At 44.5% G+C, this 120,482-nt stretch overlaps 1 protein-coding gene across 1 annotated transcript; it reads left to right on the forward strand.

Annotated features, from left to right (window-relative positions):
• The first annotated feature begins 21,641 nt into the window (after window positions 1–21,641).
• Window positions 21,642–113,650, forward strand: LOC132570134 (uncharacterized). The gene is made up of 11 exons (XM_060236568.1): window positions 21,642–22,167; window positions 25,565–25,747; window positions 61,089–61,256; window positions 61,903–62,004; window positions 71,467–71,577; window positions 77,324–77,502; window positions 98,771–98,928; window positions 101,762–101,804; window positions 108,436–108,622; window positions 111,315–111,447; window positions 113,410–113,650. Exons 1-11 carry the CDS (start codon window positions 21,642–21,644, stop codon window positions 113,507–113,509), a joined length of 1,890 nt encoding a protein of 629 aa, XP_060092551.1. The 3' UTR covers window positions 113,510–113,650.
• The last annotated feature ends 6,832 nt before the right edge of the window (window positions 113,651–120,482 follow it).

The following is a 120,482-nucleotide window of genomic DNA, read 5'->3' on the forward strand; positions in this document are numbered from 1 at the left end:
TTATTCCTAGTGTAAATTTTATTCCATGTTGCAAATTAATAAATACACATTCCAAGGTATTTCTAAAAGTCTAGTTAAATAGAAAATAAGTAGAAATGACAATGCCAGGTGAAATTTCAGAAAGCAGAAAACTTAAGGAATGCTTTATTATCCTGCAAAGCAAATTAGTCCTTCCACATGGCAAGCAAAGGCCAAATAAATGATAAACACAAACGCTCTCATGTGGTAAACTATTTTCAAATAATTTTGCAATTTGTTTGGCCTGAAGCTTTAATCCCCAACCTTTGGGACATGGTCCACCTGCATTCTTTTTTAAAGGTTTAAACAATAGCAACAAAAATAGTGAAAGCAAAAAAGGATCTTGAGGCAAGTGACCAACAATATCAAGGTATTTAAATTATCAGCCTTAAAATACAAATAATCAGTTATTTAAAGTACGGTAACAGCAACTGAGCAAATAATTTTTAAAAAGCAAAATTTTTAAGTAATAAAAAGCAACAAGGCAAAACCATATAAGCAGCAGTCTTAATTATTGAAAGCCAAAGCAACTTAGAAGGGATGTTAAAAAGACATCAAAAACAAAACTTAACAAAAAGCCTGACTAAATGAAATCCCTCAACTAGGCATCAAAAACAAGGTAAGCATCAGCTGAATTGTTCTGCAGTGGACATTTTGCAACTGAGATGACAACACTGAGAAGGCCTTGTCTCTTACAGTCATCCATCCATTAAATATGGAGAAGGGCCTTCAGTGATGATCTATATTTTGCCACCACCCACTGAAGTCTGATGGCTTCATCCAGCCTAAAGAGCCTTACTTAAATTTATGTGGCTTTTCTGGGAATGTCATATTGCCCTGCTGAAAAATCTAGCTGCCAATTTATTTCTGGGCAAAATTCAAAATGCTGGTTCTTACCTTTAAAGCGTTAAATGGCTTGGAGCTAGAGTACTTGAAGGACCACCTCCCATATTGTCCAGCCTCTCTGTTAAGATCTGCCTCACCACCTTTGCTTTCAGGACATTTGGAGGTGAAATGGGTGGTAACCAGGACTGGTGTTTTCAGTAATGGCATATTACTTACATAATGCTCTTCCCTTGATGCTTGCCTGGTGCCTACACTGCTGTTTTAGATGCCTTGTCAAAACATTTCTATTCACCCAAGGGAACTTTTAGCACAATTTAAGTGTGTGTTTCATCTAAAACTGTTATTTTAAAACATTTTAGTGGTCTGTTTTTATGCTGCAGTTTGGTCGGTAATTCTGGATTTTAATAACTTCTAAAATTTTGCTTTTACTATACATTATTTTTTTAAGCTGCCTGGAGAGGTGGCATAAAAATTTGCTAAATAAATAAATATTTTTTTTCTGGAAGAGGAGCCACTGAAGTTAAAATGGAAGAGGCTGGACGAAGGAGTCAAACTTTGCCAGAATACAGGTTAAATGTAATAATCTGATGTGTTCATACAGAGGCTGGTGGTTTTCTAATCCCACACAGTGCTGGGTTATGTCCTGACTCTGCAAAAGCAGATCTAGATTTAAAAGTGGTTTTGTTGTTATTCTGTTGCTGACTCTGGTATCATGTATTCTTTTACTAAAAGTAATGGATTCTGTATATTCTGGGACAAAACTGCAAACTCAAAGAGAACTTTTATTAAAATAAAACTCACCTCATAACTTTTTGACTCCATAATGACACAGAATTTGGCATATAAAATATAACATTTATAAAACAAGTATGTTAGCCTTATGACTTGATAGGTGTTGGTTAGTTACCTGTGATGACAAAATTAATCAGTTCAATTTATTATACCTGGAAAATTGCCAACCTTTGCCCTAATTTGCTTTTTAAAACACAGAGATTACTGTAGGAGAAATTGCAAGTCTTGCCATTTTTAATCTGTTTGGCATGTGAAGGAAAAAGAAGATGAGTGCTAATAGGCTGTTTTAAAGGTAGGCTATTCCTGTTTCTTCATGGAATTAAATATACTAATCAGATTCTGAGCTTAAAGGATGAAAATAGAAATGAAAAGAAGCAGAGCTGGCCAAGAACCCTGAACAAGACAGTTGCCTAGTCTCTTCCCTTCGTTGTAATGCCAACCTTTGTTTTAATGGTCTTAGAAAAATAGGAAATCTTTATATGGCATTTGTGCAGGTGAGTTTCTTATTGTTTTCCTTCTGTTATTTGGACCACTCACAGTAGGGTGTCTAGTCTATTTAGTTTTCTATAGGGCATCCAAATTTTCTATAAACTTGCAAAGAGAGCAGATGGGTTTTAGCTTGATAGCAAACTACACACTTTATGCATATGTTGCCTGTGTTAGCAAATGGGAACCATGCAGATGAAAAAAAGTTTAATCCATAGCAACTATAAGTATTATGAGCTCCTATGATAAGCTGTGATAAAGTGCAGGCTCACCATTGTCTCTGCTTAGTTGAAAGACTAACTAATAGTATGGCAATAAGATGGCTAGTTATAACATAAAGATGGAATTCAGCAGGCCCACATATGGTATTTCCTGGATGGATGCATATAATACAAGCTGATGGACTTCAGTACTGTAAATTGCATGACAAATATCCAGACAGTGGTCAAGCTAGAGAGCACATTTTGTCTTCTGCCCTAAAAAAGATTTCTTAATAAATATATAAGTACTGAGCACATCACATTATCCATCAAAATAAATAGAGGCTAGAATATGTAAATCTAGACATTCAATTAAATTAAGTTTTCACTATTCTGTATTATGTTAATAATCAATGACAATATGCTCATCTTAACATAAAATATGAAATGTGTTTGTATTAACTGCAGTTGTCTAATTAATAACTCCCAGACATCTATAGTATTAAAGTAAAGCGCTAAAGCAGATAGGGCACTTAGTAAAGTGATGAAAATGCAGTTCAGATGGCAATTAGAGAGCAGCAAGCCTAAGAGGTTTGATGGAAGGGAGGAAAAAATACGTTAGTGTTTATAAAGGCTGAACTGAAATTGAAAATATCAACACAGATCAGCCCTTTAAAGGCTAGTTAATTAGCATATTGGATTTTAACCTGTGTTTGAATCTTATCTAAGCAATGAACTTAATGGGTTAGGATAAATAATTCTTTTCAGATTTAGATTTCCGATTTCACTGATGGGAACAATGATCACCCATTCTGGATAGCTGTGAGGCTGGAAAGTATGGTTTTGGTGGGAGGAGGGAAATTAAGACATATTACAGAACTCCAGAAATGGATTAATCCTAAATGTTTTTAAGAACAAAAGAGCCATATGACAAGCAAAACAGTGCTTTCCCTCTATCCTGACACCTAGTTCATGTATTGCTGAGGCAGTAGTCAAAGGCTGAGGAAGATGAATAAAGTAACTGTTCGACATAACTTGTGATGAACATTTTTATGAAAAAATTTTTGCCTTTACCAGTGGTCCTGAGTTGGGACTTTGAGTGGATCACAGAATTCTCCCTTATGTGTAGTGAACCCCTATAAAGCCACTATATCATTTTTGCTGTTTTTGGACCAATCTGATGCTAGTGCACATTTGCAGAGGAAAACTGAGCCATACCTCCTGCCTCTTTTCAGACATGCTAAGAGGAGCAGGTTGGTTAGACAAGGGCACTCAGTGGTAAAGAGGCTCTTATTTCCATGGTTCTTGGCTTTTGGCTCCATGGCGCTTGCCCTTGGCTTAGTACATCTCATCTCTTGTCCCTGGCTTTCTTGGTCTTCTGCCCACTAGTGAACTCATAACTCTGGCTCTCCTTTCTGTCATGACAGTGATGAAACATTTTTGATGCTTAGTTGGTTCCATGTTGCTCTCTAGGGTTTAAAGGTGGGTTGTGGATCTGGGAAGGCTGAAGATAGTTTTAGATACAACAGTAAACATGCTCAGAATCAACTATAAGGCAAAAGTGTTCGTTTTGGAAATGTGCTATCACGGCTGCTGCTGTATTCACTATTGAGGTTAATTAAATAATGATAAGTTTCTCTTTTATTTTTATTTTCCTTCACATTTTTGCCCATATTCTCTTTTCTTTTTTTCATGCCAAGTCTATGTATTTTAAAAATTACTTTGCTTCATATTCTTATAACTAACAGCAGGACAGGAGTCAACCATAAATGTGATCTACTGATTTGTATGGGACAAAACAAAAGCTCAGTTTATAAATAAGCTAACAGCAGTATTCCCTTGTTAATGTGAGGTCTCTGTTCAAAAAGGTAGTGACATAAACAAAAAGCTTAATTGAGGGGGGGGGCAGGCTACTAATCTCTCATGTCTGTGACTTTAAGTAGCTATAAATACACTAGAAGCTTATCCTGAATCCACCCAAAGTATATATGGCTGCTATTTCAGTATGGCATGCGATTTAAGTCTGTAAATAGCGCAGCAGCATTGCCATTTCTTTGAGTCAATGAAAACAGGTAATTTGGTTTAGATGCTAAATAAGAGCTTGAGCTCACCATCTTTATTCATTTATGCAGTCCTGAAGTCAGTGGGACTGTTCATACATTGATGAATTTGTAGGATCAATTTCATTTCTGTTAGAATCTATGTATGTTAAGAATCTTGCATACTGGTCTGGTAGGTCATGAAAAATGGAAGATATGGAGCAGAAGCCTTCAAACAATAGCACACCAATAGTGGATGGGAGCACAGTCTTATTACCATTGAGACAGGTGTTGGGAATGGATACCACTAAATACTGCCAAATACTGCTAATGTTGTGATTTAAGAGTCTTTTAAAAATAATGTAACCTGATTGGAAAGATCTAGTGTTATTGTAATAAGGATACATAATATTTTTTGGAAATTTATTATATAGTGTGCTTACTGGTCTAATGCTCACTGGGAGAAAAGATCCCTATTTCAACCAATGTTTCCTCTAAGCTGCAGAGTTTTGTGAGCAAAAATTCTACTATGTGAGTTACTAACATTAAAGTTGTGAGCTACTGGCATTAAAGTTGTGAGCTACTGCATAAATTATTGTGCTCTGGGGTCATCCTTCCTGAGCTAAGACAAAAATGTGTGAGCTGGAGGCTAAAAATCTGTGAGCTAGCTCACGCTAACTCAGCTTAGAGGGAACACAGATTCCAACAGCAGGCTTGTCCTTTCTTTGCTAACAATACTGCCACTGCTATTGCACCACAGCATTCAGCTGTCTTGTAAGCACCCATGAGCAATCGCTTGTGCCTTTAAAGTCTCTTCAACTGAAATATCCTAATTCTTGAGATTATTCCTCTTGATCTTCATTCTTGTGATATTAGTTTGGAAAATAATGATGTCAACAGTTCATTGTTCCAGGTTGGGAGAGATTTGGGATGGAGAATAGCACCATATGATAGATGCTTGAAGTGCAGGCCTCTCTATTGGTTCTGTCGGTGTTATGTGAAAGCGGTTTATGGAAACTAGTTGCCCCCTCCCAAGTCGGAATAAAGAGACGGACACAATTAGATTGGTGAACCTATGGGCCACTTTATTAAATAACACAGCAACGGCAAGGGCAACCGAACTGCGGCCAGATCAGGGCCAGGGGTCTCCTCAGACTGCTCCCCTGCCTTTTTCAGCGGGCGAGAGACCCGGCCCCCCAGCCAGAGCTGCGAGTCTCAGTGAAAGGCACCATCCAATCGAGTCTCCAGGACAGTCTGCATTCACACACCTCGGGCCACACCCAAAGGTTGATCCTGCCAGACCCCTAACTCCCCAAAAGGGGGAGGCTAACCGGTCCTCCCCAGGCCACATGGCGCCATAAACCCCGTAAAACCTGCCATAAAAAGTGACCAATCTATACAAAGGCACCAACCTGAGGCCAATTCCTCAATCCACTGATATGCTATGCAGGGTAGGCAAAAAACACACCCCAGTCACAAGAGAAACAGCTGGGGAGTAAAAAATTCCTACCCGGCCCCTCCACAAAAGAGGTGACCAGCAATTGCCTACATAACAAACAGGGCGTGAGGGCCCAGCACCAAGAGCGGACTGAAGAGACGGGGAGTGGAGGCTTCAAGCCAAGCGCTGAAGCCCTGCCCCCACCAGACGCACCCGAAAGCACGCTGAAGTGCCCACTCTCCCTCCGGGGTGGGCAAAATCTCCCCTGCAGCCACACCGCGACACGGCAGGCTGCAGGAGGCTCCATTGCCCCCCCAAGTCGGAATAAAGAGACGGACACAATTAGATTGGTGAAACTATGGGCCACTTTATTAAATAACACAGCAACAGCAAGGGCAACCGAAGTGTGGCCAGGTCAGGGCCAGGGGTCTCCTCAGACTGCTCTCCTGCCTTTTTCAGCGGGCGAGAGACCTGGCCCCCCAGCTGGAGCTGTGTGCCACAGCTCCCGTTAGGCAGGCCCAGCAGGGAGGCTCGCACCGGAGGGCCCAGACACCAGACGCGAGTCTCAGCGAAAGGCACTTATCCAATTGAGTCTCCAGGACAGTCTGCATTCACACACCTCGGGCCACACCCAAAGGTTGATCCTGCCAGACCCCTGACTCTCCAAAAGGGGGAGGCTAACTGGTCCTCCCCAGGCTGCATGGTGCCATAAACCCCGTAAAACCTGCCACAACTAAGGCCAAGTCTCTACTTAGGGCTTAACACCCACCGAAAGGCCCAAAGCCAACACAAGCCCTTGCCGAAGATCCCTCAGGAAAAGCATATTGCCCTTTTCTGAGAGATGCACCCCATCCCCTCTGTAGAGGTCAGGACATTCCCTAGAAATATCCGGATGGGGCACATAGTGGCCCAAACCACCCTCCAAAACCTTGCAAATCTCCTTATTTGCTCTATAATGAGCCCTCTCTATCCCAGCTGGATTCCAAGCACTGCGCCACATCAAGCGCGGAATCATGGCTGACCAAACTATAATGGTACCAGGCCATCTCTTCCTTATGTACTTGAAATCATCTCGGGCTTGCAAGATCAAAGCCTTGCCTTTAATCAACTCGAGATCATTCCCTCCCAGGTGAACAATTAATACCTGCGGAGGAGGGCCCACACACCCATGAAACAAAAGAGGAAGCAAGCCAGGCTACTGAAGACCCCGGCGCCCCCACCATTCAACCGTAACATATTTGCCAAGCCCCAGCTGAGAGCCAACAGCAGTTCTCCAAGCTTGATGTGCCACCCAAAACACATAACAATGCCTGCAGATGAGAACTCTGCTTCTCTGGCCAGGAACAACAGCATCTAAAAAGAAAAACATTCAAGTTATAAAACCCAAACCTTAAACTACCCCCAGCTCCTAATCACCAACTACTAGTGGAGCAAAGGGTGAATATAACCTTTGTAAGCCTGAGACCGCCAACGGCCAAGGTGCTGGATGGACGAAGTAGGATAACCCAAGGCAGCAGCCGTAAAGGCTGCGCCGATTCTAAAGGAATGGGTACCAAACCTCACTCCAGACAACCCCAACAAGGCTAAAGCCCTGGACGTCATGGCCCAAAATTGATGTCTTGTCAGAGGGCTACCTCCAAAATGACAAAACAACAACCCTTCGCAGCCTCCCTGCACGGCCAAATAGTCGGCCAATGCGAAAACTGGGCAAAGCTCCGCTTCCAAACATGGACCCAACTCCAACACAGTCCCCATGCCCTCTTGATCCGTCTTGAATCGCCGGATGGTAAGAACCACCTTACCCCTGGATAACTTAATATCCCTCAGTGACAACGCCCTACCTGAAACATCACTCTTGGAGCTTGCCACTAATTCACTAACCCTCAGCGCCCCAAAGAAGGCCACCAAAGAGGCTGCGTGAAACAAAACAGCCTCGAATGAGATGCACAAACTGCGCTCCAAACCCCCTTCAAACCCTTAAGAATCTCAGGAGACGTAGGGTTCCTGGTATCAGGCTTAGGCCAAACCTCTCTGGACCACCCTTCCAGCATCTTTCGAATACAAAAATCTGCTGTCTCCTCCTTATACCCAACGCTTTGCTAGCTAGCGAAGGCCAGCTCAGACATGCGTCCCCGAATTGATAACACGGCCAGCCCCTTACCTCTTAAGGAAACACAATGATGGAGCAACTGCTCCACTGGGTGGGGCCAAACAATGCGATACCCTACCTCAGCCCTAAAGTCCTCAAACTGCCGTACAGCACGTTCGTAAGACTTCCTGGTGCTAGGCGCAATTGCTAAGCCTATCGCTCTGCAGGCCTAGGCTCTCCAATCAGCCATAGCTCCTGGGGCATTGGCGCCGCATCCAGATCGGCGTCTGGGGCCAGCTGACGAAACCTCTCCATCTGTTTAGGAGAGAGAGCGTCAGCCACCCCATTATTCACCCCAGGAACATGCTTGCCCAAAAACAAAATGTTAAGCCGTAGGCAACGCAGAGTGAAGGCCCTCACCAACCTCATAACCCGTTGTGATTTGGATGAAAGGGAATTAATAACATGAACAATCGCCATGTTATCACACCAAAAATGAACAGTGCGATTGACCATATCGCTCCCCCACATCCAAACCGCAACCAAAATGGGAAAAAATTCCAAAAACGTGAGATCCCGGCTCAAACCAGCCTGCACCCATGACTCTGGCCACACTTCCATGCACCAGTGTCCATGGAAGTAGACCCCAAAACCCAATGACCCAGCAGCATCAGACATGACCTGAAGCTCCGCCTCAAGCCTCATGTCCTCTCTCCAAAAAGAAATCCCATTAAAGGATTCCAAAAACTCCTGCCACATCTGCAGGTCCTCCTTCATGCTGCTAGTAACCCTGGTCCTGTGCTGGGGCAAGCGAAGGCCCGTCATAGAACCTGCGAAGAAAAGGCCTACCCGGGGCAACCACTTTGCAGGCAAAGTTAAGATGCCCAACCAACTGCTGCAGCTCAAGAAGCGCAACCTTCTTTTTGCGAAGGAAAGAACTAATCCTCTCCTTCAAGTCCTCAAGCTTCTGACAAGGAATCCTGGATGACTGCTTTAAAGTATCCAGCTCGATCCCCAAAAACACAAGACAATGGGCCGGGCCCTTGGTTTTTTCCTTAGCCAATGGCACACCCAACTCAGTGGCCAACTCAATAAAGCTGGCTAACAATTGAGCGCAGCATCCAGAACCCACAGGGCCCATGAACAGGTGGTCGTCCAAATAATGAACGACATCCTGTAAATCCACTTTCTCGTGCACAGCCCATTCCCAAAAGGTGCTGAAACACTCGAAAGCAGCACATGATACAGAGCAACCCATAGGCAATGCCCTGCAAACAAGAAACCCAAAAGCTCGAAATCATCCAGGTGGACAGGGAGAAGGCGAAATGCAGATTTAATATCGCATTTCGCCAACTCAGCCCCCTGACCACAGCGTCGAACGACGCCCACGGCCTGATCAAAAGAAGTGTACCTAACGAAGCATAGCTCCTCAGGTATGCCATCATTAACAGAGGAACTCCTGGGGTAAGAAAGATGGTGAATCAAACGAAATTCACCAGGCGCCTTCTTTGGCACCACCCCCAACGGGGAAACCCTAAGGTTAACCACTGGAGGACTAGCGAATGGGCCCAAAATCCGGCCCTCCGCCAACTCCTTGGCAATTTTAGTCTCAACTATGTGCTCTAAACCCTTAACTGAACTGAGGTTCCGGGACCAAGATGGTACCCAAGAACCTTGAAAAGGAATTCTAAAACCTAACGTAAAACCATTAAACAAATATAAACTGTCCTCCCTACGTGGGTACATATGAAGCCGTTGCTCAAGAGGACCCACTTGGGGCCCTTTTCCAGTTTGAGAAGAACCCCCACCTGATCTTTTCTGACCCTTGTGTGGCCGGACTCTCGGGCAGTTGTTGAACGAGTGTGGGCCAGCACACAGGGGGCATTCGTGCTTGAACTGGCAAGCTTTACGACTGCACGTCCCCTGCGACCCAAAGTCCCAGCAAAGCGAGCGGGGTTGAACCGCCTGCCCCGCAGAACTGCGGGAGGATGATGATGCACTGGAGGGAGAAGAGGAACCCTTAGATACAAGGTGACCACTGTCAGATCGGTCCCCCAAACTGGGCTGAGCAGGTGACATCACCTGCAGCCACAATTATTGGTGAATCCGATCCCAAGGGAGTGAAGGGTACAAAGCTGCCCTCATTCTGAACTCCTGGTCGTATTGGATCCAGGCCAGGCCACTGAACATCGTATACCCCTTGTATATGATGTCCATATATTGAATCAACGCAGTGGCCCGCCAGGGCTGCACACGCGCTATCACTCCCGCATATATTAAAAAGCCCGGAAGCCAATTGGCCCAGATCCAATCAACCTTCCTCTTCCTAAGCTTCTCCTCTTTATCATCCAGCTCCTTCTTTTCTAATTCTCTAAATAAAAGGGAGAATATGTCAACATATTCCCCTTTTAATATTTTTTTTCCCTCATGGCAGGCAGCAGGTGATCGCCCAAAGGTAAGGCAACCTTGCCAAAAGGCATAGCGCCAAAGGGGAACACCCCGTAAGGAGATGGTAAACCCCATCCGCCTGACAAAGCCGCCGCAGACCCCTGCTGCCCCACCCCGGGCCAATTACCAAATGGACCGAACTGACCCTGCGGCCACATCCAATTGTTCTGCTGCCCCAAACCCAAAGTTGAAAGAGACCCTGAACTACCTGACGTAGCACCAGCCCCGTTATGAGCAGCAGATCCTCACGCCCCCCAGGGCCACACAGGCCCAGTGTAAGGCAGAGAGCCATCCCCCGACTTACCATGAGGTAAAGTAGGCACCAACGTTGACCCGGCACCAACCACACCGGACGACAGGCCCGCTCCAACATCAGAGCCAACAAGTCCCACCGCTCCTCCATTAGTAGCCGCAGCAGACCTGCCCTCCAAAATAGACAAACAGGTCAGTATATCTGCCTGCATCTGAGAAGGTGGAAACCCCGATGCCTGCTCCAGGGCCTGCAGCCTCTGAAAAATGTCTGCGTTCACTTCATCCTCTCCCTCCTCATCAGAGGACAAGGGGGGCAGAGGATGCTTCGGGGGCGGCTTAAGAGCCTTACGGGCAGGCTGCTTCCCCTTTGATTTTCCACCATCTTTTTGCCCCGACATGCTCACTAAAGAGCACAGCACAAGTCAAAATTAAAGGGAGAATGGACTGCCGTAAAGCAGCAAACCATTCTGAGCCAAAGGGTGAGTCACCAAAACCCACCAAAAAACCTTCAATTATCTTAATAGAAAAAAGGGGGGCAAAGCTTATGTCTAAAATGGCCGCCGCCCCACTAAACCTTAAAATGGCCGCCACCCCACTACACCTTAAAATGGCCGCCACCTCACTAGGTCCTAAAATGGCCACCAAGGACAAGGGATGATGAGGAAGAACCAACAAAAAATGGCCGCCAAGCACCAGAAAGAACAACTACCCTAGTGCCTAAAAATGGCCGAACCGCACCACCCCCTGACAACTACCTCAGTCTCACTTAAAATGGCCGCCAAGGCCACAAAAGAGAGGCTCCACAATTACCTAACAAAAAAGGGGTGACAGCAAGTGTTGGGAAAATTGATGCCCTTGAAGAAACCAGGCAACCTCCAAGCGCCCCCCTGAAGCACCACAGCAACCCCTCCCCCACTTGAAGCACCCACGATGGGCTGCAGCTCAAGGCCACCAGCCCATATACTCAGGCTGACAATTGAGGGGAAGAAAGCCACTATGTCGAATCTTACGACGCTCTTACGACCAACGCTCCAAATCTCGAATGACAATGACCTCTCCAGGCCTAATCCACCCAGGTGCAAGCCAGGAGCGTGAAAGCACGATCCCTTTACTCCGAGCACCAAGAGCGGACTGAAGAGACGGGGAGCGGAGGCTTCGAGCCAAGCGCTGAAGCCCCACCCCCACCAGACGCGCCCGAAAGCACGCCGAAGTGCCCGCTCTCCCTCCGGGGGGGGGGAATCTCCCCTGCAGCCACGCTGCAACGGGGCGGACAGCAGGAGGCTCCGTTCTACACAGTCTGTGACACAAGCATCTTCTCATGTTTCTGGACAGAGTAAGAAATATTGTAAATTCCAATAGAGTGTATAGCCAAAACTGCATATGTAAGGTGAAATAGGTTTTCCAGACTAATCTCTTGTGTCCTTCTACTGCTGCATCTTTCAAGTGTACAGAAAGACTGTAACTCCAGATCTCTGCATAGTTTTGATCAACAGTGTACACTGAGGTAACTGTACCCACCCACCCCAAAATTGTTGAGGGCAATAAGCTAATATCCATCAATATATTTGGAAAAATCCTGCTAGGAATGAGTACAAACACAGTCAAGCCAGATGCCAAAGTCACATCAGCAGGATCTTACCATATCTTCTAATAGTAAAATGGCTGATGTAATTATTTCACTTTTTTTCCCCTGTGACTCTTTGTTCCAAAAAGCATAAAAAAAGCAACTTTTGAAAAGGCACTTCTCTGTAGTGTTCTGAGGTGACACATATTATGCTGTTTCCTTGCCTTTCCTACTTATTTTTGCTGCCATCAAAGGCTCTTGCCTTAGAATTCTTAGTTGGTCTAAAGAACGATAGGTTAATTATAAAAAGTAGAACGACAGAATAATCGGCACATGGCAATAGCTTTGAAGTTAAAAAGGGGATCTTTACTCAAAACAGTTGTTTTTTCTTAAACATAAACATAGTTTATTTTCTCACTTGCCACTTAGGCTAATAACTTCCACACAGAACTCAGATTTCTCTCACACTCTACAGCATTCACACACGCTCAACACCACCGTGTCCTGATGGTTTACTACAGTGACTTTCTTAGAATCTTAAAAAGGATTAGAAGGAATAATGGAGAAGCTTGAGTGTAGCTGTACCCTGCAGTGTTTGTTGGCATCTCAAAAACATCCATTCAGCTGCTATAGAAAATGGCAAACTGGACAAGATGGGTGCTATAGACATAGTTCAAGGGTGCCAGAAAAAACTTTGGACCAGCTCTGATGGGTCACCATACCAAGTAAATCTGGATTTGTGGGTCAGCATATGGAAAAGGTTGGGAACTGATATTCTAAAATGCTAAAGCCAAGCCACAAAAGACTGTCATTGAGACATACTGGATCTATCCCTATACCTCTATCCAGCCTCAGGTATAGAGACACTAACTAGAATTGATTGTTGGGTACTGAATATCTCAAGATTGCTAAAAAGTGAAATCACAAAGCTTTTACTTTGATCTGGATCTGTTTAACCTTTGGGCTGTAATCCTTGTACCTATTTCACTCGAGATTGTCTGCATCTCAGAAAATGCAGTGATAGATTCTGGAGTATTTGTGTATTTAACCTTCCTTGGGATATTGCATAGCTATAAAAAGTGATTTCTTTTGGGAAGGAGACATTCTTGGGAGTGGGGGATAAGTTTTAGTGTAGCTTTTTGACCCATAGGAATTATGAGTTCCACTGTGATTTGTCCAGAACTGTATTTATGCCCATTTTAAACTGAGCTGCTTTTTGAGGTGGCTGTACATTCAAGAGTATATATTGCTTTCTGCTGTGAAGCTGCTATTAAGACTTAACAATGAAAAACACCCAGCAGATCACCTTTTCATCATTCGACAGTTAAGTGTTCCATCTTTTAAAACAAAAATGTTTCTCCAAGTATCATGTCAACACAAGTGATGGAACTAAAAACTTTCTATCAACACCTCTAAAAAAAGTACATCTTGACTGCTCCACAGCAACCCTTTTCTATATAATCTGACATTATACACATTTTACTCTTGCAGTACTGTCAATTAGTGACCTCTCAATCTCTCTTTAAAACCATTGTATGAGCCTAATATTCTTCTCAAACAGGGCCAGAACTGCAACTTTTAAGCTCCCAAGCCATGTGTTATTTTAATCAGCAATTAAAGTATTTTTGATCAGCTTTTTACCCAATAGAAAAGTCAATATGACTAAGAAAGTGCTGCAAGAATTATCTTGAGGGCAGAAGGAAAAAAAGATTTGTTTGTTCAGAGAATAATTATTCTAATATGACAACTCAAAGCTGTGGAAGAATGACTATCCAAAAATAATGTGCAAAAGTCTATAGTGTTTTAAACAAAAACTGGAGTTTTTGTTTACAAGTCTGGAGTTACCATAGTTTCTTCTCCAGAAGGCTAGCCACTCAAACAGTGAACTGTGCAAGTAACATCCCAGTGCTAAGAAATAAAGTAAAATCATCTGGCTCTTTTCAGTCAAGGAACAGATACACTTTTCTTGGGCTGATTCACTGCGATGTGACCCAAGTGGCTGCCTGGGCACCCGACTAGCCACTGCTATATAGGGTCCAACGTGGGCTATAGCAGCACTTTTTCCGCCCCCTGCCTTGGGCCTTGTAGGAGTGGAAGGAGGTCACATTTTATTCTGTGCTGCCCCATGGAGATCCAGGTGGATCTATTTATATTTATATTGGGATCTACACCAAGCAGGTGCCTTGGATCCTTCCAGGGTCACTGCAGATGTTTCCTCTGTGCCCCAGCTTGGTGTTTGCCAGGGTGTCATTGTAAAGGACTTGGAGTGACCCATTAGCTTGCCTAGTTTGGTGTTTGGAGAGCCAGTTTGGTGTAGTGGTTAAGTGTGCGGACTCTTATCTGGGAGAACCGGGTTTGATTCCCCACTCCTCCACTTGCACCTGCTGGAATGGCCTTGGGTCAGCCATAGCTCTGGCAGAGGTTGTCCTTGAAAGGGCAGCTGCTATGAGAGCCCTCTCCAGCCCCACCCATCTCACAGGGTGTCTGTTGTGGGGGAGGGAGATAAAGGAGATTGTGAGCCGCTCTGAGACTCTTCGGAGTGGAGGGCGGGATATAAATCCAATATCTTCTTCTTCTTCTTCTAGTCCTTTACAGGTGAAGAATAGGGCTGTTTGGGGGGGGGGAGGAAGAAAGAAAGAAGAGCGGCTTGCAAAACATTTCTTTTTCAGTTGGCATTTGAGACATCTTGTGGTATTTGAGACAGAACCTGATTAACGAACGAACAGATACCTGGCCATCTTATATACATCAGGACTATATCATTTTAGCACCTATTTTATATGTTTTATGTATTTTAAATAACTTATTTGTAATTAATGCTTAAATTGCTATGTTTTATGTGAATCATGGGACTCCCATGTCTGTTATATTGTTTAATGTGAATCATGGGACTCCCATGTCTGTTAGCCGCCCTGAGCCCGCCTAGCGGGGAGGGCGGGATATAAAAATAAAATATTATTATTATTATTATTATTATTATTATTATTATTATTATTATTATTATTATTATTATTAAACATTAGGCTACGCTGAACAAGGAATATTATCCTCTATGCACGCCCACAATTGGAGCACTGCTATTACTCAAAATACAAATTATATCCTTGTGAACCCATCACACACCCATGTTTTCCTCATCTTGTTCATGTAATTTTCAAGAGTTGATTTGCAAGGACTTTAACATTTAAAATACAGCAACCTGCCTAAAAGTTAACCTGCTTAGAAGAGGGGGTCTGTGGCAAAGATGGTGATGTAGTTGTTAGGCCTTGCCATTCCTGGCTGCACTACCTTTTTTGTCTTTTTAAAAAAAGTCTCCAAAGGGAAAAGGAAAGCAACAAGTTAAGCTTAGGGAAAAGAGCTCTATCTCAGTTGCTCTCTCACACATTCACTGTGTTTGGGAGAGCCAAAAGACAAAGGGACAGAGCAGTTGGAAGAGGGAAGCCTCCTGGCAGGCTCTGAGCCTGGCTGAGGACAAAAGTGACTTGCTTGCCCAATAGCTGCAGAACGGGCGAGTTCCCTCTCCCTTCAGGTAGTACAAGCAGGCCTCTGGGCACAGCAGGACTAGCTCAGTCTCTCTCAGTGGCCCACAGCAAGTCTGGAGCAGTCAGTACCCTGCCAAAGACAACACAAGGGAGGCTTGCAGCAGTTGCAGAGTTCTGAAGAAGGCCAACTGGGAATTGGAGGGCAGTATCTGGCAATCACAATGCTAAATGAAGAACTCTCTTAAGTTCCTTTGTGTGCAATTATGAAACAATGAACACAAAGAGAACCAGTTTGTCTGATCCGTCTCCGGAGGAGGTAGCCAAGCAGGAATAAGTTAGACACATAAGCACCTGTCCTTTTGCAATGGAAAAGCCATGAAAAGGAGGGGTCACTGAAAGGGTCTGCCTCTATGGCAGCTTGAGCAAAGGTGGCTGGCTGCTCTCCCCACCCAGTCTACATAACTCTCGTACCTCCTCCCACTGGTGTCTTAGTTCAACTTTGTATTTCCTAGCCCCCCAATGGCAATAGAGTGTGAGACCCAAGACAATGCCCCACACTAGCCAAGTTGTTCCAGATATCTCTAGGATCTATCAAATTAAATATTGTTTGCAACCTTTCATTTTTTTTGATAACAGAAATGAATTAATTGTGATTGGGACAGAGACAGTTTTGTTAACTTTAGTTGATGACCTCCATTTGAGTGTAGATGAAGGCCAGCCTCTGTGTTGCTCTTATTTATCTACAGTCTTCTGTACAATAGATCATGTTATCTTTTTGAGGTACCTGGAGGCAGACGTAGGTATCAGGGGACATCTGGTTCAAATCACTCTTAATGGATTGGACTCAAAGGGTTGCAATTGGAAACCAGTTGTCATTGATACGTGATCTATCTTGTGGGATGTCACAAAGCACAGTTCTATCCCCCATTTGTTTAAATCTTGACATAAGGCCCTTAGGACAAACCATTTGTAGCTTTGGGATTGATTGTCATCAATATGCTGATGATGCTCAGCAGCATATATCTTTACCCAAATCCCCTGATGATGCAGAAGAGGTCCTGTCCTGAATTGCTGCCTGGCTGTGGTCATTAACTGCCTTAAAGTGAACAAATTGAAACTAAACCCTGAAAAGACAGAGGTAATGCTGGTTGGGAAGGTGGAGATCTTCAAAGATATTGTTCTCCCCACTTTTGATGGAGTTCAATTGATCCTTGCTGGCTCAGTTAAAAGCACTGGGGTTGTACTGGATCCAGCTTTGTTACTGGTGATTAATGCTGTTTTATGCTGTTGCAAAAAAGACTTTATGCTAACTCAGTCTAGCTTGTAAAACGGCCCCTTACCTTGATTCGACTGACCTGCCAACCTGGATCCATGCCAGAGTAACATTGAGACTGGACAACTGTAATGTATTATACATTCGTCTTCCCTCAAAATCAACTCAGAAACTCCAGCTGGTCCAGAATACTGTGGCTCAAGTATTAACAGGCACTAGCATGCATACTATTCTAATTTTCCAGACACTCCACTGGCTTTCCATCTGTTACCAGGCTCAGTTTAAGGTATCATATTCAGTCCATCATGGCCTTGTTGGCCTGTCTTATTTGCGGGACCAAAGCATTCCTTGGAGCAAGGGACAGAATTCTATTAGGCATATATTGGAGCTGAACAGACTCTTCAAGATTGGTCAGGATGTACTGGGTATTTGTTCTTAGCACTGAAAGTTTTGTTGTTGTTGTTGTTCTTGAGCAAGATATGTCATGGAACAAGGGGGGAAGGGGAATAACTTTTTAAAAAATAAAAATAAAAATTCCAGTACACCCTTCCTCTTCTTTCTTGAGATCTTCCAATGTCATGACTGAACCAAGGTACCTTTATGAAACTCCTTAAGTATTAGATTCCCTGGCACTTAGGCTGTAAAAGAGTATGCCTATTAAGACAACTATGTCCAAAATAAAAGATGACTACTATCCAAGAAGGTCTCCACTGGAGGAGGGGGCAGAGTCCTCACAGCTTAATGTGCCATGTGAATACTTATGTTATGCTTCAGTTCTTTCTGTTGGTTCCAGACCTCTAAAATCCTAATGCATTGGTTATTGAATGTCCTATTTTTATATGACTGTATTGACTCACTCTGTGTAACCTGTCTTGAGTTCCTGTGTGAAAGGTGGACTACAAATAATGTAAATAAATAAATATAAATTAATAGATGAATTTATTGAAATAGTTCTTTTAAATAGGAAATACAAGCATGTGAAATATAATCCTATAGCTAATGCAAAATCAAGTTCTGAAATTATCAAAACTCCAACCATTTCTCAACCATATTAGAGTAAGTAAAATTTAAAGCAAACCAGGTTTCAGATTGTTGTCATAAACCGCTTTTAAGAATTTTTCTAGGACTTTTTTTTTTTTTAGCAGGAATGCACAAGAATGCAGTTCCAGCTGGCTTGGCATCAGGAGGTGGGGCCTAATATGCAAATGAGTCCCTTCTGGGCTTCTTTTTAAAAAGCCCTGTGTGAAACAATGGTGCAATCAGGGGTGTGGCCTAATATGCAAATGAGTTCCTGCTGGGCTTTTTCCTACAAAAAAGCCCTGAATTTTTCTATAAACCCGTTTCTCATTCACACACACAGATAAATCTCACCTAATCTATTCTGAGAGTTTCACCAAGAGAAATATGATCTGCTTATCACAACACATTTTTTTAAAAAAATAGCAATCTTATTCTAAAGCTTCCTTAAGTTACACATGTGGTCATCATCTGGATAAATGATTGGTTCTTAACTATTTATGGGGTAATCAAACAAGTGCATCTAAAATTACACCTGAGATGTGCTCAGAATCATGTTTAAAGCAAGATTAGAAGGCCAAACTTAACTCTTAAGCTCTGCTAAATGGCAATAAATCTAGAATTTCAGGAACTGTTTTAATTTGCTGTCAAAGATAAACAAAAAATCTAATGCAATTAAAGTTTACCAATATTTGGACCTGGTATGAGCTCCTATTAGAAAAACATAAAGGATCAGCAAGAAAATTGATGATGTAATCAAAATAATGCTACATGCCTTTGCACTTGCTGCGCTGCACAGATATTTAAATTGTCTGGTACAGGCTCCCAAATGATTAGTTAGGACATTTTTTCCCCTGTGATATTTACATTTTTAACATATTTTTTCCTTGAGAAACCATAATTGCAGCTTAAGAGAGAGATGCAATACCACTATGATTCTAACACCCATAACCTCAGTTAAATCAATTAATTCCTACATTTGTTCATTTCTGAGAATGAGGACTCGGGTGATTTTGCTGAATCTGCAGCCATGTCAAATTACATTGATTGTTCAGCTCCATACTAAAAAGGAAAGTGAATACTCAGTGAAAAGACAAGAATGACAGATCATCAGAGGCCTTTCCAAATTACTGTATTGTTATCTAACCATAATAATCTTCCCCCACCCATATGGGAAACTCCACACCTGAGCATTTTAATGACAACTTAGTTATTATTGATAAATTCATAGGGGAAGGATGTGGACAACACAGCTGCAGCTAGCTATGACAAACGATGGTCAACTTGACTAGTGGAAGCAGCTGAGCATAAATAAGCACGAACCATACAGTAGGCTGTGCTATAGGAAGACTATATTAACTGTTGCACGCATTTATATTTATAAATATACACACCCTTTCTAAAAATAAATCCTTCAGAATATTGATGCACTTTGTGGAAGCTATTTCATGAGTTTGCAGTAATGCAGAAAAGGGCAACAGTTTTTGAGAGAAGTGAATGTATTTTGAGACAGTCCTCCCCAACTTTCCTGGTCAAACAGGTTTTGTTTTTGTTTGTTTTTTTAAAAACACTATCTGCTTAATAGAGACAAAAAATACACACAACAAGCAACAAGCTTTCTTTCAAATAACTTTCATATGGGGTGGGGGACTATACTCAACCACTAGCCTAAATTTCAGTGTGCTGTTTATTATTAAACTACCATAACATTCCTTCCTTCCTTCGTTTTTACTCTTCAGATGCACATTTTCCAGTCTTCTACAGATGTCAGCAAAACCATAAAGGTGTTGATAATGGAGCAGATGAAGACATAACAAAAACTAACATTTACAACCCAGTAGAGATGAAACCATCTGATAAAAATAGAAACCAGCACTTCTGCACATTAGAGACTGGAAAGAAGAAATTTTCAGATGTTATTGAAAATAAAGAACAAGATAATATATCAGACAGTGAAAAAGAAGGGCAACAAGAAAATGGTTGCCTTTCATTCGCCTTTTTTCCTCAGTCAGAAGTGGTAAAGATGGATGAATCAGGTGCCTCAACCACTGGAACAATCACACTGCAATGCTTAGATCTTGTGGATTCCCTTCGCTCACAGAATGGACTAATTGCAGAAGTGAAATGTGAGTCCTTCAGCATGAAAGTGGAAGTGAAGAAAAAATCTGACACTGCAACAGACTATGAGGTTGGAAAACGGAAATGCTACAAGAAGAGACGTTATCATAAAGGCCACTATTGTAAGTGGCACAAGAGGCCAAGTCCACCAACTGATCTTTTTGGAAAATATGAGACACCCATTAAATACACCATCCAAATTGATAGCAACCAGAACCCCTCAATTAAAGTTAGCGTTGTAGGAAAGGAAACAAAGGTAAAATACATCAGCAAAAAGCAGAAACTAATGGTCAGTGTAGAGCATGGTGATGAACCAAAGAAATGTGATCAAATCAGCAGCCCAAAGTATGGCAATACATTTGCCAGTGACACAGATTGCTCTGCAACAGAGGTGTATTGCCAGTCAGATACTGAGTCAGATTTCAGCTTTCAAGAAAAGGAAGACGCTTTTACAAGTTACACATACCCAGACTGGTATGCACTTATTCCTCCACCACCTGAATTTGCTGATTCTGAGGAAAGCTGCTTTGAAAATGTAACTGAGGTTATGTCCTTACCTACAGCAGGTGGTACAAATGTATCTGACATATTCTCAGCTGCCTTATATAGTGGGGAAGGAAGTGGTTTCTCTCAGGAGAAAGATTCCCAAAGGGAGGTATGTGCTAATGGAAAAGATTTCTCTAAAGACATCATTTTTTCAGAGTTTAGCTATGCTGAGGAACCTACTCCAGCAGGTTACACTTCCACAGAAACATGTTTTGGTAAAAAACATGAGATGAATGATATCCTTCAAATAAGGAACAATAGCCTAGTGGATACAAGGAGCATTATGCTTGTTTCAAGTATGGAATCAAAAAATAGGAGAAATTCTTTCCCAGCCACCTATATCGATATAGTGTCATCAATTCACCCCAGGAGAGACTCAGGGTTTTACTCTATGCCATCTCTATCCTTAAAAGTCCGGTCCAAGCCAGCCAAAGCTACAAATGTTTACCGCAGGAGTGTCCATACACCTACTAGCTGTACAGAACTTAGCTCAAGCTTCACTTCATTGTTCAGTAATCTTGGACATCTTAAATCTTCATGCTGCTATGCCTTCACCTCATATGACCACAACATGACTGTATACCATGCTGAACTGGAAGGAAACCTAGGTAGTGCTTTTTTTGCAGATCGCTATGTAGAATATATGGGGAATTGTAGAGAAATGGACCGGATGGCAATGGAGAATTTTCATTCCACTGTCAATTCCAATGATGAACAAAAAGAAAAACCTAGATCCACTGAGCTTCCAAGGAGCCTAGACATGTGGGAGGAAGACTCTGAGTTTAGAGAAATAGACGCAGGTGGTGAGGCTCTAAAGAACAATCACCAAAAAGATCAAGAATGCGTAGAGTTACAGACTGATCCATCTTTCAGTCAAGGTCCCTCATTTTCCAATAATAACCCATCAAATGATGATACCAACAATAATGCCAGTTCTGATAATGAAACTAAAAAATGCCTCCAAAAAAAGCATTTACTCATGCATTCTAATACCAGTCTTACTGCAGAGTCTGAATTAATAAGAAAGAAAAAGATGGGTTCTGTGATGGCTATAATAGCTGGAGAATTAGAACGAAGTCTCATACTTCAAGGTGACAGCAAGACCATAACAGACTCCTTTGGCATTGCACTGAAAAAGGAGCCCATATTGCCTTGCACCATAAGGGAGAAGACATCTCTGTCATCACTATTGGATGCTGATGAACCAGGTCTATGTACTGAACTACAGAGTTCTGTTGAAGTTCAGGAGATGTCTGAAAACATTCATGAAGATCCTAGCTGCGAAGAGGATTCTACTCTGAGTGCTGCTATATCTAGCGCTTCAGAAGATGAGGAGATTTTTGCTGGTACTTTCTTCACAGAAGCTAAAGAGCCACTTTTTAGGGAACAAGACATTAAAAAAACGTATGATAATTTTGAAGCATATTCAGCAGCCCATCCAGTGCAGGAGTTACACAAACCCAGCTTTGAAAAATCTGAGGAACAAAGTGAAGTGAATACAGATATAAATCAGAATTTAAACAAAGCCTTATCCCTCCAAATTCCAAACCACCACACAGGTTGGTAAAATCTAGTTCCCTCTAATAACTCTATCTTATTAATCAAGGGAAAAGTTTATGATGCTGTCTGCTGACATATATATGGACCATATATTCATTGCTTCATCTAACAGATTGGGTTTGTATTTCAGGCATTGTGCTCCCTGTAGGCTTCCCAAACCTCCCACTCTGGCGGGAGACTTCTGGGTTCGCAGCCTCATCTCCCGCTCTTCAAAACTCTGGAAGCGGGGGTGGGGGTGGAGGGGGGGGAGAACATACCTTTAGGCTTCATGTTGTAGAGCTCCTGAGCCGTTTGCAAAATGTCTGCCCCTTTAAGGCTGGGCAGGAAGCAGAAAGGGCTTCTGAGAACGGCCCCTCCCTTTCTTTTGCTTTCGTTTTCACAGGAAGTAGAGTTGTCCGGAGGAAGATCTGGTAAGTGTGTGTGTATGAGAGGGAGGGGGCAGGGGATTCCCTAGTTTGGAGGCCCTCCCCCCCTTTAGAAAGCGTGGGGGGGAGGGAAATGTCTACTAGGCACTCTATTATTCCCTATGGAGAACGATTCCCATAGGGAATAATAGGAAATTGATCCGTGGGTATTGGGGGCTCTGGGGGGGGCTATTTTTTGAGGTAGAGGCACCAACTTTTTAGTATAGCATCTAGTGCCTCTCCCCAAAATACCCCCCAAGTTTCAAAACGATTGGACCAGAGGGTCCAATTCTATGAGCCCCAAAATATGGTGCCCCTATCCTTAATTATTTCCTATGGAAGAAAGGCATTTTAAAAGGTGTGCTGTCTCTTTAAATGTGATGGCAAGAACTCCCTTGGAGTTCAATTATGCTTGTCACATCCTTGTTCTTGGCTCCACCCCCAATGTCTCCTGGCTCCACCCCCAAAGTCCCCAGATTTTTCTTTAATTGGACTTGGCAACCCTAGCTCCCTGCAAACAGGCCTTAGTTTTAATATCTTTACTTGATATTACTTAAAATTTAATGGCAAGCTCTATAATTCAAAATGTCATAAAATGCCAGTAGTACAATAGAAACAAGATGCCTGAAGAAAGGTTTTCATCTAAGTGCTGGAACTTGAAAGTAAACTCTAGTCTGTAATGGAGAGCAATTTTTTTCCTAAAATACAGGTTGCTGATCTTGCCTTGAAATGTCCAGCAACAGGAGTGTGCCAGATATGTTCTTGACTATCTTGCATTTCCAGCAGTACCCCATGGAGTTGGGCAAAAGGATATCCCACCCCCTTAGTCCAATCTTCCCACCATGTCTAGCTTCCTCTTCAGTGGCATTGTTTGTTCATTTCACAAAGGATAATGGTAATAGCTCAACAGGCCTAAATAGCAGCTAGAGAAAATAAGTACAACCTAGAATGCATCACAGAATCCTCTGTAACACAGAACAATTCATTTGCAGACTGCAGGGATTAGACTTGTCAGCCTCCATGTGGGGCCTGGAGATCTCTCTGAATTACAACTGATCTCCAGACGGCAGAGACAGGTTCCTGCAGTGAAAATGGCTGTTTTGGAGGGTAAACTCTATGGCATTATACCTTGTTGAGTACCATCCCCTCCCCAAATTACCTTGTTGACATCCCTGCCCTCTGCAAATACCACCTTCCCCAGGCTCTACCCCCAGATTTCCAGGACTTGTCCAAATTGGAGCTGGCAACCCTAGCTGGGGTTCCAATAATTCTTTGCAACTGTGGAGCTCCATTGTGCTCATGGAACATTCCCATTCAATTCAGGGGACATGACAGTGTTGCATACAAAGGGTTGAGACAGGAAAGAAGGAGGTGGGAGAATAAGCCTACAACCCACTGAAACTGAAAAAGCGAAAGAAAAAGTTGAAGAAAGGCAGTTCTTTAAAGGCAATTACAAAAACCTTAATAAATGTTATTCAGTTGTTAAGTTTTCATATTTATGCAATTATATTGACTCAGAGAAAGCCCCGTGGCACAGAGTGGTAAAGCTGCAGTACTGCAGTTGGAGCTCTCTGCTCACAACCTGAGTTCAATCCCAGCGGAAGCTGGTTCAGGTAGCCAGCTCCAGGTTGACTCAGCTTTCCATCCTTCCGGGGTCGGTAAAATGAGTACCCAGCTTTCTGGGGGGAAAGTGTAGATGACTGGGGAAGGCAATGGCAAACCACCCCATAAAAAGTCTGCCGTGAAAACACTGTGAAAACAACGTCACCCCAGAGTTGGAAACGACTGGTGCTTGCACAGGGGACTACCTGTACCTTTTGTATTGACTCAGACTGATTTTCCACTAGCCTTATTCCGCTCTCACACTCCTCTTCTCCACCAGGGCTTCTGTCAAATTTCACACTATCTGCCCCGGAGCTGCAACTAACTTCACCTTTTTCGTGTGGCAAACAGAAACTGGTTTTTAGAGGATCTTGTTTGCTGAATGAAAGAGACAGAGCGAGTTGCAGCCCTGGGGCAGATAGTGTGAAGTCGGATGGAAGCCCTGTGGAGGAGAGTGAGAGCGGCATAAGGCTAGTGGAAAATCAGTCTCAGTTTGAAGAGTGGATGATTTTTATAAGGACATGAACACAGATTGGTTGCAAGATGAACATGGAGTACTATAGATCAGGCAAAAAGCATATTTCAGTTATTGTGAATTTAGCTATAACTGCTATATTCAAATTTTGCTACGATGTACTTTTGATAGCTTTTAATGCTGGCAGGACAAAAGGCGTAGAACATTAATTACATGATATTAACAAATTATATGTTTCATTCTTACTCATTTTGTACATTTGTTAACATGTCATTTCTTATGAAGCTTTTGAATTATTGTTATAAAAAATGTTTTTAAAGAATAGGAAGACACCATTTTATAGAATTACTAGAAGATGATATGGCCCAAAATAGTGCAAGTATGTGCCCATGCAGAGTGCGGTCTTTATTATTAGGTGTTGCTATGATGAAACGTGCAAGGAATTACGCTGAAAAGTGTTTGAAGTGTTAATAAGTTAATATCTGCTATATTGTAAGTAGTGTGTCTATGCTACTCCTCCCTTATTGAATTGAAAAAAGTCCCTTATTATTAGTTGACTTACATATAAGTAAATGCATGTAGGACTGCAATTACCTCCTGTGTGTATATTAAATGCCATCAAGTCACTTCTGACTTATGGCAACTCTATGAATTAATGGCCTCCAAAATGTCCTGTTGCTCAGGTCTTGCAAACTGAGGACCATGGCTTCCTTTATTTAATTGATCCAACTAATGTTGGGCCTTCTTTTCCTGCTGCCTTTCTTAGCATTATTTAATTTTCCAGTGATTCTTGTCTTCACATAATGTGATCAAACCCCATTCTAAGGTACAATATTAACTGTAAATGATAGTTTGGCTTGTAGTATGTTTAAATATATATATTCTGTTACTAAATATGGTGATAATTAACTGCAGCTTTAAAAGACAAGAGTCTAGTACTTTCCAATGAGAAAGACTCAAAAGATATCAAAGCTAGTGAGAGCTCCCAAGAAGAAGCAACAGACCGTTGGGCCAAGCGAAGAAAACAGTTCAAAGACAGCAGGCGGTGCAGTTCAACTGGAGGGAGCTCCATAGCCAGTACAATCACTGAAGGATCATGTAAGTGTTGCTTGTGTTGCTTGTTATAACGATAAGACAGAGGCGTATACACAAAGAATTATGAATACATTTATTGTGTATTTAATATTAGGATTTCTATGGCACCATTCTCCTGTCCTGACCCTGGGATCCAAGATGACTGACAAGTAATCAATAAAACCTAAAAATTACTTGCTGTTCACTTGTTGAAGTGAGCTGTTCCAGGGATGTCACTTCCTTGGTCTGAATTCCCTTGGAGCAGTGAGCACTGGAGACTTCTGGTATTTTTGCAATATTTGCTCAATTTCCAACTAGACAAACAGCACTGGTAATGCTGAAGGAAAACAGAGTACAAAAAAAAGTTCATCAGGCCAAATTGTTCAAAAAGTCCCAGCCTTCATATTTAATCTGTTTGGGCATTCTGTCACTGTTCAAGCTAAGATGAGATAAGTAAATACAGAGTAACAAAGGAAACATTTGTGGTTCTCAGAAAACATGACCTGTTTTACAGACCTTGTGAGATAATTTCTTTTAATAGTATATTTTTGTATTAAGCAAGAAACATACATTTAGGAGAGTATTCAGTATAATAAATATCTGACAACTGTGAAATTGTAAGACTTTGAATATATATGTTACCCAAAGGGGTTATAGTTGGGAAGGATTAGAAAAAAAGAGAATGTGCAAGAGGAGGCAACTGGGATCTAAACACCTATGTGTCATATAGTGCAGAATTGTTTTCTGTGGCCTCAGAAGGTAGGACCAGAACCAACAGGTTAAAATTAAATCAAAAGAGTTTCTGGCTCAACATTAGGAAGAACTTCCTGACAGAGTGGTTCCTCAATGGAACATGCTTCCTTGGGAGGTGGTGGGCTCTCCTTCTTTGGAGGTTTTTAAACAGAGACTGGGGAGACTGGGGATCTCGTGAATTTACGGAGAAAGCAGTATTTGTGAATTTCCTGCATTGTGCAGGGGTTTGGACTAGATGATCCTGGAGGTACCTTCCAGTTTTATGATTCTATGAGTCTATGTTGATAGGGAATGTTCTTGTGAGAATTCTCAAAATAATTTGTCCAACGTAAAGAGCTTTTTATTAACAAGGAAAATGAGGAGGGGAAAGAAAGGTTCATTCAGCAAAACATACAACATTCAAGAGCTAACTGGAAAACGCAGGGATGAGTGAGAAAACAGTGTTTTAGAAACAGAGTGACATTTACCAGTCTTGGAAAGTTCCACAGAAGCAGCAGAGCTGGAGAGAAATGGCTAGTATTTCATTTTGTGAAGGAGAGAAAAGGAAGCCCACAGAGTAGGGGTATATGTGGCTGGTACCAGGAACACACATACAGACAGCAGATTTCTGAGACTTCTTTTTATAGGTAAATTGTGCCCCAAGGCAGTGGGAAGGTGTGTGTGTCCCTTTCAGTGGGGAACTTTTAGAGAACAATCATGATTATTGCTTTAACCAGAGTGAAACAAAGGTTTGGGCCATGGCTTGATGACTGCTAATGGCCCTATTGAGGACCCAGGAAGGCTTGACCAGACAGGGAACACTAAGCTAAAGACATTAAGTAGCAAGAATTTAAAAAGAGGTGATTTTGTGTATGCAGAAGAAGAGAGCTAATGGTAGTGCTTGTCCCAGGATGCTCTGACCATGAGGAGGGTCTGGCTGCTAATGCAGGCCAGATATAGATATATGTTTTTAAAAATGTGGAAGGCATAACTTCTTCTAACCTTTCCCTACCCACCCACTCCTACACATGCATCTTTATATATTTGAGGGACTCCATTTAGACAACACAATAAGCTGGAGTTTGTCTTCTCAGACTCATACATTCTTCTCTTCCCTTCTCACACACAGGGCTTGTAGTTGAAAATTTCCTGATTTAGGAAAGCTTCCATTTAAGTTCAATTTGTTATGAAGTCTTAATGTGGACTACTTAACAAATTGTCCTTTGTTTCTATTCCAGTAACCAGGGTCATCCTACAGTTTGAATCCCAGTTACTGGGGAAACTCTAATTTGTTAAGTTCTCACATTCAATGTCACAATAAATTGGATTTGGATTGAAGAAATCCTGAACCAGTTCCTAAATCCTAAACCAAGGGTTCTCAACATGGTGCCCATGGATGCCATGGTGCCTGCTGACATATTTCCTGGCACCCACCAAGCGTTTTTAGAAATTTAGTGGAGCCAGGTGGGGCACTTGCCCAATAGGGCTTCTGATTGTCCACTAGAGATCTGATTGGCTGGGCAGATTAAAACAACATTATTTCAGTGACAGGTGCTACCATAATGTTGGTTTTATTTCCAGTGTATTTTTTTAAATACCACCCTTCTCCTATGCACTTTAGTTTCCTCTGTGTGGCAGGCTCTGCCTCCTATGGCAGCCATTTTGTGATTGTAACCACCATCCTGTGTCAGAATTCCAAAGTTGCCTCCAAGCTCTAAAAGGTTGGGGTCGCCTGTCCAACCAAAATGGGGGGAAGGAGGTAGCATGAATTCCCACTGTCATGGGCAATGACAATTGTACTGGGCCACTGCCTGTCCACCCTTGCAGCCACCGCCCCAGCCAGTGGCCCCCAACTTCCTCAAAAATATAACAACTTCACCAACATCTTCGAGAAGAAGGGGACTGACCAACTTCCCCCTCACTAGCTGTATGATTGTGCCATTGACTTGATGCCGGAGGTGCCTCTACCTGTAGGGTGCATGTACCTGATATTGGAACCAAAGCCAGAAGCCTTACAAGACTTCCTCACCAAGAACATAAAGAGAGTGTTCATCAGGCCCTCCACATCCCCACTGTCAGCCCCAGGGCTTTTTTTGGAGCAAAAACTCATTTGCATATTAGGTCACACACCCCTGATATAGCCAATCTTCCAAGAGCTTACAGGGCTCTTAGTACAGTTTGCCTAATATCCAAAGAAGTTCCTGGTACAAAAAAAGCCCTGGTCAGCCCCTGTCCTTTTTGTGAAGAAGAAAAGCCTCTGCAACGACTGCCAGGCACTCAATAAGATCACTGTCCAGGACCAGTATCCCTTGCCACTGACCCCTGAATTTCTAGATCACCTTAAGGGGACCCAGATCTACACCAAGCTGGATCTCCGTGGTGCTTACAATTTAGTATACATAAACCAGGGAGACAAATGAAAGACGGCATTTGGCGCCCACTACAGCCAATATGAATACCTGGTGATGCCGTTCGGGTTGATCAATGCCCCCTCCATCTTCCAGAGGCTGACAAATGACATCTTCTGAGACCTGCTCAACTGCTTTGTCATCATTTATTTGAACGACATTTTGATTTATTCCCGCAGCCCTGCCCAACACATTGAGCACAAGCGCCAGGTCCTTCAGTGCCTACAAGACCATGGCCTGTGTGCCAGGCTTGAGAAATGTGACTTCAATCGGCACTCCATTGAGTTCCTTGGTCACATTATGTTGCTTCAAGGGATCCATATGGATCTGAAGAAGGTGGAAGCCTTTCACACCTGGCAGGCCCCTTAAAACTGCAAGGATCTTCAGAGATTTCTTGGCTTCGCCAGTTTCTATAGGCAGCTTATCCCCACCTACACATCTCTGACCACTCTCATGGCTCGGCTTTTCCGGCCAAGGAGCCCTTCTGCTGGACCCCAGAGGCCAACCAGGCCTTCACAACTCTGAAAACCCGCTTCACCACTGGCCCACTCCTGCACTATCTGGACCCACAACTGCCCTTCACTGTCAAAGCAGACACTCCATCGTCACCCACGGAGCAGTGCTGTCCCAATGGGATGACCTGTCTAAGCCTCTTCAGCCCTGTACCTACTACTCACGCCAGCTGACAGCAGCTAAGAGAAACTACACCATCTGGGAAAGGGAGCTGTTTGCCATCAAGACTGTCTTCAAGATTTGGAGGCACTACCTTGAAGGGGCCCATCACCCAGCCCAGGTGTTCACAAACCATCATAACCTGGAGTTCTTCTAGACAGCTCATCCCTCAGTCAACAGCAGATCCAGTGGTCCCTCTCTTCACACTTCAACTTCCAGATCACCTGTATTTCGCACACCCAAAACCGGAAAGCCAATACACTCTTGTGGAAGCCTGAATACACACCTGCTGAGACTGAGGAGGCCCCAGCCATCCCCACCCTGCCACCTTCTGTCTTTGCAGCCACCTCGACCCACCCAACCCTAGCAGAAGACATCTGTGCTAGTCAGGCCCACAACTGGGATCAATGGTGCCTCTAGGAGCTCCAAAATAGCCCAATGGGAGAGTTCTGAACCTGAGACAGCCTTCTATTGCATTGAGAATGCCTCTATGTGCCACCGAGATCCCTATGGATGGAAGTGCTATACCTGTCCCATGATTCCCCACCTGCCGGGCACTTTGGTCAGCACAAGATAACATATTTGCTGACATGGGAGTTCTGGTGGCTCCGAGTCTGTGCTGAGGTTACCTGGTACATCAGCTCCTACAAAGTCAGCCAACAAGGCAAGGATCTCCCAGACAACCCCTTGAGACTCTTGCATCCCTTGCCACACCTTCAGGACCCTGGAGCACTCTCTCTGGACCATTACAGAACTTTCCCAGTCCAAAGGTTACACCTGCATCCTGGTGGCCATGGACCATTTCACCAAGATGGCTCACTTTGTCCCTTGCCCTAAGCTCCCACAGCCCAGGAAACAGCTCAGCATTTCCTTCAGCACATATTTCAATTGCAAGGGCTCCTGGAACACCTGTTATCTGACAGGGACCCACAGTTCTCATCCTGGTTCTGGCAGGCCCTCCACTCATGTCTGGGTACCCAAGTCCACCTATCCTTGACTTACCACCAGCAGACGAATGGCCAGACAGATCACGCAAATGCCATGCTAGAACAGTACCTCTGCTGCTACACTTGCTACCAACAAAAAAACTGGGCTACCCTGCTGCCTCTGGACAAGTTTGCCTACAACAATGCTGTGCACTTGTCCATGCAACTGACTTCATTTGTCACAACCTATGGGTACCACCCCCAATTCTTCCCATCTGTCATCCCTGATAGCAGAACAGATTAACCCCATCACCTTGCAGCTCCAATTGCTGCCAGCCCTCTGTATTCACCCATTCTTCCATCAGTCCCTTCTGGTTCCAGCTGCACCTTTCGACCCTGCTCGACCATCACCTTCATTGCCACCGCCACCACCACCCACACTGGTTGATGACGAGGAAGAATACGAGGTCCACCAGATGCTGGACTCTTGGCACCATCGTGGCAACCTCCAGTACCTCATTGATCGGGAAGGCTATGGCCCCACGGACCAGTCCTGGGAACCAGCTGACAACCTCCATGCCTTGGAGGTAGTACAAGAGTTCCATTACTCCTATCCAGAAAAGCCTGGCCCTTATGGGGGGGATGCTGGGGGGGATAGTGTCATAGGCAACAACAATTGTGCTGGGTCCCCACTCGAGCTGACAGTACCAACAGAGTCTGCAGCCGGCCTCTCTGATATTCCAGAAGCTGACAGTTCGCTGCTGCCCGAGTCAGCATTCCCCACACCTGGCCCAGCAGCAGTTGATGAGGTGCAGCTGCAAACTGAAAGCCCACCTGACTCACCTCCACAGGTAGCTCAGCTGAGACAGTGACTCCACCAGGACTTAACAACCCATCGAAGAGATGCACGGCTACAGGGAAGACAGTCACTGAGCCCTGAGTACTATCAGCAGCTTCCCTGCTTGCTAATTGAAGCATTGCTAGAGGCCCATTTAGTCTCCTTTTCAGGGCTGGGCTCTCTATGGAAGCAACAAGTCACTACCATGATGACCTTGCATCCACTTTGGCTCTTATTCCTGATCAGATTTCCTGGCTTGCTTACTCTCGTTTCTGGATGACCTCACTCTCAGACCCTCGATTTGACTTTCTGATTCAGCTTCTGTTCAGCGTCTCCTGGCTCACCTTTAGACCAGACTTGGACTGCTTTCTAACTACACCCAGACCATGACACCCACAATAAATTAAGTTTGTGCTGGTCACAAACATTAATTTGTCTAATTTTGCCATCATGGCAGAGATGTTGTATAGAAATGTCCACAAAATAAAATACTTTTTAGTGCAGGAGTTAAATATTTCAGTATCATTTCATAGATACTGAAATAAGCTATTTCCATTTTCTGTCTCCCTGTGTATAAATATCCAATTCTCTAGTGCTTTTCCTCATGAACCCTGCTGATTGGATTAACCTTCAACATCCCTTGACTAAAAGTTGTTCCTCTGTCTCATTATTATTTCTGCTTCCCTTTCACATTTAAAAATATTCCAAATATGCTGTCTTGGAATCTCAGGGGACAGCTTTCTACTTAAGATGCCTAATGAATTTACAGTGCTTTCTGATGGGTTTCCCAGGTCGGAATTTTAACATCTAGGGCACAGAATATGCTTCAGTTCACACATGCTGCTGTCTTTGTCTCTCAGTTTCATTGTTACTAAATGAACATACACAGTCAGTATAGACTGGGAAAATTAACTATAAGCAGTAGAATCTCTACCACTGAAAAAGTTACACGCAGAATGTTTATTTTATTCTATTCAACAAAATGCAAGATTAACACTTGAATTCCCAATACATTTCTCCCCCAAATAATATCTCGGTGCATTCACAAATAATAATATTCATCAGGTACACAATCTATCAACTACACAAGTGCAAGCATGAGACCTATTACACCTCTCAGACAGCAGTTTAAAAATTATCATTTGGAGAAATATCTATGCTATCACAGAAAATTCCCCTAATGACTAGATCACAAGTGGGTTTCCTGGAGGTGCTGCATAGAAATGTTCAAAATAAATAGATTAATGGATGAATAAAGGAAGAAATAATAAGCTGGAACCACAACACAATTTAAAATGACTCACCTTGTAGTGATGACAAGTTCCATTGAAACGTCTGCAAGCTGCCAGAATCATGAGTTACCTTTCATACAGGAAGAGTAGCCAAGTATTTGCTTGTTTGTTTGTTGGGGGGGTGGTGGTGGTGGATTTGACATGTTTGCCATTCCTTAGCATGGCTTTGCTTCTAGTCTATTGAGCAAGGCAAACATACACCACAGCAGGCAGCAAGTGTGGATATGTGATAGCCAGGCCTTCAAGCCCACCTGTTCCAGAGAGCCAACAAGACCTACTGTTGATGGTTATTATAACACATACTACATACTTGAGTCCAGCTAGAAAGGCAGACTATAAATATAGGAAATAAATAAATAATGGTCATGTAGAAGATGAAGAAGATATTGGATTTATATCCCGCCCTCCACTCCGAAGAGTCTCAGAGCGGCTCACAATCTCCTTTACCTTCCTCCCCCACAACAGACACCATGTGAGGTGGGTGGGGCTGAGAGGGCTCTCACAGCTGCCGTTTCAAGGACAACCTCTGCCAGAGCTATGGCTGACCCAAGGCCATGCCAGCAGGTGCAAGTGGAGGAGTGGGAAATCAAACCCGGTTCTTCCAGATAAGAGTCTGCACACTTAACCACTACACCAAACTGGCTGTAGCTGTAGCTTGACTTGTGGCTTGGTTCAGTGATTTGAGTGATATGGAACTACTGCTGTATAAGTTTCTTAATGTAGGTTGCCTGTTCTCTCTGCTTGGAAGGCACCAACTTCTGAATGAGATAGATTGTTTGGGAAAGATGGATTGGTAGGTTGAAGAGAGGTGGGGTTTTTGTTCCCTTTTAACTTTGTGGTTGTATCCTAACTAGGGGTACACACTTGGTTTGGTCAACCTGAAAACAATCCTGAATAACAGCAGATTCATCTGTATTCAGCACCATCTGGCTGCTGAATACAGCTGTCCTAAGCAATGTTCCGTCTAAGCTGCAGAGTCTTGTGAGCAAAAATTCTACTATGAGCTACTGGCATTAAAGTTGTGAGCTACTGCATAAATTAGTGTGCTCTGAGGCCATCCTTCCTTAGCTAAGACAAAAATGTGTGAGCTAGCTCACACTAACTCAGCTTAGAAGAAGAAGATTGCAGTTTATACCCCCACCCTTCTCTCTGAATCAGAGACTCAGAGTGGCTTACAATCTCCTTTATCTTCTCCCTCCACAACAGACACCCTATGAGGTGGGTGGGGCTGAGAGGGTGGAGCTGCCCTTTCAAGGACCTGAGTCAGATTGAGGTGACAAGAGAGGAGGTCCTACAACTGATAGACAAATTAAAAACTAATAAGTCACCAGGCCCGGATGGCATACATCCAAGAGTTCTGAAAGAACTCAAAGGTGAACTTGTGGATCTCCTGACAAAAATATGTAATCTTTCACTGAAATCTGCCTCCGTTCCTGAGGACTAGAAGGTAGCAGATGTCACCCCCATCTTTAAAAAGGGTTCCAGAGGAGATCCAGGAAATTACAGGCCAATCAGTCTGACTTCAATAGCGAGAGAGTTAGTAGAAACCATTATCAGAGAGAAAATGAGTAGGCACATTGATGAACACAAGTTATTGAGGAAGACTCAGCATAGGTTCTGTAAGGGAAGATCTTGTCTCACTAACCTGTTAGAGTTCTTTGAGGGGATGAACAAACATGTGGACAAAGGGGGCCCAATAGATGTTGTTTACCTTGACTTCCAGAAAGCTTTTGATAAAGTTCCTCATCAAAGGCTCCTTAGTAAGCTCAAGAGTCATGGAGTAAAAGGACAAGTTCTCTTGTGGATCAGAAACTGGCTAATTAATAGGAAGCAGAGAGTTAGTATAAATGGTAATCTTCGCAGTGGAGGACGGTAAGCGGTGGGGTGCCGCAGGGCTCAGTACTGGGTCCCATGCTCTTTAACTTGTTCATTAATGATTTGGCGTTGGGAGTGAGCAGTGAAGTGGCCAAGTTTGCAGATGACACTAAATTGTTCAGGGTGGTGAAAACCAGAGAGGATTGTGAGGCACTCCAAAGGGATCTGTCGAGGCTGGGTGAGTGGGCATCAATGTGGCAGATGAGGTTCAGTGTGACCAAGTGCAAAGTAATGCACAATGGGGCCAAAAATCCTAGCTATAAATACAAGTTGATGGGGTGTGAACTGGCAGAGACTGACCAAGAGAGAGATCTTGGGGTCGTGGTAGATAACTCACTGAAAATGTCAAGACAGTGTGCGATTGCAATAAAAAAGGCCAACGTCATGCTGGGAATTATTAGGAAGGGAATTGAAAACATATCAGCCAATATCATAATGCCCCTGTATAAATGGATGGTGCGGCCTCATTTGGAGTAGTGTGTACAATTCTGGTCATCGCACCTCAAAAAAGATATAGCATTGGAAAAAGTGCAGAAAAGGGCAACTAGAATGATTAAAGGGTTGAAACACTTTCCCTATGAAGAAAGGTTAAAACGCTTGGGGCTCTTTAGCTTGGAGAAATGTCGACTGCGGGGTGACATGATAGAGGTTTACAAGATTATGCATGGGATAGAGAAGGTAGAGAAAGAAGCACTTTCTCTCTTTCTCACAATGCAAGAACTCGTGGGCATTCGATGAAATTGCTGAGCAGTTGGGATAGAACTGATAAAAGGAAGTACTTGTTCACCCAAAGGGTGATTAACATGTGGAATTCACTGCCACAGGAGGTGGTGACGGCTACAAGCATAGACAGCTACAAGAGGGGAATGGATAAGTATATGGAGCAGAGGTCCATCAGTGGCTATTAGCCACAGCTTATTGTTGGAACTCTCTGTCTGGGACAGTGATGCTCTGTATTCTTGTGCTTGGAGGGGGCACAGTGGAAGGGCTTCTATCTCCACTGGTGGACCTCTTGCTGGCCATTGGGTTTTTTGGTCACTGTGTGACACAGAGTGTTGGACTGGATGGGCCATTGGCCTGATCCAACATGGCTTCTCTTATGTTCTTATGACAATTCCTGTGATAGTTATGGCTAACCCAAGGCCATTCCAGCAGGTGCAAGTGGAGGAGGGGGGAATCAAACCTGGTTCTCCCAGATAAGAGTCCGCACACTTAACCACTACACCAAACTGGCTCTCAGAGGGAACATTGGTCCTGAATACTACTAAATCTATTTGGCAGCTATTCAGTTTCATTATATCCTATGGGCCATTAAAGTTAATGGCAAAATCTCATAGATATAATCTGGGGGTTGGTGGTAGAGGGTTTGAGGAAAATGCACCAAACTTGCAGTGTAGCTGCAGACGTCTATCCCCCAGAGAACCCCCAAGTTTAAAAAAGATTGAATTAGGGTGTCCAATTCTAGGGGCATCCAAAGAGAGTGCCCCCATTCCCCACGTAGGGGGGAATGGTGTCACTTTCCGCATGATGGGAAAATTGACAGTAGGAAGGAAGGGATTTGAGAGAGGGGCACCAAATTTGCAGTGTAGCTAAATAAGCCTCTTCCCAAGAGAATCCCCAAATTCCGAAAAAGACCCCAAAGTGGTTGTCCCCATTCCTCATTATTTCCTATGACAGGAAAAACTTGCAAATACGGGCAGTAGCTTAGAGAATCTCTGCAGTGAAAAGTCAACTGTGGTGAGGATGCTTGTTTGCAAGTAGCATAACAGTGGTATGTGTCCAGCAGAACAAGTGCTACTGTGGCTGTGCCAGTGTCACACACAGGACCTTAGTTCAAATCTGAGAATCTCTCTGAATTACACACCAGATGGGGGAGGTGCTTTCTGCAAGGACTACAGCACAGAAACAGTGCATTGAATGCAGTGGTGCTAAGCAGCAGAGCCCTGTTCCAACCTAATAGTGACCAGCCCAGTGGTCCAACCTTACCAACTACTGCCCAACAGCTGAATTCAGTGCCCCTGTGGTCTGGACATATAAAAAAAATGGACACAAATCTGAAATCAGGATTCACAAAGCTGAGCAACCTGTTTTACTGCAACATCATTTCAGAAACAGACTGGAACAGGAAATTACTGAATTACAACATTTACACTCATTACAAAACTCAGGACAGTGGAACACAGGCACCCAAAGAGGTTGCCCCCACTTCCTTCATGGCCTCCTATGATTTTCTAAGACAAACAATTTTTTATTTAAGTATAAGCTTCTATGTACAAACACACTTCCTCAGACACATTGCAATAAAAATGCATGTCCCCAAGTTGACACCGTAAATCAGATTTCCTCAAATATTACATGTAAGTAGGGGTGGGTTAGTTGCCAGAAAGAGCTGATTAGAGTCAAGATGCAGAAGTAACAGAGCAATAAACACAGTCAAGATTGGAATAACAAATTTGCTAGGACATGTACATAGCAGTAAATTGACATTCAGGTAAGAAAGGAATTAAAAACATGTGTGAGAACCGCGTTTGAGTCCAGTGATCCCTTTAAGACGAACAAAATTAAAATTCTGTATATAAGCAAGAACTGAATGACTTAGTTTATGTAGTGAAATGAGGTGCCAATATCTCTGTTGGGCCCTGGAGTTTCACTTGCCCTGAGTTTGTAATGGTTGTAATTCATCATTTTCTTTGGGTGCCCCTAGAATTGGACCCCTTGGTCCAATCTTTTTGAAACCTGGCAGTTTTCTGGGGGAAATTTACACTGCAAATTTCATACCTCTCCCTCAGACCCTGGTCCCCCAGCCCCCAGATTATACCTGTGAGATTTTGCCATTGACTTTAATGACACATAGGGTATAATGGAGCTGTATATTTAGGATAGCCGAATATCTCCCAAATCAGATTCAGGCACCAAACCCAATATTTGAGGATATTCAGCCCAGTGAATACTTCTACCCCAAAATACCCTCGAATCCAAATTTAGCTGAATTTTTTTCTGTGCACACCCTTAATCCTACCCAGCATATGCATTTCTGTCTTTTATAACAAAATGAAATGCAAGCTTTTCCATGAACAAAAGAGACCACTGTGTAGACTTTTCTACAGTCAGTAGCAAATCTAGACACACATGATGTTTCTTTGCAACAAATACTTTGAAAGATAAGCACTCACCTGTACATGAAGCTGTGGCATGCTCGGTGTCTTTCTGCTTTTAAGTGCTATATCATGCATTTTGTTATGCCTTATGTAACAATATGTTGATGAGTGCTGTCTGAGTGACTGAGTTAACTATGAATCACTCATCCATATGATCAAATCTGTTTCTGGGAAACTTCCTCTCCGTTGTTGCACAGTAGAATCATAAACAGTAATCATCACTAGGTTATAAAAGCTGTGGATTTTGACAAGATAATACATTTATGACACATGGACTACAGGTAGCCAATGGAAGAACATAAAGGTAAAGTTGTATGGGCTTTTGTGTGACCACCTGTATTTGTCTTCTGTTGTTCTAGAATACAAGTTAAGTTTAAGTTGCTCCATTGAGGGGAGAGAAGAAAATTTGTCTTGTAAAAATGAGCCTTTCTAACTGTTACTATATAAAAATATCCAACAATAGGAGTTCTTAAATGTGTGTTTTAGATGTGTCTTAAATTATATACACACACATTTAAGATGTTATAACCACAAAAGGCACTTATGGTTCTAAATTTAGCAGGCTAAAATGTCTGTTGTTAAATGTGGAACGAATATAAATATAAAAGTTTGAGGTTTGATATATTGATTTTTACCTGCACTGAAGAGTCAAGATTAATATGAATGCTCAAACCTTTCAAGCATCACTTGAGTGATATTACTTATTTTAGATTCACTTTTCCCTTCTTACACACACGCTTGCTTGCCAGTTTCTATTCTTGACGTTAACAAGCATCTCAGTAGTGGCTCATAATACCAAGTCTCCAAAACCTCGTATGCTTTCCTAAGCAATAAGAATGCACCAGAGTGCTTGTTTTAAGAGGTCAAAGATGGAATAAAAAAAGGTCTCACAAAATCAATGGAGTGACACAAGACTGAACAAACCTGAAAGTGTATCTAAAAGAAACTTTTATGGTTTTATGTAGACCCAAAGTGTCTGTCCTGGATTCAGAGTCCAAAAAAATAGCACAAGAAATTCAGGGTGACATGACACTAAAACATTGTTTGACTTTTCTCTGTCTCTAGCTTGAATAAAACTACATTGGCTAGGACAGGCCTGTTCAGCGTAAGAAAAAGAGCAAGGACATGGTAGGCCCATTGTGAGGGCAGGACAGTGAAATTGTAACAGGTAATGAAGAGAGGGCAGAACTGCTCAATTTCTACTTTTCCTCAGTCTTCTCTTCTGAGGGAAGCAGTGGTCAACATGGCAAAAAAACCCAGAACATATAATGAGGGTATGGAGTTCCAACCTAGGATCAGCATAGGGGTAGTACATAAATACCTAGTTTCTCAGGGCCAGATGAACTGCATCCAAGGGTTCTAAAAGAGCTTGCGGATGTAATTTCTGAGCCTCTGGCTATTATTTTTGAGAATTCTTGGAGAACAGGAGAGGTGCCAGAAGACTGGAGGCGGGCAAAAGTTGTCCCCATCTTCAAGAAGGGGGGAAAGGAGGATCCAGGTAAAAAGGAGGATACCGACCCGTCAGCTTGATGTCTATCTCTGGAAAAGTTTTAGAACAAATCATCAAGCAGTCAGTCCTGGAACATTTAGAAAGAATGGCTGTGATTACTAAGAGCCAGCATGGGTTTCTCAAGAACAAGTCATTTCAGACTAACCTGATCTCTTTTTTTGAGAAAGTGATTACCTTGCTGGATCAGGGGAATGCTTTAGAAATCATTTATCTTGATTTCAGTAATGCTTTTGATAAGGTTCCACATACTATCCTTGTTGACAAGTTGGTAAAATGTGATTTGGATCCTTTTACTGTTAGGTGGCTCTGTAACTGGTTGACAGATCGCACCCAAAGAGTGCTTGTGAATGGTTCCTCATCCTCTTGGAGAGGAGTGACAAGTGAAGTGCCTCAAGGATCTGTCCTGGGTCCTGTTTTGTTCGACATCTTTATAAATGATTTGGATGAAGGAATAGAGGAAATGCTTATTAAATTTGCCAATGATACTAAATTGAGAGGGGTTGCAAATACAATAGAAGACAGAAACACGATACAGGATGACCTTGACAGGCTGGAAAACTGGGCTAAAACCAATAAAATGAATTTTAACAGGGATAAATGTAAAGTTCTGCATTTAGGTAGGAAAAATCCAATGCATGGTTATAGGATGGGGGAGACTTGTCTTAGCAGTAGTATGTGCGAAAAGGATCTAGGGGTCTTAGTGGATCATGCACTGAACATGAGTCAACAGTTTGATGTAGCCAAAAAGGCAAATGCAATTTTGGGCTGTATCAACAGAAGTATATTGCCCCCCAAGGTTGGAATAAAGAGTCAGACACAATGCATTGGAATAAAATTGGGCCACTTTATTAACTAATAGCATAAACAGCAAGGGTACCCCACCAGCGGCCTGGCCAGGGCTAGGGGTCACCGCGACCGCTCCCCTGCCATTAACGGGCGAGAGACCCAGCCCCCCAGCCAGAGCTGAGCGACTCAGCTCCCTCCAGGCAGGCCCAGCAGGGAGGCACGCACCAGAGGGCCCCAAACCCAGACGCACGTCTCGCCAGAAAGGCACCCTCTAGCCGAGCCTCCTGGACAGTCTGCAATCTCCAAACCCGGGTCTTCAAACCCCAGGTTGTTCATGCCAGACCCCAAATTCCCCAAAAGGGGGATGCTTCGCAGTCCTCCCCTAGCCGCATAGTGTCCTAAACCCCAAAAACCTGCCAACTAAAGTGACCAACTATTTAAAGGCATCGTCCCTGAGCCAATACCACAATCCGCTGCACTGCTATGCAGGGTAGGTGAAAAACACACCCCAGCAACAGCCAATCAGCCGGGTGTAAAAAATTCCTACCCGGCTCCTCAAATGAGGCAACCAGCCAAGCCTACATAACAGACAGGGCGGGAGGGAGGGCCGATCAATGACAGAATGAACTGAGGGGAACGTGGAGCTAGCTGTTAAAGCGGCTAGCCCCGCCCCTCACATTGCGCGCCCAAATGGGCGACTTCTGACTCTTCCCTCCCAGAGAGGCAAACAGCGCAGAAGCAGCCTAGCAGCTACGCTGCAGGCTGCAAGCTTCTGATTGCCCCCCAAGGTCGGAATAAAGAGTCAGACACAATGCATTGGAATAAAATTGGGCCACTTTATTAACTAATAGCATAAACAGCAAGGGTACCCCACCAGCGGCCTGGCCAGGGCTAGGGGTCACCGTGACCGCTCCCCTGCCATTAACGGGCGAGAGACCCAGCCCCCCAGCCAGAGCTGAGCGACTCAGCTCCCTCCAGGCAGGTCCAGCAGGGAGGCACGCACCAGAGGGCCCCAAACCCAGATGCACGTCTCACCAGAAAGGCACCCTCTAGCCGAGCCTCCTGGACAGTCTGCAATCTCCAAACCCGGGTCTTCAAACCCCAGGTTGTTCATGCCAGACCCCAAATTCCCCAAAAGGGGGATGCTTCGCAGTCCTCCCCTAGCCGCATAGTGTCCTAAACCCCAAAAATCTGCCACTACTAAGGCCAAGTCTCTACTTAGGGCTTAGCGCCCACCGGGAGGCCCAAAGCCACCCGCAGCCCTTGCTGCAAATCTCTCAGGAAAAGCATATTACCGTTTTCCGAGAGATGGACCCCATCCCCTCTGTAGAGGCCAGGACATCTTACCAAAATATCCAGATGGGGCAAAAAGTGGCCCAAACCCCTTTCCAGCAGCTTTTTAATTTCCTTGTTGGCCTTATATCTAGCCCTTTCTATAACTGCGGGTTCCAAAGCACAATGCCATACCAGGCAGGGCAGCATGGCTGACCACACTATGATGGTCCCCGGCCATCACTCCCGAATGTGCTGGAAATCATCACGGGCCTGCCATACCAAGGCCTTGCCCTTCAACAACCCCAGATCATTACCTCCCAGGTAAATAATTAAGATCTGAGGAGGAGGACCCGTGTCATGCCTGCCCCTGCTGACTCAGAGCAGGTACCTGCTTCTGACCCCGCCCCTGCTGTGCAGATGCCTCTACCAACGTCGGACGTAAGTCCTGAAGGAGCAAGCCAGCAGCAGGGGCCACCTGAAACCGATCAGGCCACACCAGGCACTAGCTCATCGCCTCCAGAATCACCACCACCTGCAGAACGGCTACGCGAGAGGAGACGGCTGGAGTTCAGAAACAGGCGTAGAGAAGCACGCAGGCGTGCTAGGAGAGATCTGAGCCCAGAGTTCTAACAAGCCAATTAGCCAGCACACTATATCTGGGATCCTGGCCTCAGGCCAAATTGTGTTGGCAACGAATGATCACCCTCCGACGTGACCGCGCCCTGCACCCCCTTGCCTGCTGAACGAACCTGTCTGCTTCCCGACCCGGCTTGACTTTGGACTGGAAACTGGACTCTGCTTTGGCTAAGTACTTTGTATACATTCGGCTTGCTTTCCCTGGTTGACGACCCTTCTGCATTCCTGAGACTCCGCGCTTCGCTACTCCCTTCGGCTGGCCTGATTTATGGCACAGGCCAATTAAGGACTGTAAAGATAACGTTCGTGCTGCCTTTGGAAACACCCCAGCCGACAGCCAGCGTCCTGGCCGATTGCCAGGGCAACAGAAGCTGCCCGTCGTTGTCTGCAGGTCTGGGTCCTGACAGCTTGCCAGCACCCAAAACTCACCAGGCACACCATGACCGACCCAGCGGCAGGAGGCGCGGACCCCCTGCCGGGGCTCCTGGATCAGGTGCAGCAGCTGACACAGGCCGTAATTGCTCTCCAGCAACAGACTGCGTCCAATGCCGTGGCCTTGGCTGCCCACGCCGTTCCCCGCTCTCGCTGCCCGGTGAGCGTTCCTGAGAAATTTGCTGGAAGCCTGGAGGAGTTCCCTGCCTTCCTCGCCCAGTGTGAACTCTACATGGAGATAAGGCAGGGCGACTTCCCTACGGACAAGACTAAGGTCTGCTTTATCTTGAGCCTGCTTAAAGGGCCAGCGGCCAAATGGGCCACTCCTCTGCTGCTAGAGCCCTCACCACTGCTGGCAGACTACACCCGGTTCAAGGCCCACTTCACGGCTGCTTATGCCAACCCCGTGCGTGCTGAGACGGCTAATCGTAAGATACGGGCCTTGCGCCAAGGCCAAAACTCTGTGTCCCATTATACCACAGAGTTCCAGCTATTGGCCCAAGACCTGGCCTGGAACGAAGCTGCCTTGGTGGACCAATATACTGAAGGTCTCTCTGATGCTGTCCTGGATGAACTAGCACGCAGTGACCGCCCAGCCGCCCTCCAAGACCTGATCCTGCTGTGCCTACGCATCGATGGGCGGCTGCAAGGTCGACGCCAGAGGCAGAAGAGGGGCCACACCCCACCCAGGGTCCCCACGGCGGCTCCTGCTTCAGGCACCCCAGCTCTTCCGCCGGCTGCAGAACCCATGCAGCTGGGCGTCGCCCGCCCTCGCCTGACTCCCGAGGAGAAGAACCGACGGCGCACCAACAACCTGTGCCTGTATTGTGGTGGAGACGGGCATTTCGCAAGCTTATGTCCGGCCAAATCAAAGCGCCCCACAAGTTCTGCCGCCTCGGTAAAAGGCCAGCCCCAGGTCTAGTTGGACCTCCTGACCTGGGGCACTCCTCGAGGTCCTCCCGCTCCGTCCACCCACCACCCACCCCGTTCCTGGTCCCGATCCGTCTGCGGCTTCCTGACGACCGGTGGATCTTCGTCCATGCCATGTTGGACTCAGGGGCTGCCTGCTGCTACATGGACAATCACTTTGCCAAGGAGCATGGCGTCCCCGTCCGGGAAAAGAAGACTCCTACACTGGTTGAGGCCGTGGATGGTCGTCTGCTGCGCTCTGGACCCGTCTGCCACGAGACTCTACCACTCGTTTTATGGGTCCAGCAGCACCAGGGGAAACAGACCTTTGACTTGGCCCGCATGCCCCGTTTCCCGGTCATCCTGGGCCTGTCCTGGCTTGAGGCCCACAACCCTCATGTGGACTGGGTGCAACGCGAACTGAGCTTTTCGAGTGCCCTCGCGCCCTGTTCCACACTACCACCCGACTCGGCTCCGGTGCCGCCTGCCAACCAACCCGGTTCCCCACTCGCCACCAGCCTCCTGGGGGCCGCCACCACTCTACCAGCTCCCTATCAGGAGTTCGCGGACGTCTTCAACGAGAAGGAAGCAGACCAGCTTCCCCCACATCGGCCCTACGATTGCGCCATCGACCTGATACCCGGCGCCCCGCTACCAGCAGGCCGCCTTTACCCCATGGCGGACCCGGAACTAGCTGCCCTCCGGGAGTACTTGGAAAAGAACTTGGCCCGAGGGTTCATTCGACCCTCTACCTCGCCCTTGTCCTCACCGGTCCTGTTCGTCAAAAAAAAACCGGGGACTTACGGCTCTGCAACGACTACCGAGCCCTCAACAAGATTACCATTCGGAACCGCTACCCGCTGCCGCTGATCCCGGAGCTCCTCGACCGTATCAAGGGGGCCACGATCTACACCAAGCTCGACCTTCGAGGGGCCTACAACTTGGTTCGTATCAAAGCCGGAGATGAGTGGAAGACCGCCTTTGGCACCAGGTATGGCCAGTACGAACACCTGGTTATGCCCTTCGGGCTCACCAATGCCCCTGCCGTGTTCCAACGGTTCATGAACGACGTGTTCCGCGACCTGCTGGACCGGTTCCTGATCATTTACCTGGATGACATTTTGGTCTACTCCACTTCCGAGCAGGAGCACGTCCAACACGTCCGCCAGGTGCTACAACGACTCCGAGCCCATCACCTGTATGCCAAGCTAGAGAAATGCGCCTTCCACCTTCAGTCCGTCGAGTTCCTGGGGCACATCATTTCCCCCCAAGGAACCCAGATGGATCCGCGGAAGGTCGACGCCATCCTTCAGTGGCAGGCCCCTCAAAATCGGAAGGACGTCCAGCGCCTCCTGGGCTTCGCCAACTATTACAGGCAATTCATCGCGGGCTACGCCGACCTGACCAAGCCCTTGACTAGACTCCTTCGACCTAAGGAGCCCTTCCAGTGGACCCCAGAAGCCGACCAGGCTTTCCGCCAACTCAAGCATAGCTTTTCCTCAAGTCCCCTCCTGCGGTACCCTGACCCCCGCTTGCCCTTCATGGTGGAAGCAGACGCCTCCAATGTGGCCCTCGGAGCCGTGCTCTCCCAGCGGGACGATCCCAGCCAGCCGTGGCAACCCTGCGCCTACTACTCCCGGCAGCTCTCTGCCGCCGAGCGCAACTACACCATATGGGAGAGAGAGCTCTTGGCCATCAAGGTGGCTTTTGAGGTGTGGCGTCACCACCTTGAGGGAGCCCGACATCCGGTCCAAGTCTTCACAGATCACCGGAACTTGGAGCACTTGCAGACCACTCGCCGGCTGAACCAGCGGCAGATCCGGTGGTCCCTGTTCTTTTCACGGTTCAACTTTACCATTGCCTACGTCCCGCACTCCCAGAACCAAAAAGCCGACACTCTGTCCCGCCGGCCGGACTATAACGCCTCTAGTACCACCGAAGCCCCCAAGGCTAGCATCCTGCCACCTTCGGTCTTTGCTGCCACTCTGACCGCACCCGCCTTGGTGGCAGAGATACAGGCCAGTCAAGACACCGACCCTTGGGCTCAGAAACACCTGCAGGAACCGCAGCAAGACCCTGCCAGTGAACTATCCACCCGGGATGGGCTGCTCTACCATCGGGAGCAGTTGTATGTCCCTCCCGGGCCTCTCCGTTCCCGCATCCTCCATCTTGCCCACGATGCACCCCCGGCTGGCCACTTCGGGCAAAACAAGACCGCTCACCTATTGACCCGCGACTTCTGGTGGCCTCGCGTCCGAGCAGACGTCAGTCGATACGTGGCTTCTTGCGAGGTCTGCCGCCGAGCCAAAAACGTACCGGCCAAGCCCTCCGGTCTCCTACAGCCCCTGCCTACTCCCGCCGGTCCCTGGGATGTGGTGTCCATGGACTTTATCGTGGACCTACCACGATCCCAGGGCCACACCTGCATTTTCGTTGTGGTGGACCTGTTCACCAAAATGGCCCACTTCGTCCCCTGCGCCAAAGTACCGTCAGGACCGGAAACTGCCCAGCTCTACCTAAACCACGTCTTCCGCCTGCACGGGTTACCCACGCAGGTCATCTCGGATCGGGGCCCGCAATTTACCTCCCGCTTTTGGCAAGCCTTCCAGCACGGTTTGGGGACGGAGCTTCACTTGTCTTCCGCCTACCATCCCCAGACCGACGGGCAGACAGAGCGGACCAACGCCACCCTGGAGCAGTACTTGCGCTGTTATACCAGCTATCAACAGGACAATTGGGCCTCTCTGCTGCCCCTGGCAGAGTTCGCATATAATAACGCGCTGCACAGCTCCACGCAGACCACACCGTTTGCGGCCAACTACGGACTGCACCCCCGGTTCTTCCCTCCGCTCGGCCCATCCGCCAACGTCCCCGCGGCCGACAACCGGATCGAGGAACTCCATGCGCTCCACGACCTCTTGCGCACCCAGCTCCAACGCGCCAAAGACGCATACAAACTGGCCGCGGATCGACATCGCCAGGACGGAGCCCCCCTCAAGGTCGGGGATTCCGTCTGGCTCTCGACCCGGTACCTCCGGACTCCTGGCCGATCCGCCAAGCTCACCGCTCGTTTCATCGGTCCATTCCCCATAGAGGCGCAAATCAACCCCGTGGCGTTCCGCCTACGCCTCCCTGCCCACCTCCGGATCCACCCCGTGTTCCATCGTTCCCTCCTCCAACCAGCGGCAGCACCGGACCCAAACAGGGACACTCCACCACCGCCTCCACCACCGGTTTTGGTGGACGATGAGGAAGAGTTCGAGGTCCGTGAGATCCTGGACTCCCGGCTGCACCGAGGTCAGCTCCAGTACCTGGTGGACTGGGAAGGCTACCCTCCCGAGGACCGTTCCTGGGAACCGGCTACCCACCTGCATACCCCTGACCTGCTCCAGCAATTCCATGAGGCCTACCCAGATAAGCCAGGCGGCTTGGATGAGGGGGGGCCTGAGGGGGGGGATAGTGTCATGCCTGCCCCTGCTGACTCAGAGCAGGTGCCTGCTTCTGACCCCGCCCCTGCTGTGCAGATGCCTCTACCAACGTCGGACGTAAGTCCTGAAGGAGCAAGCCAGCAGCAGGGGCCACCTGAAACCGATCAGGCCACACCAGGCACTAGCTCATCGCCTCCAGAATCACCACCACCTGCAGAACGGCTACGCGAGAGGAGACGGCTGGAGTTCAGAAACAGGCGTAGAGAAGCACGCAGGCGTGCTAGGAGAGATCTGAGCCCAGAGTTCTAACAAGCCAATTAGCCAGCACACTATATCTGGGATCCTGGCCTCAGGCCAAATTGTGCTGGCAACGAATGATCACCCTCCGACGTGACCGCGCCCTGCACCCCCTTGCCTGCTGAACGAACCTGTCTGCTTCCCGACCCGGCTTGACTTTGGACTGGAAACTGGACTCTGCTTTGGCTAAGTACTTTGTATACATTCGGCTTGCTTTCCCTGGTTGACGACCCTTCTGCATTCCTGAGACTCCGCGCTTCGCTACTCCCTTCGGCTGGCCTGATTTATGGCACAGGCCAATTAAGGACTGTAAAGATAACGTTCGTGCTGCCTTTGGAAACACCCCAGCCGACAGCCAGCGTCCTGGCCGATTGCCAGGGCAACAGAAGCTGCCCGTCGTTGTCTGCAGGTCTGGGTCCTGACAACCCGCTCTATAATTGAACCGAAATGGCAGCAATCCCGGCCACTGAAGGCCCCGGCGCCCCCGCCATTCGATAACGGCATGCTGGCTGAGTCCCAGCTGAGAGCCAACCGCAGTTCTCCGTGCCTGAAGAGTGGCCCAAAACACGTGTCTATGGCCGCAGATGAGAACTCAGCTCCGGCTCCTCTGGCCAGGAACAGCAGCGTCTAAAGAGAAAAAACAGTTAACACAAACAGAACCAATAACATTCCAACAACCAAAAGGTTGTACATAGGCCTTATAGGCCAATGAACACCACCGACCCAGCCTCAGAATAGAAGTAGCAGGATCCCCATGACCACCGCTGTAGGGGCCGCCCCAGTCCTAAAGGAGTGGGTCCCAAAACTGCACCCCTGACAACCCCAGCTCACAAAAAGCCCGGGCCGTCACCGCCCAAGACTGGTGTCTCGTCACAGCTTGCTCACCCTAAGAGCCCCCCCAAAAGGCTAACAAGGATGCAGCATGGAACAAACATGCTTCAAAATGCGAAGCACACACCACGTCCCAGACCCTCATCCAACCATGTAAAATCGAAGGAGACACGGGACTCCACGTATCGACCCTGGGACCGGCCTCTCTAGACCACCCCTCCCACATCTTTCGCAGACAAAAGTCCGCCGTGTCTTCCCTGTAACCCTAGTGCCTTGCTGGCAAAGCCAACGCAGACAGGCGCCCCCTAATGGATCGCACTGCCAACCCCTTACCTCTCAGCAAAACACAGTAATGGAGTAATACCTCCACCGGAAGGGGCCACACCCTGCGGCACCCTACCACAGCCCTAAAGTCTTCAAACTGCCGCACAGCTCGTTTGTAAGACTTCCGCGTGCTAGGCGCAATAGCTAGACCTATCGCTCTGCAGGCTTCGGCTCTCCAATCAGCCATAGCTCCTGGGGCATTGGCACCTGTCTGCCTCTGGGGCCAGCTGATGAAATCTCTCCATCTGTTTACGAGATAGAGTGTCAGCCACCCCATTACTTACCCCAGGAACAAGTTTGGCTAAAACAGAATATTAAGCTGCAAACAACGCAGAGTGAAGGCCCTCACCAATCTCATAACCTACCCAGATTTGGATGAAAGGGAATTAATGACGTGGACCACTGCCATATTATCACACCAAAAATGAGCGGTGTGATTGGCCATATCCTTCCCCCACAGCCAAACTGCAACTAAGATGGGAAAGAACTCGAGAAACGTGAGATCCCAGTTCACCCCTACCCTTGCCCACAAATCAGGCCAGCTAGCCGTGCACCAATGTCCACGGAAATAAACCCCAGAACCCAAGGAACCAGCAGCCTCAGACATGACTTGGAGCTAAGCCTCAATTCCTCCCCCCAAAAGGAGACTCCATTAAAAGACTCCAAAAATTCCTGCCAAACCCTTGAATCATCCCTCATGCTGCACGTAACCCTAGTCCTATGCTGAGGCAAGCGTAATCCTGCCATAGCATCACAAAGCCTCCTAAGAATATCCCTACCAGGAACGACCACTTTAATCCTTCCCTCAGCCAGCCCCTTGGCCATCTTATCCCTCACAACCTATTCCAAACCCCAAACAAACTTAAAGGTTACCTGACATAAACGGAACTCGAGGACCCTGGAAAAGGATCCGAAACCCACTTTAAACCCTCTAACAAATACCAACTATCATCCCTTTGAGGGTACCTCACCAGCCACTGCTTGAGATCCCACCCATATCGGGCTGGGTCCCTTTCTCAGCCGGAAAGGCTCCTCCGCCTCCTCCAGGCGTCTTTGCTCTCCTACACCCCCAAGCTTTAGGGCAGTCACCAAAAGAGTGGGATCCCCTACACAAGGGGCATTCGTGCTTAAGCTGGCATGCCGTCCTATCACATACCCCAGGGACTCCTAATTCCCAGCACAGCAAGCGGGGCCATCACCTGCAGCCAAAGCTGCTGATGGATCCGATCCCATGAAGAGACGGATACAGGGCAGCCCTCATCTGAAATTCCTGGGCATATTGTAACCAGGCTGGCCCGCTAAAGGCCGTATAGCCCTTGTAGATTATATCCATGTACTGGAACAGGGATGCCGCGCGCCACGGCTGTGCCCTGGCAATCACCATAGCATAAATACAGAACCCAGGAACCCAGTTTGCCCAGGTCCTGTCCACTCTTCGCTGCTTTAACTTCTACTTCACTTTTTCATCAAATTCCTCCATATCCTTTTTTTTTTTTTAAACTCACGATAGAGAAGAGAAAAAATGTCCACATATTCCCCCTTCAAAATTTTACCCTGGCGGCAGGAAGCAGATGATCCCCAAGCGGTAAAGCAACCTCCCCAGAGGGCAAGGCTGCAAAAGGCACCATCCCAAGGAGAAGGTGCCCCCTAGCTGGTCCCGCCAAGTTCATCTACCCTCCACCTGATCCCCGACAAGGTATGAATACCTGTCCATGCCCAATTTTGCGGTACTCACCCCCGGAAGAAGCAGGCACCACAGTATTCACTCCTGAAGTACCCTGCCCAGCCACCAAAGCAGGCCCCCATACACCCCATGGCCAAACCTGCCCAGGCCTCACCTGTAAGTTATCACAACACCTACCTCCAAGGCCAGCAGGAACCACTGGCAAACCAACACCGGATGTCCCAGCTGCATCCACCGCACCTGCATCAGGACCACTGAGATCAACATCCCTGCCAGGCACGATTCCACCATACCTGCCCTCAAGTATAGACAGCCTGGTGAGAATGTTAACTTGCCTTGCCTTCTTGGATTGCCTCATCCCTCCCCCCCCCCCCTTGGAGAAGGGACACCTAACGCCTGCTCAGGCGCCCTCAGCCTGTGCCGTATACTAGATTCTACTGCTGCTCCATCCTCATTCTCTGAAGATGACGAGGGTGGTGGCCTCCTAGCAGGCCTCTAGATGGTATGGGTGCAGGCTTGTTGCCTTTAGGCTTGCCTGAGCCCACACCCCCAGCCATATTGGCACAGAATTGTCTGAGCAAACAATCACCTCCAAAATAAAACATATGAACATATGACGCTGCCTTACACTGAATCAGACCCTCGGTACGTCAAAATCAGCATTATCTCCTCCGACCGGCAGTGGCTCTCCAGGGTCGCAAGCTAAGGTTTTCACACCTATTTGCCTGGACCCTTTAAGTTGGAGATGCCGGGGATTGAACCTGGGGCCTTCTGCTTACCAAGCAGATGCTCTACCACTGAGCAACCCTCCCTCCCCAAGATGGAGAGCTGAGTCAACCTGGAGCCAGCTACCTGAACCCAGCTTCCGCCGGGATCAAACTCAGGTTGTGCGCATATGGCTCCGACTGCAGTACTGCAACTTTACCACTCTGCACCACGGGGCTCTAATCCAGTCCTAAAATGGCTGCCGCACCCTACAAGAAAGGAGACCTAAGGTGGCTGCTCCACTCTCTCACTAAGTAAGCAAAATGGCTGCACTCCCTTTCCCCAGGGAAGACACACAAAATGGCTGCCACTATTCTCTTAAATGCCCTATCTCCCTCCAAGAAAGGGCAGAAAATGGCTGCCTAATCTTCCCCCAGCAACAGGACTAAATAACCACCAAAGGTCCCCTTCAACCCACCAAGGCAATCTGGTCCCCTAAACAGAAAGGGGGGGGCAGACCTGAGCCTCAAAATGAGATCTTCAGGGATGCAGGCTGAGGTTTTTCACACCTAACTGCCTGCACCCTTTATAGCTGGAGATGGTGGAGATTGTCCACAGAGCCCCAGTCCCTCCAGGCCATCCTCTTCCCCAAAAATAAAAGGGGGGGGAGGCAGACCATCCCACCTGTTAAGAAAACCCCCCGCTCAGAGACCCCTGGAGCCACACAACTCGCCCAAGACACCAATGACCCCTTCACCAACAGGGCGACCACCCGCAGCCCAATGCTCCCTGAAACTCAGCCAGATGGTGCTGTCACTGCCGCCACCGCAAACGCCGCCGAAACCCTAACCCTAACCCTCAGTCCGAAGAGCGGCCCGCCGACACAGCAACAGGCTCCCGACCGTCTGATCGGAAGAGCCTGCAGCGAAGCCCCCAAACGTCGTCCAAATCCGATCAACGACAGAATGAACTGAGGGGAACGTGGAGCTAGCTGTTAAAGCGGCTAGCCCCGCCCCTCACATTGCGTGCCCAAATGGGCGACTTCTGACTCTTCCCTCCCAGAGAGGCAAACAGCGCAGAAGCAGCCTAGCAGCTACGCTGCAGGCTGCAAGCTTCTGAGTGTCCAGATCACGTGATGTGATGGTATCACTTTACTCTGCTCTGATAAGACCTCACCTGAAGCATTGTGTTCAGTTTTGAGCACCACATTTTAAGGATATAGACAAGCTGGAACAGGACCAGAGGAGGGCGACAAAGATGGTGAGGGGTCTGGAGACCAAGTCCTATGAAGAAAGGTTGAAGGAGCTGGGGATGTTTAGCCTGGAGAGGAGGCAGCTTAGTGGTGATATGATCACCATCTTCAAGTACTTGAAGGGCTGTCATATAGAGGATGGTGTGGAATTGTTTTCTGTGGCCCCAGAAGGTAGGACCAGAACCAATGGGTTGAAATGAAATCAAAGGAATTTCCGGTTCAACATAAGGAAGAACTTCCTGACTGTAAGAGTGATTCCTTGGTGGAACAGGCTTCCTCGGGAGGTGGTGGGCTCTCCTTCCTTGGATGTTTTTAAACAGAGGCTAGATGGCCATCTGACAGCAATGAAGATCCTGTGAATTTAGGGGGAGGTATTTGTGAGCCCCATGGCGCAGAGTGGTAAAGCTGCAGTACTGCAGTCGGAGCCCTCTGCTCACGACCTGAGTTCGATCCCAGTGGAAGCTGGTTCAGGTAGCCGGCTTCAAGTCGACTCAGCCTTCCATCCTTTCGAGGTCGGTAAAATGAGTACCCAGCTTGCTGTGGGGAAAGTGTAGATGTCTGGGGAAGGCAATGGCAAACCACCTCATAAAAAAAAAAGTGTGACGTGAAAACATGAAAGCAATGTCACCCCAGAGTCGAAAACGACTGGTGTTTGCACAGGGGACTACCTTTACCTTTTATTTGTGAGTTTCCTGCATTGTTCAGGAGGTTGGACTAGATTACCCTGGAGGTCCCTTCCAACTCTATGATTCTATAACCGTGGACGCATGGTGACCTGCTGGCAACAGGATAATTGGCCTGCTTTTGTTGTCTGGCTGGGAATGCATAAGCAGATGCATTATTATGCACTTGTGAGGCCAAGACACAGTGCTGATGAACTGCATTTGGCTTGGTGAGCCACAATTTGTGCAGGCATTTGATTGGAAAAAATGTTGTTCTTTTCTGGTTTCTATCCACAGTTTGTATGTACACACAAAGAGAAATGATTGGGTCAGACATTAACATAAAACCATAGTTTAATTAAAATATCCATTGATCATCTGAAGCCACACCATTACATTAACTGAGGTTAGGGTACCCCAAACCAGGAACAGAAGTTGGTTTTCTAGTACCACTCTTTTCCTGCTACTATCACTGGCCTGGCAACAAACTCCTATTTCTACCACCATCTCTATTCGTTTAAAGACAAATTAATTTCCCAAGCTCTTTGCAGATAAAAAGCAACATCAGTGGAACTGTGACCAGCTTGATGTCTGTGCTCTTGTAACAAGGTAGTTTGCACAGGTAATACCTTCACACTAATTCTACAGAAGCAATGGACTTCCCAAGGGTAGATGGAGAGAAATGAAACGGCTGCTTCTCCACACATATCCCCAACCCAAGTCTTCTTCCTCTGTTTATGTCCAACTTATTCATGTTAGTATTTTTAGTTCTTGCTGCTTGTTTTTTACTTGCCTAATGCAGGGAAGTGAATTTAATACAAGTCGTCTTTGTGTTTATTGCATTAGTGGAAACTGAGGTTGGACATTTAGAGTCTTCCAGTGGCTTTATGAAGTTTTCAGATTCTCTGTGTGAACACTCTAGATATGTGGTTTAACACTGGCCACATGCAACATCAAGCCACTGATTGCATGGAGAGCAACTAATGCTTCCTTTTTTTCTGTATAAACCTTTTATTTTAAAACAAATCATACACCACACAAACGAAACATAAACAAAAGAAAAAAAACAAACACTCACAATATGTACATTGAAGCATAAGAATCATTTTGGCTTCTTTACATCATTTCCCATCTTTTAACAATCTCTAGGACAAACAATTTTTTAAACTAAATTTGTTAACAATCCATACTATCACAATTTCTTATTTTTAACCAAAACTGTTATTTCCTACTTCAACTTAAGACCTTCATCCATTTATAAAGTGGTTCCCAAATTGCTTTACATTCCTGCATATTACCCTTCTTCAATTTAACCGTTAAAAAATCCATTTCTGCGGCCTCCAATAATTTTTGAAGAAATTCCTCCCTATTGAGGATCTCCTGATTTTTCCAATACCTAGCATATACCAGTCTAGCTGCCGTTACTGCATGAAGTAAAAACCTGTTAGTCACTTTTGGTAATGACTTCAGGCACATATTTAAAAAATATAGCTCCGGTGAAAATTTAATATTAATTCTCAGCATTTTCTGAATCCAACTATTTACCTGACCCCAGTATTTTCTGGCCTTCACACATTGCCACCAGCAATGGTAGAAAGAACCCTTTATCTTTTTACACTTCCAACACTTGTTTGTTGTATTCAGAAACATTTTGGACAATCTCTCTGGAGTGATATACCATCAATATACCATCTTATAAATGTTTTCCTTAAGGAGGATGATTTTGTAATTTTTATATTCTCTTTCCATAATTTCTCCCACTCTATCAATTCTATATTTTGTCCGATATCCTGCATCCATTTTATCATATTCCCTTTAACAGTTTCATCCTGGATTTTCTCATTCAACAAAAAGTTATAAGAAGAAGAAGATGATGATAGTGGATTTATATCCCACCCTCCACTCCGAAGAGTCTCAGAGCGGCTCACAATCTCCTTTACCTTCCTCCCCCACAACAGACATCCTGTGAGGTGGGTGGGGCTGGAGAGGGCTCTCACAGCAGCTGCCCTTTCAAGGACAACCTCTGCCAGAGCTATGGCTGACCCAAGACCATTCCAGCAGGTGCAAGTGGAGGAGTGGGGAATCAAACCCGGTTCTCCCAGATAAGAGTCCACACATTTAACCACTACACCAAACCGGCTCTCTACACCAAACCGGCTCTCTTTTTGTAATCAATTTCTCATTAGTTCCTAGAACTATTACATCAAATTCATTCATTTTTCCCCAAATCCTAGTCCTTATCACTTTTATATCTGGATGTAACTTGCATTTTGGTCCACCAATTTAAACACCTGTTTTCCTCTATTTTCAAATTATTCCTATTATCTAATAACGCTTCATATGTATTTACTTCTTCCCATCTATATACATTAGGATGGACTGAAGCTTCCACTGGAGATACCCATTTTGGTGTGACTTTATGAATTTGCAATCTAATTTCTACCCAGATTTTGTATACCGATTTTCTAATTTCGTGTCTAAGAAATAAACTATTTTTGGCTGGGGATCTATACCAAATATAAGAGTGCCAGCCACTAGGTAAATCTGCTCCTTCCAAAATCAAAAGTCTTTTGTTCTCTAGTAACATTCAGTCTCTTGCCCACACCAAAGTACATGCTTTGGTGTGGGCAAGGAGGAGGAGGCAAGGCGAGGCGGCTTCTTCCTCGGGGGCTGCTAACCGGTCCGCCGCCATGCCGGGGAGCAGGGGCAACAGGGCCGACAGGCGGGTGTGCACGACTTGCGGCAGCTACGAGATTGAGGTGGACTCTGCGTGGGGGGACGCGGTGTGCACAGGCTGCGACTCAGTGCTGGAGGACAACATCATAGTCTCTGAGGTCCAGTTCGTGGAGAACAGCAACAGCGGCTCCTCGGCTGTGGGGCAGTTCGTCTCCCTCAACGGTGGGTGGGCGAGCGAGCGGGGGATGAAGCGGGGCTTGCAGTGGGGTGGGAGTAGGGTTGCCAATCCCCTGGTGGGGGCAGGAGATCCTCCGGTTTGGAGGGCCTCCCCCCGCTTCAGGATCATGAGAAAGCACTCCACGTTATTCCCTATGGAGACCTATTCGCTATAGGGTATAATGGAAAATTGATCTGCGGGTATCTGGGGCTCGTGGAGGGGTTTTTTGTTTTTGTTTTTGAGGCAGAGGCACCAAATTTTCCACGTAACATTTGGTGCCTCTCTTCAAAATATACTCTGAGTTTCAAAAAAATTGGACCAGGGGGTCCGGTTCTATGAGCCTCCAAAGAAGGTGCCCCTATCCATCGTTATTTCCAAATTTAGTGATGCTCTGTATTCCTGGTGCTTGGGAGGGGGGGCACAGTGGGAGGGCTTCTAGTGCCCTGGCCCCACTGATGGACCTTTTGATGGTGCCTGGGTTTTTTGGCCACTGTGTGACACAGAGTGTTGGACTGGATGGGCCATTGGCCTGATCCAACATGGCTTCTCTTATGTTCTTATGCTTTATAATACGTTTGCCAATCCGGCAACGCAAATCCCCCTCTTTGCTTGACATCTTGCAGAATCTTCAATTTAATTCTGGGCCTTTTGTTTTGCCATATGAAACTAGCCACCATTTTATTTAACTGCTTAAAAAACGTTATTGGTATCATAATAGGAATTGTTTGGAACAGGAATAATATTCTAGGTGATATGTTCATCTTTATCGGCGCAATTCTACCTAGTGACAATTGTAGATCTTGCCATCTCTCTAAGTCCATTTTTATAACTTTCAATATTTTATCATAATTATTGCTTTTCAAAGTTTTCAAATCAGATGTTAAATTAATTCCCAAATATTTGACCTTTTTTTCATATCCAAATCCTGACTTTTCCTCTAATTTGTCAATTTGTTCCTTTGTCATATTTTTAGCCAAAAATTTCGTTTTCTGATATTTCACTTTAAAACCTGCAACCTCTCCAAACTGTTTCAACATTTCTTTCAGATTGTCAATCAAATTAACCGGTTTCTCCAATATAAACAACAAATCATCTGTGAAAGCCTGAACTTTATAAGTTTCTCCCTTAATCTTGGTCCCTCTTATTTCTTGATCTCTTCGAATAGGATCAATTAAATATTCTAGTGTTAAGACCCTACTCATTAAGCGTTACTTCAATCAATAGTATTCTACCATTTTCATCTGCATAAATCAGTCTGGATTCAATCTGTGCTTTTATATAGATTGCTATCCCTCTCTTTTTCTTTGTATCTGCTGCTACATATAATTGTCCTAATTTTTTATTTTGCAGATGTTTTATATCCTTTTTTGCAATATGCATCTCTTACAAACAAATTATATCAGAAAATACTTTTCTTAATTGTAAAAATTTTTTCCTTCTTTTTTGTGGGGCATTTAAACCATTTACATTAATTGATATGATTTGTAATCCAGTTTTACCCATTATTCCGTTGATGTATTACTATTTCCTATTTGCCCTTGTTCTTTTAGAGCTTGCGATCTTGTTTTCATTCTCTCTCTCTTTTTCCTTTTAGGAATTTCTTCTCTATCCTCTGCTTTACTTCCTCCTTCTTCTTGTCTATCTCCCCCTCCTTCTTCCTCTGACTCTGATTCCTGGCTACCTTCTTCTACATTTCTACTCATGAATTCTTGTACTTTCAACGTTGATGTTATATTAAATCTATTATTTTGATAGGTAAAAAATATACCTTCTGGTACTAACCATCTAAATGGGATTTCCTTTTCATTCAGCCACCCTGTCAATCTCCTATATCCACTTCTTCTCTGACGTATACTCCACAGTATATCTTTTAAAATTTTTATATTTTTATCCTCCCATTGTAGATTAGTTTCTTTTGTGGCTCTCAGTATCATTTCACAAGTTGAGATTCTCATAAATATGACATGTACTTCTCTTGGCAGATTATATTTCCTTGTATAGGCTGAGGCCACTCATTTTGCCCAATCTATTTCTTGTTTAATATCTTTCACTACCTTTACTTTACCCATTGTCAAGAGATCATTAATTTTCCCATATATATCTTCTTCCTTCTCTTCTGGGAGATTCTGGAATCTCAAGATATATGCAGCTTTATCCATTTCTAATTTTGCTGCCCTATCTTCAATATCTGAACATTTGATCTTATATTCTTGTACTGTTACCGACATTTTTAGCATTTTCTCATCCAATATATCCACTTTAGATGCCAGCATATTTGTTTGTTGATTATTTAGAAGAATTTGTCTCTGAAACTCCTCAACTTCCTCATTAGTCTTTCTTATTTCTTCTTTTAACTCTAGTTTAATCTCTTCTAATGCCTCCTGATTTTGCTTAAAACCAGTCATCATTATATTCTGCAGTTTCTCCATAGCTTCCTGATTTAAAGTTGTTACCACTGACCTACTCACACCTGGCAATGTGCCTTGACCTGGTTTTTTAACCTTAGTATCCATATTTCTCACCCCTTTTCACCCTACTACCTTACTAGTAGAACAAATTCCAAAAATAGGTCACCTTTCATTCAAGTCCCCAGTCTGTCCAACAAACTCTCCCCTCTTATATTTTCCTACCTTTAATACTTCTCCAGTAGTCCTTGTCTACTTATTTGTCTCCTATATATTATGTTTATTCTTATCTACCCAGTACCTATATTTCTCCTTACATATATCTCCACCAAAATTCATAACCACTCTAGTTCATTAATTAGTTCATTAAATAATTAATTTCATTCATACATTTAAATTAACATAAATAAAAAAAATTAATCTGTACAATCATTGATAACCTTGTTAATCCTTCTAGTTAATTCTCTTCAGTTCTTTTACTTCAATTCTGCTTCCTTCCTCACCTAACTTTTTACTTCCTCCTCCACAATGACAAGTCTCTCTGCTAGAGCGTTCCAACTCTTTTAGTTTTGTATATCCTTCTTTTTCCCACAAGCCCCGAGTTACACCATTTCCATTCTAGTTAAATTCCCTCTGTACGAGGCAACCACGCCTCACCAGACACTGCACAAAACCACACACAAATGAAAATTTCTCACAAAAATGTCCCGTTCTTTTTCTTGACCCGCTGTTTATAAACAACATCCAGAAACTTGACCCATTCTTCAAGAAAGAGGCAGCCGTGACAACGCTAAAAACTGGCTCTTTCTCCTTTCTTATAAAGCGTTCCTCTCCTAAGCGTCCTCCAATCCCCACTCCATTCTTCTTATTTCCCTCAGCTTTATTATCGTTTGTTGATTTTTACACCTTAAAACTTCTTGGCTGTCTTTTATTTCCACACAATCTCCACACAACTCAGTCCCACCTTTCTCTCGCTCTTCCTCCACACGTTCTTTCTCTCTTCCGCTTTCCGCCTTCGCCCCTCCGTCTACCACTTCATCCTCCTTACTTCTTTCCATAATACTTAACTTTTCTTCTTTCCCCCTTCTCAGTCTCAATCTCAAACTCTCTCCACTTACTTTCTGGCTCTAGATATTCCAGCTCACGTTTTCGTTGCATTCATTTCTCAGTTTTCCTTCATGCTCCGCCTCTCCCCTCTGCTCTTCACCGCTTCACAACTCTCTGCTGTTCTCCTTTCAAGTAAGTCGATATCTCAGTACTTTTAAACTTATCTCCAAATTTAGCTTAACTTTCAAATAGAATGATAATTAGATGGTATCTTGTAGTCTCCTTTATGCTTCTTTCCCGGCTGCCCAGTTGAAGCGCATAAAGCATTTGCAAGCCCCAGCATAGGAGAGACAAGGGCTAGTGGAGAAACTTCTGTTTCCCCTCCAACATTCCTGTCAGCTTCCTTTGCTTCAGAACGTCTTCAGACGTTCTTTTAAGAGGTGTCTCTATTGTGAGACCCTCTCTAAAGCTTGCAATTGGTGGAACTTGCCAAGCACCCCTGGTCAAAGCCTCCGCATCACCGTGCCATTTTTCCGGAAGTCCTATCAGCAACTAATGCTTCCTGAGGGAAATTTCCCTGCTTCTGTATTGCCAGGAGCCAATAGTAAGCAAGCTAGTGATGTGGTGAGGTTCTGTCATCCAGTGGGCATTATGAGACAAGCTGGCATAGCATCCAGGTCTCCATTGGGAAGCAGAACAGCAATGCTGAAGCCAGGATTTGTGGTGACAAACTAGGATTGATAGATCATCTGTGGGCTGAATTCTAGTTTTAGAAGCTAACCATGGTTTAATCAAGCCATGGTTTTACATTATGTCTGAACTGACCCAAAAGATCCTTTAATGGCATACATGAAAATGCCAACAGTGCTAGACTTCAGCCTGATAGACCCAGATCAACATGCAGCTTGAAACTTACATTAGTAGCCTAAGGCATGTGTCTGTCTTTTAGCCTCAAGATTTTTTTCACACATTCAGTTTGTCACATTTGCATTTTTGTAATGCTCCTGGAATAATGTTCAAACAGAACAGGCACATCTGAACTTCCTCCAACTACATGGGTTATTTATGCATCTCCCATTTGCATTTTACCCAAAAAGCTCTAAGTTGATTATTACAGTACTATCCAAACCTGATCAGAGAAAATTAGAAAACAAGCTAAATTTACAGTACCATCTTGGGTAATGTTTTCTTTGTGTATGAGATTTTGTTTTCTTGTAGAAAAGTGTTAAGCAGTCAGATAAAGGTTCTGTTATAGGGGGCCAATTTTAGTTGTTTGGGCATACATATTTAAGCAAATGAACTAAATACATATTAAATATTCTTATTCAGATTTGATACCTGCTTTCTGATTGCTCTCAGAAAAAGGAGGTCAATGGCAAACTGTACAGCTGCCAGGATATATGCAGTGAAACACACTTAACTGAATGTAGGATGACAGCCATGCCCAGAGCCATACAGGTGCTCTGATGTGTATCCAAGGCTATTCAGGGTATAACTTCAGACATTTTAATAGATGTAACAAATTTATATCTGCAAGAAAATGAATATAGATTCTTCTACCTAAATGAATGGGGACCCTCTATGATTAAGGAGACTATACATCACAGTTCATATAGTTATAAGCAGTTGAAGTATATAGCACATGTACATGTCATGCCACAATTAAAAGGAAGATTAACTATGTATCCTCTACATAGCAGCGGTTCCCAACCCCCGGGCCCCGGACCGGTACCGGTCTGTAGCCCATCAGCAACCAGGCCACCAGGCTTGCTGCACCCCCACGGTGCCCCCCAGCCTCCCCACCATGTCACCTCCTCCCTCCTCCATTTTTATGACGTTAAACCAGGGAAAGCGCCTTCCGGGCTCTTTAAAAGCTCACCCCCGCATGTATCAGCTGATCTGTGGGGGAACTGCGGCAGCAGCAGTGAGTGACTGCTGACAGCTCACCACTGCTGTCGCCTGGGGGGTAAGCTTTTAAAGAGCATGGAAGGCACTTTCCCTGGCTTAACATCATAAAAACAGAGGGAGGAGGAGGTGCCATGGGGGGTGAGGCTGCGCGGCACAGGGGGAGGCCAAATTCAGTTCCCCCACCTTACCGGCCCTCAGGCCATGGTGGGCCGTCTGGTACCTGGTGCCAAAAAGGTTGAGGACCACTGCTCTACAGCTACCTCTGTATCCTGATCATTTCTTATCTCACAAAAGCACACAATGATCAAAACCATTCTAGTGCCATTATTTGAATCTCAAAAGGTAACCATCCGTTCTGGGTTTGTTTGTTTCTCCCTTTGCCAACTTCTCTTTCATTTTCATCCTCAGATTTTGCTGAATTTTACTACTCTGCCCTTTATTTTTATATGGAATAGAGACAAATCCTATTTTTCCCCCCAGTAAACTCTGAGGATGGCCGTTCAGTGGATCTAAGTCTGCATACAGAAAGTGAAGACAGAGGATTCTACACAGAGATCTTCCACTCAGCTTCTTGGGTGTTCCGAGGGGATGATGTGAGTCCAAATAACAGTCCCCGGTGTCTCAGCAAAAGGCCTAGGCCAGTAGCAGGTAAACACCTGTACCTTTTAAAATTGGTTCAGTAGTGAATACCAAAAATAGTAGCAGGGCACAAAGGCTACTAACTTTAGTTGGAAGGATCATCACAGATTGTTTGAGATATACCAACTTCAGCAAGGATGCCCAGGTTGACAGCTGGTAATCTCCCCTTTATTGATTGTAGTAAACAATGTGAACAATATCACCTTTGAACAGAACTAAGGCAAGTTAGAGTTGCTGTTAATTTTACACTGGTATGCCAGTTTGCAGTGTTATTATTCTACCATCAAGAATCCCTTTTTAAGCAACACAATACAGTGCATGCACACCTAACAATCAAGATGTAGAAAATGAGTTTCATAAACACCAGAATTTCTAGACTTCTGATTTGTAAATACAACTAATTCTATAGTAAGATTTTATTGACTGGCTGTCTTCCTCAGATCTATAAATATATCCTATATTTGCATTTCAACATTATCAGTTGAAGCTGAAGGGCTGCCTGCAGCTACTAAATGGCTGTAGAAAAGGCTGCTCTTTACAGTTTAAAGCTGTTGAATTTTATTTTTGTTTCTTTGTCAAAAATAAGAGCATGTCTGACCAAGTCTTTTCAGCTTTATAAGAAATATATAAAATCATGCATTTTCTCTTTGTCTAGTTCGTGAACGAACAGTAAGAATTGCTAAAGGAACAGGTGATTACCCTTGGGGATTCCGAATCCAGTTCTCAAAGCCTATTCTGGTAACCGAAGTGGACACTAGTAAGTGAGACCTTCAAAAATTACTTTCTTTATGAAAAGATCCAAGTGAATGGCAATGTGTATGGAAAAAGCCAGCAGCGTTCCTGAATTAATGAAGAGAAAATTGCCTTAGGGCAAAAGAGTGCTAGTAGTTCAAGAAGTTTCCTGTGTTGTTATTATAGCTAGTGACATTTATTTTCTCTGTTTTGTAGAGCTGAATAAAATCACTTTCTTATTACACTTGCTCAAGATGATCTTCCTTTTATAAAAAAGTGTTTCAGATTCTTGTAATATAGAAAAATGGCATAGACCAGTGTTTCCCATTTGCAGGGTCGTGACCCGGTACCGGGCCAAGGAAGCCTCACTACTGGGTCACAAGAAAAGCCAAAATTGGCCCCACCCCCAGCAAAGCATGACCTCTGCTCTGCTTCCTTCCTTCCCCTGTCTCTGTGTTGTGCAGATAAAAGCTAGCCTTGAAGACTGACACAGGCTGCAAAGCCTGGGCTCTGTTTGGCTTCCTTCCTTCCTTCCCCCATCTCTGTTGTGTACAGAGAGGAGCTGGGCTGCCTCTCTTTCCTTCTCCCTCCCTCTTACTGTTTGAGAGAAAAGCTGGCATCCACTGGCACTTTTAGACCCATGAAGTGCTCTTCTTTCATGTGCCTTGCAGTATATTCTTTTGGAGAGATTTCCCTGGGAGGCCTGGGCGGCAAAGAAGGGTGTGTGTGTGTGTTTTTCAGCTGGGAGGGGTGGGGAATGGGCATTCCAGCAGCTATTTTTGTTTACCAAATGACCCCTGAGTAGAATTGTTGCTGGCTGGGGTCATCTGATGGTGAGTAAGGCTTTTTTTTTTCTTTGTTCCCCCTTTCTTTCTTTCCCTGCAAGTGATGCTCTGTCTGTATTCTTGGGGCTGAGTGGGGGGGGGGGGGGAGCAACAGTGGGAGGGCTTCTAGTGCCCTGGCCCCACTGGTGGACATTCTGGTGCTTTTGGGGCATTGTATGAGAGAAATTTGGATTGGATGGTCCGCTGGCCTGATCCAACATGCCTTTTCTTATGTTCTTATGTTCTTTCTTTCCATGTCTGTCTTTCCATGGCTTTCCTTTCCTTCCATTTTTACTGGATAAAACTTTTCTGTTCATCATACTGTTGTTGCAGACATAGGAGCTCTGCCAATGAAAAGTTGGCACCCCCAGTTGTAGCAAGCTGGCCTTTCTATGAGATTTCTGTGTGAGTGAGTGAGAGGTGTGGGGGCAGAAACAGATCATTGGAAATTACTGCTGAATATCTCTACAGCACTGGAAGTGATGGTACTATGAACATAAGAACATAAGAGAAGCCATGTTGGATCAGGCCAATGCCCCATCCAGTCCAATACTCTGTGTCACACAGTGGCCAAAAAAAAATGTTATATGCACACACACATACACACACACACACACATATATATATATATACACACACATATATATACACACACACACACACACACTGTAGCTAATAGCCACTGATGGACCTCTGCTCCATACCCCCTCTTGAAGCTGGCTATGCTTGTAGCCACCACCACCTCCTGTGGCAGTGAATTTCACATGTTAATCACCCTTTGGGTGAACAAGTACTTCCTTTTATCTGTTTTAAACTGACCGCTCAGCAATTTCATTGAATGTCCACGAGTTCTTGTATTGTGAGAAAGGGAGAAAAGTACTTCTTTCTCTACTTTCTCCATCCCATGCATTATCTTGTAAACCTCTATCATGTCACCCTGCAGTCAACGTTTCTCCAAGCTAAAGAGTCCCAAGCGTTTTAACCTTTCTTCATAGGGAAACTGTTCCAAACCTTTAATCATTCTAGTTGCCCTTTTCTGGACTTTTTCCAATGCTATAATATCCTTTTTGAGATGCGGTGACCAGAATTGCACACAGTATTCCAAATGAGACCGCACCATCAATTAATACAGGGGCATTATGATACTGGCTGATTTGTTTTCAATTCCCTTCCTAATAATTCCCAGCATGGTGTTGGCCTTTTTTATTGCAATCACACACTGTCTTGACATTTTCAATGAGTTATCTACCACGACCCCAAGATCTCTCTCTTGGTCAGTCTCTGTCAGTCCACACCCCATCAACTTGTATTTGTAGCTGGGATTCTTGGCCCCAATGTGCATTATTTTGCACTTGGCCACATTGAACCTCATCTGCCACGTTGATGCCCACTCACCCAGCCTCAACAGATCCCTTTGGAGTGCCTCACAATCCTCTCTTGTTCTCACCACTCTGAACAATTTAGTGTCATCTGCAAACTTGGCCACTTCACTACTCACTCCCAACTCCAAATCATTTATGAACAAGTTAAAGAGCATGGGACCCAGTACTGAGCCCTGTGGCACCCCACTGCTTACCGTCCTCCACTGCGAAGACTGCCCATTTATACTCACTCTCTGCTTCCTATTAATTAGCCAGTTTTTGAGCCACAAGAGGACCTGTCCTTTTACTCCATGACTCTCGAGCTTTCTAAGGAGCCTTTGATGAGGAACTTTATCAAAAGCTTTCTGGAAGTCAAGGTAAACAACATCTATTGGGTCTCCTTTGTCCACATGTTTGTTCACCCCCTCAAAGAAATGCAACAGGTTAGTGAGGCAAGATTGTCCCTTACAGAACCATGCTGAGTCTTCCTCAATAACCCGTGTTCATCAATGTGCCTACTCATTCTGTCCTTGATAATGGTTTCTACCAACTTTCCCGGTATTGAATTCAGACTGACTGGCCTGTAATTTCCCAGATCTCCTCTGGAACCCTTTTTAAAGATGGGGGTGACATTTGCTACCTTCCAGTCCTCAGGAATGGAGGCAGATTTCAGCATTCTACTGGTCCTGCTTTTAAAAGCTGTCTGACACCAAAGTTAAACTCCTCCTGTAGATATTGAAAAGAATGAAAGAACTTCACTGGCTAAATATCTGCACAACAGGTTGCTTTCTAAGGCATGGGAAACATAACTAGTTGAAAGCTGCAAGCCCTTCATAAATATCCTTTCTGGGATAACTGCAGAAAAGCTTGTATGAACTTCATATAACTTGAAATCAATTCATTAATTGCAGTACAATTCTCTGCTGTCTTTCACAGTAATTTCTCAGTGTTTCAGCCAAGGAAAATGAAAAATAGCTGTCAAAAGATTTTCTTGAAACCAAGCTTGGTTGTAGCTTGAGGCAGGGTTCCAGTAGTAGCAACTGAAGGAAGGGCCTACTAAATCTGTCAGCATATTTAGAGGTAGAGCAGCTGCCAGGGCCCAGTGTGGGTGATAAACAGTGCTGGCATTCCTGATAGCAAGGGCAACAGCACTCCCAACTGCATACACTGGCCAGTGCTGTTGAGAAAGGGGTGTGTAGGTGGTGCAGACAACTGAACATGGGCATTAGGAGTGCTTGCAAGCTGGAGAAGAACACACAAACAGATAGGTGCATGCATGTGTGGGGGCAGAAAGAGAGGACTGCCCACTTTCCACCCCCATATTGGCTCAGCATGAGTTTCAGAGAGATTTTTCTGAAAATGAATTTACTTCCGAAGAAGAGTGTGAAGCTCTTCCAGTGGGATATTGAGAGAGGTGATCCCAAAGATAAGTGGGCCACTGACCGCTAAGGACCTTAAAGGTCAAAAACAGGACCTTGAACCTGATCTGGTGCTCCATTGCAAGCCAATGCAGCTCACACTGCACTGGTTGGATATGTGCCATCAGAAGGGTCCCTGTAAGGACTCATGCAGCCAATTCTAGATCAGTTGGAACTTCTGGGTCAAGTGCAAGGGTAGGTCCATGTAGAATGAATTACAGTAGTCTATCCTGGAGGTGAACATTGCATGGATTACAGTGGCTAAGTCAGGGTGAGACAGGTAGGGAGCCAGTTGCCTAATCTACTGCAACTGAAAAAATGCCAGCTTGGCAACCTTTGCAACCTGGGCCTCTGTAGACAAGGAGGCGCCCAGGATCATGCCAGACCCTTGATGGTCAGTGGCAGTGATAAAGGGACACTGTCAAGAGCTCTGAGTTGGCAACCCAACCAGGGCTTCCCCCCATCCAGCCACAGAACATCCATCTTACATGGATTCAGCTTCAACTGACTCTGTTTTAACTACCCAACCATGGCCTCCAGCCTCTCAGCCAAGTTCATGGGAACAGTGTATCTTTTGAGCATAAAAAAGTCAATAACACCATATATAGAAATACAATGAATGAAAACGCAGCTATAAGAGTCCATTTATAATAGCTTGAGCCGGGGATAGAGATGTGAAAAGAATGTGTTGATCTGTGTAAATGACTGTAATACTGCGGCTCCGTGAAAAAATTTCTCGTCATGAGAGAGAGAGCGGATGAAGGCTATGAAACTGCTATCAAATTCTAGATTTGGTGAGTACTCTCCTTCTCTCTTGAAATTATTTTTCTGCTGACTTCACAAAGATTTACCATCTCTTTTCTGCTATTGTGTAGCTATCATGACCATAAGCAGGGCAAACTTAACTACATAAAGAAGCTGTGAGCTCAGAATGAACACTGAAGCATTTTAAAGTTTTAAAGAGACACTACTCTATGGGACTATGGAAGCTATTATAAATGGACTCTTATAGCTGCGTGTTCATTCATTGTATTTCTATATATGGTGGTATTGATTTTTCATGCTCAAAAGATACAATGTTATCATCTAGAAATATTGTTTATTTTGGTAAGATTTTTTTCTGTCTCTATACATATTACTACACCGGAAGCTTGTAAATTCATGGGAACAGCATCCAGCCAGCTACCAATCAACGAAATAGCTGAGTGTCATCAGCATACACCCCAGCCAAAAACTCCATGCTAGTTGGGTGAGGGGGCACACATAGATGTTAAATAACATCAAGGAGAGGAGTGCTTCTTGAAGAACCCTGCATTCTGGTGGATAACTTAGAGACACTGTCCCTTCCAGCATCACCCTCTGTCCCTGACCATGGAGGAACAAAGTCAGCCATTGTAAGGCTACCTCATGAATTCCAGCATCAGTGAGGCAGTGAGTCAAGAGGTCACAGTTGATGGTGACAAACACTGCTGAAAGATCAAGTAATATCAGTGGCACGGATCTGCCTTGGTCCAGTTGACTGCAGAGATTATCTGTGAGGGCAATCAAAGCTATCTCTGTCCCATGGCCAGGGTAGAAGCTGGATTGAATAGATGCAACACAAATGTGTCATCCAGGAATTTCTGGACCTGTTCCGCTGCTGTTTTTTCAGTTATTTTACCCAGAAATGAAAGATTCGAGACTGAGCAGTAGTAGGTTAGATCCACAGGATCCAAATTAGATCTTTTCAATAATGGAACAACCACCACCTCCTTCAACCCCTTCAGAAAGTTCCCCAAAACCAGGAATAGATTTACAATATTTTCCGATGGACCTTGTAACCTCTCATAGCTGGCCTTCACCAACCACAAGGGGCATGACTCTAGGAAGCAAGTGGTCAAATTAGGAATCTCCAAAGACTATCAAGCAACAATTAAACTTTGGGTTTAAAGATGCAGAGAAAGTACAACTGATATAATATTACCTAAACAAGATATCCTAGATATTCTACAAAGAGAAGAAAAACTTAGTGCAAAGGACCATACAAAATAGTCACAACATATTGAGTGGTAATAATGATGAATAATGCATGATGAATAATTGTCCATTTTAAATTATTATGCAACAGGATTCCTATTGGCAAGGTGCAATGCAAAACTACTTTCTTAACAACAACAACAAAAAGCTAATAAGAGAATTTTGACATGTGACATACATTTCATAAACAAAAGAAATTAGTCAAGTTCTGAGTGTTCATTTATCCAGATGAAAATGGCAATCATTCTTCAGGGATCTTAGCCCTTAGAGGACCCATTTCCATTTCCCCTATCCAATGTAAAAGGATCACTGGAATGAGCCAGCCTACGACCTTCAGTTTCACATAAAGTAGAACAAAATAGGAGTCAAGTTGCACCTTTAAGACCAATTTAGTTTTATTCAGAACATAAGCTTTCATGTGCTCTCTAAGCACACTTCATCAGATGAGGAATCCGGTACAGTGAGCAAAGCCACACATAGCTGGTAGTCAGTGGCTCAGAGTCATGTGTGGCTTTGCTCAGAGCCACTGACTACCAGCTATGTGTGGCTTTGCTCACTGTACCGGATTCCTTGTCTGATGAAGTGTGCTTAGCGAGCACATGAAAGCTTATGTTCTGAATAAAACTAAGTTGGTCTTAAAGGTGCAACTTGACTCCTATTTTGTTCTACTACTTCAGACTAACACTGCTGACTACTTGGATCTTTCACATAAAGTAGACATTTGAAGGCACAATTTGGAGTGGAGGCATGACTTAACCTTTCCTCCCTGTTCTTCCCACAAATATCTTTCTGAGAGTACAGGGGAAATGACAGGGATAAAAAGAGGTAAACATGCTTACCACTTCTACAATTTATGGACTACCACTCAGTTTTTAAAAAAACATATTTGGATCAAAATCTTGTTTCCCAGATTAGTGATGTCTGCCCTATATGTAGTTTGGTCCTAAAGAAATGCAAAGATGATTCAACAAACCAGTCCTAAGATCTGTAAATCAACAATTGATTTTCCCAGTTTAAAGAAGTACCACATCATCCCAATACACATTTTTCTTCCTCTTTAAAGTCTGGGAGCACCCAAGAAATAAAAATCCCTACCCAGATCTGCTGCTGCAAAGCATGATGTTGAGTAGATGGACAAGATGTTGAATTGAAGTGATCTTCATCACGTGGTATGGAAAGTTTGCTGCATGACATCCATCACTTCATCATAGCACCTGTAGTTTCCCATGATTCCCTTTCTTTCTGGTCCATGGAGGATCAGAGTATAAGGAGCCCATCATTCTAAAACCAAATAACTCTATAGGCATATGTCGTCGTTTTTTTAAAATATTATTTGTGGATAATATGTCAGGAATTGAAAGCCTTACACAAGTACCAGGCAAAACAAAAAGATGTTAACATGCAATGTTCAGAAGAGTATATTACTCATTGTGTGATTCCTTGTTTCATGTCCAAAGTATGTTAAACAAGTTCTAAAAAATATGTTTGATCCAAATTGTAGCCTCTGAAGATCAGAAAAATTGTATCTAAACCCTTAAAAACCACATCTGTTGTACATGATTAAAATACTTATCCATATATCAATTGTTGATTTATGGCAACTGTGCAGGATTTTCAAGGCAAGAGACATGCAGAAGCAGTTTGCCATTGCCTGTCTCTGAATTATGACCCTTGACTTCCTTGGTGGTCTCCCATCCAAATACTGACCAGGGCTGACCCTGCTTAAGTTTTTGAGATATGACAAGATCAGGCTAGCCTGGGTTGTCCAGGTCAGGCAGAATTGTCCTAATGTATGGCTTACCTTTGGAATGGATTTGTTGGAAAATGGAATGGTGCTTCTGTATGCGTCATTTCCCTGTTGTTTTCCTAATTTGACTCCCCAAAGCTTAAAAACAGGTTTCTGGGATTTTTATTATGCTCTCATATTTACTAAATTACAGGGTTTTGATAATTTAAAATTATATGTGTATTCAGCAAAGGCATCTTGTGCTTTTTTCCATTTCTGAATGAAGATACTTGCATGATACATTAAGGTACTTTAATTATAATCTGAAAAGGGGAAATGTATCATTCTTAGACACGTGAACGTAGGATTGGAATGACAGTGCATTAATAAACCTAAATGAAATGTATTTTTAGCTTATGCAACTTCTCTCCTATTCCTTGCCTACATTTACTCAAGTCTGTCTATGAATGCACATGCAGTTTTCAGCTGCCAATCAATAATCGAAAGGATTAGCAATTCAGGGTCAGACATGCATTTATAGCCTATCAGTGATTGCTTTCCCCCCCCCCCACCCCCTCTTCTAAAAGAGTTATTTTCAGAACTGTCATCTTTCTTCAGATGGGTATAATGATGATTGCATGCATGACAATGAAAGAAGAGCTGGCAAGATTTAGACCTTGGATGCAATCCTATTAAGTGGGGAGCTTTTCATTGTTTCAGTGAAATGGGGGGGGATCTGCCCTGCAATTCTAATCTCTAAACTGTCCTCTCATCCATTCCTACATTCACTATAAACGCCTTGTCCTTACCTTTACATTTCCGCAACCTTGTTCCACTTTATTTCCTGTTATATCTTTGTTCATGTATTTTTGTTCTACAACTCTTACCCCCACCCAGCTGTCCAATTCTGTCTACAGCTCTTACATGATTCTGTCCATTCTCTTCCTTTCTGGGAAAATCTGGCAAACCAGGGGCCTCTGGGCCTTTGAACATATCCAGAAAATTCCTGGTGGGCTACCCTTCTAAGTAGCTGCTGGCAGCCAAGCCCCAGTGGATTGGGCAACACTACAAGAGCCATTCAGATCAGACCCAGTCAATGTCAATAACAACAAATATAGGCTGCCCTGTCCCTTCCTTCCTATTGCACTGCTACTGGCTGGATCTGAGAGTGGCCCCTGCCATACAACTAGCAATGCAAGGGCTGGTCATCTCATTCCTATTCTGCTTTAATCTCCCAGTCTCAGACTGTGGCAAGCATGATACAGAAAGATAGGGTTTCACACACACAGCCTGGTTGACTGGTGATCTCCATTTTGGTAGTTTACGTAATATAAGCATAACAGGTCTTCAGGAACATGAATGGAAAACATGGTTACATTTGGCTAAACATTGGCTTTGGGGTGGGAGTGGGTTTTAGGAGGCCCAGTTACGGCATCCAGGGAAATGCTGTAAGGACAATTTTTGACTGGGAATCTCAAATACTTACTGGGAGAAAGTGACATGTGCTGCAGGAGAATACAGGAATAATAGTCATGGCATTATTTTAAGCACTCTGTAATTATTCTGATTGTACAACCTGATACAGAGCTGGCTACAATGCATTAGATTCTTCCAAGTACAGAATGATACTGGGTAATATTTCAGGGTTTTCAAAAGCTATTTGCAGCCTTACCTTCAACCTGCAATATTAATAGGATTGTCAAACCATTATCTTTCAGCCTCACCCATGATCCTGACTTGCATTATAGAGATACTAATACTGGACTCCTGCATCCCACCTGCAAATGGGAGATAATAGCTATGATTCAAGTATTTTTATTCATGTGTATTAATGTATTTTTAAAAAATCATATTTGCTCAGCTAAAATCACCACAAAAGAGCACTGATGTCCCCCTTTGTTTCTGCCTTTTTTTGGTTAGGGTGTTAGAGCCCCACATTTTCCATAGATACCCCAAAACAGCTGTCACTTTTTCTTCACAAGTAAGAACAATATGATGTTGAAAATACTTTAAAAGTCCCACTCCACGAAAATGATTAGCAGGGATGTGCAGAATCTCTGTTAAGTATGCCTATGTTGCCTTTGGGGGGTGATATTCTCAAAAACCTTCTAAAATAAGGACCATTCTTCCATTTTGCTACAGACAGTGCTGCTGAAGAAGCAGGCCTTCAGATTGGAGATATTGTGATGGCTGTCAATGGCACAGATGTTACCAGCATGCCACATTCAGAAGCAGCAGATCTAGCAAGAAAAGGTAATAACACTCTTGCAATAATCTGTTCAACTAATGCCATCTCCTCCCCACATTTCAAGACTTAAAAATAACTTTCAAATTTTGCTAATCATGGGCCACTAACTATGAAGGGGAGCTGGTTCTCACACCCTTCCTCTACTGTTTCTTATAACAATGGGTAAGAGACTAAATGGATTCTTTTCATTTTTATTCCAAAGTCTCCACCCTGCCCAAATCCTAACCAGTCTATGTTAATTTAAGTGGGAATTTCATTTAGTCAAATGGCAATGCACAGGGTCTGCCCTGCTAGGGAATTGTCACAAGTAGTTTCAGAAGCTAGCCATGTGGATCTGCAGGAGAAGAGTTAGACTCAAGTCCAGGTATACTAGGTATCTGATGAAGGGAACTTTGATTCTCAGAAGCTTATACCCCCAAAATCTTGTTGGCTCTAAGGTGCTACTGGACTTAATCTAGTTTTGTCATCAATTGTGTAGCTACAGTGTTGGATATGCTTAGTAGAATAATATTGTGCAGTGGAAATAAAGTAGGCACAGACACATGTGTAAACAGCTCCTAATTAAAAGTTTAATAAATAACAAAATTAGGAAGGGAAGAAAAATGGAAGAAAAATAATAAACATGCTCACTGATCTTTCCTAGTTCTAACTCCATCTTGTCTTCTACATAGACCAGAGTAAGAAAACTAAGGAGAGAAAGTTTACCCCTAAAACTCCACCCCTTGTGTACATGACAAACTGCATATAGCATTCTCAATATATCAATCACCCAATAGACATTCCCAAGCTCATCTTAAATAGAAATAACACTTCCCCTTCTCTGGTGAAAAAACGTCCCTAACACCTAATTCATTCTAAGCTAACTAGATAACAATAGCATACACAAACAACACTCATGATAAATCTTGACACTTGCAAAACTTAACATACATAAATAGCTGCTGGTGAGCCAATATACTGTCTAGCTGCAGTGGTGATAGGGAAATGCCACTGAATACCAAAGGGCAACAGCTGTACCCATGAAATGTTGTTGCCTGTGTGAAATATACTGTATGAAAATGTTTTCTTTGGATGCTGCCAGACGCACCATTAGTGGCAACACAGCTCCATCTCGCTGACGGATTAAATGTGTTCGTTCAGACATCCACATCTGGCAATCGAGCGTCATCCAGGGTCATCCCGGCTTGCTACGCTTCAATGGCGCATTAATTTGACAGCACAGAAAGTCCGGTCCTTTTTCAAAAAAGCTGCACAAGATCGGCTTTTTCCTGTTTGGGCAGCTCACGCACGATACTGCCTCTCACCTTTTTTTAAAAAAAAAAAGCCCCAGCAGACATGCGCATTGCCAGATCATCCGGGAATCTGAGGTGATGCTTCTGCTTTTCCAATCAACACAGGATCGGAAGGGGGGGGGCGTTATCCCACTATTTAGAACAGGAAAAAAATCTTTTTTTTAATGTGGAGGATTTCTGGAAACTTCCCCCCCCCCTGAAGTAACGTTTGATTTCCCATCTCCAAACAGTTGGGCGCATGTTCAATGGACCCCCCCTCCCAGAAATCACCACCTGATCATGCATGCTCCAAGAAAAGAGCGTGATAGTATTGGATGTCTGAATGCTCAACAACAGAATGAGTCGCATTCTTGGATGCTCATCTGAATGGCCCTGCATCGAATCAATATTCAGCTGTTCAAATTTGAGCGCTACACACACGCTTTTAATGTGACGTGTGACCGCACCCTTTAAGTCTCAAAAATGATGTATTTCAGATAACTGTCTTGACAGCAGAAACACCAGCCCATAGCCCATTAGTGGGGGGGGTTTTCTTAGCGAGTTCTCTCTGTAATGATGAGAGAGGGAGCAAATCGAAGAGCGCTCAGAAAACCTATTGGAATTTCTACTCACAGAGAGTGTGGAAGTGCCACAGATTCAATATTTTTTCTTATCTTTAGAGAGTAAGACTGCTTGTGAATTTTATTGCTCCTCTATACTGGGGAAGCTGACTTTGACAGTAAGGGCAGGTTACTTTGGACGTGCAGAGACTGATGGAGCAATAAGGTGACAGTGATCCAAGAGGAAGGCCAGGGTTAGATAGAAGACCCTCATTTTCTCTCTGTGCCAGCTACTAATATTGTTATCTTCTCATCATATCACTTAAATCTGGGCCAAAATGTCAGGTGGAAAGAGCACATTTAGCAATATTGCTTTTGGGGCCCATGCCTCAAAGACAGATGAGTCCTGACAGTGGCTTCCAAGACATCAATCTACTATTTATGTCTGGTGTTTTCTCAGAAGGAAAATTCATAGCTGGCTCAATGAACAGATTAGCCCTGCCCGTACTATGGGAGACCAGCATCTAGTAGATGCAACAGACATGATAGTTTGATAGTACAGAAGGAACAAAATTTAATCTGTATTTAATTTTGGAATTTTTTTTCCAGAGTATAGTTATTAAATTCAAAATTTACGTTCTTTGTATGTTAATTAAATCTACAGGGCTCTGAACTTCTCCATGATATGGATCAGAAAAGGTTTTTTAAATAAATTGGTTTCATGAGAAACTAGCAAATTTGCATTTGAAAATGTGCAATTTACACTCTTACTCTCAAGAGAATGTCAATTGTTTAACCCATCAATATCTATTTACTAAAGAGGTTTTTAAAAAGATAATCCAAGTTCAATGTTATTTTTTCCAAACCTGAATGATATTCTCAAAGTTAAATATTCCTCTGATTAGGGGCAGGTTAAAAATGTCTTCAAAGCACATTGCTGCCTTTGAAAAATCATTGGCCTTAATATGAATGTTAAGATTCTTATTAAAAGAACAATAACAGAAAAATGCTCTAAAGATGCTTTGAAGGACATATGACCTTGGAAATAACCTTCAGACTTGGGAGGAGAGCCATCATAGGAAATCCATACAGATATAGTAAAATGGGAAATTTGATGAAGATGTGTACAATATTTTCTGAAGAAATGATGAAATATCATCATGGCTAGTTAAAGAGCAGGTTTGCTGTCATTATCATAGTTACGTTAGTATGTCCTTGAAGCTGAAACTGGCTTCCTTTCTGTTAAAATTTAAGCCAACAGTTCTTACGAAGGAGTTATAACTGGAACATCTTTTGCTAGTTTGTGAAGATATTCTTGATTTTTTTAAAAAAAATGTCTAACATGATTTGAAGGGACTTAATGCACCAACATTTCCAGCAGTAGATTAGGCCATTAAAATTCAGCTGAATAGTTCCCACAAGAGCTGTTCTACTTGGTGCTGGGAGATGACAACAACCAACAGGCATAGGTTCACCTGCTGCATCTTTTCACACTTTATAGGGTCACTTCTGCTTAGATATGACCAGAGAGTGAAAAATGACAATGACAATCAATGATGCCTCCTCCCATGTGGCGGCCAGCTGATTCCAAGCTGAGTGAATCCTACAGAACAGCACCACAGGAGCCAGTCAGCTTAGGCCTGAAAGATGGTAGTACAGAAGAAGGCAACAAATCAGCATACAGCATAATCATTGTCACTAGTTAGGTCTATGTTGAATTGTTCTGTGGAGCCATCAGCACCACTGGGGCTCAGCTTTGCTTGTTCCTGACTACCTCAACCTACCAGGAACTTTCTAATTAAGTTTAAAGGGCTAGTCCACACCTAAACATTGCCGAAGTTAAGCAGTTCTGCATAATGGTCACTGCCTGGATAGGATTTATCCTGAATACAGTATATATTGTGCCCTGAATTCAGATTGTGTGTGTGTGTGTGGTATTCATATGAAAAAAATAGTTTGCTGACATTTCCATTAAGGTTCACTAGGTGGAGTGACATTCCAGAGGTACTCAGAAATTATGATTAGCTCAGAATGCAGCTGCTGTATGTTGAAAGGGAAAAGCCACTATGGGCGTATGATACCAATTTTGCAATAACCACTAGGGATGGACACAAACTGGAAAAATGGTGGCTTCTGTTGGCTCATGGTCCATTTGATTGTACGAACCATGAACTTAATGAACTTTTCAGTTTCCTAACCAGATTTTGGTTTGTTTGGTTCAGGAGGTGGTAGAACAGCCTCCTCATGAGTTAGAGATGCCAAACCCACTGGCTGTCCTCCATCTGCCCTCCAAGACTGATGAAAATTGGATTTGGGATGTTCAAATTATAGCCCCCCAAAACAGGTGCCCCCAGGGTGTGATATTATACTGGTATATAATCTGCTCCCATAGAGCAGAATGAGAGCTCCGTGGTTAGCTCCCAGAGCTGTCAGTCAAGCTATCAGTATTCTAGGGCTCTCCACAAGTCCACCCCCAGCATTGCCTAGGAATTGACTGAATCTAAATCAGGCTGTCTGGAAAATGAACCACAAAAATGAACCACCTGAACCTGAAAAAAAGGCAGTTTGTTTTTGTGTTTGGGAATGATGCTGTCAAACAAACTAGTTCAAAACAAACCATGAACTGCCCAGTTTGTGCTTTAGCCATGGTTCATTTTTTTGGTTCATGCCCATCCGTAGTAACCCCAATGGTTTACTGATTCCAAGTGCTGGTTTTATCATTGAAATTCTTAAATAATTTGGATGCAGGATATCAGGACTGGCTTCTCCTACACAAATGTATCCATACACAGAGATCTTCAGAAATTCTACTCTGTCTATTCCACCATCTGTAGTTCAGTGAGTGCTTATCCAGAACAGAACCTTCTCAACAGTGGCATCAAGATTATGATTCTCCTACCTAATGAAAACCATCTTGCACCATCTGTGCTGGTTGTCAGGCATAAGGTAGAGACAGTAAATCTTCAAAAAGCCTTTTGGGCTTCATTGGGTACTTTTAATTATAAGCTGAGGGTGGCCCATTGTGTGCATGTTGACCTTGCTGATATGGGGTGCTTCTGCTGGTTGTATTTGATTACATTACTCAGTATTTTTACTTTTACTTCTTACTGTTTTTACAGACTATGTCATAAACATCAAACCCTCATCTCATGGGAGGAAAACCTAATAGTTATTATGTAACAATTATTACTCAATATTGTGTTATTTATAAGTATGGTTTAGTGTACACTATGGATTATGTTCTGTTAGCCATATGTGAATTAACCTCTTGAAGGGAGGATTTTTTTAAAAAACAACTCTTTGATTGGTAAATTACACCACCCACACACACACACACACACACCTCATTTTAGCCCTTTTATCACATGGAGTAGAAGACTGATTTTCCTAGTTTACAACTCATGGGCACCTAATGAAACTAATACCCAGTGAATTCAAGATAGGCAAATGATGTGGTGATAACCACTTGTTTAGATGGCTTTAAAAGGAGATTAGACAAGTTCATGGAGGACAGATCTATCAGTAGGTATTAAGTACAATTATTAAATGGAACCTCCATATTCACATGCTGTAATCTTCTGAATACCAGTGCAGGAGAGGCAATAATGGGGAAATTTGGGCTCTTTGCCCACCTTGTAGGTCTTCTGGGCACATTATTTCGCCATTGTTGGAACCAGAATGATGGACTAGTTCAGGGGTGGCCAATGGTAGTTCTCCAGATAGTTTTTTGCCTACAACTCCCATCAGCCCCAGCCAGCATGGCTAATGACTGGGGCTGATGGGAGTTGTAGGCAAAAAACATCTGGAGAGCTACTGTTAGCCGCTCCTGGACTAGATGAACCATTGGTCTGATCTAGGATAGCTGCCCCCATGTTCTTATGTTGGTATTAACTGTCACAAATTGTAATGGAATATTTCAGGTCCAGATATCTTGACCATGTTAGTTGGCTCAGATATCAGCCGTTATCCCAACACCCCTCGTCCAACATGTCGAGGATATCTGCACAAACGGACGCAGTCAGGAATCTTGAAGGGCTGGAGGAAGAGATGGTTTGTGCTAAAGCATGATGGTTACCTCTACTATTACAAACACAAAAAGGTGAGTTTCATGCATTGGTTAACTGGTCTGTGGGATGAGCAGTCAAGAGGTGAGTATTCACAAGTCTGGCAAAATTAATGAAGAAATATATTGGATGGCATATGATCTGAACTTGTGCTGGATTTGACCCAGCACAAGTTCAGATCATATGCCAACCAATATATTACACCACTGTGTACCATTCTTGATAGGGTGCATTCTCCTTTTCTTCTTTGCTCCTTGCTGTATGTATGACAGCATCAACCAAACTGCTATGGTTTGCTTTCATATGCACAACCTCAACTCCCATCTGCTTAGAGCACATAGTGTTAAGCAAAGCAACAAGCTTGAGTAAAAGCAGATAGACACATGAATCAAAGATGCAGCAAAAAGTGATCTCCCACAAAATATCCTTCAAGGGGCCATCTCCATAAAATTTAGTGTAGAGGGATACCCACAATTTCTATCTTGAATATCAAAGATATTTCCAAAAACAGAACCCGGGACACATGAATGAAAACAAGGAGTAGTTAGCCTTCCTTCCAGATGAATAAATGTGTTTTTGACCCTGATCACACATTCATTTCTTTCTGAGATTGCTTAGCAGCAGTCCAACACTTAGGCACTCCTTTTCCATTCTTACTCCTATTTCCTTGATCACATAGAGGAGTGACATTTCAGATGATACTGCCAGTTGGTCAGGTGGCTGTAGTGGAAAGGCAGAAGTGAATGGGATTGCCCTTTTTGCCTGTTGTGTGAGCAGGGCTCCAATCCTGGGAGAAAAAGAGTGATTTTGCTTTATTCTTTCTCTTCACTGTAGTTACGCAGATAGTGTAGCTATTAGTAAGTCCCCAGGGCTTTTTTTGTAGCAGGAACTCCTTTGCATATTAGGCCACACACCCCTGATGTAGCCAGTACTCCAAGAGTTTACAGTTGGCCCTAGAATAAGAGCCCTATAAGCTCTTGGAGGATTGACTACATTAGGAGTGTGTGGCCTAATATGCAAAGGAGTTCCTGCTACAAAAAAAGCCCTGCAAGTTCCAAGAACAAACCTTCCCAGGATCGTAAATGTCTCCTGTGGAGAGGGGAGGTGGCCATAGATCATGGAATCCAGCCCAGTATATCCAATTTGGCTATTAATTTCCCCCAACAGAGAGATTAATGGAGGAGGTCCACTTGTGGATACCTCTGGGTACAGTTGGAGGAACAGATGAATACATTATGAACAATTGTTTCATTACATCATCATCATCATTATTATTCAATATGTATTTATAGAATGCATGTAAAATCAATATGGAAAGTCCAGATGGTGCAGAATGCCACAGCTCAGCTATTATTGGGAGCTAGATGGAGCATGCATATTACTCCCATTTTACAAACACTCCACTGGCTGCCCATCAGTTACCAGACTCAATTTAAAATATTGGTTATCACATACAAAGCCCTTCATTTTAATATCTGTGAGAACATCTCTCTTCCTATGCTTTGTCACAACAGCTTTGTTCATCTGAGCTGGGCCTTCAGCAGGTGCCAACCTGCAAATGGACAATATCAACAACTATCCTTCCACATGCCCCCATCTTGTGGAATGACCTGCCAGTTGAGGTCAAGGAGGCTCCCGCTCTCTTGGCTTTCCTCAAACAAGGCAAAACTGAATTGTTCAAGAGGGTTTTTCTGTGTTTTCAACAAGTTAGCACTGTACAAAAGGCTTCACAAAGTTACTTGGATAAATTATTAGGGACTGTGGTTAATTTATACTGTGTATAGTTTGCTGTGGGCTGGATCCTATTGTGCAGTTTTGCATCATTTAATGTGTCATGGTAACACTTATGCTTTGCTTCAGTTCTGTTTTTTAGACTTTGGTTGGTTCTACAACCTAAATCCTATTTAATTGTTTGTTGAATATCCCATCCTGTATTGACTCACTCTATAAAATCCACTTTGAGTCCCAATGAGAAAGGTGGACTAAAATTACATAAATAAATACATTATAATTAGTATCCTTTAAAATGTGAGAGTCCTTTTACCTATAACTAACACTTGTCTGAATCTTTAAATAAATCATTTTTTTTGTTTAGCTTCTTTATCAATATTGCTAATTCTCAATATGCCCCCATCTTTGTTGTTGTTGTTCAGTCACACAGTCAAGTCTGACTCTTTTTGACACTATGGACAAAGTCACAACAGGCCCTTCTGTCTTCCATCATCCTCCAAAGTCTGCTCAAATTTGTGTTTGTTACATCAGTAATGCTGTCCAGCCATCTCATATTTTGCCATCCCCTTCTTCTTTTGCCTTCTGTCTTTCCCAGCATCAGGATCTTCTCCAGTGAGCGCTCCCTTCTCATTTGGTGGCCAAAGTATTTGAGCTTCAGCTTCAGCATCAGACCTTCCAGGGAACAGTCAGGGTTGATTTCCCTTAGGACTGACTGATTTGATCTTCTTGCAGTCCAAGGGATTCTCAAGATTCTTCTCCAGCACCACAGCTCAAAAGCATCTATTCTTCTGCACTTGACCTTCCTTATGATCCAGCTCTCACAGCCATACATTAGTACTGGGAATACCATCACTTTGACGATACGAACTTTTGTTGGCAGGGTGATTTCTCTACTTTTTATTATACTGCCCAGGTTTGCCATATCTGTCCTCCCAAGGAGCAAACATCTTTTAATTTCATGGCTACAGTCACCATCTGCAGTGACCTTGGGTCGCAGAAATGTGAAGTCTGTCACTACTTCCACATCTTCCCCTTCTGTTTGCCAAGGTGTGATGGGGCCGGATGCCATGATCTTAGTTTTTTGATGTTGAGTTTCAAGCCTACTTTTGTGCTCTCCTCTTTCGTTCTCAACAAGAGGTTCTTCATCCTCACTTTCTGCCATTAGAGTGGTATCATCTGCATATCTGAGGCTGTTGATGTTTTTCCCAGAAATCTTAATTTCGGTTTGTGCTTCATCCAGGCCAGCATTCTGCATGATGCACTCTGCATATAAATTAAATAAGCAGGGTGACAATATACATCCTTGTCAAACTCCTTTTCCTATTCTAAACCAATCAGTTGTTCCATATCATGTTCTGACAGTGGCTTCTTGATCCTTATACAGGTTTCTCAGGAGACATGTGAGGTGGTCTGGTACTCCCATCTCTTTAAGACTTGCCACAGTTTGTTGTGATCCACACAATCAAAGGCTTTGGCGTAGTCAATGAAACAGAACTGGACATTTTGCTGATACTCACGTGCTTTCTCCATAATCCAGAGAATGTTGGCAATTTGATCTCTAGTTCCTCTACCTCTCCGAAACTTCTGGTAGTTCCCAATCTGCTGAAGCCTAGCTTGTAGCCATACTGCTGAAGCCTAGCTTGTAGGATCTTTAACATGACCTTGCTGGCATGTGAAATGAGTACAATGGTGCGATAGCTTGAACATTCTTTAGCGTTACCCTTCTTTGGGATTGGAATATAAACTGACCTTTTCCAATCCTGTGACCACTGTTGCGTTTTCCAAATTTGTTGACATAATGTGTGCCTCACTTTAACAGCATCATCTTTTAGGACTCTGAATAGCTCAATTGGGATACCGTCATCTCCGCTCACTTTGTTGTTAGTAATGCTTTCTAAGGCCCATTTGACTTCACACTCCAGGATGTCTGGCTCGAGGTCAGTGATTTCACCATCATGGCTGTCAAGGAGATTGAGATCCTTCTTGTATAATTCTTCTGTGTAATCTTCCAGCTCTTCCTGATCTCTTCTGCTTCTGTTAGGTCCCTACCATTTTTGTCTTTTATCATGGCCATCTTTGCACGAAACATACCCTTGATTTCTCCAATTATTTTGAAGAGATCTCTTGTCCTTCCCATTCTGTTATTTTCCTCTACTGCTTTGTATTGTTCCTTCAGGAAGGCCTTCTTATCTCTCTTTGCTGTTCTCTGAAAATCTGCATTCAGTTGGGTGAATTTTTCCTTTTCACATTTCCCTTTCAGTTTCCTTCTTTCCTCAACTATTTGTAAAGCTTCATCAGACAGCCACTTTGCTTTCTGGAATTTCTCTTTCTGTGGGATGGTGCTGATTGCTGCCTTCTGTACAATGTCACGAACCTCTGTCCATACTTCTTCAGGCACTCTGTCTATCAACTCTAGTTCCTTGAACCTATTCTTCACCTCCACTGTATATTCATAAGAGATGTGATCAAGGTCAAACCTGAATGGCCTAATGGCTTCCCCAGTTTTCTTCAGTTTAAGCCTGAATTTTGCAATGAGTAGCTCATGATCTGAGCCGCAGTCAGCTCCAGGTCTTGTTTTTGCTGACTGTAAGGAGCTTCTTCATCTTTGACTGCAGAGTATATAATCAATCTGATTTCTGTGTTGCTCATCAGATGATGTCCATGTGTAGAGTCGCCTTTTAGGTTGTTGGAAGAGGGTGTTCGCTATGACCAGTTTGTTCTGTTGACAAAACTCTATTAGCCTTTGCCCAGCTTCATTTTGTTCCCCAAGGCCAAACTTGTCAGTTGTTCCAGTTACCTTTTGACTTCCTACTTTGGCATTCCAGTCCCCTATGATGAGAAGGACATATTTTTTTGGTGCTAATTCTAGAAGGTGTTGTAGATCTTCATAAAACTGGTCAACTTCAGCCTCTTCTGCATCTTTGCTGTTCAGTCGCACAGTCGAGTTCGACTCTTTGCGATCCTATGGACAAAGTCACGCTAGGCCCTTCTGTCTTCCACCATCCTCTGAAGTCTGCTCAAATTCATGTTTGTTACATCAGTAATGCTGTCCAGCCATCTCATCTTTTGCCATCCCCTTCTTCTTTTGCCTCCTGTCTTTCCCAGCATCAAGATCTTCTCCAGTGAGTGCTCCCTTCTCATTTGGCGGCCAAAGTATTTGAGCTTCAGCTTCAGCATCTGACTTTCCAGGGAACAGTCAGGGTTGATTTCCCTTAAGACTGATTTGATCTTCTTGCAGTCCAAAGGACTCTCAAGATTCTTCTCCAGCACCACAGCTCAAAAGCATCTATTCTTCTGCATTCAGCCTTCCTTATGGTCCAGCTCTCACAGCCATACATTACTACTGGGAATACCATCGCTTTGACTATACGGACTTTTGTTGGCAGGGTGATGTCTCTGCTTTTTATTATACTGCCTAGGTTCACCATAGCTGTCCTCCCAATGAGCAAACATCTTTTAATTTCATGGCTACAGTCACCATCTGCAGTGATCTTGGGTCCCAGAAATGTGAAGTCTGTCACTACTTCCACATCTTCCCCTTCTATTGCCAAGGTGTGATGGGGCCGGATGCCATGATCTTAGTTTTTTTGATATTGAGTTTCAAGCCTACTTCTGCATCTACGGATATTTAAATCTGGAAACTGGGGAGGTAGATAAGACAAAACCTTCTACAAACCTGAGAAAAGCCCCAAAGTTTGTGGGGAAATCTGAAAAATAAAAAATGTGATTAAGTTCCCTAAATGATGTAAGGAGCACCTGCAGGTTTAAGAAATGAATGCCCTCAGAGACCACTGCTGGGAAAACACAACAGTATTGTAAGCTTTTGTTTCTGTCAGTAAGCAGCAGGTGGAGGATGCATGGCCATTTCCAAGGCTGTCTTGGCCTCAGGTCTGGCAGCAACCACCAGGTGACATAATACCACATAACTTCCATAACTCCTCCAGACTGGCTGCTGTCAAGCATGCGGGCTCAATGACAAGTCAAAGTTGATACAAAGACTGTGTTTATTGATAGACCGATACAGGTTCTTGAGAGTAATGCTGAATACACATTGATACAATACTTTCAAGGCCTACTCCAAAGGGATTCCAAGGGATGGGGTTGCGGGGTAGCATTCACACGTAAACTATCATAAATGTCTACATTTCCATAGCGTTATCAGGACTGTGTCCTTGCTTTCTCCAGATGTCTCTCACCCCCTTACCAGAATGTATGGGAAGGTGCTGATTACTTGGTTTTAATTCTCACTACTTCTAATTATAAGCCATAAAGCAAGACGGGGGAAGGGAAAGAATAACAAGCTAAGAAAGTTGGATCCTCCATGATGTTTCACAGACCAGGTTAGGCAGGACCCTTACACAATTAATTATCAATGGAATTTCACCATGCTTGACAGCTGCTTGCTAATATTCAATAGCATCCACCCCATGAAAGCCAAAATGCTGTAATGGTTAGAGTATCAGGTTGTAATCTGGGACACCCAGGTTTAAATTCCCACTCTGCCATGGAAGTTTGCTGGATGACCTTTGGCCAGTCACACACTCTCAGCCTAACTTACCATACTGGATAAAGTTTAAGTCCAATTATACCTTTAAGACCAACAAAGTTTAATTCTGGGTATAAGTTTTCATGTGAATGCCCACTTCTTCAAACACCCTCACAGGGTTCTTTTGAGGAGAAAATGGAAAGGAGGAAAATGATGTAAGCTGCTTTGGAACCCCACTGTGACAAAGGCGAGCTATATATGTATAATATTGCTGAAGAGTAGGGACGGGGGGATAAAACCATGTAGATTTCTGAGTGGATGGGAAGGAGAGGAGAAAATGGAAAGTTGAGGATGTGAAGGCTGCCAAGAGGAGAGAAAATGGAAACTGTGTAGGGAGGAGAATACACGGAAAGTGAGGTGTCTCCTGTAAATTCTTACCGATTTCCTGGGCCCCATCCAGCCATCACCACACAACTCAGCCTGGCAACTGGAACCATGCAACTGGGCCAGATTTTTCCCAGTATTACATACAGGGATCAGTTCCCCTGAAGACAATGGCTGCTTTGGAGGCTAACTATATGAGGGAAGTCCCCTTCCCAAATGCCACCCTCCCTAGATTCCACACCCAAAATCTCTGGGAATTTCCCAACTTTTAGTTTGCAGCCCTACTGCCAGAGGGAGGAAGGACAAGAAAGTTAATGACATGGAACAGATAAAAGTAGGATGTCTGGTGGGTAGGAAAGAGAGAAGGAAATAGGAAAAGGAGAGAGGTTTTGGGGCTTTCAAGAATGGAAAAGAGGAAATCATAGAGACAGGAAAGCGAGATGCCCCCTGCACATCTTATTTGTTCATTTATAATTTTACCCTGTTTCTTCATAAAGTTCCAGTTGCTTATAATGTTTAGCAGGCCTTTTTTTAGCAGGAATGCACAAGAACGCAATTCCGGCTGGCTTGGTGCCAGGGGTGTGGCCTAATATGCAAATGAATCCCTGCTGGACTTTTTCTACAAAAAGCCCTATGTGAAACAGTGGTGACATCAGGGGTGTGGCCTAATATGCAAATGAGTTCCTGCTGGGGGGGGTTTTACCAAAAAAGCCCTGATGTTTAGGAATGAATAGGCCCATTTTAAACATGAGGCTGGCAAAGTAAAACAGAAACAAACAAACAAAACCCTTCCTCTTCTTGGTAAAATGGAAACCTGTCCAAAGCAGCTGTCATGATCAGTTTACATGTCAGAGATCTGTAGCTCTTGCACTGCAGTTTATGCAAGACCCTGAGCTCATGCAAAGTCTTGGAGAGAAACTGTTTTGCACCTTGCCAGTCTCATGCTTAAAATGGGCCTTGATTCAGTTTTGGTTTGTTTGTGAAGTTTCAAATGTTCATTTCCAATTGCAACCAGCAGGTGGAGTATTTTGATCATAGATATTTTCCAGAGAACTGGAAACTTCAGATCCAGGTAGGCAGCCATGTTGGTCTGAAGTAGTAGCACAAAGTTTGAGTCCAGCAGCATGCACACGAAAGCTCACACTTGAATAAAACTTTGTTGCTCTTAAAGGTGCCACTGGGCTGAGGCTTGGAAACTTCAGTGTTTGTGTCTCCAAACAACATTTCATTAGAAGTGTGGTGCTTGCTAGCTCTTAATGCATGTACATTGAATGTATTTTTTACAACCATTAACAAAATAGTTGATGATAAATGCAATTCTAAGTGAAAGTGATAAGGGAATCATAGACCTGAGGTCTCTATTCTAAATAAAGCCCCTTTAGTATAGTGGCTCAAATGTTGGACTAGGCTCTGAGAGATCCAGTTCGAGGCCCTGTTGTGCCATAAAAGTCAAAACAAAGGACCGCAGCTTGGAGAATACAAATCAAAAATACACTACTCCAGGCATAACAAGAGACTATTTAGTAATAGCCAATCATTTGTTTACAAATATACTACAAACAGATCCCAAATATAAAGTATGGATTACAGTGGGTCAATACAGTACACTGTTTCAAATCTTCCTTGGGTCCAAGGATAAATAGATTGGATACAAAAAACTTATAATCCTGTTTGTTGCTATGACTTTGAAGTGGGACCAAACTCCAAAGAGTTTACAGTCTTAATTATAGTTATCACTTTTGGAATGGGGCCAAACCAGACTCCAAGTAACTTACAGTCTTATTTGCAAGAACCTGTGTTTATGTGGGAATCACCATAAATATTCATCAGTGGCTGAGACCTACAATAATTATACAGGGAAAAATTCTTCACTACAATTATACAGGGAAAAATTGTCTTGGTAGTTTGCTGAAAGACTTCAGGTTGGTCACAGACTGATTGCGCACTAGGCTTGTTCCAGGTGGAGAGCCCTTTTGCTCCCGGTGCTTCTCTCCATTTTCTCACAAGCTGCCCCAGAATTGCAAGTTGGCCTGCTGCTTTTCCACAGCAAGTGAGATCCTCTTACAAGTGGTTTCTGCTTGCCACAGAAAAGCAGCATGCCAACTCGCAGCTCTGTGGCAGCTTGTGCAAAAACAGGAACCGATTTCCCACTCACCTTACGCCACTCTTATGCTCCTCTTCTCAGCAGGGTTTCCATCCGATTTCACACTATCTGCCCTGGTGCTGTAACTAGCTTCGCACGGCAAACAAAAACCTCTAAAAACCAGTTTCTGTTTGCCAAGCAATAAAGCAGAAGCTAGTTGCAGCCCTGGGGCAGATAGTGTGAAATCGGACAGAAGCCCTGCTGAGGAAAGGAGCATGAGAGCGGCTTAAGGCAAGTGGGAAATCAGTCCGAGAGAAGCTCCGGGGGCAAAAGGGCTCTCCACCTGGAACAAGCCCTGGTGCAAAATCGGTCACACACTTAGCCTAACCTACCTCATAGAGCAGTTGTGAAGATAAAAACAGGTGAGAGGAGTATTACATAAGCCACTCTGGTGCCTCATTGGGAAGAAAGGTAGGGTATAAATGAAATAAATAAATTTACATTTCATTTTTTTTTATTGAGATGTGTGCTTGACTCTTTGCTTAAGTCTGAAAGTAATATATAATATCTCATCCCTATTAGATTGTTTAGGCAGAGACAGAGAATCAGTTACCAAAATCTGCATGGCTAAGGGTGGGGGGGATCTGAAACTGAGTTCCCAAATCCACCATTAATTTCTTCTTGTTGACAACAAGCTATACCTATGGGCAATTTGTAATGTACATCTGACCAGATTCCCTTTATACCATGTTGCCAACTGGTGTCAAGCCATCTGTTCAGGCCCCCTCTTCTCCTTGTTAGCTGTTGCTTGCAACTTACTTCAAGGAACTGTTCCTTATCTAGCATTAAAATGTAGTTTCTGTTTTTAAATTTAATACATGACTTAATACATTATAAACACTGTGCATTCTAATTAAGCACTATTAATGTTCTGACACACATCATACCTTATCTTCTTAATGTCATGATGTGCTCCTTATTTTGGAAATCTTCAAGTGGTAGTCTGAGAAGGGGGCCTCTTTTTCTTATTTGAACATTCTTCTGGTTCCTCTTTCAGTCTGTCCTCACAAGAAACAAGGATGGATTGGCCCCTAACTTACCTGCTGACCAGGTCCAAGATGAGCAGCTCCAGCAGGGCCCACCCATCTCAGCTGGCTTGTGGATCATTTTACTGGGCCAATCTGCCTTTGAGCAGAAGGCAACAGAGGACTGCTCAACAAAAAGAAAAGTCTTCTGTATGGATCTTTCTTTTTGCCTCTTTCTCCCTCTGGTTCCTCTCTCTGCCTTTAACCTTTGGAACACCTAGCCCAGTCAGGGAAATATATAGATAGTGAGATAATACTTTGGCTCAGTGAAATTATGCTTGTAGTCTGGGGGAGTGATGTTTATTTAGAAATACATACTGCAACTACTAAAGAAATATTTAAAGCAAAATTATCACAAGTGGAATAAAACCTGGTGGAGTGACCTGCTTTCACAAGCCACATTTGGATTTCTGTCTGTTCTTCGCAATAAGATGAAGGGTGCTTCCAAGTAGAAGAGTTTTCAAGTCTCACACACGCTGATTCCATAAGACACATAAGGGTTGTGTCAGTAGCTGCACTAGTCCAAGTAGCAGACCAGAGGCATAGAAAAGCTCAGTGGATGTGGCATAATATATGTGAGGGACACAAAACTTCATACAGTGCTGAAAATGTCATACAATGTAGTGAAGCCTCCTTGGAATAGTACTTATCATTCTGATTTAGTGCTAAATTGTATGGCTGGAATCCAGGAAATGATGCCATCAGCATAAATCCTTAGGGAAGGAACTAGATACAAGACAGAAAGAAAACATAAGAATTGTGGTGGTTTAAAATCCATTACATCCTGTTACTTTACTGCTTTTGTATATGAGAGCTGGTCACCTGATGGGCCATAAACCAAACTCCACCTGCAGAGCAATTTCATCTCAACCTTCCTACACCCTGCCAAATTTTAATGAAAATATAAGGACATTTTCTTTTTTTCCCTTGTTTCATTTATGAAGAAAAGAAGCGATAAGATGTTATTTATATTTAATAGACATTTTAGTGTGTTGCTGTTTCCCATGCATTCAGGAAAAGGAAAAGATGGCTGTCTGTCTACATGGCCAGGGTCTAGGTTTGCCAGCCTCCAGGTGGGGCTTGGAGATCTACCACTTTTACGAGTGATCTCCAGCTGGTAGAAATCAGCTCTCTTGGAGAAAATGGCTGCTTGAAAGGGTAGACTCTGTAGCCTTGCATCATGCTGAGGCCCCTCCCCTCCACAAACCCACCCTCTCTTGGATCCTCCCTCAAAGTCTCCAGGTATTTTCCATCACAGACCTAGCAACCTGACAGGGTCAGGACCTGCCATCACTGGTTAGCTGCCAAGGCCTGGGAGTCTGAGGAAGGCTGACTGCCAACCCCTGATTTTTCATTGCTTAGTATGACGATCACAATGGCCTAATTTTTATGCTGTGCAGCAGTTGCGAGACTGGGCCCCCTCCCCAGATAAGCAAGGGTTGATGGAAGCCAGGAAAGGGAATAGCAACCTCTGCAACTCGCTTGTTCTCTTTCTCAGTATGGTGTTGGCAGCAGCTGCTCCTGTTAGCTGTTGCCACTCACTTTTGGAGTGAGACAGCAACATCAGAAGCATCAAGTAGCAAAAGCTACTGTTTACTGTCTCTCTGAATGAGAAAGGGCAAATAGGGTAGAAAAACCAAAGACAATGGTGATGAAGATATAAACAGACAGTAATTCTAGGAAATTACCATGGACATGAGGGGGTGTTGTTGTTCAGTCGCACAGTTGAGTCCGACTCTTTGTGAAGGCTAGGGGGCATCAAAAAAGGGTCAGAGCAGATCCCAGGTAGGGCTGGATCAACCATGGCAGCCAAGTGGAAGCCCTAGGTGTCGTCCCTAGCCCCAGTGCCATCACCAAGATGTACTGCATGGTCAGCAGCAGCGATGGAGGGTAGGGAGAGGTTGCCTGGCCTGCCCATTCCTGTCCCCACTTTCCCAATGGAGGGGGGGGAGGAAGAGCAGACAGCCAGCAGCTTCAAGCCACTCAGCCAGTGGCAGTGATAGTGGCTCCTTCCTTGCCTGTTTCTGTCCTCACTCAGGCCACTGAAGCTATGCATACACCCAAATAAACGGGCTGCCTAGGACACCAGAAACCCTTCAATGGCAAAGGTGATATACTTAGTGTAAGGATCAGAATACCTCTCCCCACCACCCCCCTCAGAAAACCTGAATCAATCCTGCACTTGAGCAGTTCTTTCAAAGGTACATTCATTCTTAATCCTTTCTTCATCACTCATCTCACACCATCCAAATGCATGTGTCCCATATCTGTGAAGCTATTACTTTCTCTTTCTTATAGGACCTGATCATTACAAGAAGACAAAGTATTCTAGTTTAATGTCTGGAGAATATAGTGGCCCTCAAAAGCACAGGATTTGAGATATCCTTTCTCCAACAAGGGCCATGGATTAATCTTGTTTTGCACATACATTAACTGAAAAAGTTGGTGGGGTGTGAGGCTCAGGGGCCCCTGCTCTCAACAGCTCCTTTACCTATCAAGTCCTTTTCTGTGCTGCTTGAGCTTGTACACCCTCAAAAATGGAACCTGCAGTTCCTATTCCTCTCTACAAGGTCTCTCTTGGGCAGTCTGGAGAGAAAACCTAACCATCTCCTTACTGGGCTATTTGTACATTCCCCATGAAGGTAATGGAACACGCTGGACATGCTCAGTCGATTCCCTTGAAGTCTCATGAGATCTAGCTGTCTCATGTGGCCTTAGGAGAATTTTGGGCTGCACCTGCATCTTTCTCCCTCCCACTGCCCTGGCTAAACTGACTGCAACTGTTGGCAGTGACTGAAATGGGCCTTAAAGGGCTTGTAACTGTGTTGCTGCTATTATAGTAGTTCTTTTTGTTGCCACTGTCCTGGTGGGCTTCCCTGTTGCTGACTCTATGGGTTCTCAAGTGGGTATCCTGTAACTCCTATGTAAATCCAGGGGTGACTTTCCCAGTAGAGGTGGGCCTGTTCCTGGAAATGGAGAAATAGCAAAAAAAAAAAAAAAGGGGGGGGGGAGTAATAAAGTGTAGACGAAATTACTTTCTAGAGTTTGTGGTTTCTAAATATTCCTAATATTACTGTCTTCTGGCAATTACCAGTTGCTGTGGTACAAAATGCTCAAGGCTATATGGTATATAAGGATATGATACTTAAAAGACTGATGCCTCTTACAAGGTATTCTCAATCTAGTTATCTCGGCAGGGTTGGATTCTGCAAAAAAGCTTGAGGAAGGAGTTTGCAGAGTAGTTCTTTGGCCATCTTCCCCTTCTGTTAGCACTCTACTGCTTGTCCTGATGTTCAAGGGACTCTTGAGAGCAAAACATACGGTAGTACAAAGGGCCATAGAGAGGTGGGAGAATTGGGTGAAAGCCCCTTCCCCCAGATCTGTTCTACCAGCTCCTTTCATGAATTTTCTTCAGAATCCAACGCTGTGTTTTCTTTATCTCTCTCTCTCTCTCTCTCTCTCTCTCTCTCTCTCTCTGTCTGTTTGTTAAAGTAAAGACTGGAGGTAGTGCTTAAGTAACACAGGCAATAGGAAAGAAAAGGAAAATAAAAGCAAAGAAGTGAAAATCTAAACCTGTAACTGCAGGGAACACATAAAATATTTCATTTACTGACCTGAAATTGGAGGGTGGGATTTATTTTCTACAAAATAACTTCCCAACTATAGACTGTTAGCACACTAAAGATGTGTTACTTTGAGTCAGGAGCTAACTTGTTTGCTTAGTCTAGAGCACACATAGCAAAGAGCATCAAACATGACCTTTCAACTCCAACTTTATGCTCTTCTGGTTATGATGTCAGATTGGACATGAGAAGTAGTAGAAATGAAAGGTCACATTGCTGAAAAACTTAAAATAGGTTTCTGTGCTATTTACCAGTAGGGATGGGCTCACAAAAGTTGATATATTCAGCTCTTTAAAAGAGTACTTTGCATTCCAACAGGTGTACAAGTCCATTGCCTCTAGGAAACCCTGAGGCAAAGATCTTGTGCAACTCAATAGGAAATGACAACTCTGGCATAAAAGCAAGACAGGAAAGATTATGTATTTCATAATACCACTAGGATTCATTCAACTAATGTAGGTCAATAGAGCTGTTCTAATCAGCTATTAACAGATTACTTAGCCCAATAATTGCCAGAGTTCCTTGGTCTTATTATGGCATCCATTATCAAAACAAAAACTCTGTCTAAGGAAACCCTTTTTCATTATCTCAGTTTGTTTCTTCTCTAAGTCAGATGATCTTGGTTCAGCAAGGATAAATTGCATGCAGAAATATGTCTGCAGGCATGCACAGACACACATGCATACAGCAGGTTGCTGCATGTACAGATCCCCTAACTGGATATTAAACAACTGGAGCTATTCTAACATCAAAGTTTGATGGCACTGATCATCTGCTTAAGGAGGAAAAGTGGAGCTAGACCAGGACTTGGCCCCTCCAATGAACAACTGATTGCTTCTAACAGATCTAACAGGCTTATTATACTCTCTAGGGCAGAATAGTTGGCTGGTTTGGGTCACTTGCAGCCTGAGTTCTCATAAGACACTATTAAGGGGATATCAGGGAAAGGATGAACAGTTACTTGATCCTACAAATGCCTATCAGGCTCTGCATATAAAACTGCATACATACAACACACACAAAAAGAAAGAAAGATCAAAAAGGAGCAAATAAATGCAGTTATTGATATCTTGTTGATCAAGTCTAGTAGCATAAGCTCTGTGGTTAATATTAGAAAGACAGACTGCAGTAGTCAAGAAAACTGAAGTCTGAAAGATCATTACACCCCATATGTCCTCATATGCCAATCACAGTCCTCGAAATGCTGTCTTCTTGTTGTCCCCTGCCTCCTAATTAAGATTGCCTGTGTGGCATCTACCAAAGCCCAATCTTTTGCAGTGTGATTTACATAGGCTTCCCAATCCCCAGGTCCCAGTGGGGGATCGCCCCGAGCTGTGGGACTCGTGGGTCGAAGGCTTCCAGTCATACCTGACCTTCCGGAAGATTACAGAGACTACCATGCAGAGAGCTCTGCTTATCAGTACATGTGGCACGGAGACCGTGGACTTAGCCAGGGCTCTTCTCCAACCCAGGAAGCTCTCAGAGACGCCGGTGGATGACATCATCAGTGCTCTGGAGAAGTATTTCCAGCCCCAGCCAACCAAGCTCACCCGGCACTGGGACTTCCGACAAAGGACACAGAAGGCAGGCGAAACCACGATGGCGTTCTTGACAAGCCTGCGCCGGGTGGCAAGCCGATGCAGTTTCGCAGACCTCAATGAAGCCCTTCTCGACCAGTTTGTATGGGGCTTGAGGGACGAAAAACTAGTACAGAAACTCCTGTCCCTCTCCGAGTGCGACCTAACAAAGGCAATCGATGTGGCCACCAGCTGGGAGAAGGGCAGATCAGCAGAGCCACGGCTGACAAGACAGGCTGCGGCACACTAGATCAACCCTGAACCATCTACAGAGGACTCAGACGAGGACAAAGCTCTACAAACCGGCTATCGTTCAGCAGGAAGGAAGACCACCCATGCCCCACAGGGCATGAGACACAAGACACCACCTGCATGTGCAAGCTGCGGGGGCCAGCACGAGCGAAAGACCTGCCGATTCCGGAATGCCACCTGTCGACTCTGCAACAAGAAAGGCCACATCGCCTGTGCCTGCAGATCCACATCCCGAGCACGCGTCCCACAAAGATCTGCGCACTCCGAAGGCCAGCCAAACTTCGAGACCGACGCTCTCCACGCCCACCCATACCCGGTACAGTACCTACCCTCGCCAGTCAGGCCCTCCAAAATCCGGGTCAATGTAGGGATCGGGGGGATGCCCTGCCAAATGGAGGTGGACTCTGGGTCAGCATCATCTATTATAGCGGCAGAGACATTTTTTAAAATCCCCACCAGGCTGAGGCCTCGTCTCAGGGACCCGGGGTTTACCTTAGTGGACTTCCAGAAGAATAAGGTGCCTATCTTGGGAGTGGGCCCGGTCCCAGTCCAATACAAGGGGTTCAAGGGCCAGCTACAAGTGCTAGTGGTCAAGAACCACCTTACAAACTTTTTGGGTCTTGACTGGTTCAAGCCCCTGGGAATAGAGATCAGGGGGGTCAATAAGACTGTCGGAGTGGACTTTAACAAGGTTTGTAAAGAGTTCCCGGCCGTTTTCGATGGCACCTTGGGCTGCTACACGGGTCCCCCAGTTACACTACACCTCGACCCCACAGTGCGGCCTATTAGGCTTAAAGCGCGGCGAGTTCCATTCGCGCTCAAGCCTAAAATTGAGGAGGAACTGGATAAACTGATTGCACAGGGAATACTAGAGCCTGTCACCCACGCTACCTGGGAAACTCCCATCGTGACTCCAGTCAAGCCCAGTGGGGAAGTGCGGATTTGTGCAGACTATAAGTGCACCCTCAACAAGGCTCTTCAGGCCCACGCATACCCTGTGCCCATCGTCAGCCACGTTCTAGCCACCCTAGCCGGCGCAAAATTTTTTGGCAAGTTGGACTTGGCCCAAGCTTACCAACAGCTGCCGGTGGATGAGGCCACGGCCAACGCCCAAACAATTGTGACCCACCGGGGGGCCTTTAGAGTAAAGCGGTTGCAATTTGGCGTGAGTGTGGCTCCGGGGTTGTTCCAGGAACTCATGGACTCTCTTTTAAAAGGACTTCCCAGAGTCACTCCATTCTTCGATGATGTGCTGATCGCGGCAGCCTCGCCTGAAGAATTCGCCGCTCGCCTTAGAGGAGTCCTACAACGTTTTGAAACAGCCGGCCTCAAGGTCAAACGGGAGAAGTGCCTCCTGGACGTGGATCGGGTGGAATTCCTGGGGTTCTCCATCGATGCCCAGGGGGTCCATCCCTCCGACGCCAAGCTGCGTGCCATCAGAGATGCTCCAGCGCCCACCAACAAGCAAGAACTCCAGGCCTTCCTCGGCCTCCTAAACTTTTATCATGCTTTTCTCCCCCACAAGGCAGCGGTGGCCGAACCCCTGCACCGGCTTCTAGACAAGAACCGACCCTGGGCGTGGGGCCGCCAGCACACTAAAGCCTTCCAGGATATCAAGGGCCTCCTGATGTCCAACTCCGTCCTTGCCCATTTCGACGAGACCCTGCCCTTGGTCCTGGCATGCGACGCATCCCCTTATGGCGTGGGGGCAGTTCTGGGCCACCGACTCCCTGATGGGACCGAAGTCCCTATCGCGTACTACTCGCGGACCCTCTCGTCGGCGGAGCGGAACTACGCCCAAATCGACAAAGAAGGGTTGGCAGTTGTGGCCGGTGTAAAAAAATTTCATGATTACATCTACGGCCGGCCCTTTACCCTCTATACGGACCACAAACCCCTCTTGGGCCTCTTTGCATCAGACTGGCAGACCCCTCAGGTGTTGTCCCCACGGGTCCTCCGTTGGTCCATTTTTCTAGCCGGCTACACTTACACCCTAGTGCATCGCCCGGGCAAGGCAATGGGCCATGCTGATGCCCTGAGCCGCTTGCCCTTGCCTGACGTGGATCCCGATCCAGCCCCGGCTCATCAGATCCTACTGATGGACATGCTTCCGGACAGGCCATTGCTCGCCCGCGACGTTGCTGCCCGCTCCGCTCGTGATCCAGTCCTCTCCCGTGTCTTGGACTGGGTGGGGAGGGGGTGGCCCAAGGGCTCGACTGGGCCGGAATTTACTCCGTTTGCAGCCCGGAAAGATGAACTATCCACCCACAAAGGCTGCCTACTATGGGGCAACAGAGTCGTCATCCCCAAACCCTTGCAAGACCAAGTGCTTAGAGCCCTGCACGAGGCACACCCGGGCATAGTCCGCATGAAGGCTCTCGCACGGAGCTATGTCTGGTGGCCCGGCCTCGATGCAGAAATTGAGGCTTGGGTTAAAAGGTGCCCGACATGCCAGGTGTCAAGGCCTGACCCCCCACGTGGCCCAGTGCAACCATGGGAATCCACCAAAACCCCCTGGTCAAGACTGCATATGGACTTTGCTGGCCCCTTCCATGGGTGGACTCTACTCATACTAGTGGATTCATACTCCAAGTGGTTGGAGGTGGTCCAGGTGCCCTTGCCATCATCGCAGGCGACCATCACGGCTCTGAGGGCCATCTTTGCAACCCACGGGTTGCCGGAGACCATCGTCACTGACAACGGCACAGCATTCACGTCCGCAGTGTTCCAGGACTTCTTAGCCAGGAACCTCATCAGGCACATTCGCTCTGCCCCGTTTCATCCAGCCACCAACGGCCAGGCAGAGCGGATGGTGCGCACGGCAAAGGAGGCCTTGAACCGTCTGGGCCCCTCAGACTGGCCAAAAGACTTGGCGTGTTTCCTAATGGCCTACCGGACCACACCCACCGCCTCCACAGGTCGCAGTCCAGCCGAACTCCTCATGGGCCGCCGCATCACCACCCTGCTGGACAAGCTGCACCCTGACCGAGCGCCAGACAGGCGACCGGCGCCGGAACACCTTAAAGCCCCCAGAGGGTTCTACCCAGGTGAGACAGTGTGGGCACGGAACTATGCCACCACTGGCCCCGCCTGGCTCCCTGGAAAGGTGGACCACATCACCGGACCGGTCTCCTATGCAGTGACTTTGGAGGATGGACATCTCCTGAGGCGACACATCGACCAACTCCGTGGTCGCCTGCCTGCCGGGGAGCCAAGGTCAGAGGCTCCAGATCCGGACAACGTAAGTCCCCGTGAGCCTGACACAGAACAGGGTTCCGCGGAGCCCGCTTCGGCCCAGCAGGAGGAGACCCCCGACCACGCAGCTGAACCCAGGTCTCCCGAGGCCGCCGTCCCAGATGTCTCCAGCTCTGCAGCCGCGGAACCACCAACCGAGTCGGAATGCCCAGTCCCCTCGGAGCTCCGACGCTCGACACGAGACCGCCGCCCTCCGGCATATCTCCAGGACTATGTCACCTGATAGCTGGAACTATGGGGGGAGGGGTGTTGTGTCCTAGGTTCAAATGGAGAACTGTTACTTTTGGAGGGAACTGTTACTTTTGGAGGGAAGCTGAACAAGCCAAGCTTGTACTCCACACCAGGGTTCCAGAGAAGGCCTAAGCGTGCCCAATCAGGGGAAGGATTGAAACATAAGTATAGCCAATCAACATCTAGGCTCATACTGTACCCTGATAGGCCCTTAGGCCTCTGTAAATAGCCAATCCATGTACATAGTTAAGGTCCAATCAGAAGGGGGCAAGAATTGTATAAAGGAGCAGGAGGTTTGAATAGAGCTCAGTCTGTGTTGGTGTTCCTGAAGTAAAGCTTGCTGAAATCACTCTCCGACTCTGGTCTCTTACTGCGCCGACCCCAGTACTTTACACTTTCCATGCATATGGACATCATTTGGGCTTGAGACTTCTTAATGCAGATGAAAACACTTCAGCTAATTTTTATATTTGCAGTCACAATCAAACAACCTTTCTTAATGCTTTCAAGATATGTGATGTGTAAATTTAAACATCAGTAGTGATTATGAATACAAATTCAGGGGAGGGATGTTATTCCAAATTAAATATTATAGGATAAAAGGGTCACACTTTGTTTATGTACTTCTAGCTGTTGCTGTTCTCTCTAATGGTTCAGATACCTTACTTTGCATCACAACATTCTACATACAGGCACAGCAGGGACGGAGGAGGTCTAGCTTGAATCTGCATCTTTGCTGATTCTCTAGCCAAATTCCTCCACCCCTGCCATCAATGCAAAAATAATAGCTGCAGAGTTTACAACAGATGGTTGATGAGAGCAGACAATATAATGTCATAATGACTCAGAGATGAGAAATTATCATATGAAGCTAGGGTGAGAGTTGGATCCCAATTTGAAATAGCTGGTTTATATCTTTTTATGATTGATTGCCTATGAAAGGTGTTTTTCCTGTTGTATTTCTATTTTAAGTGATAAAATTGGCATTGAAGTTATACCACAAAGCAAACAAATACAGAAGATTAAGGATTGAGCTTTGATCTGAGAAGGTTCAAGTACAATTTATTTGTCATATAGTTTTGGAAAATCATTATCTTGCATGATTCTTACCATCTCTTCTAGTGCTCTAATGATGACACTTAGCACAAAGCGTAGTATATTGACTAGGAAGCTGCATGTTCCATGTTTGAAAACTAGAGGATGCATACATGATGAAGCAGTAGGTTCAGAAAGGGGCTTGCTAGGGAAGCTTGTTTCCTAGTATGAGAACTATTCTCAGGTAAATGTACTTCACATGGAACTTTATAGCAGAGTCCTTTCTTGTTTGGTTTTATCTGCTGTTACAAGTTGTGGCTGTTAAGAAGGGAAGGAGAATATAACTGGAAATTATCTTGGCTTGTAGCAATACTATAAAGTGTTTTTTATTGCAATCACTAACACAAAACTGGGATGCAGGCCTTTGAACAAGTTGACAGACAGACGGACAGACAGACAGACAGACAGACAGACAGACAGACAGACAGACAGACAGACAGACAGACAGACAGACAGACAGACAGACAGACAGACAGATAGATAGATAGATAGATAGATAGATAGATAGATAGATAGATAGATAGATATCACAACATGATACTGCCTTTCAGTGAACAGTGCTTATTTTTAATATTTTACTTCATTTTAAAACTTCAGCTCATTAAAAACACTCACCTTTAAAATAAAATATAAATCTAGAATTCTAGAAAAACAGCTGATCTATTATATGGACATACTATTTTAATGCAATGCAGGAGCATTGAAACTTTTTTTTTGCTCATGTGACTGGAGAGGTATGCAGTTTTTGCCCTAACATGAAGGAAAGGGATTTGAACCAGTGGGTGGTGATAAAAGATCCACTAGTCACTTGCTAAGGTTGCCAAGTCAAATTCAAGAAATATTTGGGGACTTTGGGGGTGGAGCCATTAGACTTTGGGGGTGGAGCCAAGAGACTTTGGGAATGGAGTCAGGAGACATTGGGGGTTACAAGTATGAGTAAACTCCAAAGGGAGTTCTGGCCACCACATTTAAAGGGGCCTTCCTTCCACTGGAAATAATTAAAGGATGGGGCAACTTTTTGGGGGGCTTATAGAATTGGACCCCCTGGTCCAATCTTTTTGAAACTTGGAGCATGTTTTGAGGAGAGGCACTGGATGCTATGCTGAAAATATGGTGCCTCTACCTAAAAAAAACACCCCCCCCCCAAACCCACAGATCAATTCTCCATTATATTGAATCGGTCTCCATAGGGAATAATGGAGTGCCCAGCAGACATTTCCCTCCCCCCAATTTTCTGATCACCCCAAACTGAGGGAAGGCCTCCAAACCAGGAGATCTCCTGCCCCCACCTAGGGATTGGCAGCCTTATCACTTGCACACAAATCTGTTTAGATGTTGGCTGAAATTATGTGGGGGACAGGTTTCTCCAGCCATTTCTATTTAGTCTCTCATCCTGGGGACTGTGTTTGGGTGGGAAGGTAGCATAAAAGTGTTTTAAATAATACAAAATAACAGTCCCTTAGGCTTTTGATCCAGATCATTCTTGCCTTTATCAATACAGGATGAAGGAAAGTGCAGGCCACTGGAAGTAACCAAGTTAGAAGGTGCTGAAATTGGGGTGGACACCAGCCTGGGCAAACCTTTTGTATTTAAGTGTAGCCCTCAGAATGGAAACAGGATTTTCTATTTCTGTGCCACATCAAACCAAGAGATGAAAAGGTAAACAATCTGCTTATAACATTAATTTGTGTCTTCCTTTTCTTCAGTTTTTTAGTATCAGCATTTCGTTTTTATGAATCTTTTCATTTTATTTAACTTTGGGTGGTCTTTTTTTATTTCTAGGACTCCTTTTTCAACTATTCCAGCACATAATAAAAAAAACAAGTTATGAACCTTTTAAAATTAGGACCAACTAAAATTCCCCACCCCTGAAGAGTGGAGGAGTAGAAGGGAAAATGCCCGCTATATAAACAGTTTGAGAATTTCCCCTGGTCTCTGTGGCCTTTGAGACTACAGGAGTCAGCCTAGGGGGAGACTAGGGGAGACAGACCCAGAAGCGACATCACATCCTCCCAGGCACCATTCCCCAAATACCCTAACATTTGCTGAGGCAGTGTTGGGAATCCTATTTGAGAATGTTAGGGTGATAACAGACAGGCATTTTAAGTCGCCCCAGGAATGGGAGGCAGGTGGATCAAAAAAAGTGCATCCATACGTGCATATCTGCCTGCTGTCCCCATCCTGCCCCTGAGTCGCACCGGCTTGCCAGGAGCCGACTCAAAAAGGCACCACTTTCAAAGTGGTGCTTTTTTGCCAGGGCACCTCTGAGGCACCTCCCCGGCCATCTGGAAGGCCAGGAAGCACCCAGAGAGTGCCTGGGGAACCATGGACAGGGCACGTGAGTGTCCAGTCAGTCCCTGGGCTGCCTGCAGCCCGTCCATCTTTCAAGTGTCATTGGGAAGCTCCTGGTTGCTCTATTTCTAGCCGGCTCTCCTCTGAGGCAGCTTGATGCTGCCCTGATCTGGCCGTCTGTTGTCAGCCTTAGTATCTTTCTTTTTCTTTTCCACTGCATTAACTTCAGCATTTCCTTTACATAAATGTGTAGTTATGATAGTTCCCACTTCCTTCCCCCCCCCCCTCTTAGTGTAGCAGCTCTTTTTTCTTCTTTGTTTCCCTACCTGCAGCCCCCACCCCAGTAACAGTTGTTTAAACATATAAAATATGTTCTGACTCAGCCTAGGATGCGAAGGAATAAAAAAAAAATTCTTTGTTGGTATAGCTTTGATTATGGCACATGAGAGGCTGATATTAAATCACAACACATAAACTATTTTATTTCACTTTTATGGGGAACAGTCAAGTCAGACTGTCAGGGGGTTCAGTTTTAAATGTGGCAGGTAAAAAGGCAACAGAAATTAGGGAAACTTAGTATAACTATATACAGGCAATAAGCTTATTTGCTACAAAATTACTAAAGTCTGTGGAGGCAGGAATATACATACAGATTCCAATTTTCCTTCTTTAACACTTGATAACCACTGATACTGGCCCCTAAGGTCAAGAGTTTGGGAGCGCTCCTGGAGCCCTCCTTGGTAATGGAGGCCCAGGTAGCAGCCACTACCAAATCCGCCTTTTCCATCTTCAAAGGGGTACAGCAGCTGGCCCCTTTTCTGGAGCATGAAAACTTAGCAATGGTGATCCATGCTACGGTCACCTCGAGAATAGATCACTGCAATGCTCTCTATATGGGGCTAGCCTTGACCCTGATGCGGAAACTTCAAGTGGTGCAGAACACTGCAGCGCGGTTGTTAATGGGGCTCCCTCGAGGGGAGCACATTCAACCAGTGCTGAAAGAGCTGCACTGGCTACCTATTGTGTTTTAAGTCTGCTTCAAGGTGTTGGTATTGACCTTTAAAGCCCTATATGGTCGAGAGCCTGCCTATCTATGGGACTGCCTTTCTCCATATATTCCCCAGAGAGCACTGCATTCAGGGATGCAAAACTTAGAAGAAGAAGAAGATATTGGATTTATATCCCGCCCTTCACTCTGAAGAGTCTCAGAGCGGCTCACAATCTCCTTTACCTTCCTCCCCCACAACAGACACCCTGTGAGGTGGGTGGGGCTTAGAGAGCTCTTACAGCAGCTGCCCTTTCAAGGACAACCTCTGCCAGAGCTATGGCTGACCCAAGGCCATTCCAGCAGGTGCAAGTGGAGGAGTGGGGAATCAAACCCGGTTCTCCCAGATAAGAGTCCACACACTTAACCACTACACCAAACTGGCTCTCTATCCCCAGACCAAGGGAGGCCAGACTGTGTTCCACACAGACTTGGGCCTTCTCAGTGGCAGCATCAGAAATGTGGAATGCCCTTCCGGAGGTCATAAGGGCCCTGCGGGATCTTTCTCAATTCCACAGGGCCTGCAAAACTGAATTATTTCAGCAGGCCTTTTACATCTAAACCGGGAGAGGACTGCCACCCTACACTGTTAAAGAATTACGATCAATAGAGGATCACTGCCAGAAGAGAGAAGATCCCTCTTATACGGAGGTTGAACAGCACCTTAAAATGTATTTTTAAATTGTTATATTATCATTTTAAATTACAATTGTAAATGTTTTGAACTGATTGTCAGCCGCCCCGAGTCCACTTGTGGAGAGGGCAGGATATAAGATTAGAGATTACCATCCTTTCCTAGGAGCTATTTCCTTCAAGGAAGGACTACTGCTTCTACTTCCTTAGCTTAGTCTCTCCTTTGATCCTTCATTCTTCTTAACTGCCACTCTCAGCTGCCATTCCCTCAGGTCAACAGTAGAATTCCATTTGAACGTCCTGTAAATCAAGGTTCTCAGATCAGTATAACTGCATCAGCAGCTAGGTGCCCGTTACAGTAGGCTTGAGCAAGTATTTATTTATGTACAGTATCTGTAGTTCACCTTATTCCCATACCAGATCCAAAGTGTGTATGTGTATGTACCATTTCCCCATAAATATAAAATACCATGAGCGATAAATCTCCTCCCAAACAGACTTATTTTCATCTTTCCTTCATAGGTGGCTGGAGGCCATGGAAAAGGCTGTGCATCCTGTTCATCAGGTAATGCCTTAATAGCTACTGTGAGAATGTCATGACTGAGTTCGCAGTCTATAAATAAAGTAAATTACAACATTTTATTCTTTTAGAGATAGGCTATTCAACTGGATTGTGAGAAAGGAGTATTCTTGAAGTCTCCTCCTTTCTGTTCCTGTATGCATATTTGAGGTAGGCTTGCTCAGCAGGACCTGGCAATCAGCAGGAGACCAGGGAGAGTTTCCAATTTTTCCTAAAGAGGACTCACATAATGGTTTTATCCAGAAGGAATATCATAACTCTCTAGGAATTGTCAGAAACTCTCTGATAGAAACCATAGAGTTTCCAGCAATTCCTAGAGAAGACTGATGTTCCAGGTTTTACCCAGAAGTGATGCCATAACATTAACTCAGTTGCCTTCCCCTCTTCTTTTACTGGCAATCAGAATAGCGCTAGGAAATGGGAGCCAGAAATGGAAGTATGGAAACTCTGATTTAAGCTCTGTAAAATAATATTTACTACTAGGTATTGTCATGTAGATGAGCCCCATGGTGGAGAGTGGTAAAGCTGCAGTACTACAGATGAAGCTCTCTGCTCACTACCTGAGTTCGATCCTGGCGGAAGCTGGGTTCAAGTAGCCGGCTCAAGGTTGACTTAGCCTTCCATCCTTCCGAGGTCGGTAAAATGAGTACCCAGCTTGCTGAGGGGAAAGAATGCCATTGCCATTGCCTTCCCGAAGCCCAGATGCCTGGGGAAGGCAATGGCAAACCACCCCATAAAAAGTCTGCCGTGAAAACGTTGTGAAAGCAACATCACCCCAGAGTTGGAAACGACTGGTGCTTGCACAGGGGACTACCTTTACCTTTATTGTTATGTAGATGAGTGGGAAAAACAACAGACTTTACAGCAGAGAGCTAAGATGTGCCTTAGCTTGCGCAAGCAACAATCACAGATGCCTATGAAAGAGTACCTAACACAGGGGTGGCGAAACTGAGGCTTGGGAGCCACATGTGGCTCTTTCACACATATTGTGTGGCTCTCAAAGCCCCCACCATCCCATTGGCTGGCTTGGAGAAAGCATTTCTCTTCTTAAATCACTTCGCCAAGCCAAGCCAACAGCTTGGAGAATGTATTTAAAGTTAAAGTTGCTTTCTTTCCACCTCTCCTCCCTCTGCCATCTATTTTTCTTCCTGCCTTCCTTCCCTCCCTCCTTCTTTCCACCTCTCCTCCCTCCTCCATCTATTTTCCTTCCTGCCTGCCTCCTTTCAAAATCTGACATTCATGTCTTGAGGCTCTCAAACATCTGACTTTTTTTCTATGCGACTCTTATGTTAAGCAAGTTTGGGCCCCCTTGACTGACAACTGAAAGATTCCTTTTGGATATCCATAAACTTAAATCTTACAGCACATGCTGACAGCTTTAAATCTGTAGTGATTCCCCACTCTTGTTGAAGCCATTCATGTATGGGGTCTTAACCCAAACGTTTTGTGTACCACTGCAAAACAGATTGCATGAGATGCGAGTCTGACCTTTAAAGGCCTGCCAAGCACAAAGGAATTTTCTTCAAATAGTTCTTTGTTAAGAGTAGCATTCACTCCTGCAAACCATCCTGGAAAGCTGAAAGAAGTGCAAATATTTGCCTGGAAGCCATCTGGTTCAGTAAACAGTAACAGATCAAACGAAGACAAGCAAATCTCTGCTTCTTCACTTACTGTTTCCTCTATACAGCTGAACAGAGATATATACACCTGTTTGAGCTTTTTTTTGTTATCATCCAAATTAGTTTTGTCCTGCATAGTGAAAAACTGACCCAGATCTCTTCCCCCAGGTCTGACCAGGCATCTGGGCTTGGATTAGAAGTAAATCCTGAATGCCAGTGTTGGTACACTACCAGAATAGCTAGTTGGTATCCTGTACTTTCTCAGCTGAGAAACAATATGTTTAAGAGGCCCAGTTGGTATTTGAGGCAGGCGATCCCTTTCCCTTGCATTCCTCTGTGATGTGTATTATCCAGTGGGAGGAGTAGAGGATCCTGGGTGGTGTTTGTATCCTGAAATGGAGTGTTAGCAATATGCCATAACAATCTTGACCCTCATCCTTGGCAGCTTGTTCGGAATGGCTGATAACAGACCGGCACTTTGGGTTGACTCAGAGATGCCTCTGAAGTCGACCCAAAAAATCTGTGCAGTCAGCAACATCTGCTGCCCGTCCTCCTCCCGTCCTCACCCTGTCCTCCTGAGGCACCTGAGACCACCTCAAAAGCTACCACTTCCAAAGTGGTAGCAAATCTTAAAGCCGGCAGTTAGTCACCTCCCTGCCATCTGGATGGGGAAGGGCACAAGTGAGGCGACGTGGCGGTGTGGAACTACCAAGCCACCCCAAGCTGTTCCCAGGTTTTTTTAAAAAAAATAAACCATTCAGAGCGCTGGAGCACTTGTGCGCATGAGTGCTTGCCCTCCAAGGGGAAAAAACGGAATCCGGCTTCTGGAGCACCTTCCCATGTGGAGGCGCCTAACCGCCGCACAGATGGGATGGGGGCAGCATGTGGGTGAGTGTACGGAGACATTGGGACAGCTCTTTTTGAGCCGTCCCAATTCAGGATGCCTCCAGGCCACCCCAGAATGCCCGTCTGTTCTCAGCCAATGCTTCCTTTTTAAAGTGCTGTTTCCTTGAATTCCCATTATCAAAGCCCACCTATAAGTGTTCTAAGTACACAAAACAGGAGACCAGAGAAATTTAGCTTTATGATCTTGCCCTATTATCTGAAATATGGGTGTTCTTAATGAGGTGTATGTAATGTTTAGAAGTAGGATTGCCAGGTCCAACTCAGAAAATTCCTGGGAACTTTGGAAGTGGAGCCTGGAGGCTTTGAAGACGGAGCCAGAAGACTTTCCTTTTCCCAAAACCAAATAAATAAAAATACAGCAATGCTGTTCCCCTGAATACAGGCTTTATTTCCTCATCCCCCAGCAGCTTTACTCCCTCTAAATGAAAGTGAAAACACACACATACTCACTCGCGAAGCAGGCAAAATAAAACAGTTTACAAGCACACATTTTGTGATCTCACTGGGGCAATTTACTCACAGGAGTTGCTGAATGTAACTATCTGCTGTATTTCAACCAACTTATTCAGCAAAATGATAGGTGAGTTTTCCTCCATTCCATAATCAGTTTTACTATACACACAATTTTACTATAAACTCAATTTTACTATACACACAACTTCTGAAACTAATGCAAAACAAACAGAGGGACTGTACTGGCTTCTCTTCCTTTCTCACATGGTTCACACACTCACCAGGAAGAGCCATGTGGCTCTGCTTGATAGCCTCGCCTATGCAGCTTTCCCCCAGCTGAGATTTAAAGGCACATACAAAGGGGTGTTTTTAAAAAAACTTAAAACATGTTTAAAACAACACTCAGTCTTAAAAGTGCTTTCTTTGTATCTCTCCCATGGGATCCAGGGAGCTGGGCAAAGGAAGCTCTGGCTCTTTTCCTCCTTCACCAGGGGACCAGGAGGGGGAGCAGCCTCAGCCAACAGAAGGAAGAGAGGCTTGGCTCAGTCACTCTGCTGTTTGACTGAGAGAGCCGGGCAAAGCAAGCTATCTCTCCCCCCCTTCCTCCCTAAGGGAGGAGCCTCAGCCAATGGAGAAAATAGAGACTTTGCTCGGTAGCTCCTGTGCAATTGAGCAAGCCTAGCAAAGCAAGCTGTGATGCAGAAGGAAGCAAGAGAGAGGGAGCAGGAAGCAGACAACAGTCAGTTGCTCAAGGGCCTGATAGGAGTCCTCCGGGGGCCTGATTTGGTCCCCAGGCCGCATGTTTGCACCCCTGGACTAAAACAATCAATGTGCAAGGTTCTTTTAAGCCTGCTGAGATTTAAAGGCACATCATGGTTGTTGGGGTGGGGCTTCCTTCTGCTGACCAGCTAGCTAGCAGCAGGGAGGAGCCTGCAAAACCAGGGGATCTGCCACTGGAACCTTGAGGCTGGCAAGCCTACGTAGAAGAGTTATGATTGGCTGCAAACTTAGCTGGTATTCTATGCCATGTTGTGGCTGGGTACACATTCTGATATCAGTGACATTTAAGCAGAGAAGATCTAAGTGTTAATGAAAATACTAAAGGCGAAACTATAAAACTGGATTTTGAAACGAACCAGCATTTACTAAAAGCAGCTGCCCTGAGCCTGCTTCGGCAGGGAGGGAAGTATATAGATCAAATAAAATAAAATAAATAAAGAAGGGGGAAGTGGCTTATTCTGTTAGTTCTCCAAATTTCCACTTCACATTGGACAAATAAAGTGACAGTGAACATATAAAGTGACAGTATATTATGTTGCAACTTGATTTCCAAGTTATTGTTATGGATTATTGCTTCTTGCAGCCTGCAGGTGGGTAGCCACGTCGGTCTGAAGCAACAGAACAAAGTTTTTGTACAGTGGCACCTTTAAGATCAACATGCACACAAAAGCTTATACGCAGAATTAAACTTTGTTGGTCTTAAAGGTGCCACTAGACTCAAACGTTTTTTATGTCAGCCTTGTGATATTTAGGAAGCTTTTTAATATTTCACTTCAAGTGGACAGATAGTAACATCACATTCGTCAGCCTTGTTTATGGTTCATGTTTTGTCCTTTTAAAAACTGAAGAGAAAATAAAAAGACCACAATATTACATCCTACTTTGACCTGACAATCCACTCAAGAGATACTTTGAATAAAAATATCTCCCTATTGCATAAGACAGTAGCTCTCAAATTCAATGGCACCACACACTGAAGCCCTGGCACTATGTCATTCTAATGAGGCAATGAGTGAGGTATCTGTTCCGCTAATGTACTGTGCTGCTGTTTCTGTCTCGTGCTTTGCTGCAGTTCATCCCAGCAGGTTTGTCAGTTCACAGGGGGAAAAGGCAGTTAGCAATATTTCCTGAAGTTAACTCATCATCTCCTCACAGGCTCATCAGAGATGATGGGGAAATCATATAATCTAAAGGAAAACGAATTACCCAGGGCACACACATTATTGTAACACTTCTCTCCTAGGATTTCAGATGAGGAGATAAATGTGTTGACTCACAAATTTGGAAGATAAACAAGTACATTAACTTTAAGCTGGAGAGGTTTGATTCCAAATTTTACAGATATAAAAGAACAGTAAAATATTTTGTGATCTGCTGTCTAGTCACCAGGGCTGCCTACCCTTGTTAAATGACCTTTCTTTCATCTCCCCTTGAGACATTAACATGTCCTAATTCTTGAAAGTTCTGTTACTATTTTAAGCCTTTTCTACGTTTATTTATTTGGATTCATTAGGCTGCCGTTCTCTACAGACAAGGCTCAAGGCGGCTTACAACAAAATCATGTACAATAAATAACTTAAATAAAAAAACCAAAGTTAAAATACATAAAAAGGTAAAAGTCCTCTGTCCAAGCACCAGTTGTTCCGACTCTGGGGTGGTGTTGCTTTCACGTTTTCATGGCTGTCTTTTTACGGGGTGGTCTGCCATTGCCTTCCCCAGTCATCTACATTTTCCCCCCAGCAAACATCATAAATAAAGCAATGCAGTTTCCAAAATTTCAGCTTCCACAAGCCGCCTGGAGAGGTTGCGGGGGGGTGGTATGACAGTGCTAGATTTTATACTGCCTGTTGCTGTCCTCAACCAAATGATTGGTGGAACATCTCTGCTTTGTGTGTCCTGTGGAAAGATAACAGATCCTGCAGGGCATGAATGTTCTCCAGCAGAGAGGTCCACCAGTAGGGGCCAGGGCCAAAAAAGCTCTGGCTCTAGTTGAGGCCCAGCTGGATCTCTCGGGCCAGGGAGCACCAAGAGGTTCTTTTCCCCCCAAGCATAACATTCTTCAGGGGCATACTGAGAAAGGTGGTTGCAAAGGTATGTGATCCGCTAAACCATTTGTACTTTTTCACTTTGAGTGGCAAAACAGAAACATTTGGGTTGTAAGAGAAACAGTCAGAATATAACAGTCCTCAACTGTACTGCATTCTAATTCCATATTGATCTCACCAAAGAGATATTTACTTTTATAATAATTGTGCTTATACAATGTGCATTGAATCCACCCCACCCCTGACTTCCTAAGAGATACCACAAGGTAGTGTCTCTCATTACTGAACAATAGAAACTCCGCATAGAACTGAGGGATTCCTCTTGGGGAGGAGGTGGCTGATCTGAGACCTCTTTTCCCAGGGTGGGCAACTACAAAATAGCTCTAATTAAATTAGAAAGTAATCTAATTACTGAGCCTGCCTTTGGTGGGGAGGATGGGATATAAATAAAATAAAATAAATAATTAGTGCCCTAGTTAAGTTCCCCACTTCCTGTCGCCACCCAAATATTTCTGGCTGTGGGCCTGTACAGATGGCCCAAGCTAGCTTGATCTCATCAGACCTCAGATAAGTTAAGCAGAAGCTAAGACCCTGGTTAGTTATTGGATGGGAGACCACCAAGTAGTCCAGGGTCTACTACATAAATGCAGGCAATGGCAAACCACCTCTGAACTGTCTTGAAAACCCTCTAGGGTTTCCTTAAGTCATCTATGACAATGGCACTGTCCACAACATTTCAGCCTCTGTCTTGACACTTTGTGATCATCCTCAACTCAAGAAAAAAAATATCACTTTTTTAAATTCAACATTCAGAACCATGTATGGGTCGATGTCACCATACACAACACAAGCCTTCCACCACTTGCTATCAAAAACCCAGAGTGCCTGGGCCTTCTTCACCAGCTGGACAAAAGCAAGGATATCTGGGTTCAACACTACTGCATTTTGAAAGATGGTTGTTTATATTTTTATGCCAGCATACGTTCAACACATGCCCATGGTAAGTGGCTGATTTATTTTTTTTTTTCGTTTTAATTAAATCACTGTCTCCAGGTTTTTTTAAAGCAAGACCCAAAAATGTATCACACATCAGGGTTTCTCTGGTTTTTCTTCAAACTTTCCCAAGCATGTTTTGCTGTGAAATTTTGAGAGAGATTGCAGTAAAACCTGGATGGCTGCCATGTGAATCCTGGATTTTTCTGGTCCCACCCATGCAGCAGTCAATCCCTGCCCCTCATGCACCCACCACTGCAGGGAGCATTTAAAAAAAAAAAGAAATGGAATTGAATATTTTTATGTTATAACAATCTGTGTCCAATGGTCTCTGTTTTTGTTGTTCTAGCAGTACATGGCTCTTAGACTTACCAGGTCTCCTGCTTCAGTGGGAGACCTTCCTCCCCTCACTGTCACTCTCTGTCGTTACTCAAGTGAGAAGCAGAAGAAAAATGGCAGGCAAAATGGAAGGGTGAATGGCACAATGATGTCACTTCTGATGTGACACCATCATGCCAGGGTCACTGCTGGCCCAGTAATTCTTTGCCTAGCCCATCTCCTGCCAGTTGCCAGACTGTGAGCTGTGCATCTGCTCACTTCTAATGCAGGAAGAAGTTCCAGTGCCATTCTCACTCTTGCAGACCTGGGGAAAGGACTGATAAACACTGCCCTTATATTTTCCTTAAAGAGAGTCAATTCTTTATACATTTCTGTTGCTCAGGGGCAGCCCTAGGGCACACAGCACCCTAGGCAAGCCTGCCCCCTGCCACTCCCTGCCACTCTCCTCCACGGTGCTACCCTGAAACACCACGCCCCACCAACCAAAACCTTCCACTCCCCCAGGGACAGGGCTTGTGATGATGTAGGGTGGGGTGGGCACCCGGGCACTTGCCTTCATGCTGGATGGTTGGCTTCCTTTGCCTCCCTTCCAATTCTGGAAGGGAAGCAGAACATAGCCAGCAGTTGCATGCTGGCTGGCTTCACTTGCCTCAAAACAAAGCCAGCCAAGGTGCAATGACCAGGTCACTTCACTTCCCTTCCCTTCCCTTCCAGAATTGGAAGGGAGCAGAGCAAAGCCAGCCAGCCGGCTTGGCTTTGCCTTCCTTCCAGAATCAGAAGAGAGGCGAGGCAAAACCAGCTGGCCAGCATGCAAGTCAAGGCATTTACCTAGGGCACCTAAATGGTAGGGCTGCCCCTGCTTTTGTTTTTTAGAATAGTATAGAAGTTTCCAAGTTGGCATGAGAAATCAATTTAAGCCCAAAAAGTAGTAAACACAGATGGAGCTGCCAGTTGCACAAGGGGGTCTTTATTTAGACCAGTCTAAATCTATTCATTCAATAGATTTAGAATGGGCTAATGCTGTGTTTAATTTTTCTAATGAAGTCTGCTTGATAAAACATATTGGTTCTATTTTTGAAGGTGTCAGGGGGAGGGTTGCAGGCAATACCAAGCCCCCATAGGGTAAAGCCCAGCAGCCATCAGGCCCTGTGGGGTGCCTGATACACCTTAGAAAGAGATGCACACCAGCCCTTTGATCTATGGCAGATGGCCTTTTAAGACAGCAGCTGTCGGATAATCAGCTGTTGGGAAGTGCCGCTCCGGGGGTAGGAAAGGAGAGTAACCAGCAGAGCCGGCATGTCCGTTAGGCAATATTTGGCATTTGCCTCGAGCACCAGCTCTTGGCGGGGTGCAAGCCTCGGCTTTCCCCGCCCCATCAGGCTTCTAGCTAAGCAAGAGAAGCTTGGGGGGGGGGGGCTTGCGTATCACACTCACTCCTGAGTGCGATATGCAAGCTAGCCTCGGCCTTCCCCACCCTGATCAGGCTTCTAGCTAAGCAAGAAGCCTGAGCGGGGGTGGGGGAGGGCTTGCATACCATGCTCACTCCTGAGCGCGATATGCAAGCTAGCCTCAGCTTTCCCCACCCCATCAGGCTTCTTGGAAAGCAGGAAGCCTAAGGGGAGGAGGCTTATGTACCGCATTCCTTGCAGGAGCACTATACGCAAACTTCGGCTCTCCTTGTCCCTGGCCTGCTAGATGACGTCACATGTCAATTTCCGGGGGGGGGGGGGCTGCACAGGAGTCTGCCTTTAGCAGCAGAATTCCTAGCACCAGCCCTGGTAACCAGGCAAAATTTGCTCAGGAGGTGTTATTGGTGTCTCATGGGCTGAGCCATACCCCCTTAAGGTTTCTGGGTAGAGAGAGGCTACTGGGCATGCCCAAAGCCAGCTTGGGTCTTCAGAAGACTTGGGGGAGGCCAAGGAGGACAGTCCAGCTCTGTATCTTAGCTCAGAGTGGATTAGAGCTATGGGAGAGGAGATGAATTAGGGTAGTAACCAACCCCTACCCCTCTTTGTCTAAGGGCAAGAGAAGGCCCACCATCCAAGTCCTGATGCATGATAGCTGGGGCTGGGATTCTTACAGAAGGCATAAAGTGTCACCCCACCAGTTTCTATACCCAATACTGACTTTCCAAGATCTTTTGGGGAGAGGTCTGTTTCTGAGTTTCCAAAAAGCTGCAGTTGCAAATCAGTTTCTCTGTTATTCTTTAAAATTGCTTGGATGTCATGAATACTTCCATGCATGTGCACGTTTCTGTATATTTTGTTTTTTCTCTCTTGATTTCCTGCAGTAGTAGAAGTTAGGAGCTTCTGCTTGCTAAATGCTAAATCACTGAGTGATGACCCCCTCCTTTTTTATAGGTGGGATTTACTTGCAGGGATACATTGTGAGTGAACAGGTCCTTGGTTCCAGGTCTGTGATAGAAGTTAAACCTCCATCTGAGGAATTTAAAACATTCTACTTACGTGCAGAAAGTGTAAATGAAAACAAACGGTAAGATGATTTTATCCTTCTGCCACCTTTACTAAATAAACCTTGATTCTCTTCCTAATCTGTTTCTACCTGCCTCTTCATACCTTTCTTTAGCTGCCGATATAATCAAACTGAAGCACAATGTGATGAGTCCTCTGATTCACTGCCTAGATGACTGTTCCAGGAGAGATAAAATATACCATGAAAAGCAATAGCTCAGATTGGTAATATTCCTCATAAAAGTATATGTGTGGTCAGTTCTAATAGAAAAGTTCTATTAGAAAACAGGAAGTTTAAATAGGAGAACAGATGGAAGCAAACCTAAATTAGGCTTCAAATGATCCTAACAGTTGTTTTTAAAGGCATTAGGAATTATAAAAGACATCCATGGAAATGCACAGATAGGGCTGACATACAGCCTAGTAATCCAAATTTTGTCCACATCCTGGGCACGTATGGGCTATTAATTTGCTTAAATTTTCACTCTCACCCTTTTTAAAGTCTGTATAGATGCTGTGGAGTTATTTGGGTGGAGCTCATTGTCCGTTTAAGTGTTTTGACCTACAACAGAAAAATAGAGAACAGGACTCATCATTCCCAACTCAATCCAGATTTTCTAGGACTTGATACATTCCAATCAATCCAGGTATCTGTGATAATGCAAACCACCAGGAACTCATTCAGTTAGATGAGAATGTTAGGATTTTAGTTTATTAGCTACCAAAGTAATCTTTGAAACCTCCTACATGATGATTTATATGCTATCATTTTTTAAAAAGAAGCCTGGATTAGAACAGCAACTCTAAATAATTTAGAAATATTTGCTCATGCATATTTCTCATGAATTATGGTCATTTTCGCACTCACCTTAATCAGCAGCGACGACCCTCTTCACCGCGCAGGATCTGCGCGGATTTTGCACTAATTGCCGCGGAGCACCCAGAAGAGCCGGAAAGTCCCGGTGCTTTTGCGGCGCAAACGGAAACCGCCAAAAACCAGTTTCCGTTTGCGCCGCAAAAGCGCCGGGACTTTCCGGCTCTTCTGGGTGCTCCGCGGCAATTAGTGCGAAATCCGCGCAGATCCTGCGCGGTGAAGAGGGTCGTCGCTGCTGATTAAGGTGAGTGCGAAAACGACCTATAAGACAAAAGAACCCACCCACACATCCATTCATCTATCCCAGGAATGGACAGGAGGAGATTTTTTCCAAGTGTGGAGAGATTCCTGAGGTTTGCAAGGAAAAAAAACATAGAAGTGGGAAGTTAAAATCTCCCCAAACGGAAAAGTGATGTGTGTACAAGGCAAGCACACTGCAATAGAGTTGGCACAAACCACATTATTATGGTTCAGTTCATGGCTGAACCACTAACCAAACCATGAAGCTATATGAACCGGGAAGCTGGTTCACAAACTGAATTGGTTTGGATGAGTATGTGACCCCTGCTTTCTGCTCACCATCACTTTCTGCAAGGAGCAGAAAGAAAGGGTTTAAATGGCTCTGAGACATCACTCAGTTGTTTGGTTTAAATGGCTCAGAGTTCAACCCAAGATGTGTGTGAGGCTATTAAACAGGGAGGAAATATGGGTCAGCGAATGGACAGGATTTTCTCTCCCCCACAACTTCACATGGCCTCCTCTTGTTGGAAGGATCTGTCAGATATAAAGTGGTATGCTAAGATTTGTGGTACAATACCTTTGTCTGTCTTTAAGAAGGTTTTTCTGTTTTTGGTTTTTTTGCTGCACCAAACTCAGACAGAAATTAAAATCTGAATTGTTGTGGTGTTTTAAAAGCTGAGCTATAGATATTTCTCCTAAAGATACTTCTGAAAAATTTACCATACTGCTGGTCTCAGTTTGCTATCATATCTGCTGGCACAATTATGCATATGCCATGTTGATAAAAAGCTATTTCAAGTAGTGTTTGTCTAGCAGTTATGCAAATGACATTCATTTCACTGGCCAGCTCTGATTTTTCCTTCCTTCCAGATGGATTACTGCACTAAGAACCTCAGTCAGTAAATGGCTGCCTTTAAACCAAGCCATTCAAGACTTCATGAACCGACCACTGGAGGAGACAAGAATGTAAAGTGGAAATCTTCAGTCTTTTGTGGCAACCATCCTTTATTCAAAGATAATTTAGAAATATTTGCTCATCCATATTTCTCATGAATTATAAGACACAATTTTGTAAGCATTAGTAAATAAATTAAAAACCCACTTTATCTTACACTCTCTGATACTTTTGCTTCCTTGTCATGTTTTATTTGCCTTATCCCTCTCCCCTTTTTCCATAGGAGGACAGACAGTATAATGTACTCAGGTGTTTTAGTCTTGTTCTCTTGAAAATTTTCTTCTCTGAGTTGGGAGGATTTTTTTGTCACACGTTTCTTCCTGCAGTAGTTTCCTACCCTTTTACAAAGATTAAAGCTTCATATTCCTGAATAACATTTTTCCTTTCCATCTTTCTCTGGAGTCTTAAGTGCATTTGCAAACTGATTCTAATGGACAATTGTAGCTATAAATAGCAGCATATAATTTTGTGCTCATATGCCAGTTGATTTAATTATAAGTATCTCTTGTCATTGTGGCAATTTGATGGTGTTTTTCATGATGGTAGGTTGGTATGTTTCTCTCCAGACTTTCCTGCAAATTCCTGCTGAAATTATGAAGGAATTTGCTGCTATTTTCTATGGTCTAATTATTTTTCAACTACTTCAGAGGTTTTATTTCTCAATCTAGTATTACTTTGAAAAGGAAGACCCAGACCTCAGATTCAGTGGGAGCTCACAGGAGTGCAGCTTCTGAACCTTTCTGAGAGTTCCACCTCCTTGTCCATTGAATAGTATGTGCAGCTGCATAACAATCCCTGGATGAGCTCCACCACCTATTTTTCTACAAAATAACCCCTGGGAAGACCCTTGTGTATTTGATGTGTTCCTCATAGGTATGTCTGTACCTTGGTTGACTTTACAGGAGCTATATTATTACATACAGTTGGATGCATAAGAAGAGCTAGCTAACAATGTGAGAACTTGCATCAACCCATTTCTTAACAATGAAGGCAAAAATTAAAACAGACAACGCTGTTACAAGAGGCATAATTACACTTAAAACAAATAACTTTTGATGTATATTTTGTTTGAGCAGCTCAAACATTAGTAATCATCCCAAAACAAATTAACAGTTTATTTGAAATATCTTCAGTTGAGAATTCTGTCTTCGATGGAAGTTAAGTTCATAGATGTGAGTACCCAGATGGAGGTTCAGGTGTCTACTTTTCAGAATCCTAAACATCTCTTGTTACATCTGCTCTTTTTATTCACACATACACCTACTCCCTGTGGCCAAGGGGAACCATGCAGTCCCCGATGGCTGCTTGACCAGCCATTAAGGCCTAATAAAGAGCAAATCACTATTTTTCAGAAAGCACCATTCCTTTATCAAGTAGGTGTTTGGGAGATAGGTCTACAACCTCTGAATTTAGTGGCACTTCTAATGATGGGAGAACAGAGTGCAGAGCCCCACAGGCAGCCAAGCACTATTCCTAGCCCTCCTTGAATGAGCGGGACAAAGAAAGAGCAAGAGTCCAGTAACACCTTAAAGACTAACAAAATTTGTGGCAGGGTATGAGCTTTCATGGGTCACTACTTACTTCTTCAGATACAGCTAGAATGTGAGTCCATCTGTCCTATATATATTGGAAAGTGGAGTGGTTTCAGATGCTGAATGACATTAGCAGGTAATTGACAATAGCGAGTGAATGACAATCAGGCATGATTGAATTAGATGTGATATGCAGAGGGATAGTAGGCATGGAGAAAGCAGCATTGGTAATGAGACAGGAAACCTAGGTCTTTATTCAGTCCAGGTGGATGCATTGTCTTGAGCTTCATTATCAGTTGCAATTCAGTAGTCTTTTTTTCTAATCTCCCTTTGAAATTATTTTGTAAGAGAACAGTTACTCTTAGATCAGCAACTGAATGTCTGAGAGATTAAAGTTTCCCCCACTGTGTTTTTGAATGTTGTGGTTTCTAATGTCAGACTTATGTCCATTAATTTGTTGTTAAAGGGGGCTGGCCTGTCTGTCCATTATGGAGAGTGAAAGGGCTTTGTTGACACATGATGGCATAAATCACATTAGAGGATGAGTAGAAGAAGGAACCTAAGATAATATGGCTGATGTCACTGGGTCCACTGGTGTTGCTAGGATCCATATAAGAGCGAAGTTAGCATCTTGTTTGTTGCAGGTCTTGGTACCAGAGTCCATGTTACTGTTAAGTAGTTCATCATTGTGGGTGAGAAGTTGTTTTAGGTTAGCAGGCTGTCTGTAAGCAACAAAAGGTTGGGCCCCCAGTGCCTGTGTGAGGGAAGTGTCACTATCTAGCATGTAGGTTGTAAGTCATTAATAATGTGTTGAACTGGCTTGAGTTGTAAACTGTAGTGGTGTTCTGTTGTCATTTTCTTTGGGCCTGCCTTTTAACATTCTGTCCCTGGATATCATTCTAGCCTTTCCAATCATCTTTCTCATTATATCAGGAGGATACTGTACTTGCAAAAATGCTTGTTGTAGATCCTTGAAGTGGGTATCTCTCTGAGAGACAAGGAAGATACCAAGGCCAGAATGTAGTAGTTTGAAGAGCTCCTGAGCCAGCTGAGTGGCAGGCATTTCTGGCCACAGTCAGAGAGGGAAGGGAGCAGATACAAGAAGATTTCCTACCCAGTATGAGCCTCTTGACAGAGTTATTTCTCTCACAAGAAGGGACGCCCCTTCCAGGTCACAGCATACCCCACACCTCCCATAACATACCTGAATACCCACTAGGAGATGATTTAATTTCATTTTTTTATTTATACCCCACTCTATCTCGCAAACAGGCTCTGAGCAGCTTACAACATTAAGAAACCTTACAAAACATCGAACAAACTACATCCATACTAGATAATCTCATAATTACAGAATTGGGTAGACTTAGCTCCTATCTCATTCTAGAGAAGGCTAAGCTAAATTTATTTATTTATTTTATTCCACTTATATCCTGCCCTCCCTGCCAAGGCAGGCTCAGGGCGGCTCACACAGACATGCATATGCATGTTTCAACATGGTAGTACAGCATTAAAACCATAAAACATAAGTAAAAATAAACATAAAATACATAGTTTCGGTGCCATGATCTTACATTTCCAATTTTATAGGTTTCTGTATAGCAGATCTTAAGTTATCCTCTCTGCAGCTGCTATACAGGAGATTCTTGGTGGTGGTTCATATGTTGCTTTAAACTGTAGTGGCCAGCAGCCTAGTTCACAAATGCCTGGTGGAAGAGTGGCGTCTTACAGGCCCTGCGGAACTGTATGAGCTCTCGCAGGGCCCTGACCTCTTCCGACAACTCATTCCACCAGCATGGGGCCGCTACAGAGAAGGCTTCGCTCTAGTTGACATGAGCCTGGCCTTCTTAGGGCCGGGGATTGTAAGTAGATTTTGTGATCCAGACCGAAGTGTTCTCCGGGGAACATGTGGGGAAAGGCGGTCCCTCAGGTATGCAGGCCCCTGGCCATATAGGGCCTTAAAGGTAAGAACCAACACCTTGAAGCGAACCCTGTATGCAATAGGCAACCAGTGCAGCACTTTCAGCACAGTGGAGGACGTCCAGAGTGCTGCAGCCCCTCCCCTTCTACATGTTTTTCTGCATGCTTGAGTTATTCCTCATTTTGGGGGGAGTCAATTCACAAGCATTGGAACTGGTTTGGGCACAGCTGTTCCACATGCCTGCCCTATCTGTGCATTTTCACAGTTGGCGAATCAATTGATTTTCTTCTGCACGTGTCTTCACTATGAATACCAACCATGTACTGTGAATGAACCATGAATATGAATGAACCATGAATGCCAACATGTACTGTGATATACTGAAGCAGAGCATGATCCCCTCCCTTCAGAGACTGGGCTGCAGGGCAATATTCCAACATGATAACAACATGATAACGATTTTCAAAGGAGGGTGCTATTGTCATCAGTGACACTACGGCACCCTCTTTATTTTTTTTTTTAAATGCCCCTAAGATACTGATTTATCAATGTGGTGGTGTATGAATAGGCTTATGAATTCCCAGCTTTCATTCAAAATAAAGTACTTAGTATAGAGACAGAGATATTCCTTTTTCCTTATATCTCTAGAAACTGACAAAGCTGGGAATTCAGAAAATTTTCTAAGCCTATTGTTGCAATGTTCCAGTAATATATCTATACTTTAGTGCAGGGGTGGCCAACGGTAGCACTCCAGATGTTTTTTTGCCTACCACTCCCATCAGCCCCAGCCAGCATGGCCAATGGCTGGGGCTGATGGGAGTTGTAGGCAAAAAAACATCTGGAGAGCTACCATTGGCTGCCCCTGCTTTAGTGTCATTTAAAAGAAATCACTCTTCTTCCAGGTGTGTGGGAGAAAGAGTGGTATGACCAATCATGGAACAGCGGGCGAGACGTGGGTGGGACAAAGAAATCAGCAAACATTAAGCCAGAGAAAAAACCCAATTCAAAATCAGCTTTTAAACAAATTGGGGTAAAAGAACCGGGAAGGGGGGAGGAAGTAAAACCCCAAATGAAAACTTAAGTCCCCAAAATTAATGTGGAAATCAGGGAATAAACCAAAGCAGTATGGGAACAGAACCCATTAAAAATGTAGAAAAGCCCTGAGGCCAGTGGAAGGGAAGGCATTACAACTTTAGGCACTGAAAGGCACAAAGGCCCAGGCCCTAGATTAGGAGTGTCAAACATCCATCTCACAGGCCAAAACCAAGCTGTAATCCACCCTGTGAGTGGGGCTATCTTCTCTCCCCCCGTCCACTACCCACCCATCTGTCCTTAACCTTCCTCGCTGCCACTGAGTGCAGGAAACAGACAGCAGGGCTGTCAGACTTTCCACTTACTTGGTTTCATCTTCATTAGCTTATCCTGTGTCTGGGTCCTCCTCATGGTGGGTCCTCAGTGCCTGGGATTGGCTGCTGGCTGCCTGCTCTGATGGAGTGAGGATAGGTGGCTCTCCTGGAATTCCACCAGCAAGAAGGGTGTGCACACGAAAACCCTGCACGTGTCTGGCCTTCCTTGGCTGGCTGGATTTGGGCATGGGGGAGAAGCAGGGGAGCTGAGCTGCAGGTGCACAGCCACCGTGGAGAGACAAAGCCTGGCTGGAGATTCCCTCCAGGTATGCACAAGTGAGTTGCCTCTGGATGGCGTGTCCAGAGCCAGGGAGTACCTTTGAAGAGAATGCTGCTGCTGTGATAGAGCCCCTCTTTGTTGAGCTGAGAAGGAAGTGGGGGGGGGGGGCTGAGCTAGCTTCATCATGAGTCAGCCACCACCACAGAGGAACAAAGCCTGCCCACAGGCTGCTTGCAGGCACTTGCAGAGTATGTGGCAAGGTGAACATTCTTGGGAGAAGCCACCGCAGCAATGGAGCCCTTCTTTACCAAGGTGAACAAAAGCAAGCTGGCTTCCTTGGGAGTCAGCCCCCAGGAGAAGGCAAGGAACTTGCCATGAAACACATGCTGCATGGGAACTACTCCCAAGGGAATGTGCATTTGATCATAGCCTTGTTGCTCTTTGGAGTTGTTGGAGAAGGAGAGCTGTGGAGGAGGCAGGGTTGGGGCTTCTCCCTCTCTCTATCTGAGCAGAAAGTTTCAGTCTCTGCCACAAGATCTGTGCTGCAGCACTTTAAAATCCCACTGGGGTTTTTGGAGGTGAGGGAAGAGACTGGTCAAGGAAGGGAAATGAGCGACTGGAACTCATAACTCAAGCCTTGATGGCAGGTCTTGTGGGAATCCCATGCAAAAAAATGCTGCATGGAATGCAATTCTCAAAGGTATAAGGTTCATTCAAGGTATACTGTGTTAAGCATGTTTGTATTTTGTACTTTAAGCTTTCAAAAAATCTTTAATTCTGTTTGTCTCTGTCCCTTATATAGTTTACAGTATATCTCTGCTACCTGGCAATACATATGATGACACCCATATCCCAGCCCGACAAAGTCCAATTTATTTCAGATCTGGCCCTCATAACAAATGAGTTCACCCCGACCCTAGATTCTAAGACTTCTGTGTCCCACAGCAGGATAGATGAAACTGGTGATTATAATCAAAGTTTCTTACAGTATTACTTTTGATGACTTGATTTGTATACATTATACTTTTTATGTACCAAGTATGTATTTGTTTATTTCTTATACAAAGTGGATAAGCTACCAGACTGGTTTTATTGAATTACAGCAATAAAAGCAGCAACTGCTGTTTATATGTTGGAGGGTGGGGAACTGTCCCCAGTAAATCAAAAGTTCCATTTTTGTCTTTTGGGTATGCATTGTTAGCCTTTCGACATTGTAACTGCTAGAGCTGCTGTTTCTATGGTTCAGCTCCCACACCAGCAATCACATTTCTGAGTAGATGAGGTGTTCTCAAAACAAGATATCAACCCATGTCCCTTTTTGCATCATGTTGGATGGTATGTAATAGCTGCTGGAGAAATGCCATTCCCTTTACTGAAATAGAAACAGGAACCAGCTGCTGCTGGCTTCCTCAGCTCTAATGTATCCCAAAGGCCAATAAAATCTTCCATAAGTGGTCCAGTACTGCCCCCTCCCCACATGCTGCATTGCTACATCTTTGCAGTGTTGACCACATAATATGTTAATATTTGATTTATTCTGCTAGTTCACTGCCCTCAAAAATAGAGCTGGTTTTTCCACTCTGTTTAGGAGCAAATGTACACACGGTTCTATGGATGGAAAGCCACAGAAGGTCCCCAGTGTGCTTTCCACAGTGGCCTAAACTAATGGGCAGGATACCTTGTTGGACCTCAAAAGAGTTTTCTGTTCATAATTGTTATTAACCCAATCTTTGCTCAAGATACCAGAATTCTAAGAGCACAGGATTGCTAGGTTCTAAATTGCTTAGGATAACATTTAAACCCCCCCCCCCCCCCATTGGCATCACAGGGAGACAGATCAGCAGTATAGCACCACACTGACAATAAGCTCAGCAACAGTATCTCCTCGGCCCACACCTCAGCCCCTATG

This window comes from Heteronotia binoei, chromosome 4 (genome assembly GCF_032191835.1).
Source record: "Heteronotia binoei isolate CCM8104 ecotype False Entrance Well chromosome 4, APGP_CSIRO_Hbin_v1, whole genome shotgun sequence".
Classification (NCBI taxonomy): Eukaryota; Metazoa; Chordata; class Lepidosauria; order Squamata; family Gekkonidae; genus Heteronotia; species Heteronotia binoei.

Coding starts and splice junctions, on each gene's coding strand:
- LOC132570134 (XM_060236568.1), top strand. CDS start 21,642: ATGGGTTCTGTGATGGCTATAATAGCTGGAGAATTAGAACGAAGTCTC. Junction 98,929..101,761: donor TCAAACCAAGAGATGAAAAG/GTAAACAATCTG, acceptor TTTCCTTCATAG/GTGGCTGGAGGCCATGGAAA. Junction 111,448..113,409: donor AGTGTAAATGAAAACAAACG/GTAAGATGATTT, acceptor CCTTCCTTCCAG/ATGGATTACTGCACTAAGAA.